Source organism: Athene noctua, chromosome Z (assembly GCF_965140245.1).
Source record: "Athene noctua chromosome Z, bAthNoc1.hap1.1, whole genome shotgun sequence".
NCBI classification, from domain to species: Eukaryota; Metazoa; Chordata; class Aves; order Strigiformes; family Strigidae; genus Athene; species Athene noctua.
Window position 1 is genome coordinate 40,337,885 of NC_134077.1, and position 144,179 is coordinate 40,482,063.

Below are 144,179 nucleotides of genomic sequence, written 5' to 3' on the forward strand. Positions count from 1 at the left end.
AGAAGAATCCTGTATCCTCTGCAAATAAGCCATTTATAATTAATTTTCCATACAAACAGATTTGGTCCATCTTCTGTTCATCTGTAATGAAAAGTCTTCAAGGCATGAGTCCAGTTCCAAAGCATCCATCAGATAATTAATGTTGCCTGTCTGTAAGAGGTTTTGGTAAGTACGAATGGTGGTAACTGCAAGAGAAATCCTCGTATGGCTGTTGATAAAGATTCAGGTGTTTCATCTGCCATGCATGGAAGTCAAGGTTTCCATCTTAATCCTATTATGTATTTCTAGTCTACCATTCCCAGTACGACCTAAAACCAAGATTTTTGGTCAGTCTGAAAAAGCACATTAAAAATATATATTGCTGTTGTTAGTTTTAAGGACAGAGAAATGCATGTTCTACTTGCCATTAGTGCATCAGCTGCTGTGATGGCCTTGTTTACCTGCTCATAGTCAATCTGTTTTCCCCATTTTGATCTTCAGTGTCTGTGCCCTGGTGTCTGAAGGGTACTCGGACAGCTTCTGTTTTCTGAGAGCCTTTCACTACTATCAAGAACAGGACTTGCAAAGGGTTCAAGCACTAACCACAAAAGGACAGCAGTTTATGCAGAAATGTGACACTCCTACAAAAGGAGTGTGCCCAACTGCCCTTTGAGACAGGGACAGCACACCAACTTAGAGCACTGACTCCCTAGGTTGAGTACCTTCCTTATTTTTTTGAGTTCAGTTGGTTTGTTTTGTCCCTGTATTTTGTTCTGTCATTAATAAATGGAATTTGTCACCACTACAGCCCTTAATGTTTAGCTGCAGGGTTTCCACTTAAGGTGTAAGATCACAGTGAAGTACTCTTGTAGTGATGTTATGCTTAGTGTTGTGTTCAGCAACAACAGCTTTTTTTGGTAGGAAGTCACCTCACCATTACTTAGGAAGATGAGCAGGACTGAAGCCACTAAAGGAGATCATCCTGATAGAGCTTTTCTTTCTATTGAGATATTTCATTGCAAGTTTCTCCATGATGTTTGAACAGCAAAATAAGTCCTAGCTTTTTTGTATACTATGCATGAAATTACATCCTCTCATTTTTGCCTTTCTTAATTCTGCTTTTTAAATTATTTGTAGCATTGTCATAAACCTATTGTGGAAGCTGCTTTTTTTTACACTCTAAAGTTCAACATTAGGCTTTTAATTCATATCAATATAATTCCCACTTAAAATACAGTAGCAGAATATTTTTAAAAAATCTAAGGTATTTGTTCATATTCTGTATGGTATATATTGTAGAAAAAAATGAGGGGGTATGTGGTTTTACAGGAAAGTGGCAAGTCCTGGTCAAGTGCATAATTTTCAGTTTACTCCAAAACCTATTTACATAAACTGATAAATACAGGAAATTTGCATGCATTTATTGTGGATTGTCAAGACTGTATTTCAAAATTATTTTCTTTCGTTGTATAGTATGACTTCATGAATCTTAATCACGAGAAGTAAACAGCAGCAGTCCTTTGATGAGATACATAAGCGCTATCTGGATTTTATGAAGAAACTTCAAAGTGATTGTAGTTCTATGTTTAGACAACACCTGAGATCTAATTGTAACCCAAAGTTGCTTATTCCAAGCTTGATTCATTACACTACTTCTTTTATTCGAGCTGTAAGGAAAAATGTAGCTATGTAATGGTCTGCAATACATATTAATTAGATGTGAGGCAGCTGCTCTCTGAACCTTGGTTAACTGCTTAATCTTTCTGTGACTCACAATCTTTGGGCACAGCAAGTATCGTGGCCTCACATGGAAGCTCCTGTGCACCTCGATCTCTCTTCCATTATGGAACCAACACAGAAAATAGCTCTGCATATTATGTGTATCAACAGGCAGTAATGGCCTATCTCACCTAACCCTCCTAAAGTGTTTCTTTGGCAGCATATTGTTACTGTTACATGATTGAATATAAAGAATATACTGATTGCCTCCCACCCCATGGCCACAAAGGACTCTGCAGCACTGTGAAAAAAGGGCAACAGGACACAGACTGCCAGAACAATTCATACATTACACAGGTCAATCTTGGGCAACATTTTAAGTGCCTCTGGTAAAGAAGTCTGCAAGGGATGGGCCATGGGCCAGATCTGGTGACAAACGACACCACGTGGCCACTCTTAGCTGTACCAGCTCTATTCTGGAATTGATTTGCAAATTTTTAATACAACATAGTATACATAATAAAAACATAATACAACCTGTGAAGGTTGTAAATGACAGCCAGTGCAAATACACACTACGGACTAAAAGCATATGAAATATTTTTCTGTTTAGGATTTCCTGCCAGAAATACTAATTATAAACTGAAGTAAATTCATGGAACTAGATGTGCATTACCACAGTTGATCCCATATAGTTCAAGGTACCATGTTTGCAAAAACAAAAAAGGAGGGCATTGCTGGAAGGGTAACAGTCTTACAGCTGTGTATGGGGTGTCTGACTACACTTCATGAGAAGGAGGAGTTGGGTGAGTGTGTAATTCTTAGGTGCCAGCCAAATGATTGTTGGGGAGATAGTGCTCCAGGGTCCTGCCTGCCCCTCTGACTCCTACTGTACAAACCTATCCAAGCCCAGCCTGGTACTGAATGCTCCTGATTTCTCCAGTCCCAATTCCTACTTGAGAGTTTCTCCCTCAGGGTCCGTTTTTGTCAACCTACCCCACAGGCAAGGAAAGAAAGCCTTTCACTCAGCCTGCCTCTCCCTCTCACCATTGCTCTGCTTCTGAATCCATCTTCCCAACCCTATTCCAGGTTTCTACCAATGGCCCTCTTAATTGCACACTCCAGTCAATTTGTTTTCTCCAGGGCCTCCAACTCAAGTGCAGTCATGCATGTAGCCTGCAGCCTGTTTAGAGCTGAATTTTTTTAAAATGTGTTTTCTATTCCTGGCCAACACCCACCTTTACTCTTAGCTGGCTGTTCCAGTTAGCAAAACATGTGCATCCAGCTTGTGTAAAATCCAATCTTGAATTCTCACTTTGGTGCAGATTTTGGAAACCCAGGCAGATTGCTCTTCCCCAAAATCAACCACAGGAGTTTTCAGAGACTAGAAAAGGAAGACATTCTAGGAGAAAAGGTACTTGCATAACATATCCAGGATTCAGTGAACCATGTTGTGGTTTTGGAAACTGCTTAATGAAGAGTTCATATCTGACCTAAATTCATACAGTTGAGTTCATACAGCTAAAATGGGGGATTACTGCAATAAGTGCTAGGCTAAAAATCATGTAGAAGAATGAAAGCGAGAAAGAGAAGATGAGATGTGCTGCGCTGTTAACAAGGATCTGGCAAAACTGCTATAACTGGTAAAACCAGAGTGCTCCAGAGAACAGATGTTTAATACAGGTGCTGCTTCATGTTGCAATACCTCTGTTTTTGACAGTTCTGCAGACAATCAGAGTACTTTCATGGCAGATGAAACACTAAAGTAAAAAAATTGTCATCCTAAGAGTAGCTACTGTTAAAGTATGTTGTCATGAGCTTTATTGAAAGTGAGCTGAAAAATACATAATTATTGAAGACTTATAGAAATCACTGATGCAAGACTTTGAGAGGTTTTAAAATATAAAATTTTGGTCCTCTTAGAAGGCTTAAATTTAGATCTAGACTGTGTTCATGCACTAAGGCTGAAGCCCAAGGAACATACTGGGACATTATTATTATATATTTGCTGAAAGTAAATATTTTATTTGTCACAGGTTTTTCAGTAAGCTCAATTTTATATGTGTCTTCTTTGAAAATAAACATCTGGAAATCATGTCAGAAAATCGCATACCACTGATCACATGTAAGAAATTAATTAGAGAGCTTTTATTACTGTAGTACTCTAAGACCACAACTGACTTTTAATTACAATAGAGTTAGTATTCGCTGAAGTAATTGAAGCATTTGGAAAATAATCTTCTCATTCATCATTTAAAATTAGCTACCGGTTTTGGTTTGCAGTAATCCTAGCATCGACACCTGTAGTGTATAGACCAATTAAAATTAACAAATGTTTCTTTAACATTTCTTTTAATCACAGAGGAACAAAGATCTGATTTCAAAACTCTGATTTTTGCGAGTATATCAAATCATGATTCTTTTAAGTGAAGCTTAATTTAATCTTATATTAGAAGCTGCTGAGCTACTTAAAAATATATTCTGTGAAACTATGCCTATCAGGTATCATAATTAAGTGCTGTATCTTGTGAATCTTGGAATTGTGCAATGTAGTCGACAACTGAAAAACACACACCACTACTATGGCACTGAGTATCCATAATAAAACTGTCAGAAGTCCACAGCTTTAAATGCCTTTCACTTCTTTTGTCTGGAACCAACCCTCCATCTCTTTTTGGTACTGTTCACAAAGGAGTTGTTAGTATGAAAGATAGCCTTCTGTTTTAAATTTTAAATAAATTAGATTGGGGGGGATTGATAATATTCCTCCTGTAATGAAGTCTGCAGATGGATTCTCTACCCAGAACAGAATAGGCAGGAGATTATTAGTTTTAAAAGATCTTGAACAGAAAATTGTAATTCTACCTCACTGAAGTCTATCAAAACTATAATCAGGGCTGGAAAATTATCCTTACCTTTCCAAGATCTTAAGAGTTCAATAAGTCATGTAAAATGCCAAATAAATACTTCTGAAGAGTTAGGATCCAGATATTCATTAACCATAATGCTGGAGGGAAACATGCACAGGAAAGACATGCTCCATGAGCTTTAATGGAAAATGCACATAAAGCACTGTTTGGTGCTTTAAAACTGTATTTTTCTGTTCCAAACTGGAATAATCTTTAGCTAGTGACTGAAGAGAGATGTTTGGAGTGTATGTCCATGAGCTAACAGAACAGATCACCCTGTAGGTCCTCCAATTCCAGCACATTCTGGTCAAGTTTTTAAAGTATAAATTCTATCTGGTATGTTATCTTTGATAGTGCAGTCTTTCCCATTCTGTTTTAATTAACTGAATTAATAAGAAAAATAATAATATTTATTCTCAGTCAAGAATATAGCCAGAATACTAGAAAAATGAACATGTAATTATCTGAAAGGTGTAGTATGCCCAGTTATTACAGTCTGCAAGTATGTATATCTCTTAGTATAATTAACTTTGTGAAGTTCAAGGACATAGCCTCAGACAATCATGGATGACTGCCCTTCTGCAGTTTTAAAATTCTAGAGAAACTCTATAATCATGACTATAAATGGTGGAAAAAACCCCAACCCTAGTTGCTATGTCATAGAGACAAAACAGAAGACTGTGTGAAGCTTGAAGAGTTAGTACTATTTCAAGTTACATTACTGAAAACAAAAAAGTATGATAGATCTTATAGCATCAGTTTACTTGTAATTATCCAACTGCTTTTAAATTTTTGAATATTACATCTGTATTTATGCATCACCCTTGTAATATGGTGGAAAATTATTATTAATAGGGAGAATGAAATGTTATTTAAGTACAAAATTCAAAACCTTATTTTTGTTTCCACAATTACAAAAAAAGATATTATTAATTTGAAATTTTTTTACAGTAACTTCAAGTTATTTTTCCATTCATAACCTAAAGGCTTAATATATGGGTTTGTAGTATAACAACATCAGAATAAACAGATGGACTGACAGCCCACAATTTCTTTACAAAATAAATGTTTTCAATAAATAACTGTAAACATTCAAAACTGAGGCAAGAGTATTTTAGATGACAGTATTTTTATTCCATAAATATAAGTGACTTGACACTTGCATAACTGCAAAATAAATCATTTAGAATTTAGGAGATTCATAACTAAGTTTGCTTGTAAAATCTTAATTCAGACCCTCTATGCAATTCTTATGATGCAATTTTAGTGACAGAAATCCTCTTGGCCTAGGATTTTTTTCTCCGAGCTTGTTCCTGAGCCATCCAGGAAGAATCTCCAATTGCAGCAAGGAAGGCAAGCATGGTTGGTGCCAGGTGTTCCTGTTGGGGCAAGCTGGAAGATGCAACAGGCTCATTTGCATGTCTGAAAAACAGCATGTGGGAATTCTGATTACTAAACCAAGTCTTTTCATTTGACTTAAAAGTAAAATATTCAGATGTGAGAAACAAAATGAAGAAGCTGAAAGCAGGCATATTGAGGGAGTCCTGTTCTGACTTCACAAATGTTGGAAATGAACTGGGTACAGATGTGGCCCTGTTTCTCTATGGTAGGAACTTATATGTAATTATTTTCCTCTCTTTTTCACACTTCAAAACTTGAATACTAAGTTGAATGAAAATTTTAAAGTTCAGCTTTAGAGTTCCAGTGCACTATTTTTGTTCTGATGAAATTGCTTCTTCTGGATTTTTTTTGATCAGAATTGGGCATCAGAGTCATAAGTGAGACTCAGACTCCTGTCTGTACCTCTGTGAGGGAGCAGATGCGGAACAGCTGCAACCTTCCCTTGGTTCTCTCTTTCCATCTATTGTAGAGATGGCGAGTGGTCGAATGTAATCTTAGAACTAAGCATATTAGATTGGCCTTGTTTGTGTTCCACATATAAATACTCTGGTATTTCCAGATGAATGACAGAATAAGTAATGTTTGAGCTATGTAGCTGGCATCATCTGTAGAAAGCATTTTCTCGAAGTAGTTAGTTGTCCCACCTAACACTGTGTATGACTACTCCAGTATATCTTCCAATTGCTTCAGGAGTGTGACAACAAAGTAAATCTGTAAAGACATCAAATCTTTTGATGTTTGCCAAACACTGAACCTAGTTGCAAGGCAGATACCAGATTTGGAAAACTGGCCCTGAAATAACTGTTCCACAGAGATGGTGAAAAAAACAGAATTTCAGCCAGCTGTGAAAGACGTTGCTCCACAGTCACTCATGGGAATGCTAGCACACACCTGCAGGTGAAAGGTCTGGGGCAGAGCACCTGGCTCTCATAGCCTGCCCCTCCATTCATGCTTCTTAGGAGCATGTGAGAAACAGGGAATTTAGACACAGTGATGTGGTTACAACTATTTGAAGAAAACAAAAAAGGTCCTCTTGCAAACATCTTCTCCTTGCCACTCAAATAGCAGATCAGCAGATGCTACAGGAAGTTATTCACTGTCATACCTCTGATTCTTCAACTGCAACATCTTTAAGAATCATAATTACTGGGGAGGGGGGGGAAATAGCTATAGCACCCACAAGTCAGTAATTATGATTGTGTGTTTAATAACCATTTGACCACCCAGATTCTACGGCTTTAGATTCTATGGAATCTGACATTTGGGATATGAAGATATAAATTTAGACACATGTAAAAGGAAATTCTGTAGTATTAGTGGAACTATTCTTTTGGGGAGCTTAGTAGGGAAGAAATACCTTGATTTTTTAAAAGGTTTTTTAAGGTTTTTTTTCAGATCGTCTTGTCCCAAAATATCTGTTTTAATTTCGGGCTTTCAGTAACTCAGAACTTTAATAACATTGGCTTAAAAGGTTTAAGTTCCTCACTGTTCTCAGGCTCTTTTAAGCCAGGTGCCTGATGTTATCATTGTGGATGTACAGAAGCTTCTAGGAAATATTTGGCAAACACCCCATGCATCTACAATAGGATTTTAGATTGCTTAAGGAGTGGATTTTTGAAGTGCACTTCCTGATCCCTTCAGTACTCTGCACTTTGATTTGCACTGTAGAGCCTTCTCCCTCTGCACTGTGATAGTTGATTTCAGATGAGTCAAAGGGGAAGACATCCTCCAAGCACCCAGGCCACAGGAGCAGACTAAAGCTTGACTGATCTAACTCTACTTCTTCCCGAAGGTGTGGGGTGTGGATGCTGGGTCCTCAACTAGGGTTTTTTTCTCTGCAAACCCACTCCTATTGCACTGCATGACTTGCTAATGCAGACAAAATTTATTTCCCCCTAAGGAAAGCAGTGATAGAGTACCGAAAAAGTGAAAAACTTCTGCATACACCCCACCCCGGGTAGGTCTCATCAGACTGGTGCTTCCCAGCAAATGCAGAGATGTTACATCTATCCTTTTTGTGCCAATTCCTATGCTTTCATGCTTACTGCAGCTCTTCCACACAGGGGTACAAATTAGCTAAGATCTGACACAGTACCAACTGTTTCAGGCATTGTTACCTTTTAGCTTATCAATTAAGAATTTTAATGAGATAGTGATGTACTCTCCATTTGCACCAAATATTCTATATTATATTAAAAATAATTGCTTTGTTCTGTCACTTTAGTAAAAATTATTATACAGAACAATTTACTGCAGTGAGTGCAGTTCAACATGCCTCAAAAGACACATTCTGATGGATTATCCCCATTTCTTCCTCATTATTGTTTTTTCCTTTCATATGTCACCAAGAAACAGCCCTAAGGCAGTTATCGTAAATGCTTGGTTGTATGCTGCAAATCTCTCAAGCACTTTATTATTTCTATGGCCATTTTTTTAGATACTAACTAACTGCTCTTGGTTTTGCCTTTTAACATGATTTTAGAAAGTGAAAAAAACGAGAGGTTTTATGTGTGAGCAGAAAGTATTGCACTATTTGCTAATCCATAGTACTGCTTTAAGTGCAGTATGTCTACTTACTAAGCTCAGCTTAATTTTGGTTGCAATTAACTTTAAATTATGCAGTCTCTGTAACAGGACATACTTTTTTTCTCCTTTACTGTGCTATTCAATCTTTTTATATGATAAAGATATTATTCTGTAATTAGGGTTCCATTTTTCATCTTGGGTAGGAGATGGGGGATGGAGTGGGAATGTTCCTTCTCTTAACAGATATTCAGAGAAGCGGTTTGAGCAACTAGAAAGCTGTCCTTCCAGCTATGTTAAACAGCAAGTAAGCTACAGAAATTCTTCCCTTGGAAAATTCAGAACAGTTTCCACTTTAAGACTGCATGCTTGTGAAAGCTTAATATCTAAATGGTTAAAAGAAATATGCTTGCATGAGCAGTCATATGTAAATACTGATTTCTCTAAACTTACCAGCAATGGTCAGTAATTTCAAAGAATATAGTATCCTGAATGCTTTTCATACAGATGATTTCTTGAAGCATTGGAAAAGTTCGTTTGTTAATTAGATGTTAAATACTTGATAATTAACCATAAGATTCTGCGTATTTATTTTCAGGTTTATGAGTAGTACGATTTGACAAGTAAGATTTTCATGCTTCTTATGGTCTGTGTTATTTCTCCCAAGCCTACTTAGTATATAAAATACATATGTTAGCTGTACTTCCAAGTTCCAGAATGGAGCAGTCTTCTTGTAATTAATTCCAAAACTGAAAATTTGAGAACTAGATGGTTGGTAAAATTAGTTTCAGATCTTTCTAGACTGTGAAGTAAGCCCTGTTTTATTTTCCCACTGAAAGAGAAATCAGATTCTAAAATTACCACCACAGCACAAATATAAGGAGGTCATCATGGTTATTTCTGAGGTATTTTATTGTTTGAAATGAGTATTTCTAGGAAAGCATCAGAAAGAGAGATGAGAAGAGAGGAGCAAGGCATCATATAATCTAAGAAAGAACCTTTAAAATCGATGTCACAGCTGATGGATAAAGAAAGTGAAACTTTCATCATGGATTTGGATAATATGAGGATAGCATTGTCTAACCCTTAGGGTTCACACAAAAAAAGCAAAGCAGACAAAGAGCAAAGGAGAGGTTTTTCCAGCAATCCGCTGGTATTAATTAAAGTCTAGGAAAGTGCTTCTCAGCACCTAACCTTGCCTAATCATGTCTCCTGATATCAATAAGGAATATGTCAGCTCCTTCAAGAAGCTGTGCCTTAAAAAGCCTAAATCCCTTCCGTACTTGAAGAAGTAGGCAGCGTCTGTGTGTGTACAGGTGTGGGAAACAAAGACTCCCAGGAGCGCAAAGGCTGGAAACTGATGGTTTTCAGTCCCAGAAGGGTATTCTGCCCCACCTGCAGGTCTGCACCTACAGAAGAGATTCAGTGCTCTGGTAACAGATGAGGGGCTGGGAGCTACATCTGGTGAAGCACCCCAGCTAGCTGCACTTGCGAGTGCCATGGCATCCAGGGGAAGTGGCAAGGCATAGCAGAGAAAAACTGCCTGCTGTGGGGTATAAGTCCCCATCTGCCGACCTAACCTAGGTCAGGACCCAAGGTTTGCTGATTGCCGGGGGTTGGGATACAGGACACTGCAAGGAGGCTGCCAAGGCTTCTCTGGATCTTGGCCTATTCCCCCTCAGCTGCTTTTCCACGTGAGCACTACCAATGGAGCCAGGCGGGACCCGGAGCCTAGCAAGAATGACTATGTGGATCTGGAGGTGAGGACCATGGGCACCAGGGCCCAACAGTGTCACTTGTCAGTGAAAAGAGGAGCTTGAGGAGGAATGAATAGATCCTGCAGGTCAACAACCATTTTTGCAGCTGATATTAATTACAGGGTTTCAGCTTTTATGACTACCAGGCCATCTGAGGATCAAGGACTGCTAGTTGGTCCCACCTGACTATGACAAAACATCTTGTCAGGTTTGTGATAGGTGGTAAACCGTCTGTTCATCAAATTCAGCGAACTGTAATATGAACTATTGCATATTGTGTAATACTAACAGCAAATGCTTAATTGAACCAACATGATAGTGAAAAAAAAAAAAAAGTGACAGGAAAGGGGGGGGGAACAACAAGAGAGGAAGCATCTGTACTTCAGAAGATGTGGAGAATTGCAGGCGCATAATTGAATAAAACAGGAGGATGTTCACGACCATGAATCTCATTATGCAAAGAGATTACTGGGCCTAGACTGATAAGAACTCTGCAAACTCAGAAGATCATCACATTCCAAGCCAAAGGTGAAACGTACACTGTGAGGAGGACCTACAGCCTTCCTCCCAGAAGACCACCCCCCACGATTTGAAGACCCCTGACCGTAGTTTTAACAACTTCTGCGCAAGCATAAAGGACTGATAAGCTAATTACCATACGAAGCGGGAGTAGGCGGGTTCAAGTAATGAATATGTATATGTGTATAATGACTATGTAATACTTCGTAGTATAAGATTGAAACAGTGCCCTGGAGGGTGCGGTCCGTTGTTGGAGCAGGAGACTCCCCGGCTGCCCAGCGCTGTTCTGCTTGTTGCCGCTTGCTAAATAAAGAAATTGGGAACTCTGACTCAGCCAAATTTAAGAAATCAGTTTATAACAAGATTTGTTAAGTCTGGCCACCCTGGTGAGAAGAGCCTTAAATTAGGAACAAGGGAGAGAGACAGGAAGTAATGGCCTGAATTGACAAGCAAAGGGCACAGGCTGATGTGGACAGGAGAAACCTTACAGCCAGCAAAATAGAGTGGAAAGGGGCCTACCCCAAGTGTAGGCACACAATTAAGGATGTGCAGTGAGGACTGCATGATGGCAATAGCTCTCACACTCTTTTTGGAAAATCATCATGATTGGGTGCCTCTGTATATACATGCAGCCTGTAGTCACTAGGGTCTTCACCTGACTGCCGTGACTTTTCAAACACAACAAAGAGCAGCATAGCGACTACATCTGCCAGATCCCTCAGGAACGTGGGATGCATCTCATCAGGTCCCATGGATTTGTGGATGTTCAAAATCTAGGCTCATCTGCAAAAACAGGTGTTTGTTACTTTACAGGGATTACAACCTTTAATCACTGAAGAATTCAAACACCTATATTCAGTACTGCAGTCCTCAGAGCCTGTACAGAGCTGCTGCCTAGTACAGTAGTACCTGAAGGTCTTCAATTTTCAGTATTAAGATGTACAGCCTTTCAAAATTTCTGCTTCTGATCACACACCCACATCACTCCCTGGCTTCAAGGATCGGAACAGCTTGGTGCTATCTCCTTTCTGCATCAAAGAGCATACATTTCTATATTTGACTTCCTTCAGGTAGGTAGGTATTTTCATTTGCCCTCTGTGAGAGGCTGAAATGTCATATGACAGTCTCAAAGCTTCCCTGTGTCTGTGCAAACCTCCAAGACAAGCCGCTGTAGCCTGTGGATTGGTCTGGGAATGTTGCCCTGGGAAGTGGGAGTGTACTGAAGGATGCACCCCCTACTTCTTTGCAGTTGCACTGTCAGACTCCTTAGATAAGCCTCCAAGAGGCAGAGTGTACTGAGCTGGCCCCATCATGTAGCCATTTGTGGCTCTATTGTGTAGGCCAGACATCATACATGCATTACTAATGAACTGACAAGAGGCAAAGGTTTCTCCCCAGAAACCAAATGTAACAAAACCTGTGGGACCAGAGGGGAAAAGAAAAAAAGGGTGGGGAGATATGCTAATCAGCAGATACAATGAACTTAAAAGAAACTTTGCTCCGTGTGCACCCACCACCGAAGAACTTAAGACTGAGGACCAATGGAATGCCACTGGATCCATGGTGGTGACTATTCTTGCAGTCCTGTCCCACATCATTGCTTTATTTCTGCCATTTTCTTCCATTCTGTCCTATCACTACCCTTCTTCACTTTTTTAATAATAAAAACCTGTTTGGGCTATGCGGCATTTGGCCACATTTGTGTCTTAATCTTGCTCTTGGGATCATATCAAAACCTCCCCCGATATTGGATCAGGATACCACCTTGATTGCCACATCTCAGGGTTGATATTCTTATTTTGCCTTGTAGCTTTGACAAGACTTTTCCTGATGTAACCCCAGAAATGGGTTAGGTATTATACATGTGTAAAAGGCTATGTTGTAAATTTCTTCAGTCTATGTAGAAAATCTCTGAGTGTAGGCAAGTAAGAACACAAAGCTCTGTTAACTTCACAATGAAATACAAAATTTTTCTTGTGGGCTGCATATCTACTTGTTTGAATTAGGTCTGTGGGATTTGGAGTTGGAAGACATTGCTGAAAATCTAGAGGTGAACCAGTAACTTCAGTTCTGCCGCTTTCTTGATAGCATAAGGCACTCAGTGTAAGGAAGTGTTTTGATCCTTTATAGAAGAATGGTTAATGGTGAGTGCTATAAGCTTGAAACAAAGAAATAGAGGGCACAGGAAGGGGAAAGATATTCCCTGAGATTCAGGGATGCAGTGCTCCAGCCAAAGCTGATACACAAGACTCTAATCCCTATATTCAAAGTTATGTGTAAGGATGAAATAAATGAAGACTGGAAGAACTGTAGTTCCCCTTTATGAGTAGGACAGACTGAATGCTTACTCTGTGGGAAAGGAACAGAGGTTAAAAGGCTTGGCGGTGGATATGCTCTTTATTCAAGATGGAGAAATGCCTAGTTGTGTTAGAGTGTCCAAACCATCAAAGTGTCACTTTGGCATATTAGAAAACGGCATCCTGAGATTAAAAATCAAGCAGACTCTGTGTACATACTGATTCATACTCACACTTAATATCCAAGATCCCTGCTGAGGGGAAATTAGCGTAAAAAAGAAAAAAATAGTTTTTATCTCAGTGGGTTTCATTAATGACTGTCATATAATCTTTACTGTCCATAATTAGCAGCTCTATGTTTAAGGCAAGTACTCCACCAGAGGCCAATATATTGCCACTTAACTACTGGCAGTTTAAATAACCAGTAAAAATATCCTCTGAGCAAAGCTGGAAGTGAGGTTTTCTACTTCTTCTCATTAGACTAACTCCTACACTTACAAATAAACTGCCTTTAGACTGCAGGGTTCTGGGGTTTGGGTGTTGGTTTTTACCCATAGCATGTCCATTTTAAGCATCTGCATCATAATTATTAGCACTACCAGGCAAGTAATCTTACCTTAATATTGAAAGAGCTAATAACTTATGAAGTGAACCTCCTTATTTTCCCCTCCCTCTTACTGTGTTTTGGTTCACATCTCTGCATGAAATGGATCTTTCCTGGTGAAACTAAATGGTTAGAAGTGTTCCGGAAGATCATATAATGCACTGCAGCTGGTAACAGCTCTTTGCTCTGTTCGAGCCAATGTACAACTAAGCGAAAGCAAAATCTCCTGAAATGTACAGAACTAGAGATTTCACTATACAGTTTTGTTCCCATCAGACAATGAAAAAGCAATATTCACTTTTCTGAACAAAATTATTTTTGGCTAATTTTTCATAATTGTGGAGTTAGACTTTTTACCGGAGCCTAAACCCAGGAGTAGGAAGTATTTCCACTTGTAAGGGTCTTCTATTTCAGTCAGTGAAACAGCCACATCAGGATTACCAGGTTTTCTGAACAAGTCAACAATAAAAATAATGCATCTAGAGAAAGATAAAAAGTAATCCATAATCTGAATCTCTGCTGACAAAAAAGAAACTCTCAGCATTTCTGTCACTGAACATGCATGTCTACTTGTAGAAAACTTTCAAGGACACAAACACAGATGGTCATCACTGAAGGAGGTGATATTTTTTGACTGAGGAGCCTTAACTACTTGTGGGGAGAGGGCAGAAGACTGTGATTGCCATAGATATAGGTGTATCTGAAATTATTTTTCATCAATTATTCTTATTATAGAGTAATATCTATATCAGATTTCACAATGGGACTATTTATTGATATCTTTAGCATACATAAAGACCATCACATTTGCAAGAAGAGGTGAGACTTGTGACTTTTTAATATGCAAATTAGGTGAAAATATATATTCTAAAGTTATGGCAATCCAAAGAATCACAAACACTACTTGTGCAGGCCACAGTTTAATTATTAGGGCCTTTTTACAGGATTTATAATTGATGAAGTATTTTAAAATTACTATTTTATTAAAATTTATATTTTTTCAAAAAGTCTATTCTGGTATCACCTATCTCTCATAGCTTAGTATCAATTTCCTTACTTTAGAGCCAATTACTTTGTTGTGTTTTAAGCAAGCTGGGGAGAGATGACTGACAGCACCTGAAGAAGCAAGGACTAGATGAAGGCAGGTCATGCCAAACCACTGGCACTGCATCAAGGTCAAGAAAAAGGTACTAAAGATGGCACCACAGACGGTGATGTACATTAGTTTTTACTTGCCCTAACCACCAGAAGGGTTTGCCACTCTTTGGCTCTCTATACAGAAAGACAGGGTTGGAGAGAGAGTTATTCCTCTGGCATGAGATGCTACCCCACCTACAGAAAGTGGGAGTGAAGACTTTCAATCCTTATACAGTCTTTGAAGGCACATCTCATATGCTTCCAAGCAGACTGGTATGAAAAAGCTGAACATCTGTTCTGAGAAAGGACAACTGCTGGATCAGGCTTACAGAGTTCTTATAAAACTGGGGTCAAGTTAAAGGGTTTAATCAGATATACCTAAGTACTGAGTTATTCGTATTGAGAACGTTACAGACGTCAGCAATGATTTCAGAGGTGAGCTAGCTTTTATAATCACTTAAAGTTATATACTAGACTTACTGTTCAGGCACTTCAGCGCTAAGAAGTATAGCATACAGACATTTGTGTTGCACTGTGTCCTGGTTCAGCTAGGATAGGGTTAAGTTTCCCCAGCAGGGAGGGGCACGGGATCTCCAGCCGGGTTATTCATAACATGTTGATGTCAGGTCCGGCACGGCAGTGAGGTAAGCTTTCCTTTGTGGCTTTGGTCGCGGGAAGCACGCGTAGCAGGCTGTCTGTATCCACTGCGGTATTTCCCTGTATATCTTTTGTTTTGTTTACTGTTATTACTGTTTATTGTTGCTATTATTGCTACTGTTGTTGTTCAGATTGTTATTTATCACACTGTTGTATTAAATCTCTTCTTATTTCAACCCTGGAGTTTGTGCCTGCTTCCAGCCTGTCTGGTCTGAGGGTGGAGGAGGGGCAACAGCAATGTGGTCTCTGGTCCCGGCAGGGCTTAAACCACCACACGCTGCTATCTAGTTAGACTTTCTGAGAGTGAGATACCTTGGAGAAAGTAAGACTGTCAGGATCCACAGCAGGTGTTTGTAGCTCTTAGCTATTCAGTAGGAAATAACGGAAAAATTCTTATTGGACTTGTGTGGCAGCACTCGCCCAATGAAAATAGGGCTTCTTGGCTGCTGAAGTGTAGCAGCTCCTGATTGCCTTTGCTCTCAGATCTTCACTGTAGTTGGGGCCTTTAGCCAATGGGAACCGCTACTGATTACAGATCAGATTCGGCCTGGGTATAAATGGAGTCCCCTGGGGGAGCCATTGTGAGTTTGTCCCCTGGAGCCACACACTGTGGACAAGGACTCTCCCCTTGGGTCAGGATGCTGCCCAAGGGAAGTCTTTGAGGTGACTTGGCACAGGATGCTGACCTGAGAAGGTCCTCGAGGTTGAGAGCCCTCACTTGTCAGGTGAGTGTTAGGAGCGTTTTGGGTTGTCGTTAAACCCTAGGGAGTTGTTCTGTTTTCCTCTCGCATACATTCGAACCTGTATTTTGCAGAGGGCTAGTTAATTGTATTGACAATACATTTTTAATTTTTGGTGGTTGCTTATTTGAAAGCCTCCGTAACAAATTGGCATAGTCAGCAGGATGTCAGACAAGCTGTTACAGAAGTATAGTTGTGTCCCTTTTCCCCCAAATGCACAATGGGTGAAGGAGAAGTGATATGATCTGGTGGGAATTGTGAGGAAGTTGGAACAAAGCCAGGGAAGTCAGTGGAATGGCAAAAGTGAAGGAAAAATGTGCACCATTTTAGATGCCTGCTTGATTTAGGTGCAGGATTATTTTGTAATAGTGGAGAAAGATAATTTAGAGGACCAATTGGAAATTGATTATTTGAAGCCAGAATTAAGAGAGAAAGAAGGTGATTATTAGAGAAAAAATTGAAATTTTGTTGGCATGAGCAAAAAAGCCTCCTCATGATGTTCAGATTTGGAAGTTAATCATGAGTGTAGATATTAAGGAGTGGGGCAGATATATTTGGGAAGAGTCTGATGAAAGTTGCTTGGAGGAAATGGAGGCCTTGGAGGAAAGAAATGTGCAACCTCTCATCAAAACAGAAAGGCATACAGGTCCACAAGGTGGGAACCCCCAAACCACCATCCATACAACCCCCTGGACAGGACCCAACCTTAGTGAACTTCAGGTTAAATACTCGCATAAGCCAGGTGAAACTGAAACCGAGTATTTGTAGAGGGTTTCTTTAATGGGGGGGGTGGGGGGATGAGGGTATAGAATTCTATTGAGTGATGATGAGGTGGGAAGTTTCTGGGGTCCTGGAGTGGTTTTAAGTGACTGACCAGAGGGTAACCAGTCGATAATACCCCCAGTAGCTTACTGGGCTGGAGGTGTGGACCCTTAGGAGAGGGGAGAACCTGTTACCATTAAGGTGAAGGGATAGTCAGAAGTGGCAGAGGGAGTACAAAAGGTAGTTTGCATTCAGGCAATGGATGAGAGGGGGCAGTATGGAATACCACTTGCTGCGCCACTGGATCCAAATCAGCTTAGATGTCTTATTAGAGGGCTCCCGGATGCCTTAAAGATACATGTCCAGTCCCTCAAAGAAAGAGTGCACAGAGCTATTGAATGCAACCAGTGAAGCCTCCCCCCGTTGTGTGCACATGTTAATGTGGGCAGAAGTGTTACAGGATCTGGCTGCTTATGGGCAAGAGATGGGCTGGACTGACTGAGGCAGGGGCGGGGATGGAAGCCAGAGGGTTCGGCCAGTTGGAAACTCAACCCTGAGCAGCCTCCTTGTAGAGAGTTTAAACTACCCAGGGTAAGTCAGGTCGATTTTGCAATTCCAGAAGGAATCATCTTTGGCGGAAGGCGTTGGCACTGAGGGTACCCTGGGAAATATTACATGGGCAATCTACTGGTAACATCTCGAAGTTGGTGCAATTGCTGGACGGGAGAACAAAGAAAAATATTATGGTTTGATGTTTTGTCAGGTAAACAGTGGTGGTTACCATATGGCAGAGTGTGGAGTTTTGGAGCTTGGGGGACAGAATTTACCTGTGTCTCTCAATATCCATTGCCAACTGCTTCCAGACAGGGTAGTTTTGAGGTGATTAATGATAATGAAAAAAGATTATAAATTGTACACATTCTGCCAACAATTGCTTGCTATGCACTGGCTCAAAAGCTTGCTAAAACCACTCCTGGAGAAGGGGTTAAGACCTCTGGAACCCCACCTCCTGTGAGATTCAAGCAGTGAGAAACTGCGAAGAAGTATTATGTGCAATTAGATCATTATTGCCACACATGACAGATAGAGAAGGGAACACCCAAATCAATTTAATCACGTTACAGGAGCCATTTTACTGCTTGGGGTGGTCCAGGAGTGGGTGCACAAGGAATCCTGGGGGTTTGCACACCCCATACTATCCTCAGGCTAATAGGCATTGTCAACATGCTTGGGAAGCCTTAGGTAAAGGTGAAAAAACTCACCATATTAGTGCCCAATGGATAATTACTAATTTTAACTTCGTGCCTAGGTTCTGATCCAAGGCCTAGTTCTGGGGGTTTTTTAGGATCTTAGAGGAACAGATAACTCCAGCATCCTGGTTGGCAATGGTGATCCAATATGGACCATCAAGACTTGGACAACAACATGGTGGCAAATGAATCTTATGAAATTGGCAGCATTCAGAGGAATGTGATTGAACTTGGTGCTATCATGTTAATGCCACTTTAGGACAACAAATAAAGAAAGTGGCAAGAGACTTGAGGCAATCGTTACTATATTAAGCATTAATTGGTTAATTGAATATGTTTGAATTTAACTTGTTAAAATGGTTAATCAGCTTCCTTCAGTTTTGACTGTAGTACATTGGATGCTTGGGGTTTTTTTAAGATTTGATTGTATAATCATCTAGGAATGACAATCCATGACAAGTATGGAGACTCACCGGGACTGCACTCCCTTTTAACCTTGGAGGCAAGAGGTGACTGCACCACCACTTCAAGGACACCAGCCAAATCATGACTGTAGTCATGGAGTGGACTGTGTGGCAGATGCACCTGCCCAATGAAAACAGGGCTTCTTGACTGCTGAAGTGTAGCAGCTCCTGATTGCCTTTGCTCTCGGAGCTTCACTGTAGTTGGGGCCTTTAGCCAATGGGAGCCGCTACTGATTACAGATCAGATTCGGCCTGGGTATAAATGGAGTCCCCTGGGGGAGCCATTTTAAGTTTGTCCCCTGGAGCAGCATGCTGCGGGCAAGGACTCTCCCCTTGGGTCAGGATGCTGCCCAAGTGAAGTCCTTGAGGTGACTTGGCTCAGGATGTTGCCCCGAGAAGGTCCTAGAGATTGAGAGCCCTCACTCATTAGGTGATAAGAGCGTTTTGGGTTGTCGTTAAACCCTAGGGAGTTGTTCTGTTTTCCTCTCACATACATTCGAACCTGTATTTTGCGGAGGACTAGTTAATTGTGTTGACAATAAATTTTTAATTTTTGGTGGTTGCTTGTTTATTTGAGAGCCTCTGTAACGACAACTCCAGCTCAAAGGCAGAACTCCTCCACCAGAGTTCCCAGCTAAGGAGGCAGCTTATACTTTATTACTGTCAGATAAAAGTGATGAACCCAGTAGGATAATGATTATTGCAGTCACCCCAGAAGGCAGGAAAACTTTGTTTAAACATCTCCTTTATGTAATTTAGACTGGGGATTTCAGCAATCACAGACCTCTTACTTTCCAGTCAAATACATTAATAGTTTGGCTGCAGGGTATTTAAGGGGTTTTGGCCATCTCACCTGTGGAAACTGAACTGCTTTCTGTAAAATACTTGCATGGTAATGGCAGCAATGGACACCAAAGGACAGCCTAAAAGAAAAGACACACTAATTAGAAAACACAGCCCTTGCTCCTATGCAGACTTACACTGACATATTTTCAGTTATATACTTTGTGTCATTCACTGGAAAATGTAAGCACTCTGGGAATTAAAGGCCAAAATTAAGATTAGAAGCCTTAGCCACTATGATCCAAAACAATCAATCTCTTCTTTTTGTCCCCTGACTCCCGCTTCTTATTTCTGGTGTCTCCCCCAAATCCCGCTTAGAACTGCTTTGGGAAGGGAGAAGGAGATAGTACAGAAAGGATGGGGTCGCCTTCTTCAGGTATAGTTTCAAAATAAATCAAATATTGAAAGTTTCAGTGTAAAGGCCAGGCCAGGAAGGTCAGGTGAGAGTCTTTCACAGGCGAAGGTGTATCATCAGTGAAGCCTGGGAGACAGATGTGGTGCTGTGCAGGAAATGCTGAATCTACTGGCTTGTCACTAACAAACATATCTGAATAGGACCCTAGTGCAGAATTTACAATGTACCCATCAGGGCTGGATTAATCTCATCGAACTCCGGCTATTTAATAATTAGCTGCCTGGGCTTCCCCTCCTGAAGAATATCAGTAGGCACCTCCATATTCAACTCAACAAGCTTACTAGTTGTTACATTAAAATACTGATGATCATGCTATATTGCCTTCTGCAGAGATTGTGGCAGCAGGTCAACACCTTTGAAGGTAAGCTCTTACAGATACAATGGCTGCCTCCTGTATACACTAAACATAATCGTATTTAAAGCTCCCATTGATTTCTAAAGTTCTTTCTACAAACCATTTCAATTATGATCTACCATTTAAGATTGCTCCACACACAATTCTAGCTGTAACACAAGTTTAGGAAAACAACATTCAAAGTTGTGTTTATTAGGTCTATCTTTCTTGGTATGTATCTGACATAATTTGGTTTTCAGTTCTGGCACTTGCAGTTTACCTTCATGCTCTGTGATTAACCCTGCAGCTGAAATACTGCAGCTCCCATATATATTTGCAGATCACCTTGTTATATAAAGTTCTGTAATCTTACAGACTCTTCTATATAATTTATTTTTTCAGTGCCTCAATCTCTTCTTCTGCTTTACAGCAAGCAATTTTCTCTTCCATGGTTCTTCTGGTCTGAGAGTTCTCTAGCAACTTCAAAAGAGCATTTTCATAATGCCTCTCAAGATGAATACAGCAATATCAGATCACTGTGTTAAAGCTCTTCTGAGTATCTCTGCAAACACTGCAGAGGAAGTGTACAAGTCAGATCCTGAGGGGATGGTCCCTGCTGTTGGTTTCCTACACACTGTCTCTTCAATAAACTGGCCTGGTTTGCAGCTGCTGGTCATAAATTTCATTACATAGTTTATTTAGCAGAGGGGAAACAAGCATCTGCAAGGAATTATAACGACTGTACTCAGCACATTCCTATCTAACAAGTGATAGCTAGGATTGAGGCTTTATTTATAGATTGCCTGCCTAGTACGTGTCCCACGTCCCAAGTTTCTCTGCACCCCACCAGGGGTTACTAACACACATTACAGACATTCCTCAGCAGAGCAAGCAACTTTATTCTTCTATCATAATAATTTAAAATATTTACACACTGCACAGCCACTCTTTTATACAAACATACACTTAGTGGTATATTCATGAACCACATCTAAATGGTTTTGCAAAGGCTGACACACTGTCGGATTTACAAGCATGGAAAAAAAATACCTGTAGCCTTCTAAGAGACAGTCATTTGGAGGGCCTGTGGAAAAAAAAAAAAATCCATCTAAGCTTAAGTTCTCTCCAGAGACCATTCACTAGCTTCAAAATATCCACATCTGGTATTAACTAAAGCTCTCTTGGCAATGGCAGACTTCAAGAATGAGCATGTGCATATAACATTTATTCAAGAAATCCCACAGCAGGAACAAGAAAATTGAAAACTCTTTAGGAAAATTACTACATTTCTGAAATATTACTTATTTGAGAAGCTCACAACTCAATGCTAGTATACATATACATATGTATATACTTATATATGTATATACATACAGGATCCAAGGACTGAGGAAATTAACTACTATATGGTGCCCGCCCAATAAGTGTGTGCACTACTGCAAGCAACACTAGGTTCATCCATCAGCTTTCAGCCATGAGAACCTTATACTCAGAGCATTAATGAGGAAGTTCAGACATACAAAATAAGGAGAATCCTGTCACCATTGTGTGACACTGCACTAGCCACATTATCAGACATATCATAAATCCACAAGTCTAACCCATCTCAGATAGCACCATCAGACAGTACAGACAGAAAAACCTACCAATAGTCTAGTCTAAAATAAAGTTTCACCTTCATTCTTAAGTTCTGACTGCTTTCATCTCAAGTATTCCCAGAATAACACCTGTATGTAGTTACTTAACTATACAGGGAATTAAGTTTTTCTGAGAAGACTACTGCTGTCCTTACCAGTCAACAGTCCCTAACCTAGCCAAAAGAATCTTCAATAAAACTAGGAGCATTCATTGCATTCATAAATTCCATCTCCCTCTACGAACGCAACTCAACTATCTCAAATTTGCTTCATAAAGGCAAGTGTAATTTGTAATTTTTTCAGATAGCACTTATATCAGTTCAGTCTCAGATAAACAGTTTTAAGAGTCAAATAAGCCAGTCTTGGAGCTGGATTTATTGCAGCATGTATTAAAGCCTCCACTTCTTGCAGCAGATTATGGCACCAAGTAAAACCAACCATCAGTCCACCAAATCATTCTTCTCCTAGATCCTCAGTAGAAGTAGTCAGAGCCTGCAGCCTCACTCTCCTGCTCCCTCTGAATGTATAGATAGAATTAGCACCCAAGCAAGGGACAGAATTCAGGCTTGTGACTTCTGTAGTCCATCTTGGAGAATGACTTAACCCAGTTAAGTGGATGTTAAACTGTTAAAATGTTTAAAATGTTAAAGTTAACTTAACTCTTAAATTTAACCTAAGGTTAGAGGCAGCTGAAATAGTTGTGTTACATGCTCATACAATTAGATCATTATCTTTTAAAATTCTCCACAGGTTCTATAAGTCTCATTCCAACACATTCCCTTTCTTCTTTTGAAACTCATGCCATGAAACTACAAAATGTCAGAATTACAAAGAAGGTTCTGTAATTCATGTTACCAAAGACGGTTATGTGAGCGAAGGAGAAGCAGTTCACTTTCTCCCTCCAAAGAAGGGATGGCTATTTGACTGAGGGACAGGATACAATCCCATTCTTAATGATTGTAACTAGTGAACCCAGCAAAGCACTAGTGTCATTACAAGACAAGAGACATGCTCTGTCTAGAGTAACAGAAATAAACCCACAAATTAATCCAGTTAAAAAAATGTGTTAAACCAAGTAGTACTTGGAGGGAGCAGTGAATACTGTATGTATATGTTTATATGTATAATACATAGTTTCTCAGATATACACATAAATATGTAATATATAGAAAATAAAGTGCTTTCTATCATGTCCCAATGCAGGGACATTATAAAACATTTCACCAAGTGCAAAACAAATAGATACAAAGAATACTATATCAAACATACATGAAAACAGTTAACACATTATGTACAGTCTGGTTGGTGTCCCAACACAACACTTCATATACATGGTATTGAGACAGGGAGTCTAAACAATCTTAGACTGATGGTGCAAGGTCTGCGCAAAAACAAGGGGAGGCGTATGGGACTGTTCGAACAAGACATACCAGGTGTTGATAATGTTGCTAGGCGATTATCTCCTAGCCCAAAGAGAAGTTTCTTATGGTCCTTGAAGTTGTATGTTCCAGCAACAAATCATCCTAGATTCTAGCACAAACTGACCTGGTGGTTTGGCCAGGGCCCAGGGAACAACTGAGGCTGTGCAGAACGACGAGCTGAAAAGTTCATTAGCGAGGAAGAGGAGATACTTCATCTATGCGACCCTCGCCCATAAATCTGCGACCACCGAACAAGGCCAAAGAAGCTCAATACGCAGGCGCAAGGGGAGGAGACCTGATTACCATGAGAAGCGAGGGGAGGCGGGGGTAGACTATGTATATGTATAGGCGTTCTATGAATATGCACTATTCTGTAACATATAAGCCAGACAGGAGCTGCAAACGATGCGCATGCTTGTGGTGGAGCGATCCCCCATGCGCCCAGTGCTGAATAAACGTACCCACTTTATAACTCCAAAAGTTATAGAGGGATTTCTCCGCAAAATATCTTGGCACCCTGTAAGGAACTTTTTGGACTTTTAGTATGTCTCAACATCGCTGTCTCCACGACGATCACCTCCTGACTCAACGTAAAGGAGCAAACACACAGTCCCCGACGAAAACCACGTCCACCCTAGACGAGAACATCAGCAGTCATCTATCGAGCTGCGAGCACGTGAGCCGGGTGGAGGGGAAACCGCGGCGAGACAGATTGGCCCCTCGCCAGCACGACCACCATGGACACCCAGGCATGCACACACGGAGGGCCACGGGGTGGCACCTACAACAACGAGCCCCGTGGAAATGGGCGGACAAACTGTGGGGACGGGGACTATAAAAAAGACAGACTGTGTACTCCTTTGTAAGAGGGAAACCAGCTAGAAGATGGGAACCAACAAGAAGAGGGGAACCAACTCGGAGCCAGGAACGTGGAGCATCATCGGACCGACAGAACATCGCCGGATCCCTGGTCGTGGTGGTGGTAATTAGTTGCGCCTCTACCGTGTTCTTGCTTAGGGATTCCGACCTTTTCCTTTCTTTTCCTCTCTGTCCTATCGCTCTTATTAGTTGTTATAGAAATAAAGTTCATAAGGTTATTCAGCATCTGACCTCGTTTGTGTCCTAATCTCGCTCTTGGGATTTTTTAAGAACCCTCCCCCGATATCGGATCGGGACATTTTTAAATTGGCGTCACGGACAGGATCCCTTGAGATGAGAGTGCTGTGTTACCTTGTTGTCTTGAATGCAAACCTCTCAGGGTGAAAAAGTTCTCTGTGTTTTATATTAAGTTGTGACCTCCTGAGAGCAAACAGGGTGAGCGTGGACAGTGATGTTGCATTTGTGTTTGCGTTAAGTTGTGACGTCCTGAGAGTGAACGGGTGAAAGTTGTTTATCAAGTTGTGGCCCCCTCAGGACGAAAAACCCTTTGCATTGCTTTTGTGTGAGATTCATATTTGGTCTCCTGGGAGAGAATAGGGGAAATTTGACATTAAGGTTTGACCCTCTCAGGACGATGTCCCCTTTGTATCAGAGAGAAAGGGAAAAGGAATGGTCTGTGATGATGCGCCCTCAGAGGCTGAAGGAATAGATATATTATATGATCTTTTGGAGGCACACAGATCCCGTCCCTCAATTCAGGGGCGAGACTGGGCGAAAAACCACTGGTTCCAACCACAAAGTGTGGTGGATCAGATAAGGGTATTGCAGAAGGAAGCTAAGGTTAGAAAGGGGAAAGGAAAAGCTATAAGTTGTGCAGTGTTAGGAGTAAGTCTGGCAGCTGTGGTGGAAGAGAAAAAGGAGAAGTATAGCCAAACTGACACTTTGATAGACTCGCTGCAGACGGTCATACAGACCCTGCAGAACCAATTGAGAGATACTAAAGGGTTGTTAGAGGAGGAAAGGGATCAAAATAGAATATTGAAAGATTAACTGAGAGAATACATTTTGGCAGAGACAGATACCCATGCCAAGGCAGAAGTGAAACTTCTGGAGAAAGGGATATGTCAAATCTATCCCCAAGGAGATTTGCAGAAGGCAAAAGAAACTTTAGAAAGTCACGCCCACATGTATCCACTGGTTAAAACAGAGTATCTATATGAGGACGATAGTGATAACCGTCCTCAGGTTATCACCAAAGAAGTCCCATTTACCTCAACTGAATTGGCAAAACTGGAAAAAGATTTTTCAAGGACTGCAAAAGAATCAGAGACAGAGTACGTGTGGAGAGTGTCTCTGTCAGGAGGGGATGGAATTCTACTGTCTGAGAAAGAAGCAGAAGGATATTGGGGTCCAGGTGTGTTTCTAACCACTGGCGACTGCCGAGCCCCATGGTCTCTGACTCAGAGTTGCATATTGGGCCGGAGGGCCGAACCCCTTGGAGAGGGGAGATCCCCTTGCCATAACAGGTACGGTGGATCAACTAGTGGAAAGTGTACAGAAGGCAGCCTGTCTGCAGATGATGTATGATCGGGAGCTCAAGCCCAACCAAGGCTCTCCGATGATGATGCCTGTGGACCCAGAGAGGATGACTCCTCTGATACGAGGACTCCCTGACTCCCTGAAACCCATTGCTATTCAATTGCAAGGGAAGATTCAAAACACTCCTAATGGAGAAAGAATAACGGCCGCTCTGGAGGGGATAGTGACCCCTGACCATCAACGGCAAGGGAGGAAAGTATGGACATGGGGAGATGTAGCTCAGGAATTAAAGACCTGTATTGTGAGGCACAAGCCCGAGGGTGGCCAGTTACCAGAGAAGAGTGTAAAACTTGTGTATCTTCTTGTGAACAATGCCGTGTCCGTCTGGACAGACATCCACTGGGAAGTGACCCCCTGCACTTAAGAGAGGGAAAAGGCCTATGGGAGGCCTGGCAGATCCATTACATCGGTCCCTTTCGAAAGTCAGAAGGCAAATACTATATACTGGTAGGTGTAGAGATAGTGTCTGGGCTAGTGCAAGCTAAAGCATGTTCTAAAGCAACAGGAGAAAACACAGTAAAAGCTCTGAAAGAATGGTTTGGAATTTTCCCCAAACCACAGTCGATCCAATCAGATAATGGCTCACATTTCACAGCCAAAGTGGTCCAAGAGTGGGCAGCTCAGGAAGGAATTTCGTGGGTGTTTCATACTCCGTATTACCCACAAGCGAATGGAATTGTAGAAAGAACGAATGGTCTACTAAAACGCTTCCTCAAACCACATAAGCCAAGATGGGCTGAGAGGGTGTGGGATGCAGTGACCAGCATCAACAGTCGCTGGGGAGTAAATGGATGCCCAAAGATCACAGCATTCTGTCCTAAACCTCCAGCAATCATGCCAACCCCACACGGTCCCGACCATGCTACCAATCCATCTCATTTCCCAGGACAACCTGTCTTGGTTGAACTCCCCACAGTGGGCAAAGTGCCACTGGTGTTGGACACACCTCTTAATAAATACACCTGGAAAGCAAAAGATGCCTGTGGGAAAACTCACAAGATTCACACTAGATGGATTGTTCCCTCCTTCTAACCCGAGAAGCGAATTTGTTCTCTTGTTTCACTTTCAGGAGGAAGCAAGCGACGCAGACACACCCACAGAAGAAGTGAAGCAGATGCAGATCTTAGTGTAATTTTGTTAGGATGTATATGCTGTTTTTTATTACAGTATTTTGTGCATTTACCTACGGGAGTGAAGGGAAACCAATTCCCCCATTTCCCCTCCACCCATATGACCCCTTTGAGGACAATGAGTTTGTTTTGTTAGCAAAAACTGTAAGCCAAACCTTTAATCTAAGTCACTGTTGGGTTTGTGGAGGACCTCTAGGATTGTCAAGCTGGCCGTGGGTCTCTACACCCCTTACCCCAGCACAAATTGTAAGTAACTATAGTGAAACTAGCAACACCACCTGGGATGACAGTGGAACATGGCCAATTCAATTTCCTAGTATGGGAAAATTTTGTTTAAATCACACCCAGAAGGGAAGGGTCAACGTGGGAGAAAGTAAGTGTCAATGGACACTCACACATAAATTGGTTAACAAAAACAGAGGTGTTTATATATGGATGTGGCTTAATGAAAATGGGCGTAACAAAGGATTTCAGGGGTTTTGGTCAAACAAAACCGAAACTGTATATGCTAAATTACAGAAAGATTATTTTTATCATCAAGTTTGTGAGTGGAAAAATGACGCTGGTGCCTGGTACTGTACCACTCGAACGAATAGTTACCTTAATGAGTTTTTTAGTCCCTTGGGGGACAAAAACACAACTTACTTTCAAATTCCAAAAACTGCAGCTGGACCATTTGCAAACGGTGCCAAAGCCCAAAAAGGCCATTATTGGATTTGTGGACATACTGCCTACAAACAACTACCAGCAAACTGGTCAGGGATTTGTTATATAGGGATTATTCGCCCTCTGTTTTTCCTTCTTCCAGAGGCGGATGGTCCTCAATTGGGAATAAGACTATATGACAAATTGGGAAACAAAGGGATTGTCCACAGCAAGCGATCTGTTGAGTTCAAAATTGGTGGAACTCAAAAGTGGGGAGAAAATGAGTGGCCTCCCAAAAGAATAATTAAGTATTATGGGCCTGCAACCTGGAATCCCAATGAACCAATATCAGGGGCAAGAGAACCGATTTATAATTTGAATCGCATAATTCGACTACAAGCAGTTTTAGAAATTATTACCAATAAAACTGCTAATGCTATAGACATTTTAACCCAACAATCTCAACTGATGCGCACTGCAATCCTTCAACATCGTATGGTCTTGGACTATCTGCTAGCAGAAGAGGGAGGGGTATGTGGAAAACTGAATGTTTCTAATTGTTGTTTGGAAATAGCTGATGTAGGTGAAGTAGTCCTTCAACTAACTACTGACATTAGGAAACTGGCCCATGTCCCTGTTCAAACATGGAATGGCTGGAATGGTGATTTATGGTCGTGGTTACCCGGAGCACCATGGGTAAAACAGCTTTTATTTTATCTGTTATGTGCATTTGCTGCCTTGATGTTTTTGCCCTGTATCATTCCTTGCTTTGTTCAGTTAATCCAACATGTTGTATCCAACATGCAATTTACATCTACTGCCTCACCTGATGGTGTAAAACAGATTCGTGCTGTTTGCCAATCAAAGTCTACCACTGTATCAATCATTTAAACCTTATATATATATCTCTACACGTGTATCCTTGTTCATATTTAGGATAGGCGCTTTGAGGCCTAAACAACACATGCGCTTTGGGCTGGGGGCATGGAGATCCATTTTCTTGCTGCGTAGACAGACCCCCAACTCAGGCGAACAAGACCACCATTTTGCAGCTCTGTAATTTTTGCAATCTATAGCAATCATGGATATGGATTGCATCTCCGCATTAGCTTTAATTCTTGTTTTGTCGGCTATTGCCTTGTTTGTTATTGTAATGTTCCTTTTTTGCCGTTGCAAATGTGATCTTTGTAAATTATCTTCGTTTTCCTCTACCACTTCACCCGAGCAACAACCGCTGCATTCCTCTGCTGTTTCCCCTGCGTCTCCTCCTCAATCGTCTTCTCCTGCCACTGTTCCTGAGCCTCAACCATCCTGTTCTTTTGCCGTTGTTCCCGAACCCCAGCCATCATGTTCTTCTGCCGCTCTACCCGAACCTCAACTGCCCTCGTGTTCTTTTGATGATTTTCTTGAAACTCGCGTCTAATATGTAAGATGTCTTTGTTTTATAAAGTTAATTAGTTTAAATATTGTTAGAGATAATAGTATTGTTTATTCGTTTTGGTTTAAATTTAAATAGAATTTTCCAGGCTCGGATGACGCATGCGCTTTGGGATAAGGGAAGCCCTTTTTCCCTCTGCGCATACTGATCCTGATTCTAGCAGACCGGAGCAGCGGACCACGTGCACTTGAAGGGCCCTGAACATTTTTTGGTATCTTTTGTTTACAATGGATTGCTTTTTAACATTACTTTTAATTCATGTTACCCTTTCTGTTCTGATGGCTATTATTTTGCTTATTATTGTCATACTTCTGTTTTGTCCCTGTAAGTGCTTTACATGGAGACTGTCGCTGCATCCCTCTGCGGATTCAGAGCCTTAAGATTAAGTTTATAAGATGTTCTAGTTTTATAATGTTAATTGGTTTAAGTATATCGGTTAAAACTGTTAGATAAAAATGTTCACTGTTATCTTGTTAGACTAAAAATGTTTATTGTTGTTAAAAATAGTGTTAAAAGATGTTTGTCTATTGTTGTTAAGAATAGTGTTTAAAAATGTTTACCAAAAAAAAATAATTCATTTATTGTTGTATTGTGCACTTTTCTAGCCTTTTCTCTCTCCTCTTTCTGTACTGTTATCTTTCACACCACCACGAAGACAGCGATGTTGAGCCACCGGGTGGTGTAAGGAACTTTTTGGACTTTTAGTATGTCTCAACATCGCTGTCTCCACGACGACCACCTCCTGACTCAACGTAAAGGAGCAAACACACAGTCCCCGACGAAAACCACATCCACCCTAGACGAGAACATCAGCAGTCATCTATCGAGCTGCGAGCACGTGAGCCGGGTGGAGGGGAAACCGCGGCGAGACAGATTGGCCCCTCGCCAACACGACCACCATGGACACCCAGGCATGCACACACGGAGGGCCACGGGGTGGCACCTACAACAACGAGCCCCGTGGAAATGGGCGGACAAACTGTGGGGACGGGGACTATAAAAAAGACAGACTGTGTACTCCTTTGTAAGAGGGAAACCAGCTAGAAGATGGGAACCAACAAGAAGAGGGGAACCAACTCGGAGCCAGGAACGTGGAGCATCATCGGACCGACAGAACATCGCCGGATACCTGGTCGTGGTGGTGGTAATTAGTTGCGCCTCTACCGTGTTCTTGCTTAGGGATTCCGACCTTTTCCTTTCTTTTCCTCTCTGTCCTATCGCTCTTATTAGTTGTTATAGAAATAAAGTTCATAAGGTTATGCAGCATCTGACCTCGTTTGTGTCTTAATCTCGCTCTCGGGATTTTTTAAGAACCCTCCCCCGATATCGGATCGGGACACACCCCAGATGGGACTCTATCTCTGCTCGGCTGCTGGGACACTGCTGACGGGTGGACTTCGTAGGTGCACCCCGAGCTCTTCTCGGAGGAACTCCTCTCCCAGCTGTCCACTGTGGGAGCAGACAAGACCATCTGGTTCGCGGACAGAGGTATGTTTATAAGTGTAGCAGGCTGCTGGTAAGACGCGCAGAGACATCTGGCACACGGCTCAGTCCCGAGGAGGGGGTATACCCATTTGGTTTTTGTTTTGGGAATCCTCGGGAAAGTAAGATCTTTTGGGGCAAACTACCGATGACTGGTATATAAGAGGCAGTTTGCATTTTGGGCAGGGTACTGGTAATTACCGTCACCTGCAGGATCTTGCTTCAGGTCATTGTATAGTGCACTAATTGTGGATATACTGGCTTTGAACTGACTGCTAATTGTTAATGGTTTATGATATATGTTACAAACGGATTTGGTGATTGTTTAAACTCGGTATATTTTGTGGTATGAGTGGAAAGTGTGATGGGCCCTTTAAGTGTCTGTGTGCCTGTGTGGTGTGAGTGAGAGCAGCCGCTGCTGTGTGTCTGTGTGCCTGCATGCCTGCATGAGTGAGACGCTGCTGTGTGCCTGCGTGCCTGCAGGGGCAGGGTGTGAGTGAGATGCTGACACCGCTGTGTGAGTGAGAGGCAGCTGCTGCAAGATAAATGAGAAGTTTATGTTTGTTTAAATAATACACTGTCCTTGTATGTCTTGTGAAAACATTGTATGAATCGTAGGTGGGAAAGTGAATCCCTTCTCTGTCGGTTTGAGTTAGATTTGGTCGAATTATTTGTGTAGAAGGAATGAATGGTCGGCATGGGGAAATGATTTATACCTGCTAGAAGGATTGTACACACTCCTTCTGGGCAACTAGTAGTACCAGATTGGGTTCGTGGGAGAATCCCCTGCTTTCTCTGTGCTCCTATGCTCCTACCTTTAGTAATTTTCATCAAGCTTGGGTATTAGCAGAGTGCGTAGATTGTCGATGTAAGTGGTATTATGCGTCTGATAAAAGGAGGTCGAGGTGTGCAGAGTGCTGGGAAGAAGCGGTGTTGTTAGACCTCTTGGAGTCGATAATTATTGTGTGGAAGAAGTCGTAAGATACCGGAACTTTGGGAAGTGAAGGAGGAAGAGTGGAAGAAGGTTAAAAGACAGTGTAGAAACTGCTATAAGTGGAGAGAAAGGATTTTGGGAAGAAGGGATAATAATGGGAAATAAGCAGGGAAAAATTGTAAAGAAACGCCCATTGGATTGCATACTCACGAACTGGAAAGATATAGCGGGGAGAGGAAGCACGGAAAGCAACAAAATCCTGATTAAATATTGTAATCAGTGGTGGCCACTTTACAAATTAGAAGAAGAAGATAAATGGCCACTGAATGGGACCTTAGACTATAACACGCTTTTGCAATTAATGTTATTTTTACAGAGGGAAGGGAAGTAGAATGAGGTGTCTTACAATGCAGACATGTTCTTTACCCTCCGAAATCACCTGGGGTGGCAGAGGGACTGTGGACTAGTTACACCATAAGATCCTTTAGTGCTTGCCCTGGAAAAGATTATAAGGGAGCTACTAGCCAAAGTGAAAAGGCTTATTTTTGCAAACCTTTGAAATATAAGTTGGGAAAGCAGTTAGGTATACACAAATTTTCATATATGCCTAACTCTCCAAAAGCACTCCTGGGGAGGGATTTACTAGAACAATTAGGAGCAACCATTACCTTTAACAAGGGAGAGATTACTCTGGAGGTAAATGACCAAGAACTCATACAACTCATGAGCTTATCTCTAACCAGTATTCCCACAGAAGGAGAAATTAGTGAGGAAATTGTCAATCAAGTGTATCCCGGGGTGTGGGCCACTGATACACCTGGAAGGGCAAAGGACGCTCTGCCTGTAGAGGTAAACCTCAAAGAAGGACAACAACCAGTAAGAATTAAACAATACCCTTTAAAAGGAAGATCGGGAAGGGATCCAGCCAGTTATAGAAAAATTTTTACAAATAGGATTAATAAATAGATCTCCACCCAGTGGTGGCAAACTCATGCACTTTGTAAACACAATTAACTCCTGAGCTAATCTGATTTACTGTTTTAGACCTCAAGGATGCTTTCTTTTGCCTCTCTCTCTCCTCGAAGCCAGTCAGAAAATATTTGCATTTGAATGGGAAAATCCTAGGAGTGGGCAGAAGACCCAGTTAACGTGGACGGTGCTGCCACAAGGATTTAAGAACAGCCCCACTATATTCGGTAACCAGCTAGCAAAAGACCTTGAAACCCCAACTCCACCTGAAAAGGGAAAACTGCTGCAGCATGTAGACAACATCCTAATTGCCACCAAGACAAAAGAGGCCTGTGTGACCTAGACGGTAAGCCTTATAAATTTTGGGGGACTTCAGGGCTACCGAGTATCCAAGAAAAAGGCCCAGGTGATGCAACGTGAAGTGATTTATCTGGGCTATGAAATCAGTGCTGGAAAAAGAACTTTAGGACGAGCCCGGAAGGAGGCGATCTGCCAGACTCCAAGGCCACAGACAGTGAAAGAACTGCTAACGTTCCTGGGAATGACTGGGTGGTGCAGACTATGGATTTATAACTATGGATTGCTTGTTAAACCTTTATATGCACTAACCGCCACTCAACAGAAAAATCTCCAATGGAATAAGGAGGCTATACGAGCCTTTGACCTGTTAAAAAGGCTCTGATGTCAGCTCCAGCTTTGGGACTCCTAGATGTAAGTAAGCCATTCTTTCTCTTTTCACACGAGAAACAGTGAATTGCATTGGGAATACTGGCACAAGACTTAGGCACGTATTGTCGGGCAGTCGCCTATTTCTCCAAGCAACTAGATGCCTACGAGCGGTTGCAGCAGTGATCTTAAATATACAAGAGGCACAAAAATTCACTTTAGGCCAGAAAATGACCGTATTTGTATATCACACAGTGTCTGCAGTATTAGAAATTAAAGGGGGACATTGGCTTTCGCCCCAAAGGTTCTTAAAATATCAGACCGAATTAGTAGAACAAGATAATGTGGAGATTGTAGTAACTAACATTATTAACCCAGCTTCTTTCCTGAGTGGAAACACAGGAGAACCAGTGCAACATGACTGCCTGGAGATCATCGAGGCAACATACTCAAGCCGCACAGATCTGAAGGATGCCCCTCTGGAAGATGCTGAGAACTGGTTTACAGATGGGAGCAGCTATGTTTTGAGTGGCAAGAGGTATGCTGGGTATGCTGTTACTACCACCCAAGAAATACTGGAATCAGGACCACTGCCTGCGAATACTGCTGCACAAAAGGCAGAGATAATCGCACTGACTCGTGCTTTAGGACTAGCCCAAGGCAAGGCAGTGAATATTTACACAGATTCGAAGTATGCGTTTGGGGTAGTCCACGCTCATGGAGCAATCTAGAAGGAAAGAGGACTGTTGAACTCACAAGCGAAACACATCAAACATGGGAAGGAAATTCTGGAACTGCTAGAAGGTGTACAACTTCCAAGAAAAGTGGCAATCATGCATATTAAGGCCCACCAAAAGGTGAACTCAGATTTCGAAAAAGGAAATGAACTGGCAGACAGAGAGGCAAAACAAGCAGCCAAAAGAGAGGTAAAAATAGAGGGAGTTTTAGTTCCTGATGGGCAAATCATCCCAGAAAGTAAGCCTAATTATACTAAAGAGGATCAAAAGTTAATTACAGACCTGGAAGGATCATATAATGAAAAAGGTTGGGCCATCACTCCCCAAGGGAAGGTAGTAATTCCCTCTTGTTTAGCTAGACACCTAGTACGAGAGGAACACAGGAAAGGGCACTGGGGAGCAGAGGCCCTATACCGATATTTGGTCAAGAGTATTAGAGCTAGAAATCTGTATACAATAGTAAGACAGGTGACTCAACAGTGTGACCTTTGCCTCCAGACTAATCCTAAGAATACCCCTATTCTAGAAGTAGGCCAGATTGGAAAAGGAAATGGACCGGGACAATGGCAAATTGATTTTTCAGAACTTCAGAAAAGGGGGGTATCAATATTTACTGGTATTAACGGATACCTTTTCAGGTTGGCCAGAAGCATTCCCCACTAGATCTGCCAAAGCTCGGGAAGTGACAAAAATATTAGTACAAAAAAAATAATTCCACACTTTGGGGTCCCAGCGACTATATCCTCAGACAGAGGACCGCACTTTATCTCGAAAGTAGTTCAGCAAATCAGTTGCCGTCTGGGTATAGACTGGCAACTTCACACTCCTTATCATCCCCAATCTAGTGGCCAAGTAGAAAAGATGAACCATTGTGAAGCTCGGGCAGAAGTCAAACCTGACCTGGCCCCAGGCTCTCCCTCTGGCACTTTTGCGCATACGAGCAAAACCGAGGGCCAGGGAAGGATTGAGCCCTTTTGAAATTTTATATAGCAGACCTTACGTGGTACAGAAGGGAACATCGATGCAAATTGGGGAGGAAACTATGACTTCATACATGATAGCATTAAGTAAACAACTCAATAAAATTGGGAAACATGTATTTGGAACTCGGGGTAGAGGGTTAGATGGGCCTGTACATAACATTCAGCCTGGAGACTATGTGTATGTTAAGTCTCTTACAGAAAAGACGTTGGAACCACAATGGGAAGGGCCGTTTCAAGTGCTACTTACAACGTTTACGGCCGTCAAGATTAAAGAATACTCAGCCTGGATTCATCACACCCGAGTAAAGAGGGCCCACAAATCCCCATGGAAGGTTACACAAACTCAGCCGGGAAGACTATGCTTCTCACGATAAGTCTAATAATTTCCTTTCCCCAAATGCCTGGTCAAAGGTTTGCTGAATGGCCATGGTCCCAAGCGTACATTGGGTATACTAGAAGCATGGGTATAACCAATACTAACTCAACCTTGACTTTAGCTACTGTAGTGATGCAGGGAACAGAGGTGTATACAAAAACTGAATGGAAAGACGTCAATGGAGTACCGCAATTATGGGGAACGGTAGGGCAAAAGATTAGAGTAAGGTGTCAGGTAATGAATGAAATCACCCATTGGTCAGTGCGTCAGATTACAGTGTCTGAGATCAAGATATTAAATCCCAAATATATCGTGTCAAGTATTGGTCATATATGTGATCCAAAAGATCTAGAATGCTAGTATAATTTTACTTTGACTCAACCTGCTGTTTCTGTGACATGTCTCCAGACCAAGGATAAACTAAGGCTATCCTTTAAGTTTAACATGGTGACTACCCTAGTGACAACCACAACTGAAAGCACAGTGACCATGACAACCACAGCAATCACTGTAAATCTTACACCCAACGTATACGAGGTCGGCCCATATGTGATCAGACACTTAGACCAACAGCAAGTGCTGATCAATCCAAAATGGTCTCTAAAAAAGATAGAATTACAGATGCAAGTTAACATTTCTAATATAGAGGCACGTTGTTCCCCCTTCTTATGAACCTCAGACGAAGGACGGACAACTTGGCTAAGGAAAAAGGGAAATACCTACTGGAAAAGACCACAGAGGGACCTAACCAGAGTATTAGGAACCGAATTGGGAGTGTTAAATTCAATAGATTCAGAAGAAATCATGAACAAATTAGCAGCTACTGCAAGGGATATATCAAAATTACAACAGCCATTGAGGTCTTCACTATCAGCATTAGGGGTACATCAATGGGCAATGTCAAAAATAATGCCAGATTGGGAGCAAAAAGAAACAAAAGACCACACACTTACTGCTGAAACCCCGGGAGCATTACAAGGTGATATCGCCATAGCTCTAAGTTGCATACAAGCTCAGTTATGGATGCAAACAGTAGCAGAATCTGTAATAAGGAAAGGAGAGGAGGGTGCACTTCCCACTGAAATTCAAAAAATAGTTTGGAATAGTGCCACAGAGACAAAGTTACAATCATGGTGGAACATGGTCAACTTCACCTATAGGCCTGACACACATACAGTAACAACTTTTGTGTTAACCATATATGATGCAAAATTAATCACCATACACCCCATTGTAAGTCTTGGAGTCAATTACAACGGGACTCTACTGTACCCCTTTGAACATAAGACCTGGGCTATGAATACTGATAATAAATGGCAAGCAGTAGATCTCGAACCCTGTATCATGAAAGAACAACAAGGATTTATATGTGAAAGTAATACCTTAATAACCCAGGATACCTGCTTAGATACTAACCAAAAGATTTGCCACTTTGAAGCATGCCCCAACGTAAATTTGAGGACCATTATTGTTTATACCGGAAAGGGATGTGCATGTTTAAGGACACTGTGTGACACAATAATCATAGATGGGCAAGAGAAGAAATTGATACAGCATCTAAATTATTGTATTTGTAATTTCACCATCATCCTGGGGTGTGATTTCACTTACTCTGCCCTGGTGGTTACACATTCCCTCTTGAGAAGCAGCCTCATGGTAACGATACTTCCCATCCCCATAGGGTTAAATGTCAGTCATCTAGAAAGCTTATTAAAACACCCAGACTTACACCGGATACTGGAAGAAGTTAAGGAAAAAGGGCAAGAAACTTTACTCACAACCTTTCATGATGGGGAAAGGATAAAGAAGGTCTTAAAGATGGTTGAGCAGGAAGGGAAACATAATTGGTGGGATACACTCTTCGGATGGTCGCCAACAACTACTGGCATCTTAAACACAGCCCTTCACCCAGTGGTTGCTTTATTAATATCTGTAGCAATTTTGTTGATCCTTACTGTAGCTATATATGTATGGATCTGGAGACTTACAAAACGCTTGCAAGCTATGTATGACACTTTATATCACAATCCGAGCTTTAAGCAATAAACTAACTAATTTGTAGGATAGTACTAACATATTATAGGGCAAGGGAAATAGGTTAAGAGGTAGATAAATAGGTAGTAAAAGAATTTACTAAGTAAGAAGAAAAGGGGGGAATGAGACAGGGAGTCTAAACAATCTTAGACTGATGGTGCAAGGTCTGCGCAAAAACAAGGGGAGGCATATGGGACTGTTCGAACAAGACATACCAGGTGTTGATAATGTTGCTAGGCGATTATCTCCTAGCCCAAAGAGAAGTTTCTTATGGTCCTTGGAAGTTTTATGTTCCAGCAACAAATCATCCTAGATTCTAGCACAAACTGACCTGGTGGTTTGGCCAGGGCCCAGGGAACAACAGGCTGTGCAGAACGACGAGCTGAAAAGTTCATTAGCGAGGAAGAGGAGATACTTCATCTATGCGACCCTCGCCCATAAATCTGCGACCACTGAACAAGGCCAAAGGAGCTCAATACGCAGGCACAAGCGGAGGAGACCTGATTACTATGAGAAGCGAGGGAGGCGGGGGTAGACTATGTATATGTATAGGCGTTCTATGAATATGCACTATTCTGTAACATATAAGCCGGACGGGAGCTGCAAACGATGCGCATACTTGTGGTGGAGCAATCCCCCATGCGCCCAGCGCTGAATAAACATACCCACTTTATAACTCCAGAAGTTATAGAGTGATTTCTCCGCAAAACAGTATATACATATATACTCATCTTTACTCAATATATTATAACAATATATATTTCAAAACTTTGTTATTGACAAAAACCCCTATAAAAACACAACAAGGATCAAGCACACAAGTCCCAGACTGACAAAGAATATGCTACCCTTGCCCATACCACCACCTCCACTGCTGGGGCAGATATGCTAGTGCTCTTTTCTGGGGTGCAGTGCCTCCACATCCTGTAAGACTGTGAGCAGCAGCCGTGAAGTTAGCATCACCAGTGGTGAGTAGGTCAAACACACATGAATAAAAATAGATGTACTTCACCAGCATCTTCTCATGGCATTTGGTGGTGGCAGTTTCCAGTGAGCACCACCACCCTGAGGGAGTAACTGCCCCATCACAGGCAGCAGTAAGTGGCCACTACCACCAATACATTCACTTGAAGGACAACTGTTCACACACAGCTGCAGATCGTGACTCTCCTCGTAGGCCATGACCAACTCTTGAGGCATGCGAATGGCCAATGTTAAGTAGTGTCCAAGCTGGAGTATATACACCGTGGTTCCAATGTACCTGGTTGCATTTTGATGTATTTGCCACTGACTTTCTCCACAATTTGCAAGCTCTTAGTATACCCATCACCTCCACTTGTTGTACCATCAACAAAAGCTGCAGCTAAGTCATTAGTCACTGCTTGATACACTTTCTTGAAACAAAGAGCTTCACTCAACAGTTAGGATTGAGTATAACTGTTAAGTAGGTATTCTTTATTCACAGTGCTGGGCAGCACTGGAGATCGCTCCATCACAAGTGCCACACTTACTAACAAAACACTCTGACTAATACACACAAAAAGCATACATATTAATCAGATTTCTTAGAAAAGGCAGTCTTATGCTAATGGGTTCTCAGAATTCATTTACATAGTCTGAGCATGTGTAGTAAAAACAGAGTGAGGGTCTTCTCCACATAGCCTTTCTCACACTGTCCATTAGTTGAACTTCAGGTTTCTCGTGTCCATATATGGTCATAGAGTTACCTCATCCGTCCTTCAGCTCCTGTTTGTTCCAAGGGGGTTAGTTTAGACCAGCTACCAATCTCTTATCTTGACACTGGTGTCTTCTTAGACACTTGGTTTTTTAGGTTCCTGCTATTGGGGATGCACTCAGGGAATTTTTCAGACTGTCCAAGATCTCTCTCAGCTTCACTAAGCAAGAAGCTATAGGTTTCAAAACATCTTACAAGTGGTTAATGACTACAGAGGGTAGTTAGGAAAAAAAGTATAAATGAAATTACATACTTTGCAGTAAAATACAGGAAAAAGAAACGCTAGTAAAACACTAGTGATGGTTAACATTATAACTCTTTACAGGTCCCTGTACATATGCAATTCCAAGTAGTCTTGGTATGATTTAAAAATAATAGTTATTGGGGGGGGGGGGAAGCACAAAGTTAGTGAAAAAAAAAAAATTACTTCAATCCCTTTTCCATTTTGCAGCTGGACATACCTGGGACTGCCCACTACCTCACAGTTTGATAGTTGTCCTCAACTCATGCCTAAAGGAAAACAGTTTGTACACATGCTTAAAGCAGTATTTTATCACATAGCAATTGTTAAATTTGTTCTTAGGTTGGCCTGGAAGCAAGACTAGTAGCAACTGGAAACAGTCACAAGCTCAGTAAAGGTAAAGGCTTTATATTTAATTAAGGATCACAACTCCCTCCTGTCTGATGGTTTCTTAATACTCTGGAATGTATGCTGTAGTCACAGAGAAGTGTTAAGTGCCAAGTAATTCCGACAATGCTAGCTACTACAGCCAAACCAGAAAGAGACTGTCCAAAATCATGGAAAGGTACAAGAGAACTCAGCTTCCTCGACTCACAATATTCTCATCACTTCTTATACACTGGCTGCATGGGGTACTGTACAGCTGTTGAATGTGTTACCAGGATTAGCTGTGTGAGACTATTTTAAAAGCACTGAAGTATTTAGTGCTTTATCAGCCATCAACACAACAGACAGTGAGATGAGAGATGTATGACAAAAAAGGACTAGCAAATGACTACTTAGAGATCCTGGATCCATTACTCCTAGGAACTGGGAGCTTTGACACTTCCAGTCCACTGTTGGTAGAATATGTGCCCATGGAGAAACAAAGCAAGACTGAAAGATACTCAAAGACATGCCTTTGAAGAGTGACTTCCAATACTGAATCCAGGAGCGTAAAGCAATTATTTTTTTAAGATTATGATTGGCCTTTTAAAACTTCGCACTTATTGAATAAGCCACAACAGAAAGAGTAGGTTCTCCAGTCTTTCTTGAAGGGAGTAATCATGCTATTTGGCAGACCAAGTTTGGAGGGTCTAGTGTCTTTCCCTAAAATAGAAAGTATGATGAGGAATCACACATAAATATTAGAAATGGGTATGCTACTTCTTTCACAGTTTTAGAGGGGAATGACTTCTTGAAAAGATCAAAGGGAATTTGCACAATGAATCAGTATTTTAATCATTATTTTAATCACTGACTGATTACATAAAAATTACTTTGCAGTCTATGATTTAAGCAGTCTGCTACAAGATCCAGAAAACTTCAAAACATATTAGAAGGCATTTTCAATCTAACATTACACTTTTTCCTTAAAATGTCACATTGTAATTTCAGTTAACCAGCCCACTTCTGCACAACAGCTTTTGTTTCCTGCCCCTCTGCTCTGAAGTAAGAGCTAGAAGTTAAATAAACAGCTGATTGCATACAATCCAAACAAAACCTCTACCCTCATTAGCCTCACCTCTCCATATCAGTCATATAAGACAGAAGTCTTCCCTTCTCTCTCCTCCTACTGCAACAATTTCTTTGGAGAATGCAGACATACCCTATACAGTATTACATTAGTTTTCGATGTTTGCTTTGTCCCAGTTTGTCCATGCTCTGTCAGTCTTTGTCTCACACACAAACTGACAATACTTGCTATTTTGATTTCATTAATCAGGTAAACACCTAGCTTGAGACCATCTGTAGTCAGCCAATTTAGTAAATTGATGTCTGTGGACCACAGCTAAGCTTGAATGCCTGTGTCCAAAATCCAGAAAATGCATAAATGCCCCTGTTTCTGTGAAGACCACCTCATAACTCTATGCTTAGTGAAACCTGAGAATCTGTCAAGTGATTAGTATTTCTGCATATAATCCAGACCTTCATTCAGTAAATCATTTCTTGCATTTTATATAACACAGTTTTAATGAAACAGACTTCTCTCTCAGACTGCTCAAACAAAAAGTCATTCCTACTTCCTCGAGCACTTTTACATTACTTTGCAAGGAAAAGAATGATTTACATTTCAGCAGAAGTAAAGCTCTAAATCTGCTCAGCACCTGAACAAGCCTGGAGTCAAAAAGAGTTAATGGTTTTAATGAAACACTGAACTGGCTGCATGATAAAACAGTAAGCAAGGAATGTGGCAAAAATTATCAGGAAGCAGCCACTGAACTATTCTCTCCAAAGCTCCCTCTTCTGCAAGACTGAAATGCTACAATTTCAGACACAGAGGAAGAATAGCAGCCTTCACCCTAAAGCAACAATACTGTTTGAGGCCTGAAAAACTGTTAAGTGAATGAAGACCCCACATACCATGCAAGGATGCTTCAGAGAATCAACAGCGACCATCAAGACTTGTCAAGGACATACTCATAACTAAACACTGCAGCTCAATATATTAGGTTTGGATAGTCTCTTTTCTGTCATGTGACATCCATCTAACCCATAGGGCAGATCAGCAAAACCAGAGTTCTGTAAGGCCCCTACCTCTATCTCACAACCTAGTACTAAGAGATACTCAAGAACTCATTGCAAAGGGATAGGAAGCAAATTTCACAGAAACACAGAATCATCCAGTTTGGAAAAGACCTTGAAGATCACCTAGTGCAACTATTAACCTAACACTGACCATACTCAACTACACCATATCCCTAAGCGCTATGTCAACCCTACTCTTAAACACCTCCAGGGATGGGGACTCCACCACCTCACTGGGCAGCCCATTCCAACACCTAACAACCCGTTCTGTAAAGAAATGCTTCCTAATATTCAGTATAAACTTTCTACGGTGCAACTTGAGGCCATTACTTCTTGTCCTATGGCTTGTTACTTGGTTAAAAAGACTCATCCCCAACTCTCTGCAACCTCCTGTCAGGTAGTTGTACAGGGCAATGAGGTCTCCCCTCAGCCTCTTCTTCTCCAGACTCAACAACTCCAGTTCCCTCAGCTGCTCCTCATAAAGACATGCGCTCCATACATGGTGAAGACCAGCTTCATTGCCCTTCTTTGGACACGCTTGAGTAATTCAATGTGCTTCTTGTAGTGAGGGGCCCAAAACTGAACACAGTAATCGAGGTGCGACCTCACCAGGGCTGAGTACAGGGGTAAGATCCCTTCCCTGTCCCTGATGGCCACACTAACCCCGATACAAGCCAGCATGCCATTGGCCTAATTGGACACCTGGACACACTGCAGGCTCTTGTTCAGCCGGCTGTCAATCAGCACCCCAGGTCCCTTTGTGACTGGCAGCTCTCCAGCCACTCCTCCCCAAGCCTGTAGTACTGCTGGGGGTTGTTGTGCCCCAAGGGCAGCCCCCGGCATTTGGCCTTATGGAAACTCCTCCAATTGGCCTCAGCCCATGGCTCCAGCCTGTCCAGGTCTCTCTGCAGAGCCTCCCTACCCTCAAGCAGATCAACACTCCCACCCAACTTGGTGTATTCTTCAAACTTTCTGAGGGTGCACTCGATCTCCTCATCTAGATCACCAATAAAGATGTTTGTTCTGGTTCAGCTAGGATAGGGTTCTTTCCCCAGCAGTGGGGAGAGGGCGCTAGCTGGGTTATTCGATACCATTCTGACGTCAGGTCCATGCACCAAGAGAGGGAACAGTTTCCTTGGGCTTTTGTCCAAGGAAGCACGCACGCCAAGCTGGCTGTGTCCCTTGCGGTATTTCTATGTGTACCTTTTGTCTTGTTTACAGTTATTACTGTTTACTGTCGTTGTTATTGCTATTGTTGTTGTTCAGATTGTTATTTGTTACACTGTTCTATTAAATTTTTCCTTATTTCAAACCCAGGGTTTGTGCCTCACTTCCAGCCTGTCCGAGCTGAGGGTCAGGGAGAGACAATGGTAATGTGGTCTCTGGTCCTGGAAGGGCCTAAACCACCACAGCCTTTTTGGTGCCCAACCTGGGGCTCAAGAGGGTTGAAATAAGGATCAAAAAGAGACAGACCCTGACCAGAGTGTGTCAGAGAAATCTGTTGGGTGTAATTTTTTAAGTTTGTATTTGTATTGTTTGATAAGATATATTTGCAATGCTGGCCCACTTGCTTGCGTGGTGGGACTGGATTAATCCTTATATCCAGTGTATGATCCCAGTGCTGGTGTTTGTTGTCAGTGGAAAATGTGTAAAGGGTCTTGTTTTGCTATACTGGCTACTGACTGCTTATAATGCATTTGTATTGTTGTTTGTGGGGGTGGGCCGGTACCTGTTTGAGGCCTGGGCTATTGTTAGGGTTCTCACCCCTTCTATGGGTGAGCCAGACGAAGAGATCCTCTTGGGTTTTGAGAGTTTTAGCTATCCTTGGAGCATCCAGGCCAGTGTGTTTGTGGCACAATGCTTTCTGGCTGTCTGCCACGTCTTGATTTGGCCACACAGCACTTCTCTAACAATAGCAGTACCTGGAAACCTGCCGCGAGGTCAGATAATACTGAGTGGCAAGGTATGTGGGAAGAGATAGGCAAGCACCTGAGACAGTGGTCACCCCTAATGCTTTGGGATTTCACCCTGGAACAAATGCAGAGCCCTGATAAACTGGTGCAGTGCTTAAAAAAGGTGTGTCGCCAACCAGACAAAACCCGGGAGACACAACTCATTACGAAGTGCTGGAGACTTGCCCATGCCACCCCTAACCTCTTTAATATTACTCACTGCTCTCAAGGGGGAGAAAGGGCTGCAGGATCTGAGAGTGAACTTACTAGTACAGCACCTGGGCCAGGGGGGACAGGCAGAGCCAGTACCAGTCGCCTCCACCAGCACAGCAGCTGAGCCAGAGAGACAGCCAGTGCCAGTATCAGTCACCCCGATACAGAAAACAAAATATACCAGAAAGTCAGCTTGCAAAGTGGGGGATGGGGATGAGCCAGGCCCAGCAAGGGAACAGGAGGAAGGGCCAGAGGTGATCACCCAGTCTCTATCCCCAACTGATTTGTGAGATACGCGGAGAGATTTCGGCCGCCTGGGAGGCGAGTAGATTTGCACCTGGCTGCTCTGATGCTTGGACAATGGAGCTAGTGCTTTTGAAAGGAGGGGAGAGAGGCCAAGCAGTTGGGATCTTTGGCCAGGGAGGCTGGCATTGACAGGGCAAAAGGGAGACAGATTCAAACCCTCAGCCTGTGGAGACGACTCCTGCTCAGTGTAAGAGAAAGGTACCCATACATGGATAATGTACTATGTCGGTTAAGCAAATGGACCACCATTGAGAAAGACATTCATATCTCAGGGAACTGGCTGTGTTTAATATGGTTTATGGTGATATGAAAGATGAGCAGTCACCCATGGACCCAGATCAGGCCCCTTGCACACACCTGATGTGGTGAAAGTTCCTGAAGAGTGCACCAGAAGCACACTCGAAAGCATTGGCAATAGTGTCCTGGTGGCAAGACACCCATACTCAAAAAGTGGATGGAGTGGTTGGCAAGCTCTGGCAATATGAGGGAAATGTCCATTCAATTCCTGGGTTTCCGCTGTAAAGAGCTTTCTCAGAGGGTCCAGAAAATGGAAGAGGACATGTTCTACATTCCACCTGCACAGGCTGATGTCTCAGCCATTAGAAGTAAACGTTTCCCCAAGCAATAGAAAGGCAGTAGAAGGTACACACCATGAGGCACCCTATGGTTTTTCCTCCGCAACCATGGAGAAAACATGAGGAGGTGGGATGGACAGCCCGCTCCCGCCCTAGCTGCACGAGTAGAGCAGCTGAATGGGAAGACCATCACAAAAGGGGAGTCCTCCAAGAAAAACACATCTTTGGTGTCCAGTTGGAAATCCCCCAGACAGAACAGAATGGCCAACATTATGTCTGACCCTCTTGAGGGGACCAGTAAATCCTTCTTGCAGAAGGGATTCTTACAATAAATGAGTGATGCTGAGCAGGATTAGAGGGGCCTTGCCTCCAGCCAGGTGGAGGAAAGGGATAATTGGATTTACTGGACAGTGTGGATCCGATGGCCTGGCACATCAGACCCACAAGAGTATAAGGCTTTGGTGGACACTGGAGCACAGTGCACCCTGATGCCATCGAGCTACAGTGGGGTTGAATCCATCTGCATCTCCGGAGTGACAGGGGGATCCCAACAGCTGACCCTATTGGAAGCTGAAGTGAGCCTGACTGGGAAGGACTGGCATAAGCACCCCATTGTGACTGGCCCAGATGCCCCGTGCATCCTGGGCATAGACTGTCTCAGGAGAGGGTACTTCAGAGCCCCAAAAGGGTACCGGTGGGCTTTTGGTGTAGCTGCCCTGGAGGAGGTTGAACAGTTGTCCACCTTACCCGGCTTCTCAGAGGATCCCTCAGTGGTGGGGTGGCTTAACGTTGAGGAGCAGGGAGTGCCGATTGCTACCAGGACAGTGCACCGGCAGCAGCACCGCACCAACCGAGATTCCATGTCGCCATCCATCAGCTGATTCGTCAACTAGAAAGCCAGAGGGTTATCAGCAAAGCTAACTCACCCTTCAACAGCCCTATAGGGCCAGTGAGAAAGCCTAATGGCGAATGGAGGCTAACTGTGGACTACCGTGGCCTGAACAAAGTTACGCCAGCCATGAGTGCTGCAGTGCCGGACATGCTAGAGCTCCAGTATGAACTGGAGTCGAAGGCAGCCAAGTCGTACGCCACGACTGACATTGGTAATGCGTTCTTCTCCATTCAGACAGTGCCAGAATGCAGGCCACAGTTTGCATCCACTTAGAGAGGCATCCAGTACACCTGGAATTAATTGACCCAGGGGTGGAAACACAGCTCCACCATTTTCCATGGACTGGTCCATACTGCACTGGAGAAAGGTGGGGCTCCAGAACACCTACAGTATATTGATGACATTATTGTATGGGGGAACACAGACGAGGAAGTCTTTGAGAAAGGAAAGAAGATAATTGAAATCCTCCTGAAGGCCAGCTTTACCATTAAGCAAAAGAAAGTTAAGGGGCCTTCAAGGGAAATTCAGTTCCTAGGAATAAAATGGCAAGATGGGCATCGCCACATCCCAATGGAGGTGATAAACAAGATAACAGCCATGGCCCCACCAACCTCTAAAAAGGAGACTTAGACTTTCCTGGGCACTGTGGGGTTTAGGAGGATGCATATTCCGAACTACAGCCTAATTGTGAGCCCTCTCTACCATGTAACCCGTAAGAAGAACGATTTTGAACGGGACCCTGAGCAACAACAATCCTTTAAACAGATTAAACGAGAAATTGCCCAAGCAGGAGCCCTTGGGCCAGTCCAGGAAGGGGAGGAGGTTAAGAACATGCTCTACACCGCAGCTGAGGAGAATGGCCCTACCTGGAGCCTCTGGCAGAGAGAACCTGAGGAAACCCGAGGCCGACCTCTAGGCTTTTGGAGCCAGGGATACAAAGGCTCTGAAGCTAATTACACACCAACTGAGAAGGCGATACTGGCAGCGTACAAAGGAGTTCGGGCTGCCTCAGAAGTGGTCGCACTGAAACACAGCTCCTCCTGGCACCCCGGCTGCCGGTGCTGGGGTGGATGTTCAAAGGAAAGGCCTCCTCCACGCATCATGCAACAGATGCCACGTGGAGTAAATGGGTTGCATTGATAACACAACTGGCTCGAATAGGGAACCCCAGCTGCCCAGGGATACTAGAGGTGACTACGAACTGGACAGAGAGCAAAGTTTCCGGGATGTCACCAGAAGAGGAGGTGACACGTGCTAAGGAGGCCCCACCATATAACGAGGTGCCGGATGAGAAGCGATATGCCCTGTTCACTGATGGGTCTTGTCGCATTGTGGGAAAACACTGACGATGGAAGGCTGCTGTATGGAGTCCCACACGACGGGTCACTGAAGCTGCTGAGGGACAGGGTGAATCTAGCTAGTTTGCAGAGGTGAAAGACATCCAGCTTGGTTTGGATATTGCGGAGTGAGAAAAGTGGCCATGGCTCTACCTCTACACCGACTCATGGACAATGGCGAATACCTTGTGGAAATGGTTGCAGCAATGGAAACAGAGCTACTGGCAACATAAGGGTAAAACTGTCTGGGCTGCTGAAGTATCGCAGGACATTGCAGCCCATGTGGAAAACCTCGCTGTGAAGGTGCACCATGTATGTACCCAAGAGTCGGGCCACTGATGAACATCGACACAACCAGCAGGCAGACCAAGCTGCTAAGATCAGTGGCTAAGGTGGACTTGGACTGTCAGCGCAAAGGTGAACTGTTCATAGCCCAGTGGGCCCATGAGACCTCGGGCCACCAAGGTAGAGATGCAGCACACAAGTGGGCTCGAGATCGAGGGGTGGACCTCACTATTGACACCATTGCAGAGATCATCCACGGATGTGAGACGTGTGCTGCAATCAAACATGCCAAGCGGGTGAAGCCCCAGTGAAATGGAGAGCCATGGCTGAAATATAGATATGGAGTGGCCTGGCAGATCCACTACATCACACTGCACAGACCCGCCACAGGAAGCGCCATGTGCTCACAATGGTGGAAGTAACCACTGGATGGCTGGAAACTTACCTAGCACCCCATGGCACCGCCCGGAACACCATCCTGGGCCTTGAAATCCAAGTCCTGTGGTGATACGGCACCCCAGAAAGAATTGAGTCAGACAACAGGACCCACTTCCGAAACAACCTCATAAGTGCCTGGGCACAAGAGCATGGCATCGAGTGGTTCTACCATATCCCCTACCACGCACCAGCCTCTGGGAAGATCAGGCGCTACAATGGACTGTTAAAAACCACATTGAAAGCACTGGGAGGTGGGACCTTCAGAGACTGGGACATGCATCTAGCAAAGGCCACTGGCTAGTCAACACAAGAGGATCTGCCAGTCGAGCTGGCCCAGCTCAGTCAAATCCTCCACATGCTGTAGATGGGGATAAAGTCCCTGTAGTGCACATGAGGAATATCTTGGGAAAAATGGTCTGGTTTTTTCCTGTGCCAGGCAAAGTTAAAGGCAAACCCATCCACAGGATTGGTTTTGCTCAAGGACCTGGGTGTACCTGGTGGGTGATGCAGGACAATGGAAAGGTCCAATGAGTACCACAGGGGGACTTGATTCTGGGTGAGAACATGCCGTGAATTATGCTGTGCCTTTGTAAATTGGTTTTTTGTTCTTGTTAACTGCTAAATGGCAGCTGGACATGACGCAGATGGTATAGAATAAAGGGGTGGATTATGTCCTGTTTCAGCTAGGATAGGGTTGTTTCCCCAACAGAGAGGGGGAAGGGATCTCCAGGCGGGTTATTCATACCATGCTGACGTCAGGTCCGGGCGCGGGAGCACGGGAACTTTTTCCCTTGTGGCTTTGGTGGAGGGGAGCATCGTGAGCGAGCTGTCTGTATCCAGTGCGGTATTTCTCTGTATATCTTTTGTCTTGTTTACTGTTATTACTGTTTATTGTTGTTATTATTGCTACTGTTGTTGTTCAGATTGCTTATTACACTGTTGTATTAAGTTTCTTCTTATTTTAACGCAGGGTTTGTGTCCTACTTGTGTCCGACGGTGGGTGAGGGACAACGGTAACATGGTCTCCAGTCCTGGCAGGGCCTAAACCAACACACAACCATGGCTAAGCAGGGAGCTTTGGCTAGAGCTCAGGGAGAAAAGGGGTTTACAGCCTTTGGAAGAAGGGGCTAGACACTCACAATGTTCACAGACACTGTGAGGATATGCAGGTTGGAAATCAGGAGTTCTAAAGCCCAGCTGGAAATTAATCTGGCTTCAGCAGTCAAGAGTAACAGGAAATCTTTCTATAAGTATGTGAACAACAAAAGAAAGACCAGGGAGAGCCTCGATTCCTTGCTAGACACAGGAGTATACATAGTAACACTTGATGAAGAAAATGTTGAGGTGTTTAATACCTTCTTTGCCTTGGTCTTTAGTAACAAGGCTAGTTGTACTGAGGGAATCCAGACTCTTCAGCCAGAAGACAGAGACACTGGGAGAACAACCCCCCTGCAAGCCAGGAGACAGTCCGTGACCTACTGCATCACATAGACATACACAACTCTATAGGACCAGATGGGATACATCTGAGGGTGCTGAAGGAGCTGGCTGGGGTGCTTGCCAAGCTGCTTTCCATCATTTATCAGCAGTCCTGGCTGACTGTGGAGGTCCCTACAGACTGGAAATTGGCCAGTGTGATGCCCCTATATAAGAAGGGTCAGAAGGATGATCTGGGAAATGAGAAGCCTGTCAGCTTGACTTCAGCACTCGGGAAGCTGATGGAGCAGCTCATCCTGAGTACCATCATACAACACATGCAGGACAACCAGATGATTGGGCCCAGTCACCATGGGTTTATGAAAGGCAGGTCCTGCTTGACAAACCTGATCTCCTTCTACGACAGGTCGACCTGCTTATTGGATGAGAGAAAGGCTGTGGATGTTATCTACCTTGACTTTAGGAAGTCATTTGACACCATTTCCCGAGGTATTCTCCTGGCAAAAATGGCTGCTCATGGCTTGGATAGGCATACGTTTTGCTGGGTAAAAAACTGGTTGGTGGGCCAGGCCCAAAGAGTTGTGGTGAACACAGTTAAATCCTGTTGATGGCCAGTAATGAGTGGTGTCCCTCAGGGCTCGGTTTTGGGGCCACTGCTGTTTAACTTCTTTATTGATGATCTAGACCAGGGGATCGAGTGCATCCTCAGTAAGTCTGCAGATGACACCAAATTGGGTGGGAGTATTGAACTGCTCGAGGGTAGGGAGGCTCTGCAGAGAGACCTGGACAGGCTGGAGCCATGGGCTGAGGTCAGCTGGAGGAGTTTCAATAAGGCCAAATGCCGGGGGCTGCCCTTGGGCCACAACAAACCCCAGCAGTGCCACAGGTTTTGGGAGAAGTGGCTGGAGAGCTGCCAGTCACAAAGGGACCTGGGGGTGTTGACTGACAGCCAGCTGAACAGGAGCCAGCAGTGTGCCCAGGTGGCCAACAAGGCTAATAGTATCCTGACTTGCATCAGAAATAGTGTGGCCATCAGGGACAGGGAAGGGATCTTACCCCTGTACTCAGCCCTGGTGAGGTCGCACCTCGATTACTGTGTTCAGTTTTGGGCCCCTCACTACAAGAAGCACATTGAATTACTCAAGCATGTCCAAAGAAGGGCAATAAAGCTGGTCTTCACCATGTATGGAGCGCATGTCTTTATGAGGAGCAGCTGAGGGAACTGGAGTTGTTGAGTCTGGAGAAGAGGAGGCTGAGGGGAGACCTCATTGCCCTGTACAACTACCTGACAGGAGGTTGCAGAGAGCTGGGGATGAGTCTCTTTAACCAAGTAACAAGCCATAGGACAAGAGTTAATGGCCTCAAGTTGCACCAGGGAAGGTTTAGACTGGATATTAGGAAGCATTTCTTTACAGAACGGGTTGTTAGGTGTTGGAATAGGCTGCCCAGGGCCATGGCGGAGTCCCCATCCCTGGAGGTGTTTAAGAGAAAGGCTGACATAGCACTTAGTGAAATGGTGTAGTTGAGAATAGTCAGTGTTAGGTTAATGGTTGTACTAGGTGATCTTCAAGGTCTTTTCCAATCTTGATGATTCTTAATCATCAAATTAAATCCCACTGCACATGCAAAGTCTTTCAAGGACGGTGTTACTGATCTGCCAAACTTAAGTTTCTAGAAGACCTTCATGTATCTGTAGAAGCTTCATATATCCACAAAAAGCTGCTTGGTTTGTGTGTCTTAAACAAAAACAACACTGTCAACTCTGAGTTCTCATACTAGTCTTCACTAATGTCATAATACCATTACAGTGGTGTCAATGGTGTAGGTCTGACTGTATGTTGGTGTTTTATTATGGATTTCATACTCATAGAATCATTTAGGAAAAGACCCTTAAATTATCAAGCCCAACTGTTAACCTAACACTATGAAGTCCACCACTAAACCATGTCCCTAAGCCCTACATCTCTACACATCTTTTAAACACCTTCAGGGATGGTGACTCAAACACTTCCCTGGGCAGCCTGTTACAATGCTTGATAGCCCTTTCAATTAAGGTATTTTTCACAATATCCAAACTAAAACTCCCCAGGCACAACTTCAGGCAGTTTCCTCTTGTCCTATCACTTCCTACTTGGGAAGAGGCTGACAGCCACCTCGTTACAACCTCCTAGGTAGCTGCAGATAGCAATAATGCTTCCCCTCAGACTTCTCCAGGCTAAACACCCCAGTTCCTTAGCGGCTCCTCATTAGACTTGTTCTCTAGACCCTTCACCAACTTTGCTGCTCTTCTTTGGAAATGCTCTAGCACCTCAGTGTCTGTCTTGTAGCGAGGGACCCAAAGCAGAACACAGTATTCAAGGTGCAGTTGCAAAAGCGTCAGCTACAAACAGACAATCACTTCCCTAATTCTGCTGGCCATGCTATTTCTGATACAAGCGAGGATAATGTTGGCCTTCTTGGCCACCTGGACGCACTGCAGGCTCCTATTCAGGTGGCTGTAAATCAACACCTCCAGGTCCTTTTCTGCTGGGCAGCTTTCCTACTACCTTTTCCCAATCATTGTATGGGGTTGTTATGACCCAAGTGAAGGACTCAACAATTAGCCTTGTTGAATCTCATACAACTGGCCTCAGCACATCAATCCAGTCTGTCCAGATCCCTCTGGAGAGCCTTTCTACCCTCAAGCTGATCAACACTCCCACCCAAATCAGTGTCATCCTCAAACTGACTGAAGGTGAACTTGATCCCTCCCATCCAGATCATGGATAAAGACAAACAGAACTGGCCTCAGTGCTGAGCCCTGGGGAACACCAGCTATAACTAGCCACCAACCAGAATTAACTTCATCCACAACTCTTTCTGCCTGGTCATCGAGCCAGTTTTTTACCCAGCAAACAGTACACTCATCCAAGTCATGAGCAGCCCGTTTCTCCAGGAGAATGCTGTGGGAAACAGAGTCAATGACTTTACTAAAGTCCAGGCAGACAACATCCACATTCTTTCCCTCATTAACTAAGCTGGTCACCTTGTCACAGAAGGCGATCAGGTTAGTCAAGCAGGACCTGCCTTTCATAAAACAATGCTGACTGAGCCTGATTACCTAGCTGTCATGTACATGCCATGTGATTGTGTGCTGGGATATTGTGTGCTGGGATAGTGTGTGCAGGGAGAAGTCTACAGATGTGGCCCCTGTATGAAGCTTCTTGAAACTCCCCTGGCTCCAAGTCATACCCGGCTCTGGCCAAGACCATGTCAACCAGCAATGGTGGCTGTGCTGCTGTTATAACATATTTAAGAAAGGGAACTTGGGAGGAGGAAGGGTTGTAAGGTGTTGTGAGGGAGATAGTATGCAAACACCAAGGTCAGCTGAAGAAAGGAGGTGGGGGGAGGAGGAGGGGGGAAGTGTGCCAGAGTGAAGTCCCCTCCTGCAGCTGTGGTGACAGAGCAAGCTGTCCCCCTGTAGCCCATGCAGGTCCACAGTGGAGCAGATGCCCACCTGCAGCCTGTGGAAGATGCCAGAGCAGGTAGCTGTGCCTGAAGAAGACTGAGACTCTGACGGAGGCCCCCACTGTAGCAGTTAATTGCTGGGATGACTGCAACCCACACAAAGGACCCACACTGGAGCAGTACAGGAAGAGCTGCAGCCCATGGGAAGGACTAATGTCAGAAAAATTCCATGGAGGACCCTCTCCCATAAGAGGGGCCCCACACTGGAGCAGGGGAAGAGTGAGAGGACTCCTGCCCCTGAGGAGAAAGGAGCAGCAGAGACAATAGGTGACAAACTGACCACAACCCCCATCCCCTGTGCCACTGCAGGGAGAGGAGGTAGAGAAATCAGGAGTGAAGTTGAACCCAGGAAGAAGGGAGGGGTGGGGGAAAGGTGTTTTTAAGATGTCGTTCTCAATGTCCTACTCTAATTGTTAAATTAATTGGTGGTGGTGTTTAAATTAATGTTCTTTTTCTTCCCCTAACTAGTGTGTCTTTTGCTCATGACCACAATGGGTGAGTCATCCTTCCCTGTCCTGTCTCCATTCCAGAGCCTTTCTGTTCTATTTTCTCGTTCTCATCCCTATGGGGGAACAAGTGATAAGCAGCTGCACAGTTGCCGTCTGGGCTCAAACCAATACACATGGCACTCAAGATGATCTGTTCCATAAACTTCCCAGCACTGAGGTCAGTCTGACAGGCCTGTAGTTCCCCAGATCCTCCTTCCATCCTTTCTTGTAGATGGGCATCACACTTGCTAACCTTGAGTTAAATGGGACCTCCCTGGTTACCTGTTGATAAATGACTGAAAGTTGCTTGGTGAGCACTTCCACCAGCTAGCTCAATACCCTTGGGTGGATCCTATCTGAACCCATAGACTTGTGTGTGTCTAAGTGGTGTAGCAGGTCACTAACCATTTCCCCCTGGGTTATAGAGCTTCATTCTGCATCCTATGCCTGTCTTCCAGCTCAGGGGCTGGGTACCCAGAGAACAATTGGTCTTACTATTAAATACTGAGGCAGAGAAGGCATTAAGTACCTCAACCTTTTCCTCATCCTTTGTCACTATGTTTCCCCATATTCAATAAAAAATAGAGATTCTCCTCAGCCCTCTTTTTGTTGTGAATGTATTTATAGAAATATTTTTATTGTCTTTTACAGCAGTAGCCAAATTAACTAGTTGGGTTTCCAGCCTTATTTTCTCCCTGCATAACCTCACAACATCTGTGTAGTCCTCCTGAGTTGCATGCTCCTTCTTCGAAGGTCATAAACTCTCTTTTTTTTCCTGAGTTCCAGCCAAAGTTCTCTGTTCAGCCAGGAAGGTCTTCTTCCCATCAACTCATCTTTTAGCACGTAAGGACAGCCTACTCATGTGCCTTTAAGATTTCCTTCTTGAAAAATGTTCAGCCTTCCTGGACTCCTTTGCCCTTCAGGACTGCCTCCCAAGGGAAGTCCAAGATAGCAGTTCTGCTGACCCCCCTCCTTACTTCTCTGAGTATCGGAAACTCTATCTTTCATGATCATTGTGCCCAGGACAGCCTTCAACCATCACATCACCCACAAGCCTTTCTCTGTTTGCAAAAAACAGGTTCCAGGGGTGACCTTCTCTAGTTACCTCACTCACCAACTGTGTTAGGAAGTATCTTCCACACACTCCAGAACCTCCTGGAGTGCTTCCTCTCCACTGTATTGTATTTCCAGCAGACATCAGCTAAGTTGAAGTCCTCCATGAGAATAAGAGCTAGCAATCATGGGACTTCTCCCAGGTGCTTATAGAATACTTCATCTGTCTCTTCATCCTGGTTGGATGGTCTATAATAGACTCCCACCATGATATCTGCCTTGCTGGCCTTTCCCCTGACTCTTACCCATAAACACTCAACACTTTCATCACCATCATCAAGCTCTAGACAGTCAAAACACTCCATAACACACTCCTTGCCTAACTCTTCTGAAGATTTTGCTGCCATGCACTGTAGCACTCTGATTATGAAAGTCATCTCACCATGTTTCCAATTACATCATAGTCCTCCAGCTACACAATGGCTTCCAACTCCTGTTTGTTGTCTATGCTGCCTGCACTGGCGTAGATGCACTTCAGTTGGGCTGTTGATCCTTCTTCCTTTTACTGAGGAGAAATCCTAATTCTTATGTGACTGCTCTCAGGTGATTCCATGGTTTCTAACACATCAAAAAACCTTATGTCTTTGCTGCCACATGGATCTCCAACCCCTACCCCCACTGAGACGGCTACAGTGCTGTGTGCATCAGTATAGAAACAGCTCAAACATGCTCCAGTGTGCTCAGCACAGTGTGGAACAGACTGAAGGGCCTCCCTACTACACTGTCCCTCAAACACTGGCATGCTGCCCCAGGCTTATCACTAATGGGCCTGGTTTTAACCCTTTCCCCATTCAAATCTAGTTTAAAGCTCTTTCAACGAGCCCTGCTAACTTACACAAAGCTCCTTTCCCCTCTTTGCGAAAGTTGTGCCTCATATGTCACCGGCAGGCCTGGTGTCATGTAGACTGACCCATGATCAAAAAACTTACAATTCTGCAGATTACACTAGTCACTGTGGAATGGCTGGAAAACAACGGACATATTATGAGCGATCCAGACCAAGTGGTGTCACTGTAACAACAGGCTGTAGCTGTGGTGAAGAACACCTGCAAGGCCAAAGGGGCTGAGAAACTGCATACATAGCAAAAAGATAAGGAAGCTGGACTCTGGAAAACAAGATGTTTGCCTAGCAGGAGAGCGACGCATGGACACTACAATGCAACCAATCACAGAGGGCAAAAGGGCACGTGGACAAGTAGCTTTAGCCTATTAGCAATCAGGTAGCTGTGCGTGTACTTTACAGTAGTCTATAAATTGCTGCGTATCCTTTAATAAAGTGGCATTAACTTGATCACATTGGTCGTATAAGTTATGTTCAGAACCTCCATGTCAGCAAGTCACGGAGCCAGATATCGATCATCTGGGTCTTTCTGTTTGTTCCAACATAATTCCCTGCAACTGGAAGGATAGAATAAAAAACTACTTGTGCTCCTGATCTCTTAACTGGTTGTCCCAAGGCCCTGAAGTCTCTTTCGATCGCCCTTGGACTTCTTGATACCTACATGATAAAGCAATAATGGATAATAACCCAAGGGCTATACCAGGGTAGGAATTTGCTCATAAAATCTTTAACCCAGTCTAGCCCTTCCACCACACAAGACATAAATCCAACTCCTGTACCTAGAAATGCAATTTCAGGCATTCAAGTCTTCTACCCCTACTACAGGCAAAATTCCTGAAGAAAGAGCTCAGATGAAACCTGCCTAAGAATCAAGACTTCATCCAGATGTTAAAAAACAGATATGAGGTACATGCAAGAAGGTGACACTACTTACTGAACAGGCAGCGACTGGAAAAATCTTAAGGTTGTTGGTTGTTCTTTTGGTTTGGTGGTTGTTTGTTTTGTTTTTTAATGCAGGACAGAAGGTTCCTGTCATTCTAGGAACAGATTTTAATCTTGCCTAGTTTTACTCATAATTTTACTGTAATAGTTCCCAAGTCAATTTTCCTCCCCAGATGTTTGTCATGACTGGGTTGTACTTTTGGGCACGGGCTTTTATCACCACAAAATCATGCAGAACATACCCCAACCCTAATGAAGACCCAAGGTGCTACGAAAATTCAGAGACACTTCCCGTCCTCCCCAATTACTACCTCAAACACAAATGGCCATAATATATGTATTGGAAAGGTTACAGTCAGCATTCAGGTACATAAATAGGAAAGCTAGAGAGGCAGGGAACACTGATTACAAGTATGTTATGCAAGTATCTATAAACAGAATACCCAACCAGTAGAATATGCACATTGAAAGACTGTCTCAATGTTTTCTATGACATTAGATTTGGCTACTGACCATTCCTTTTCCTAAGAGAGAGTAGCAGGGAAGCAGATGAGATTCAACAGTGCGTCTATCTATGACATGTCTAAGTCTGCATAAAGCAGACTTAGGTCAGGCAGACTGATGAGACAGGACTCTGATTCAGCCGAAAAAACACTTGCTATTCATGTTTCTCAGCTTTACCTTCAGCATAGGACTGCATGCCCTGCCTCATGTCTAACATAATGAGAAAACATTCCAATGCTCTCCTTACCACTTCAGTCGCTGGGAAGACAGTGAAGGATATATAAACAAAACCACAAACCTGATGAGTTACTACTGATTTCATCAAGCACTGGGGAATAAGTAGATGTACAGCAGGAGGTTTTATGACACTAGACCAGTGGTCTATCAAATATTCCTGGGAAGTCTGCAAAGGACTGAACAAGTGATCCATGAAAGGCAGCTATTAAAAGTTCATAGGTAGATAACTGCATAGCATACAAGACATTTCTACAGGGGTCTTGCAATGCCACTCAAAACCTTTTAGCGTTCATACATACATATAGGAAAATTTAAACTTGAATGCATTACATAACGTTCCAAGCACTAACTGAAAATGTCACAGCTTCCCTTTACAGAGGCCTGCAACAGCCGTGAAGCACGTGAGTATCTGAGAAACCAAACATCATTTATCACCACCTGAAAAATGGCCTAAGCCAAAAGGTGGGAGTGGAGAGATTTAACAACAGAAAATCATAAAGACTCATTGTAAAATTTTGATGCAATAGCCTCATTTCAAATTACATCACTTGATAGATATATAGATATGCATAGCAGGTCTTTTGGGATGAAACAAAATTGAAGGTTGCATTAGAAATGCTGAAGACTGCTCAGTCCATCACACAGCACTAAGCATCATCCAAAGCAGGATTTCTTCACATTTCTCTTCATATACCCATGCTTTTATGGTAAACTTTGCTGAAGTCAACATAGCTCAAGGACACTTTGAAGTATATGTGCAAAAGACACTTTGCTTCTTTCATGAATACTGGGGATGAGGAGGACAAACTGTCTGGGGAAGATTTAGGGACTGCTTCAGTGATACTGCTGGGGCCTACTTCGCAGAAGCAAGAACTGCTGGGAGTGTTACAAAACAAAATACAGTAATTCCTCTTCAGCCTGCTGCTGTGATACAGAAGCACCACAAGACGTTTTATCATGACACGTTCCTATTTCGTATCAGAGGAGAAAATGCAAAGGAAAAGCATGTGGATGCCATGCACAACAGAGAAATAAAGAGGAAGTCAACCTGAAAACAAGACAGTTCAGCATTAGATGATTTCCAAAAGGAAAGCCAAGATCACTCAGGAAAGCAAGCGTTTCTTGAATGTGGTTAAGCAAGAAGTTCACTGTTCACAAATCACTCTAGAAATCAATCTACCATTGATTAATTTCAAGAGTACCCAGAACTTGACCATAGTTAAGCATCCTTAAACAGGAACCGTAGCTAAAACATTCCACCTCCTTTTCTCAGGTAGACAACCCAAAAAGAATGGTTCTCCCCACACAGTGTGATTATAAAGCTTATATGGTAACAAACAGAAAAGTAAAGCCTGTTTAAATGCACAACATTATCATTTAACTCCCATCACGATGTCTGAGAAAAAACTGCCACTTATGCTCATTAATTTATTCTCTGTTCTGCTGCCCCCAAGAGACCCCCAGAGGCGTTAAAGACATTCAGACAGATGTTGCTGAGTATATATGCATCTCTCCTTTCCTCTCCACCACCCAAAGACAGGCATTAGAGGCACTGAAATGTCTCTAACAGTTGTCCAGCAGCCTCACAAACAAGAAAACAGCTTAATGCCTCACAAACTGCCATACCTTGTCCTACAAAACCAACACTAGTAACAGCAGAAGGAAGAAAAGGACTTGCTTTAAGTTTTGTTTGATTCTCAGAAGAGGCTAACGGTTTTACCTTCTGTCCTGGTTCAGTGAGGATAGGGTTGAGTTTCCCCAGCAGAGAAGGGGGAAGGGATCTCCAGCCAGGTTATTCATACCATGCTGACATCAGGTCCGGGCATGGGAGCGCGGGAACTTTTTCCTTTGTCGCTTTGGTGATGGGGAGCACACAGCGGGCTTGTTCCATAACCACTTGCGGTATTTCTCTGTCTGTCTTTTGTCTTGCTTACTGTTATTGCTGTTTATTGTTGTTATCATTGCTACTGTTGTTGTTCAGGTTGTTTATCACACTGTTGTATTAAATTTCTTCTTATTTTAACCCGGGGTTTGTGCCTCCCTTCCAGCCTGACCAGCTGAGGGGGGGGGAGGAGCAATGGCAACGTGGTCTCCGGTCCCGGCAGGGCTTAAACCAACACAGCCTTTTTAGACTACTATATAGAAGACTCTCAAGGTACTATACTTCTTAACTGTTAAGAGCTAAGTGACTTGCTCTACTGTCTTGACCTTTTACTTTTGTATGTATGCACAGTGCTTAAGAACAATCTACACCTTATTTGTAGCAGTAGCACTGGATCCTGGGACCACAGGCACATTAGTCACCTGCACTGATAAGTAGTTACTGTCTATAAGAGGCCAAGCATCTTCCACTTTGCAAGTCTGTAAGTGATCTTTAAAAGTCTTCAGATTAGGATCACCAAACAACCCACAAAACAGGTTAAGTAGTAGTAGGAGTATTCTCCACTCCCTGATGTTCTCTGGCTTCTGTGTGGCCACTGTAACTGCAAGGATCATGGGTCACTTCAGGGTTGGTGGAAGATGTGGGTCCATCTTTGGAACAGTTTCTCTGGCTCATGAAATCACTGATTCCAAGCACTGCAGAATAGTAGACTAGGTTTTTCCACGACATATTTTGGAACTGTGATAGGTGCAGGCAGAGTATGCTCGCAGGGCCTTGCAGAACTCCAAATCAAAGCCCTCAAAGAGGCAAGTTTAGATGTGAAGTTAAGAATACAAAATCAGTGGTGCACTTCTGGATTCAACAAGTTGTTTGCAGCTGGCAGTCACCTAAGCGCAAAACAGACAGAAATCAAGCAAACTTCTTAAAATTGCAATACCACATTCCAAATCCACAGGTACTGTACAAAACTTGAAGACAACTTACAGTGCTCACCCATTAAGGATACACTAGATGATACAGGAAAAGGGGTTGGGAGGCAGAAAGATAGCAATACAGACCATCTCAAATGCTGAGATGACCCATGCATGACTTAATCCATTACTTGATATTGTCCAGATGGAAATTAAGAGCACTAACTCCTGCCAAGTATGAGCCCAGTATTTCTCTCCAGATATGCAGATGATGATGCAACTCTGTGCTTAATTTAATCATTAAGTCTCCATTTAGTCTTTCAGTGCTTTACACAAGTTACTGAACATTTAAACAGAATCCTGCCCATCAGAAGGATGTGGTAAATGAAGCTGGTGAAGGGCTTGTAGAACAAATCCTATGAGGAGCTGGGACTGTTTAGTTTGAGGAAGAGAAGGCTAAGGGGAGACCTCATCACTCTCTACAACTACCTGAAAGGACGAGGTTGGTGCTGGTCTCTTCTCACAGATAATTAGTGACAGAACAAGAGGGAATGGGCTTTAAACTCCAACAGGGTAGGTTTAAATGACATTAGGAAAACATTTCTCACAGAAAGAGTAGTCAGACAGTGGAATAGGCTGCCCAGGGAAGTGGTGGAGTCACCATCCCTGGATGTGTTTAAGGGTCATTTGGATGAGATACTGGGGGATATGGTGTAGGGGAGAACTTTGTAGAGTAGGGCTGATGGTTGGACTTGATGATCTCAAGGGTCTTTTCCAGCCTGAATGATTCTGTGATTCTGTAATATGTTTAGAAAAAAAACAGGCTGAATAAAGCAGAAATCCATGTTTCTCTTCTAGAAAGCAGGGTAAGGGGAAAGAGGGGAGGGAAGTGGGCAGGCCATAAATTCAGTTTATTTCCCTGGCACTGTCATAGCTAAAGCTTCACTGCTTACTTTCTGGTACTAATGAGTGAGAAAAGCCACGGCTGTCTGAAGTGCAAGTTGTCAGTTAAGGAATCCATACACTGCAAGAGCAGTACCTCTTACAGTGTAATTCAGTAACATGACAAGGGCAAAGAAACCCTCTTCCTATGAGAACCTAAAGTACTTATCAGACATACCCAACAGGTACACAGTTCAGTTTACATAGACAAACCAGTTAGACCTTATCTAGTTACCTGATTTCCAGAAAGAAAGCATAATTACCATTCCAGAAAGCAAACTGGAGTTTTACAGCCCTCTACAGCTCTGTCATGATCTGAAATCCTTCCAGATTCACACAGCAGTTAAAAACAGTCTTCTTCAAGTAACTTTTACACATGAACTCATGAGGAGCAGAAATGAAATGAACAAGACTGCACACTGCACTCAAGGAAACAGACACACATTCCTCAGGGGTTAAAATCAGGATGACCCAAGTGAAAAGAGAGATTGGGTTCCCTCCCATCCAAAGAGCTGAAAACAGCCATAACAGAAAATGGACCTCCACAAAGAATATGTGCAGGACTTCAAGAAATACCTGTATAAGCACACAAAACTATCTACTAAAAACATGCTGTACTTATTCATTCCTTTTATGACCTATAAAATTCAGCTGTATGTACATTAATCTGTAATTTCAAGCTGTCATAAAGCAGATTTTGAACTCCACAAAAACATTTGCAAAGATATATGGAAGTGTGAAAAAAAAGGGAAAATACAATATACCTAACAGATACTCCTTTTCCTGACCTCAAACCCCTCTTTACAACTTTTTCCACTTGTTTTGTGTGTCCTCAAAGTAAAATAGGCATGTGTCCAGTCTGATTTTAACGGCCTAATTAAAATGTTTCTAAACTTCCAAGGCATGAGGAGTGGAAAATGTCCTGAATAGTACTGTAGCACTTTTTATTTTTAAACAGACTTGCTTTCTGCAGTTCACACAGTGATATGAGGATATTAGCAATTTCTTTGCTTGCCCCTTAGCTGATGCTCCTGTGTGTCAGTACACACAACTTATTCTGAATATCTAAATCATGAATTAAAGGACAATGTGTTTTGCCAGTGATGGGGTAGCTAACACAATCTCCTGCTAAAATACAAAGACAACAGAGTAGTAGTAGGAAGTCTCTAACCTGCAGTCAAGTGTGACCGTGAATTTTATAAGTGGTAAATTTCTTATCTGATCTTATCTGATATGGCGTTTGCAAAGAACAGGGGAAAAAAAAAAACCACACAAAAACCAAACCACCCTAGTTTTGTGTTTTCAGTCACACAAAAAATATCTACACCAAGAAAAATGGCAGAGACAATATGGTTCACAGGCTGACTTTCAAAGCACCAAATTTTTTCTTATATTTCCCTTCAGTTATAAGTTGTGTTATTTTAATCATATATAATTTCACACAGAATCACACACAGAATCATCCAGGTTGAAAAGGACCCTAGAGATCATCTAGTCCAACCGTTCGCCTAGCACAGTTCCCACCTACAGCATATCCTTAAGCTCTAAATTGACCCTACTCTTGAACACCACCAGGATGGGGACTCCACCACCTCCCTGGGCAGCCCATTCCAACGCCTAACAACCTGTTCTGTAAAGAAATACTTCCTAATATCTAGTCTGAACTTTCCCTGGTGCAACTTGAGGCCTTTCCCTCTTGTCCTGTCGCTTTCTACTAGGCTAAAGAGGCTCAAACCCAGCTCTCTGCAACCTCCTTTCAGGTAGCTGTAGAGGGCGATGAGGTCTCCCCTCAGCCTCCTCTTCTCCAGACTAAACAATCCCAGTTCCCTCAGCCACTCCTCACAGGACATGTGTTCCAGACCATTCACCAGCTTTGTAGCCCTTCTCTGGACATGTTTGAGTAACTCTATGTCCTTTTTGTAGTGAGGGGCCCAAAACTGAACACAGTAATCAAGGTGTGGCCTCACCAGCGCCAAGTACAGGGGCAAGATCCCTTCCCTGTCCCTGATGGCCACACTAATCCTGACACAAGCCAGGATGCCATTGGCCTTCTTGGCCACCTGGGCACACTGCTGGCTCATATTCAGCCAGCTGTTAATCAACACCCCCAGGTCCCTCTCTGACTGGCAGCTCTCCAGCCACTCTTCCCCAAGCCTGTAGTGCTGCTGGGGGTTGTTGTGGCCCAAGGGCAGCCCCCGGCATTTGGCCTTATTGAAACTCCTCCAGTTGGCCTCAGCCCATGGCTCCAGCCTGTCCAGGTCTCTCTGCAGAGCCTCCCTACCCTCGAACAGATCAACACTCCCACCCAACTTGGGGTCATCTGCAAACTGACTGAGGGTACACTCGATCCCCTCATCCAGATCATCAGTAAAGATGTTAAACAGCAGTGGCCCCAAAACCGAGCCCTGGGGGACACCACTCATGACCGGCTGCCAACTGGATTTAACTCCATTTACTGCAACTCTCTGGGCCCGGTTGTTCAGCCAGTTTTTTACACAGCGAAGTGTGCGATTGTCCAAACCTTGAGCAGCCATTTTTGCCAGGAGAATGCTGTGGGAAACAGTGTCAAAAGCCTTGCTAAAGTCAAGGTAAATTACATCCACAGCCTTTCCCTCATCCAATAAGCAGGTTGCTCTGTCATTGAAGGAGATCAGGTTTGTCAAGCAGGACCTGCCTTTCATAAACCCATGCTGACTGGGCCTGAGCATCTGGCTGTCCCTTGTGTGTTGCATGATGGTGTTTAAGATGAGCTGCTCCACCAGCTTCCTGGGTACCGAAGTCAAGCTGAAAGGCCTGTAATTTCCCGGATCACCCTTCCGACCCTTCTTATAGATGGGCGTCACACTGGCCAATTTCCAGTCAGCCGGGACCTCCCCGGTCAGCCAAGACTGCTGGTAAATGATAGAAAATGGCCTGGTGAGTACCCCAGCCAGCTCCTTCAGCACTCTCGGGTGTATCCTATCCAGTCCCATAGACTTGTGTATGTTTGTGTGATGAAGCAGGTCACTGACTGTCTCCTGGATTGCAGGGGGGTCGTTCTCCCAGTCTCTGTATCCTGGCTGAGGAGGGTGGATTCCCTCAATACAATTAATCTCGTTATTGAAGACTGAGGCAAAGAAGGCATTAAGCACCTCAGCCTTCTCCTCATCACTTGTTACCATATTTCCTCCTGCATCTAATAGGGGATGACTATCCCTGGACTTTCTTTTGCTACTGACATACTTAAAAGAAACTTTTCTTGTTATCCTTGACTGCAGAGGCCAAATTAATTTCCAGTTGGGCTTTAGCCCTGAGCAAATTATCGAATAGTCTAATAAATCCAGGCCCCCATACTCCTTGCAACTTTAGGAAATCTGCTTCCTGCTTTCGGTGAATTCTTGGTACAGAGAGCGGTGAATGAACTGCGGTTTTACTAAATTCGAATGATCTCTCCCTACAATTTAGTTCACTAAAACTATAAATATATTAAAGCATTCAAGCGACAGAAAAACATTTTTACGGAACTACAACTGCTCAGACGGCTTCCGATTTGAAAACGCACACCACTTTAGCAGGCATCTGCAGTATCCGGGGTACCTTCCGCCTTCTCCCCAGTTTCCAATCCGCCAATCGAATGCTGGCTCTACCTGGAGAACAGTAGTTCCCCGTGCCTTCAATCAGGCCGCCGCACTACACCGGCGCCGCCCGGCTTCACCCCCATCACTTCCAGCGCTGTATCAGCCTTCCTACCCGCAGGCTCCTGTCCCCCTCCGCACAGGGACGCGGGACGTGGCGCTCTGCCGCAGGGCCGCCACCAGCACGCTGCCCGCGCCGGCACTAGGGAGCGCCCAGGCAAACTCTGTCCACAAGCCTGCACCAGCCCGCGTCCGCGCCGACCGAGCGCGTAACACCCGCCCTCCATCCCAGTCCCGACGTGGCCAGGCAGAGGCTGCGGCTGCACCGCCCCGCGGCGGCGGTGCCCAACGAGCCCCCGGGCCACACGCGCAACGGCCCCCAGCCCACCCTGGTAGCCCTGGTACCTGAGTCCAGCAGCAGCCCCAGGGCGGTGAGGAGACCGAGGGTGGCAAGAGTCGGGCTGCGCGGCGGCTCAGCCTCGGCGGCGCTGGAATGGCGGAGCTCTCCCCACGCCCATCCATACAGATCCCCGAGCTGACGGCGGGACGGGGCGGCGGCATGAAGCGGTGGGCGGGCAACCTCCTCCTTGCTGCTGCTTCCCCTTCCTTCTCCTTTTCCTTTAGCGACGCAGCAACAAGCGGACGCCGCCGGGCCACAGCACGGCCGGCGCAGGCCGGCGCGGCATGGCAGCAGGAGAAAACGAGCACAAAAGGAAGGAGTTGGTGAGAGGGCGAAAGAGAAGGTGGGCAGACGGCAGCAGCCTAGAGACCCCACCGTACCCGCAGACTCCGCGTCACCGAGCTCACCACGTCCGGCTCGCCACCTCCCATTGGCTGTCCAGCTCCATGACTTGCAGTTGGCACAGCCCCGCCCCCTCGGGCCGGGGCTGATTCGAGCGGGAGGGGTGTCCCCAGCTCCCCTGCCTCCTCGTGCCTTTCCTCCTGCCCGCGGGGCTCTGCGCAAACGAACCTTCTTCCTTCGTTCCGCCGGACGGCGGCCCCGCCTGCCTGTCGCCGGCACCGTTGTCACGTCAGTCGGCCGCGAGCGGCCAAACGCGAAGGCGCTCGCGAGCAGCCCCTAGCGCTCCCCGCGGCAGTGATTGGCTGCGCCGGCACACATGCCGAGAGAGGGCCCGCAGTGTTACGCCCCGCAGCGGCAGGGCGGGTAGTATCGCAGCCGGAGCGGCGCTGGAGTCTTCGCCGCTGAAACCTCCTGTAGACGGACCCATTCCGGCACAAGCCATATCCGCAGCATTTTCATAGCAGCCAAAGGGTCCTCACCGCCCGCTTGTCCCCGGACAGGGCTTCAAGCATATCTGCTGCAGAACCGGGAAAAATAGCGAAATTAAACGGACGTGTCAGTGCAAGAAACATTACTGGATTTTAAACTAGCCGTGGTTTATTTTCCAGAAGGCAGGTGTGATGCCTGAGCCGCTCCCCTCCGTGGGCAGCATATCCAACTCCCAAAGAGAGCACCACGTAGGGCTCCTCCCGGGCCGCCCTGGGCGCCGCGGGGGGCACCGTGGTCTGTGCCCGCCCACGGGGAGGGCAGAAGTCCAAGCAGTACGCCCCTCATTCCACACCGGCTACTTACATCATGTGTGATTCTAGTGTTCTTGCGAGGCTCACTCTCCTCAAGGCTGCACCGTGCTCTCCCAGTGGACGGTACGGGATTCTTTGCAGATTAGGGCGTGTATATCAAATACATGACAACATGGACATGGTCAGTGACCCTGCTGTGGGGTCAAGAACAGAGCCCTCACAGACTTGGCTTTGCATCCATGTTGTGGAGAGTGCTGTGGGCATGCCAGCCAGTGCAAGGCAGATTTGTGGCCTGCCTGCCAGAGCTGGAGGTAGTATGTTTCTTGACCATTTCTCTAGAGAAATTTGCACTACCTCCCTGCCCAAGAACATTAATCTCATCAGGCAAAAACTGCAAAAACTTTAAACTTTTTATTTCTTGCTTCTTTTCAGCTGAGCAAAGGTGGTCTCACATGTGTTCATACTTATTATCTCTGCACACACCCTGGCTTTGCACCCCGGTGCTGAGCCTGGGACCTACCAGTTCAACACAGGCCCAGAGGGCCACACCATGCTGCACACCTTTGGGAGATAACCTGCGCAAAGTGCATGCTACCAGCACTAACCCTACCAGGCCTATATTTTCAGCAGCACCTAGTGGGGCCCACCATCTCACCTGCCTTGATTTCAACAAGGGAACACATTTTAGGCAAAAAGCAGGGAAACCCCCGGAGTGCGTGCCACTCAGCCCTCTCTCTCCAGCACAGGCACAAAGGGAGGATTGTGCTTTTAATGGTAGTGTGATCTTTCTGCCACCTATAGAAGACTAATAGAGAGGAGGAGGGGAGAAAGTGGGAAGCAACGTCAGACCCTCTGGGAGTGCAGGGATGATCCTTCACCTGCCACTCCACTCTGTTCCCAGCTGGGTCCTGACCCACTGTGCCCATGCCAGCTTGATCCCAACCCCTGGTCTCTCACCACCAACACCTGGCCTGAACCTTGCCCCACGGGAGCAGTCCCAAGCAGCCTCCTGCCCCTGCCACGGCTCAGTGCACATCTTCCCCACACCTCCCAGCTCTCAGCCACCAGTAGCTCCATACTTACCCAACTGCTGGGAGCCCACTTGACAAGCTGCACACACAGTACAGTCCCCCAGTTTGGGCTTCCCCCTTGTGAGGCTGCCCACTATCTCTTTGCACCCGCTAGGGTGTTTCTCATTATGTAGGGCACCCAGTGCAGGGACTGTCCTCTCCTGCAGAAAGAACAGTGACAAATCAATATACAACATCTGTCTGGAAATCTGATCTCACAAATGCAGGGGCAGAATGTAGTAGCTGGGCAGAAGGGTGAACAGAGAGGGGGAAAAAACTTCCAGACTTGGCCTTGTGGCTGGGAGAGTCTTGGTTGGGTTGTTAGAAAAGCTGTGGATCCAACCTGATGTTCTTCCTCTGGCTCATTACATTTTCACTCCTGAATTTGCTACACAGTGTTTTGGGGGAGTTGATGTGCCTCTGATGTTTTGGGAGGCTAGAGACTGTGTTGTGCACTGGGTAGGTAATCTTAAAATGATCAGCCATTTGCCTCCGGGCAGCAGCTGGGATCTGCTTGGTGCATATTTCACCAGTTTCTCTGTTCCTCAGTCCAGTGGTAGATTGATACAAAGAAATGACTACTTGTTTTGAGACTTATTTACTTACTGACTTCCAGAAAACTGCTTAGCAAATTATTTACTTACTTATAGCAAGTTATAGTTATAAATAATAACTTGCTAATTCTTGCTAATAATTAGCAGATTATTTACTTACTTATAGCAAGTTATAGTTATAAATAATAAATTGCTAATTCTTAGGAATATTAAAAAATACTTATAGTATTTTTTAATATTGCTAAGAATCTCACTTGCCCAGGCTGTTCTGTGGAGTTTTACCAAGCACTACTGTATTCGTAAAACAAAGGAGTTCACTGTGAAAATCTGCCAAGAACTATAATATTCAGCAAAATATTATGGCTTTGTCCTTGAGGAGCAGGCGTGCTCTAACTAGTTGGAGTCTTGATAATGAGTAAAGATAGTCATATACGGATGGGAGAAGTTCTATTGGTTCTCTTAGATAAGATAGAATGAGTAAACCATCTGAAAAACACTCTTGTTATTCAAGAAATTGGTCAAGGGAATCTGCGCATACTCCGGGGAAAAAACAATGTGAGAAAGACTACGAGCCTTCCTCCCAAAGACCCCCGAAGACGACCACCAGGAGGCAATGCACAGGTGCAAAAAGAACATAAACTGCTGACACCAGCCTCTAGAACTAACCCAGCCTTACTCATGCGTATGTATGTTTGTGTTATGTAATCCAATTAATATGGATATCCACACTATGTAAGTTTTTGGTAAAATGTGCTGTGGGTGTGCAAGCTTTGTGGAGAAATCCCCTTGCACCCTGGTGCCGGAGTAAACATACCTGCTTTATAACTCTATTTGAGTTGTAGAGTCTTTTTTCCATGAATCAAGATGGAACTGAAGAAAGCCTGTTGGAAGTTTCTTAAGGGCTTCAAGGTGCTTTGGATGAGGCTCTACCCCAGAAGGGAGGGAGACCTCAGTCTGTTCACAAGTCTGCACCCACAGCCTGCTGTGCTCTATCAGTCACAGATCATTGTGTGGGGCAAAGGGAGCTCAGAGCTCCTGAAACTTCCTTTCCCTTTCTGACAGTGGGAGCAGGCTCTTGTTAAGAACATTTCAAACAGCCTCCATTTGTAGCCCACAGAAACATGAGATTTTAATGTATACAATTGCTTTGGAGCTTAAAAATTCATTGTTGCAATCAAGAAAGTTGCAGCTTTGATTAAAAATCCTAAAGGCAAGACTCGTGTTGTTTCCTACCTTCCTTATATAAGCACTAAGGAGATGTATAAGATCAATGTGTAAGATAATGATGGGTAACAGTTCAAAGCAATCCCAGAAAGCGGGCCTTAGACGTTCTTTTCTAATGCAATACCAGCTCTTTACCATTCTTTCTTCATTGAGAAATGCCAACACAATAAGTGTAATTTAGCAAGGCAAAGCCCTTCTCTTTCTAAAAACATTAGTCAATGTGTCTTCAAAGTCAGCTTGTCCAATCTTAAAGAAATGCAGTAATTAAATAAACACTTTGAATAGGGTCTGAAACAGACCTTTCCTCCGTTATCAAGGCAAGAGGCCTGGTAAGGGAAATGTCTCCTCCTCTCTGACTTTTGTCAGATTGCTAAACTGTTTGACACCAAGAAACATTATTATTTCCAAAGCTATTTTTTCAAATACTGAATAAATGGAGACGGGGTGAGGAAAAGAAGTAATAGACAGCTCTTCTCTTTCATTATCTTTCAGATATGAGCTGTCTTGTACCATTTATCTAGTAATCTGGTGTCTCTGTACGTTTACTGTGATGCTCATTATTAGAAGGTTGAGAAGTTCCTCTGATCATCACTCTGATTTTCATAGAAGTGATGTTTCACAGCTGTATCACAGATAGTTAAAGGGCTTTGCAAGCAGGAATTGATGTTTGGAGTATCCCTTGAGACCTGGCCTCTACACATTTTATGTGTACAGAAGCACTGTCATGACAACACTGTCCTAACATACAGAAGATGATAGTTTTCCTCTTTCTTAAAAAGCATAAATGGAAAAAGAATGCAAAAGACAGAGGTCAAATACTAGACAGAGAGAAAAAATAACTGTTAAAGTTCTGTTAAGCCTGTCAAAAAGTTAAAACTTTTATGATGAAACTTTATATTTAATGTAAAAAGGTTATACACTATCTTAAAAAAAAATCAAATTAAACATCCCAAATAGCTGTTTCTTTGACACTCCTTTCTTTGCTGTGACAGAAACCCTACATACAGAAAATCCAGGTCCATCTGTCACCAAAATAGGATAAAAGAACTTATAGACACCAATTTGATGTAGATAAGGAGACACTTCATTAACATCCGGGTGCTCAGGGGAGTCGTCTCACCAACAATGCACACCTAACTCATGTAGCATGCTGATGTTACTCATGTAACATATTGTATACAGTAATACATATTAATCAAGTTCTCATACATAAGCATGTTAATCCCTGTAACTCATTTTCATATTCCCACCTCTTTCTGGTCATGCACACTTGAGTCCTGAAATGAGTTGAGGGACTGCTTTTGCAACCATCACTACCTAACTGGCCTAAAAGAAAGACCCTCTAATGCCCTTGACTCAAGGACTTTGGCTCACATTGTGATTTTAACATGCTTCAAGGTCCTTCTACAATACAGCTTCCAGGTCTACAGGGCAATAAATCTTCCTCAGCAAAGAATCTAACAATAGTACCTCATCTAGCAGAGTAACTGGTTGTATGGTTACCTCAAACTAAAGACAACATCTCTATGACTACTTAAAACATTACACCACTATCTTTTATAAAAAATGATATTTCTGTGAGATTCTATTTAATTGATTAGTCCTAATCATTCCTTATCAAAACCACCAAAAATCATGAACTCAGTAACAAATCAGTAACAATCAGAAACAATCAGTAACACATCTGTCTAAAGATTCTGTGCAGAAAAAAATCCACTGAACTAGTTTTTGTGTTTTGTTTTGTTTTTTTTTTCACTTAGAAAATGACTGTAATCCAGTAAGTTCCTTTTTATTTTGCCAATAACATACATGCCATCTGTTTTACATAGCCTCACTCCTCTCAGCCCAGTATCTCTAAGCAAGTATCAATCGTTGGGCTAGCAAGACTGGAACCTTAACATCCTATGAGACAAATTCTCTCAGTAGAGGGAACAGAAAAGGGAAGCACAACACACTTTAAAAAAAATCAGTGTTTATATAAAATATTTTAGTTGAATGCCATTTTATGCACTAAAAGAAAAAAAGAAAGGAAGAAATTACAGGAAATACAAAAGAAATGGTGACATTCTCATAGTCAAAGATGGAATGTGAGCATCCTTCATCCCTATGTTACTAGTACAGTCACTGTCCTAAATAATCCTACTGTTTTACTCACATTATTTGTTACAGAAATCTCACTGCTCAGTGTCTGTAATAGCAGCTGCTAAGGGCTCAATACCTTAAAAATTTGGGTCACTATTATTATACATAGACCTAGGCAACACACATTCTTCCCTAAAGACTTCATTTCTTCCTCAGTTATGCTGTTATACAGGCATTAGAGATACTCCCACTGCCTTTTGGTAATAAAAAGAGAAAGGTTAAAGTAAGGCTTAAAACTGAGGTTTTTTACATTAGATGGCATCCTCTGAAATAGTTGGTCTAGCTGTAATAGTAGCTAATGCATGTGAAGCCAGATGGTCTGGCAATCAGAGTCTTCTGAGGCCAAGCACAAACCTGAAGGGCACAAGCGAGTGGGAGGCTGGCCAGCTTGACAACCGGAAGCAGTGTAGCCAGCTCCTATGGAGGTGAACCCAAGATAATTGATCCTAAGAAGAGTAGTTAATTATTGTCACTGAAGTAATAGGGTAGACCAGAGCTGGTATCTCTGCAGAGACATATCCTGAGTGTCCTTCTGCTAGCAGACTACAGGCATATATGTAATGCTGATCAAGGTCCCATTTCCACCAGAGAATCCAGAGCTGACTCTTCCACCTGAGCACAGGTGATAAAATGGGGGCAGGTGAAAGGGCTCAAACCAGTGACTTCCTAATTAAGTCTAAACTGTGATGCATGAAAATTTTTGCTTGTTTCACAAAGACTCCTCAACTGTTTTTCCTAGGCCTCTTTGTCTGTCTAGACAAAAATAAAATGCTCCCTATATGACTCACTGATAGCAGCCTTCAATGGGCACTTGGGCAAACTAAGATAAGGGGTAACTTGAACAAAAGGACACAGAGATACAATCTAGGGAGGATGATCTCATTGATTTAGGAAGAAGACACCTGGACTTTACCTCACAGCGCATGCTCCAAAAGAGCAGACACTACGAAGAAGAAAACGTACTTCTTCCCTTGACCACTGACGATCCTCACTCTGTTTTTACTATGCTTGCTCGGACTATGTAAATCAATTCTGGGAACTCATTATCATAAGACACCTCTTTCCAGAAAATCTAATGAATTTGTATGATTTGTGTGTATGTAAACTGATGTCCCTTGCTAGTTTGTGGGACCCCTTATGGTGAAGAATCTCCAGGGTGACCCCAGGGCTGCTAATAAAGAATACTTGCTTAACAATTATATTGGGATCTCACTGTTGAGTGAATGTCTTCATTTCACAGGCAAGGCATGTCTGAACACCAACTACTGTCAAATAAGAAAAAAATATTTCTTTTAGTGCATCTACTTCCATGGATATTTTTGGAGACTTTCAGACAATCTTTTGGTGTGAGACTTGTGGAAACAGAAGCACAGTTCTGCCAAAGTGCCAGAAGATGGTATATCGACACCTGGTACAAAATACTTGGCAGCTGTTGGAGAGAAAACTGCCATGAATAGAAGCAGATTGAACCCGCCGGGCAAAACTAGAAAGTTAAAGGAGGAATGCCAATATCTTGTGGGCTCAGAAAGAGCTCTAAAATACCAACTCTTATTTGAATAGAATCTGGTTGATTCACTTTTTCGAGAGATGATCCTGGGAACAGTTTTGGTTTCTTGCCATTAAATGTTAAGGTCCTGCAACATCCAAGGTTTGCAGTGTTCTTTCATATGAATCTAGGCATGATAAATACTTTTGACAGGTCTATAATTTAGAAGTAAGCTTGCAGATGCTTCGGATAGGTATATGGTGTGGCTCAAGAGTTTTTTTAACTGTGTGGAATGTGGCACTTAAAGGTGCTGCCATTAGATGTTGTGGATATCTGTCCTGTTCACTGTGTGGCTGCCATTTTTTATGAAAGCAGAACAGATTTTACAGATTGCATAGGATTTGAATGGGAACTTGGTAACATAGACAGTCATATTTAGTTCTTGAACTATACAAGGATTGTTTTTGCAGTGAGAGAAGAAACATGAGAAAAGCTTTTTCTGGAATTAGATGACAGTGAATGAGAAAATAGTGATTTTCAGTAAGATGATTAGAGGCAGAGAATGATAATGAGATGGAGTTTGCCAGAAATAAATCCAAAAGCAAGACCTTTTTTTTAAGAGCAAGTAGGCCAAAGTTATAGATATATGTGAGACACCAAGATAGAAATAATGTCCTGACATTTAAATTGTTTTCTTCTGGCAATATGTAAATATTTGGATTTATCTAATAGAACCTCTTCCAAAATGGAATAAAATTATCTGAATGGCAGATAAACATTATTCCTTTCAGGCAGACATAACAGGTATGAAAGAAACTAGGTTAAAGTTATAAAATAATCTCTTTATTTTGGGATACTGAGTCTGGTATCAAAGGAGCAGATCCTGGAATACAAATGTCTGAGAACATCACCTCCAGTGTTAATATGATCATCTATCAGAGGCACTTTAGGAGGTAAGTGTAATCATGACTTTGCAGTGTTCTGTGAATCACAGTTCTCTGAGACCTGATGAGAGATGATGTCTCAGATCATCACCCAGAGCATTCTTAAAGCATGGGGATGAATTACTCTGAGAGATATACTGAAAGGATAAATTCTGTGGCCAAAAGGCGTCTGGGGTAGGAAGGATGTGCACACTCCATAATTCATTACAATAATTTTGTTGTTCATAAAGCAAAGAGCAAGTACTTGAATCAATGGTAGGGGTGTGATGAAAGCTTTCCAACCAACGCAGGGCTCCTGCAGGCAAATCTGGAAACTCCGTAGTCTAGGTGTTCTCTTCTCATTGCAGAAATTTTGAATGGGAGGGCTGGGGGAAATATGGTCCTTTTCACAGTTGACTAAGGTCTTTCTGGCAATTTAACAATGAATAAACATCATGGAGAATTAGCAGAGGCTTCTCTAAACTGTGGCTACTTTGCACATTGATTTTAACAGTCCCGTATGCAGTACAAATGCAGTCTAGAGAATGATGTATGTAATAAGTCATGGAAGTGCAGGTGGCCACGTGTCTGTGTAGTATTCAATCCATGTATGTTTGGAGTAGAGTGATGAAGTTAGACATCGTTTTGAACAAGTGCTGTAGTAACTTCAGGGATATAGATACACCTGAGAAAAACCTAATCTGTAAAATTTCAAACTCTCTAGTTTTCCTAACGCTTGCTTTATAAGCACTGTAGAACAGCTTGTTCCTAGTAAAAGTAGAGAAGACTACATTAAGAAATTCTTCACTAAAATATGATTTAAAATAGGAGATGTGTAAAAGAATTATGGAGGATAAACAGTCTTCATTATTTGCAAAAAGGTGTAGGAAGCTATTTGAGACTTTCCTGATTTCGACCAGGATGGAGTTAATTTTCATAGGAGTATTTCATACCATGTGATGTCATGCCCGGGTGGGCAGTCTCATGCTCGGGCTCACTCTCTCCCACAGCCATCTGGCAGTGTTGTTGCTGGGGGGGTCGGTTGCCACGCTTGGTAAGCCACTGTTGCATTTTACTTGTTTTCTTTTGAACTCACTATTGTTACTGTTGTTCTCTTGTTATATTTAGCAAATGCTTTCTTTTTACTCAACCCACAAATTCTCTTCTTTTGTCCCTCCCCTATCTGACCAGAGGGGGGAGGGGGAGGTGAATGGCCAGCCTCCTGGTGTCTGGCTGCCGACTGAGTTCAAACCTCCACAGTTTTTCGTGCCCAACATGGGACACGGGGGCTTTCCTTTTGCTTGAGATAACACCAAAACTAGGACATGAAGGCTTTTCTTTTTGTTTGAGATAACAACAAACTGGGTAAAATGTGGATTGCTTGGCTCCTTAAGATCTTATCACCTCAGTGTAATATGTGTTTCTCATGCTGTTGCTCACCTTCCATGAGAGTTGGGTTAAGGTTTTGTTTCTGTTGTACTACGTGATGCTCATCTATGATAGTGTTGTCATTGGTCCTGGGGATATTCACAGCTGTATTTGAGAGATTTAGGAGGTTCAAATATCTGTGGAATATTGACATAAACATTGTTACCGTTCTGGTAGGAGTTAGTGTTTTCCTGCGTGTGGTTCAGGTTTTGTTTATGGTTAAGCTACTATTTAAGAGTAACCAAGCAACAGAGACTGCAGCCACTACAAGCTTGGGGACAGTTGCTGCAGCTGAAGCAAAGAACCAATCCACAACAGTGTCAGTTGCTCCCATACAGAAGATGAAATACACAAGAAAATCCCCTTGCAGTGTACAGGGTGATAATGAACCAGGCCTATTATGAGAACAGGAGGAGGAGGCAGAGCCACTGATAGTCACCCAATTATTGCCTTGAGTGAGTTGTGAGACATAAGAAAAGATTACAGCCGCCAGCTAGCTAAGAAACTCATTACCTGGCTGCTGCGGTGCTGGGATAGCAGAGCCAGTGGCATGGAACTAGAGGGTAGGGAGGCGATGCAGCTGGGATCCCTGTCTAGGGAAGGGGCATTGACAAAACCATTTGAAATGCTGGGGTTTCAATCCCAAGCCCCAAATTAAGGTTGACATATGGGTGACTCCCACAGCCCTTCACAAAGGGCGGGGTGAGTTTCCCTTTAAGCTTCCCTCCAGGGTGCAGCTGGCCTTGCAGGGAGAGCCATGAGGTAAACGAGCCCCAGGTGTCTGCATTAAGTAAACAAAGGTCAGGTGTCCCACTTAGGGATAAAAGCTGGGACCACTTACAGGAAGGGGCAGTGTCTGTCTGTGAGGTGTATGCACTGTGTAGTTTCCTGTTGAGGAAGGCCCTCCTGCCTCCCTGGGACTGGGCTCTAGTCAGGTCTGGCTTTTGTAAACGTGGGCTGTGTTGAGATTCAGTCTGTGGCTTCCTTGGTCTTATGTGTTTGTCTTGTTGACTCAGTTGTCTCCTGTCCCTTCTATAGGAAACTGCATTTCACCATTTATTCCACTCATTGTTGGTCATGTGGTGTTGTTGTTGGGGTCAGTGGGATTGATGGTGATTATGTATAATCTGACTTGTTTGTAGCCCCAGCGTTCACCCATGTACTGACCCTTTTGTATCAAATATAATTTGGTTATTGGTTTATCTTTATGCTAGTCGTGTCCTTTTTGCTAGGCCCAATAATTTGCAAAACAAAATCGTCGACAAGTAAGGCACAGGATGCTGTAACCTTTGGGAGATGGGGATGGATCCTGTTAACAGTATATAAGAAACAGCACCAGCAAAAAGATCTCTTACTGGCTGAATGTTCACGCATGCAAGCTCAGATTATGACATTAGAATCTGTAAACAAGCTCCTTACTGATAAACTAGACACTTCCCAAACTGTACCCGAGAAGGATACAGTGCAAGTTTCCCAGTGTAAATGTGGGAAGAGATGGGGACAATGTAGTCATAAGAAGGTCCACTCAGAGGTTATGCAGAGGTTATACCACCCTCATCTGATGGGGCTGGTGTCTCAGATGACTCTGCATATGTGAGACCAGTCATCAGGAGGAAGGTGGAATCTTCTGAGGGTGAGCCACCAGTAAATAGACCTACAATGGAAGATTTCACACAGCAAGAAATTAGTGATATTCTTGCATGGTTCAGAGACCAGGAGAGCCCCTGCTTGCTTGGATGGTACGTTTATATGATCAGGGAGCATCAGGGGTTAGCCTGGATAATTTTGACTTCAGAAAGTTTGTAACTCTAAGTTCAGACCCTCTGGTGCAGGAAGCGTTTTGGACTAATGATGACAGTACTAATCTTTTGGCTTTAGCCGCTGTGGGGTGCAAGGCAAAATACCCCCTAGAGAATTCCTGGCCAGGTTCTGACCAGCCATGGTATACTCTGCGGGATGGTATACAGTGACTGAAGGAAGAAGGAATGAAACTGGCCGTTCATGTAGACCATGTTGATGTGTTGATGCAACTTCCAATGTCTGTGCCTATGAGACATGCAATCATTAGGACTACTCCACCAGCTTATAAGACTGTTCTTGTAACTCTCTTATTAAGTGAAACAGGAAATCCCATTAGAGATGTACTTGAGAAAATGCGTCAGCTAGGTGACCTTGGAGAATGGACTCCCCAGGAGCATCAGGGCTATCGAGAATTCCGACGTCAACAGGGCCCCTGGGAGTATACACAGAACTGAGACACCCGATGCAATAAAAATACCGGATGTCAGCTGTTTCAAGGACAATTGTTTAAAGCTTTATTAAAAGATGGCGTACCTCGCATTAAAATTGATGGTCTTGACACCAGTGAATTATAGAGGTTGTACAAACAGAGAGGGTTACAGAAACCCCATAGAAAAGTGCAGAATTCTTAAGCACGGTGGTCAGAAACTGTTCAGCCTACAGCATCCCCTCTGGATCCTCAACAGGATCCCACCTTTGCTCATGGTGGGCCCTCCACTGGGAGCAGTTTGGTTGTTCCGGGGAAGAACCACAAATGGCAGCCATATTCTGACCTGTACCCCTCAAGAGACAACAGGTACTGTAATCCATATTGAAATATTGGCCAAGCTCTGGTACATTGGGCGTGGGAGGACTAACGACCCCATGTGGAGTTACAAATATTCTGGAAAAAACGGTCCTCTCAAATAGTAAAGGCTCTAGTAGATAATGGAGCAGAGGCCTTCTTGATTTATGGAAATCTGAAGAAATTTAAAGGTCAGTCTGTGATTACTACAGGACTGGGTGGAAAACAAATTGAAGCAGTACAAACCCAAATTGATATGAAAATCGGAAATCTTCTGAAACGACAGTATACAGTCATGATTGTTCCAATCCCAGAGTATATAATCGGAATAGATATTTGTAAGGGACTTACTTTGAATATTCTTGGTGGTCGTTATCAATTTGGGGTAAGGAGTTATATCACTAACCGAACAGTTTTAGTAGGGAAGATAAAGATGCCTCCTGTTCAGATCCCAACTGCGACCAAGGTAGTAACCATGCAACAGTACAGGATTCTAGGAGGTCATGAAGAAATTTTCCAAACAATCAAAGATTTACTGGCTGCAGGGGTTTTAAAACTGACTACCACAATGTGGAATAGTCCAATCTGGCTAGTCAAAAAGGCTGATGGAGAATGACTGTGGATTATAGAGAACTGAACAAGAGCACCCCACCTCTTGCGGCAGCTGTACCTGATATGATCACTTTAATAGAAAGAGTTCAGAGGCATCCTGGCATGTGGTACGCTGTTACTGACCCAGCCAATGCATATTTTATGATTCTGATTGCAGAAGAGCCTTGGGATCAATTTGCATTTACATGGCAAGGATGGCAGTACACCTTTACCAGGTTGGCTCAAGGATGGGTGCATAGTCCAACTATTTGCCATAGAATAGTGGCTGAGCACCTGGATGACGTACAGCCCCCTTTTCATATGCAAATGATCCACTATATTGATGACATCCTGATTCAGGGGACCAATGAGAGTGTGTTACAACAAATGCTCAGAGTGCTACTAACGCATACGAGGGAGAAAGGTTGGGAGATTAATCCTACTAAGATCCAAGGGCCATCTCAGACAGTTAGATTCCTAGGAATACATTGGAACTGTGGTCATCGAGAAATACGACCTAAAGCTCGGCAAAAGATTCTTGACTTTGCTATACCATGGAATAAGAAGGAGGCACAGAGATTTATCGGACTGTTTGGTTTCTGGAGACAACATATTCCACATTTAGGAGAGATTCTGGCCCCATTATACAAGCTAACTCACAAAAACCATGCTATGCCTAAGTTGCTGAATTGATCTAAATTATATGAGGTGAGACAAGGTAAGAATGAATCTCCCTCAGCGTTTCTGGAAAGACTGAAAGAAGCTGCCAGGAAAAATAAAAATACTGATTTGAGAGTAGAAACAGAGGCAGCTCAGATATAATTGGCTTTGATTTTTATAGGACAATCAGTACCAGATATAAGAAAGAAACTGACTGATAATTTTTTGAACTATAAAATCTTGGAGGAGTGTGAGTCTAATACTCCTATTTTACCAGTAAGAAAACCCTCAGGTGAATATAGGTTAGTGCAAGACTTGAGAGCAGTGAAATAGTTAAGGATATATATCCTGTAGCAGCAAATCCTTACATGCTGTTAACAGCTTTAAAGGAGACTTATCAGTGCTTGATTTAAAAGATGCTTTCTTTTGCATACCTTTAAAAAAAAAAAATGCTCTTGAATGGGAAAAATCCACAAACTAGATGAAAGATGCAGCTGACATGGACAAGATTACGCCAAGGATTGAAAATAGCCCAACAATTTTTGGAAATCAGCTGGCAAAGGAGCTTGAAACTGGGAACCAAGACAAACCAAAACCTGGACATTTGCTTTTACAATATGTGGATGACATATTAATTGCTACAGAAGAAAGATTTACCTGTATACAGGTAACAACAGATCTTTTCAATTTTCTGGGCCTGAATGGGTACAAGGTACCCAGGGGAAAAAAAAAAAAAAAGCCCAAATAGCATGTCAGACTGTGATATATTTGGACTTTGAGATTTCAAAAGGGCAGCAGCAATTAGGAAAAAAACACTAAGAAGACATTTGTGGTATACCTGAGCTGAAAAATATCCATGAACTCGGAGCATTCTTAGGAATGACAGGGTGGTGACGCCTCTGGATCATGAATTATGGTCTAATAGCTAAACTTGCTATATGAGGCCCCAAAGAACTCTCCTTTTATATGGGGCCGACAGCAACAACGGGCTGTCACAGAGTTGAAACATGCTTTAATGTCTGCACCTGCCTTAGGACTTCCAGACTTAACCAAAGATTTCCAGTTGTTTGTTCATGAGAGGCAAAGCCTCGCACCAGGTGTGCTGACTCAGCGGATGGGAAGCTGGACATGGCCAGTTGGATGTTTCTCTAAACATCTGGACACAGTGAGTAAAGGGTGGCCAAACTGCCTCCGAGCTGTGGCTGCAACAGTGATGCTAATACAGGGAGCTCGGAAACTGACTTTGGGAAGAACAGTAACAGTCTGTGTCCCACAAATGGTGATAACTGTTTTAGAACAAAAGGGAGGACATTGGGTATCTCTGAGCCGAATGATGAAGTACCAGGTAGTACTGACTGAATGAGATGACGTGACTCTAAAAACAACTAACCTGGTAAATCCTGCAGTGTTTTTAAGTTCCACACAGGAAGAAGGACAACTGGAGCATGACTGCTTGGCTACTATTGAGTATGTTTATTCCAGTCGTGAAGATTTGAAGGATGTACCATTGGAGCAAACAGACTGGGAATTGTATACAGATGGCAGCAGCTTTATGGAGCAAGGAGATTGATACACTGGATATGCGGTAACAACAGACACCACAGTTATAGAAGCAAAGGCATTGACAAATAACATGTCATTGCTCTGATTCGAGCCTTAGAGCTAAGTAAATTGAAGAAAGTAAGTATTTGGACAGACTCAAAGTATGCTTTTGGGGTAGTACATGTCCATGGAGCCTTGTGGAAAGAAAGAGGATTATTATCCTCTCAGGGATCAAATATTAAGCATCAAAATGAAATTTTACAATTATTACGAGCAGTTTAAAAACCAGACCAAGTAGCATTCATGCACTGTAAAGCACACCAAATTGGGAACACAAAAGAAATTGCTAGAAATAATTTAGCCAACTGAATGGCAAGAAAGATAGCAAAGGAACAAGTATTTCACATGGCATTAATTCCCTCCAAAACAGTAACTCTTTCGAGGGAAAGGACGAAATATTCAGTAAAAGATTAAAAATTAGGTTAATTTTTGAATGCCAAGAAAATTTAGATGGATGGTGGATAACTCCTCATGGACAGGTAGTAGTTCTACCTTTGTTAATGAAAGAAATAATGAAAACAAAACATCAAGAATGTCACTGAGGAGCAGAAACTTTAGTAACTTCTTTACAAAAACAAGTTGTATCTGTTAAAATGATGGACATGGCTAATTTAATAACTGCAAAATGTGAATTATGTTTAAAAAACAATCTTGATGAAGAAAATAGTCCAAATGGGTAGATTAAAATCTGATACAGAACCTTGTCATGTCCCGCTCAGACGAGGGGGACAAGTGACTCAGATTAGCAAATCCCCAATTGGAGCAGACAAGTCTCCAAGTTCAAGCATTTATTAACTACCTACAATGTACTAATTGAACACACGAGAATTGGCTAAGTATATAGCAAGTTGTGGTGAGCAATATAATATGTCTTGCATTTCTTAATAGAAAAAGGAAAAGAGGGAGATAGAGGGAATGGGGAAATACAGATCACTGGTCTGGGTTCCTGCGCTGATCCCGCCAGCGAGGGTTCCAGGAGGCGGCTGTCTTTTTTGCTGGCATCCATCTTCTTCGCTTCACTGCTCTCTCCAGACGGCCAGGGGGCAGGGAGAGGGGCAGAGGGAGAGAGCGAGTCCTTTCTTCCCCCCCTTTGATTTATACCCACTTTCCTTGGGTCCGTCCCCTAGGTCGACCCACAGACCTACATATCCCATGTACGGGGAGGGGTAAGGTGTTTCATGCAATGACCATGACAGCCCTCATTAGCATATTGAGGGGTGTTAACTTTAATATGCATTTCGTGGATAATGAAGCAAAGTTCATTCACCGGACACATGGCCCTTGAAATCTGCCCAGGTGCCCCAGAGGAGAGCCATCCTGTCTCCACAGGGCTCTCTCCCCTAGCTACATCGGGCAGCGTTATCAGCTTCGGCCTCCACAGAATGCACCCTGTGACTCATAGTTTTGTCTTGCGAGTGTTTGAGGCTTTTCTTCAATCAGCCTCAACTTTTGCTATCCCAGATTGTTTGTCTTAGTTTCTCACAGGCCTGGTTTCTTGTCTCTCACAAACCTGGAGATTATTGGCAAATAGATTTTTCAGAATTACCTAGGCAAAATGGGTACCAAGTACATCCTGGTGGGGGGTGATACTTTTACAGGCCAGAAGCTTTTCCCTGTCGCACCACACAAGCAAAGGAACTAGTAAAGTGGTTACTATGAGGAATAATTACAATATTTTGAGTTCCTATTAGAATTTCTTCTGACAGAGGTCCACACTTTGTTGCAGAAATAGTCAAAAAGGTTAGCAAAATTCTGGGTATCACTTGGGATTTGCATACTCCATGGAGGCCACAATCCAGTGGGAAAGTAGAAAGAATGAATTAAACCTTAAAAAAGGCAAATAAGTAAAATCTGTCAAGAGACAAATTTAAAATGGCCTCAAGCACTTCCATTGGCATTATTACAAATCAGAGTACAACCAAAGAGTGGAACCTCAGTCAGTCCTTATGAATTAATATATGGAAAACCTTATGAGTCCCCAGATCCAAAAATCCAAACATACATGTAAAAGAAAAACAGGATGTTTATAACTATTTGCTTTCTTTAGGAAAAACTTTGATTGTGATTTGGAGTGCAGTAGTGTGGAACAGACCCCTAACTCTAGAGAATCCAGTGCATGACTTTCAACCAGGAGATTATGTCTATATGGAAACGTGGACTTCTGAACCTCTGCAAGAACACTGGAAGGGACATTTCCAGATACTATTAACAACCTTCATGGCTATCAAGGTTGAAGAATTAGATGCTTGGATACACTATACTCAGGTGAAAAAGGCACCTACTCCATGGAAAATTACTAGCCGTGACCCAAAGACTTTAAAACTGACTGCGAGACATGTCTAATTTTTCATATCAATTTTTAATTATTCTTTGGATTTTACTCTGCAAAGTGGTACTGGCTGAAGCATTGCATAGCCTGATTGCTAGGAACAAAAGACAATTAGAAACAGAACAAATGATTGACATACCCAAAGAAACGTCCGAGGAAAATTTGATGTTAGGATTGATTAAGGGATTTGCCAGTTTACAAAATGTCATACAGATTACAGTCTGTTCACCAATACCAAGAGTAGTAGGAGAATCTACTCTATGGGGAATCTTAACTATGAATTTGACCAATCTGGAACATAAAAATGAGACTACTTATTACAAACAAAAGCCAGTGACTCAATGGTATGAACAAGTGAAGGTTATTAGGAAACATTGGAAATCAACAGGAAAAAAATCAGATTGTGAGAAATTTGTAAATCATGACTTTATAACAGGGCCTCAACCTAGCGCTTTGGCTCAGGTTCTCCTTCCAGGAGGCCCAGACCCTAATTTAGGATGGTGTTCATATGATCAACAGATTAAAAACAATGTGAGCAGGAGCATCATGGAATGGCAGTGTAACAAAACCAGTCAAAATACACAAAAAAGAAGGAGCAGTGGGGCTCTGTATGGTCTATGTCCATATTTTTGCGATTTCAGTATATGGCCAGAACCCTTTGGTGTTTTACTTGGGCCTGTACCTGGATTCATATTGTGTTTGCAATCCTTCCTTCGATAGTAGATAAAGGTACTACATGACTAGAAAAGGAACATGTAGTACCATGGTGGAAATATGAGAAGTTATATGATTGCAGCAATGCAGACTTAATAATCCAAATAATTTCTCCCTTAGCAGCTGCTCTGAAGTTTGGTTGTTACTGTCGAGGTTTTCATAATAACTTCACCATGACTAGCATCTTTACACCCAGAAGAGGATATTTTTGTATGTTGTTGTAAGAAAATCCACCATTCAGAGTCCAGGACATTTAGTTTAGGCATTAAGTGATGGCACCTGGACAACCCACTTACCAGCAGATGTTAAGGTAAAAAAAATTATTTGGGCCTGCCAACATTGTGTCTGATTTGGAAGAAATCACCATTCAAAGGACCCTTAGAAAATGAAAAAATACAGCGAGCCAAAAGTCAGAAACAGATGATGATACATGGAACGAACCATCAACAGGAATAAAAATTAGCTGGGCTTTAGAATCTCTTTTAAACCCAATAGCTTCATACAGGAATAGAGAGTGGCTTTATCATCTGACAAGACAAGTAGAAAGGTTGGCTAATGTCACAAGAAAAGGATTTAAAGAATTAAACATTCGATTACAGGCAACTTCTCGAATGAAAGTTCAGAATAGGATGGCATTAGATACCTTCTGTTAAAGGAGCATGGAATGTGTGGATATCTTAGATTGGATCATTGCTGCATTCATATTCCAAATTCACTCAGGATGTAGAACATGATTTAGATCTATTAGGTAAAAAAAAAAAAAATAAAAAAGAAACAGAAACAATTCGAGAAGATATGTCAGAAGACTGGTTAGGAAAATTTTTAGTGGATCAGGATGGAATCTGAGCTCTTGGCTAAAATCCCTAATCAAGACTCAGTTTCTGCTACTAATTGTCTTTTTGATGATTATGCTGGTATATGCCTGTCTTAAAAGACAGTTTACTAATAGACTTGCAATATATTGTAGGATTATGGGTGAAGTACCAAATATTCCACTAGAATACAATTTACCCCCACAAGCAAGACAAACTCTGGTTTCAAAGATGAAAGTGAATAAAAGGGTGAAAGTATTGAAATCACTTTCAACACTTTCAAAGTGGGGAAATGTTACTGATTTACCAATAAGTAGAAAAAATTGTGTGTCATTTAATAGAAATATAGAAGCATAAGAAATAGTGTAGTAAAATAATTTGTTCACATTTGTTGCATTTTGCACCAGAAACCGACTGCTACTTCAAAACCCCCTGTACAGTCCCATACCAAGGTCAAAGGGATTGGTCATAACTGTTTAATAGGAACAGTTAGAACCTAGGTAACAAAACACAAGATGGTTTGTAAACTGATTTATAATACATACATAGGACTAGAATAATGCAAGTAGTTGTCAAGGTCCAGGATTAATAGGAACTGAGGGCAGTAACCGTAACAGCTTGCAAGTACCTGCCAAGAAAACTGTGTCCTTAAGCAAAAGGTAATTCTGGCAGGGGGAGATTGCGACCACCGACTCATGGACCACCTACTCACATTGCACCCTAGACCCTTTTCTAGACATTTCTAACCTTTACCGCACAGAATCGGAAATAGGAGGAGAATGTTAATTATTTCTTGTAGATTGTATGTTTATGTATGAATACTTAATGAATATGTACCAGTAAGTTCTATATAAGATGTATGGTTCTGGTGCCTGATGTGTGTTGTTGGTGAGAGCACTCCCCTGCACACCCGGCCATTAATAAAGAAGTGTCTGCTTATCTACATCACATTGGTGTCGATAACTTTTTATCCCGGTTTTCAGTAACAATAGGGATAAAAAATTATTGATAAATTTTTGCAATTTGGACTGTTAATTGAATGCAAACCAGGGTGTAATACTCCTATCTTTACTTATAAAAGAAAATAAATCTGATGGCAAGTGTTATAGATTAGTTCAGGATTTAAGGGCAATAAACAAAATTGTGTAAGACCTATATCCTATAGTGGCAAACCTTTATACTTTGTTAACTAAATTAAAAGGAGTTCAAATATGATTTACCATATTGGATCTAAAAGATGCCTTTTTCTGCCTGGCCTTAACAAGAAAGCCAGAAGCTATTTGCTTTTGAATGAGGAAACCCTGATACAGGGAGGAAAAAAAACCTGAACAAACAAACCCAAAACCAAAACGGTTAACCTGGACAGTGTTACCACAAGGTTTTAAAACCAGCCCCATATCTCTGGGATTCAATTGGCCTGGGAACTTGAAACCTGGACCCCACCCTCACTAGGAGGAATTTTACTACAATTTGTAGGTGTAGGTGACCTTTTCATAGCTACAAGGATGAAGGAAGACTGTGTGCTATGGACTGTCAGTTTGCTTAACTTTCTGGGACTTAGTGGATGTCGAGTCTCTCAACAGAAAGCTCAACTGGTCCAGCAGCAAGTGACCTACTTAGGATTCGGGATTCCCAGAGAACAACAGAGCTGAGAATGGAAAGAGGCCATCTGTCACACATGTGAACCCAGAATGGTAAAAGAGCTCCGAACTTTCCTTGGGATGACAGGTTGGTGCGAATTATGAACCACTAACATCGTGAATCCAGCCTCTTTTCTCAGTGGGACCACATCAGAGCCTGTAACCCGTGACTGTCTGGAGATCATGGAAGCCATTTTCTCCAGTAGACCTGAATTAAAAGAAGAACCACTTGAGAATGCTGAAGGCACCTGGTTCATGGATGGAAGCAGCTTCATAAAACAGGGAAAACCATAAGGCAGGATATACTGTGATCACCACTGATGAAGTAATAGAAGCTAAACCATTGCCAGTAGGACTTCTGCCAGAAGGCTGAAATAATTGCCTTGACCAAAGCTTTAGAACTGGCAAAAGGCAAAAAGATTAAGATTAGAAATATGCTTTTGGAGTAGTACATGCTCATGGTGCTGTATGGAAAGAACGAGGATTATTCACAGCACAAAGAAAACAAATAAAACATGTGGAAGAAATTTTAAGGCTGCTGGAAACCGTAAAGCTCCCTGAAAAAGTAGCCATCATGCATTGTTGAGGGCATCAAAATAGTAACACTGAACAGGAAATTGTAAATAATTTGGCAGATTGAAAGGCTAGACAGGCGGCAGAAATGACAACCATAGCATTAGCTTTGGTCCCAGACGGTAAAACTTTCAATCCTAAACTCAGATTTGAAACCTAAATATTCAAAGGAGGATCAAAAATTGATTAATGATCTAAAAGGTAATAAAGAAAAAGATGTATGGGTTTATATTCCAGATGGGCGAATAATAGTACCTTCTAACATACAATAGAAGTTAGATTTAGGTGAACATAAGAAAACATTGGGGAGCAGATGCTCTATAGAAGCAGTTAAATTGAAAAACCAATAAGATGACTATGCTGTTTACTCAAAAAAACCCAAATAAAACAAAAAACACAACCCAAACACATCAAGTAAAACTAAAAATGGAGTTATAGGGAAAAGTAATAGTCTAGGACAACACTGGCAAGCAGATCCTTCTGAACTCCCAAGAAAAGAGGGGTGTTGGTACTGATTAGTATTAACAGATACCTTCTCAGGTTGGCCAGATGCATTTCCATGCAGAACTAATAAGAGATATTGAATGAAGTAATTTCTCAATCTGAAGTGCTGACAGTGAAACACGATGTTGGCCTCACATGGGGGATTGAGCACAGTTGTGAATTGTAGTTGTTGTACACACATAGGTGAAACAGGAAAAATAAATGTAGATTTAGGAATAATATTGCAATAATTAAGTATTTTGCAGGAGATATGAAAGGACGATGCTTCTTTAGGCTTTGAAGAAATATGAAACAAGCTTACTTCATGGTTACCAAACTTCAAATGGTTAAAACAATTACTTGCATTGATTATAGGAATAGACTGGCAATTACATACTCTATATAGCCCACAAGCAAGTGGTCAAGTAGAGAAGATGAATCACTTAAGTAAATTACAAAACTAGGTCAGGAGGTTGGATTGCCTTGGCCCCAATCTAATTGTCTTTAGCACTTTCGAAAATCAGGATCAAACCCAGAACTGAGGAGGGATTAAGTTATTTTGAAATAGTATAGGAAACTATATATGATACAGGCGGGGGCATCAACTTAGATTGGGAAAGAAATAGTAACTGATTATGTTATAAGCCTACAAAAACAGCTGCGGGAAATAGAGAAATTGGTCCTAGGGACCAGAGCTCGAGGTCTGGACGGGCCTGTACCCAACATTAAACCAGGTTATTATATATTTACCAGATCTTTTTCAGATTCGCCTCTGGAACCAAAGTGGGAGGGTCCATTTCAGATGTTGTTACTGTCCCAAAACAGCAATAGGAATCAAAATCGACTGGACCCCTAAGACTCCGAATCCAATGAAAGGATGGACACTGATTATCAACATGGTCGGATTATGGGTAGGGACTGTAGGTGCATACTTGGGCAAAACCCTTAAAGGGAATGGCATGATATAGCAAAAGAATTTGCATAGGTAAAGGAAAGGGGGGAGTTGATCTGAGGAAAGCAAAGAAAAAAAAGCAAAAAAAAAAAATCTACAAAGTTGTGGGGCCCCTTAAAAAATGCTAGCCCTCAGGCAATGTTCAGTAGATAACATTCTTACAGAAAACAGGATAGATAGTAAACTAATCCCTGTCTTTGAGATAAAGGGGGAGCCATACCAGCTAAAAGACTTACTTCCTGGGATATCTTGATAGAAAGTTCCAATCGACAAAACAAACAGGTAAAAAGCTGACTCTACAACCTGGAAAGGAACCAAAGGGCCAGAGAGCATGTGCAGGAAGCAAAGTCGAAAAGTTCATTAAGAGGAAGGAGACATCTGGACTTTGCTTAACAGTGGGACACTGTGAAGAGGACCACATACTTCTTTCCTTGAATAATTCTAACAATCACACCTATTCTCCAAACTAATTGTAATAACTCAGCCCTTCCTAATGAATATGTATGTTTTATTGTAATAAATATCTGGCTACTTGCCAGAGACGGTGTTCAGGCTTTGAGGAGAAATCCCCTTGCACCCCAGCCTGAATAAACATGCCTCCTTTGTAACTCTTTCTGAGTTGTAGAGATTGTTTCCGTGCCTCAGAGGTGCCCACCGACTCAGGCCTTTGCCCATCTTTTCCCACACCCCTTGCCACTCACTATTGGGGCAGGTTTCCGGGCACTGCTATTGTTAGTGCCGCATGGCCAAAACCGAAATCAGGCAGGCATTCAGAAAGCACAGTGCCGCAATCACACTGGCCTGCAGGCTCCAAGGATAATTGAAACTCCCAGAACCCGAGAGGATCTCTTCCCCTGGCTCACCTATAGAGCCCAGGCAGCAAACAGGTACCGGCCCGCCCCCACAAATAGCGATACAAAGGCATTATAAGCAGTCAGTAGCCCGTATAACAAAAGAATCCCCTTTATACATTTTCCACTGACAACAAACACCAGCACTGGGAACACACAGTGGATATAAGAAATAATCCAGCCCCACCACACAAGCAAATGGGCCAGCATTGCAAACATTTTCTTATTACACAGTACAAATACAAACAGAAAAATTACACCCAACAGATTGCTCTAACACACTCTGCTCAGGGTCTGTCCCTTTTTGATTCTTATTTCAGCCCTCTTGTGCCCCACGTTGGTGCGCCAAAAAGGCTGTGGTGGTCTAGGCCCTGCCGGGACCAGAGACCATGTTGCCGTTGTCCCTCCTCCACCCTCAGCCGGTCAGGCTGGAAGTGAGGCACAAACCCCGGTTTAAAATAAGAAGAAAATTTCATACAACAGTGTAATAAGCAACCTGAACAACAACAGTAGCAACGATAACAACAATAAACAGCAACAACTGTAAACAAGACAAAAGATATACAGAGAAATACTGCAATGGTTACAGACAGCCCTGTGCTCCCTATGACCAAAGCCAACAAAGGAAAAAAGTTCCCGCGCTCCCCGCGCCCGGACCTCATGTCAGCATGGTATGAATAACCCGGCTGGAGATCCCTTCTCCTGCTCTGCTGGGGAAACTTAACCCTATCCTAGCTGAACCAGGACATTAGTGAGTATTATGATCAACATTAGAGGGGCCCTGCCTCCAGCCAGATGGAGGACAGGGACAGCCGAGTTTACTGGACTGTGTGGATTTGATGGCCTGTCACATCTGACCCCCAGCAGTATAAAGCTCTAGTGGACACTGGTGCTCAATGCACCCTAATGCCATCAAATTTTAAAAGAGCAGAACCTGTTTGCATTTCAGGAGTGACAGGGGTGTCTCAACAGCTGACTGTATTGGAGGCCGAGGTGAGCCTAAGTGAAAGAGTGGGAAAAACACCCCACTGTGATTGGCCCAGACACTCCATGTATTCTTGGCATAGATAATCTCTGAAGACAGTATTTTAAGGACCCAAAATTATATCAGTGGGCTTTTGGTATAGCTGCCTTGGAATTATAGCTGCCTTGGAATAAAAGGAGGATTTAAACAGCTGTCTGTGTTGCCTGGTCTCTCAGAGGATCCTTCTGTTGTGGGATTGCTGAGGGTTGAAGAACAACAGGTGCCAACTGCCACTACAGCCGTGCACCGATGGCAATACTATACGTATCTAGACTCTGTAATCCCTATCCATAAACTGATTTGTCAGCTAGAGAGCCAAGGAGTCACCAGCAAAACGCACTCCCCTTTTAACAGGCACATATGACCAGTGAAAAAGTCTAATGGAGAGTGGAGATTGACAGTGGACTATCGTGGCCTGAATGAAGTCATGCCACTGTTGATTTCTGCTGTGCCAGACATGTTGGAACTGTAATATGAACTAGAGTCGAAGGTGGCCATGTGGAACACTAAGATTGATATTGCCAATGTGTTTTTCTCCATCACTCAGGCAGCAGAATTCAGGACATGGTTTGCTTTTACCTGGAGGGGTGTCCAATACACCTGGAATCGGCTGCCTCAGGGGTGGAAACAAACCCCACCGTTGGCCATGGACTCATCCATGCTGCACTGGAACAGGGTGAAGCCCCAGAACATTTACAGTACATAGATGGGGTAATACAACAAAAGAAATTTCTGAGAAAGGGGAGAAAATAATCCAAATCCTTCTGAGAGCCAGTTTTGCCATAAAACATAGAAAAGTCAAGGGGCCTGCTCAAGAGATCCAGTTTTTAGGAGTAAAATGGCAGGCTAGACATCATCAGATTCCAGTGCAGGTGGTCAATAAAATAACAACTATGTCTCCACCAACTAACAGAAAGGAAACACAAGCTTTCTTGGGTGTTGCGGGTTTCTAGAGACTCCACATTCCAAGTTGCATTCAAATTGTCAGCCCTCTCTATCAAATGACTAAGAAAAAGAATGATTTTGTATGGGGCCCGGAGCAGTGACAGGCTTTTGAGCAAATTAAGAGGGAAAGAGTTCATGCAGTAGTCCTTAGGCCAGTTTGGACAGGGCATGATGTTAAAAATGTGCTCTACACTGCAGCAGGGAAGAATGGCCCTACCTGGAGTCTCTGGCAGAGAGCATCAGGGGAGACTCGGAGTAGACCTCTGGGGTTTTGGAGTCAGGGATTGTCCTGGTTCAACTGGGATAGTGTTAAGAGAGAGAGGGGGAAGGGATCTCCAGCCGGGTTATTCATATCATGCTTATGTCAGGTCCGGGCGTGGGAGCGTGGGAACTTTTTCCTTTGTGTCTTTGGTGGCAGGGAGCACACAGCGGGCTTGTTCCATAACCTTTGCGGTATTCTTCTGTATATCTTTTGATTTGTTTACTGCTATTGCTATTTATTGTTGTTACAATTGCTACTGTTGTTGTTCAGATTGTTTATCATATTGCTGTATTAAATTTCTTCTTATTTTAAACCGGGGTTTGTGCCTCACTTCCAGCCTGACCGGCTGAGGGTGGAAGAGGGACAACGGCAACGTGGTCTCCGGTCCCGGCAGGGCCTAAACCACCACAGACTTTTTGGCGCACCAACGTGGGGCACAAGAGGGCTGAAATAAGAATCAAAAAGGGACAGACCCTGAGCAGAGTGTGTTAGAGCAATCTGTTGGGTGTAATTTGTTTGTATTTGTACTGTGTAATAAGAAAATGTTTGCAATGCTGGCCCATTTGCTTGTGTGGTGGGGCTGGATTATTTCTTATATCCACTGTGTGTTCCCAGTGCTGGTATTTGTTGTCGGTGGAAAATGTATAAAGGGGATTCTTTTGTTATACGAGCTACTGACTGCTTATACTGCCTCTGTATCGCTATTTGTGGGGGTGGGCCGGTACCTGTTTGCTGCCTGGGCTTTTCTTAGGGGTCTCACCCCCTCTATGGGTGAGCCAGGGGAAGAGATCCTCTCGGTTTTGAAGAGTTTCAATTATCCTTGGAGCCTGCAGGCCAGTGTGATTGCGGCACTGTGCTTTCTGAATGCCTGCCTGATTTTGGTTTTGGCCATGCGGCACTTCTTTAACAATAGCAGTGCCCGGAAACCTGCCCCGAGGTCAGATAACGGTGAGTGGCAAGGGGTGTGGGAAAAGATGGGCAAAGGCCTGAGTCAGTGGGCACCCCCAATGCTTTGGAATTTCACTCCCGAACAAATGCAGAGTCATGATAAACTGATGGAGTGCTTAGAAAGGGTGTGTTACCAAACGGGCAAAACCCAGGAGACACAAATCGCTGCAATGTGTTGGGGACTTGCCCATGCATACCGTGTCCTCTTTAATACCACCCACTGCCCTCAAGGGGGGAGAAAGGCCTGCAGGATCTGAGAATGAACTTACTGGTACAGTATCTGGGCCGGGAGAACAGGCAGAACCAGTCTCAGTCGCCTCCACCAGCACAGCTACTGAGCCAGAGAGACAGCCAGTGCCGGTATCAGTCGCTCTGATACAGAAAACAAAATATACCAGAAAGTCAGCTCGCAAAGTGGGGGATGGGGATGAGCCAGGCCCAGCACGGGAGCAGGAGGAAGGGCCAGAGGTGATCGTCTGGTCTCTATCCTCAACTGAGCTGTGAGATATGCGGAGAGATTTCAGCCGCCTGGGAGGCAAGCAGATTTGCACCTGGCTGCTCTGATGGTGGGACAATGGAGCTAGTGCTTTTGAAATGGAGGGGAGAGAGGCCAAGCAGCTGGGATCTTTGGCCAAGGAGGCTGGCATTGATAGGGAAATAGGGAAACAGACTCAAGCCCTCAGCCTTTGGAAGCGACTCCTGCTCAGTGTAAGGGAGAGGTACCCCTACAAGGATGATATCCTATGTCAGCTAAGCAAATGGACCAACATTGAGAAAGGCATCCAGAAACTCATGGAACTGGCTGTGTTTGAGATGATCTATGGTGATCTGAACGATGAACAGTCACCCATGGACCCAGATCAGGCCCTTAGCACACAGCTGATGTGGCAGAAGTTCCTGCAAACTGCACCAGAAGCACACTCAAAAGCATTGGCAATAGCATCCTGGTGGACAGACACCCACACTCTAACAGTGGATGGAGTGGTTGGCAAGCTCAAGCAATATGAGGGAAATCCCCCTTCATCTCAACATTCTGTGGTTTCAGCTGTGGAGGAACTGTCTCAGAGGGTCCAGAAAATGGAAGAGGACATGTCCTACATTCCACCTACACGGGCTGATGTGTCAGCCATTAGAAATAAATGTTTCCCCACCCAAGAGAAAGGCAGTAGAAGGTACACACCACGAGGCATCCTGTGGTTTTTCCTCTGCGACCATGGAGAGAACATGAAGAGGTGGGATGGACAGACCACTGCCGCCCTAGCTGCACGAGTAGAGCAGCTGAAAGGGAAGACCATCATGAAAGGGGAGTCCTCCAAGAAAAGCACAGCTCCAGTGTCCAGTCAGAAATCCCCCAGGCAGAATAGAATGGCCAATGTTATGTCTGACCCTCTTGAGGGGACCAGTAAATCATTCTTGCAAGACGTGAGTGATGATGAGCAGGATTAGAGGGGCCCTGCCTCCAGCCAGGTGGAGGAAAGGTATAATTGGATTTACTGGACAGTGTGGATCCAATGGCCTGGCACGTCAGACCCACAAGAGTATATGGCTTTGGTGGACACTGGCGCTCAGTGCACCCTGATGCCATCGAGCTACAGTGGGGTTGAATCCATTTGCATCTCTGGAGTGACAGGGGGATCCCAACAGCTGACCCTACTGGAAGCTGAAGTGAGCTTGACTGGGAAGGACTGGCATAAGCACCCCATTGTGACTGGCCCAGATGCCCCGTGCATCCTGGGCATAGACTACCTCAGGAGAGGGTACTTCAGAGACACAAAAGGGTACCGGTGGTCTTTTGGTGTAGCTGCCCTGGAGGAGGTTGAACAGTTGTCCACCTTACCCAGCCTCTCAGAGGATCCCTCAGTGGTGGGGCGTCTTAAGGTTGAGGAGCAGCAAGTGCCGATTGCTACCAGGACGGTGCACCGGCGGCAGTACCGCACCAACCAAGATTCCCTGGTCCCCATCCATCAGCTGATCCGTCAACTAGAAAGCCAGAAGGTGATCAGCAAAACTCATTCACACTTCAGCAGCCCTATATGGCCAGTGAGAAAGCCTAATGGCGAATGGAGGCTAACAGTGGACTACCGTGGCCTGAATGAAATTACGCCAGCAATGAGTGCTGCAGTGCTGGACATGCTAGAGCTGCAGTATGAACTGGAGTCGAAGGCAGCCAAGTGGTACGCCACCATTGACATTGCTAACGCGTTCTTTTCCATTCCGATAGCACTAGAGTGCAGGCCACAGTTTACATTGTCTTGGAGGGATATCCAGTACACTTGGAATCGATTGCCCCAGGGGTGGAACCACAGCTCCACCATTTGCCATGGACTGGTCCATACTGCACTGGAGAAATGTGGGGCTCCAGAACACCTGCAGTACATTGATGACATCTTTGTATGGAGGGACACAGCTGAGGAAGTCTTTGAGAAAGGAAAGAAGATAATTGAAATCCACCTGAAGGCCAGCTTTGCCATTAAGCAGGAGAAAGTTAAGGGGCCTGCAAAGGAAATTCAATTCCTAGGAACAAAATAGCAAGAATAGCATCGACACATCCCAACAGAGGTAATAAACAAGATAATAGCCATGGCCCCACCAACCTCTAAAAAGGAAACTCAGTCTTTCCTGGGTGCTGTGGGGTTCTGGAGGATGCACATCCTGAACTACAGCCTGATTGTGAGCCCTCTCTACCATGTAACCCGTAAGAAGAACGATTTTGAATGGGGCCCTGAGCAACAACAATCATTAGAAAAAATTACACAGGAGATTGCCCAAGCAGGAGCCCTCTGGTCAGTCCGGGAAGGGCAGGAGGTTAAGAACATGCTCTACACCACAGCTGGGGAGAATGGCCCTACCTGGAGCCTCTGGCAGAGAGCACCTGGGGAAACCCGAGGCCGACCTCTAGGCTTTTGGAGCCAGGGATACAAAGGTTCTGAAGCTAATTATACACCAACTGAGAAGGAGATACTGGCAGCGTACGCAAGAGTTTGGGCTGCCTCAGAAGTGGTTGGCACTGAAACACAGCTCCTCCTGGCACCCCGACTGCTGGTGTTGGGGTGGATGTTCAAAAGAAAGGCCTCCTCCACACATCATGCCACAGATGCCACATGGAGTAAATGGGTTGCATTGATAACACAATGGGCTCGAATAGGGAACCCCATCTGCCCAGGGATACTAGAGGTGATCACGAACTGGCCAGAGAGCAACGATTCCAGGATGTCACCAGAGCAGGACGTTACACGTGCTAAGGAAGCCCCACCATATAACGAGCTGCCAGATGAGGAGAAGCGATATGCCCTGTTCACTGATGGGTCTTGTCACATTGTGGGAAAGCATCGATGATGGAAGGCTGCTGTATGGAGTCCAACAAAACGGGTCACTGTAGCTGCTGAGGGACAGGGAGAATCGAGCCAGTTTGCAGAGGTAAAAGCCATCCAGCTTGCTTTGGATATTGCTGAGTGGAAGAAGTGGCCAAGGCTCCTCCTCTACACCGACTCATGGGCTGTGGCGAATACCCTGTGGAAATGGCTGCAGCAATGGAAGCAGAACAACTGGCAACGTAAGGGTAAAACCGTCTGGTCTGTTGAATTATGGCAGGACATTGCAACCCATGCGGAAAACCTTGTTGTGAAGGTGTGCCATGTGGATGCCCATGTACCCAAGAGTCGGGCCACTGATGAACGTCGACACAACCAGCAGGCAGACCAAGCTGCTAAGATTAGAGTGGCTCAGGTGGACTTGGACTGGAAGCGCAAAGGTGAACTTTTCATAGCCCGGTGGGCCCATGAGACCTCGGGCCACCAAGGTAGAGATGCAACATACAGGTGGGCTCAGGATCGAGGGGTGGACCTTGCTATTGACACCATTGCAGAGATCATCCACGCATGTGAGACATGTGCTGCAATCAAACATGCCAAGCGGGTGAAGCCCCAGCAAAATGGAGAGCGATGGCTGAAATATAGATATGGAGAGGCCTGGCAGATCGACTACATCACACTGCCACAGGCCTGCCAAAGGAAATGCCACGTGCTCACAATGGTGGAAGTAACTACTGGATGGCTGGAAACTTACCCAGCACTCCACACCACCGCCCAGAACACCATCCTGGGCCTTGAAACCCAAGTCCTGTGGCGACACGGCACCCCAGAGAGAATTGAGTCAGACAATGGGACCCACTTCCGAAACAACCTCATAAGTGCCTGGGCAGAAGAACACGGCATTGAGTGGGTCTACCATATCCCCTACCACGCACCAGCCCCTGGGAAGATCAAGTGCTACAATGGACTGTTAAAAACCACATTGAAAGCATTGGGAGGTGGGACCTTCCAAGACTGGGACATGCATCTAGCAAAGGCCACCTGGCTAGTCAACAGAAGAGGATCTGCCAGTCGAGCTGGCCTGGCTCAGCTGAAACCTCCAAGTGCTGTAGATGGGGATAAAGTCCCTGTGGTGCGCATGAGGAATATAGTGGGAAAAATGGTCTGTTTTTTTCTTGCGCCAGGCAAAGTTAAAGGCAAACCCATGCATGGGATTGATTTTGCTCAAGGACCTGGGTGTACCTGGTGGGTGATGCAGGACAATGGAAAGGTCCAATGAGTACCACAGGGGGACTTGATTCTGGGTGAGAACATGCTGTGAATTATGCTGTGCCTTTGTAAATTGGTTTTTTGTTCTTGTTAACTGCTAAATGGCAGCTGGACATGACGCAGATGGTATAGAATAAAGGGGTGGATTATGTCCTGTTTCAGCTAGGATAGGGTTGTTTCCCCAACAGAGAGGGGGAAGGGATCTCCAGGCGGGTTATTCATACCATGCTGACGTCAGGTCCGGGCGCGGGAGCACGGGAACTTTTTCCCTTGTGGCTTTGGTTGAGGGGAGCATCGTGAGTGAGCTGTCTGTATCCAGTGCGGTATTTCTCTGTATATCTTTTGTCCATTTTACTGTTATTGCTGTTTATTGCTGTTATCTTTGCTACTGGTTTTGTTCAGATTGTTTATCACACTGTTGTATTAAATTTCTTCTTATTTTAAAGCAGGGTTTGGGCCTCACTTCCAGCCTGACTGGCTGAGGGTGGGGGCGGGGCAACAGGATGTGGTCTCCGGTCCCAGCAGGGCTTAAACCACCACAGGTTTAATATCTATATATCAATGTACTTGAAACCCCTAACCCTTCCTAGCTTCAGTGACATGAGGCTGATCCTGCAAGGTACTAAGCACCCACAGTTGTGGGAGGTGTCAATGAGGAGGTGGAGGTGTGCATTCTTTGTTACACTGGGAGGCATTTATTTTAGGCACATCTGTAGATAAGATGAGAATGAGGAGAGCTTAGAAACAGCTACTGCTCTACATTCATATCTTTAATAATTTTGGGAATACACATAATGAGAGACTGTCCCCCAAGACATTTTCAGTCAAAAAAGTGTATGTGTAACTTAACACCCTGAGGCATTTGACATAATATTGCATGATGCTAATTAGAGTATCATGACTGCACCTGTGCCACGTGCACTGCAAGCAGGGCACCACTGAAAGGTTTCAGTCATTACATATATGTCTAGAATAAGATGTACTTTCAGTTCGTGAGGTGTAAGAAAGTGTCTTTTCTAAGTCATGCTGTGCATTATGTTGTAGAGCTCATTGTACTACCCTGAATACCAGAACTCGCCTAGCAGCCAGCAGCTATGAAAAAGGTTACCTTACACCTAGTAGAGATTATTTGAGTTCATGCTGTTGTGGCTCTGAAGTATTTATGAAAGTATTATATAGAGAGTATTTAGCTAGTAATACATATTTTATTGTAAATTTAATTAATCATTTATGGATTGTTATACATCAATATCTAAATGTGATTGGTTTGGTCAGCTTGTGACAGGATCCACTCAATGCTTCATGAATAACAGTGCTGACTATCCTTAATAGTTCCCAAATTTTGGCTATCACCAAGTGAAGATGCTGTTGCTACCTTGTTTAGTCTCTTCTCTTTGGATCTTTGTCCTGACAATGGAAATTAGCATTAGGGAGGGATGCAGAATGACAAAATTTGGAAAGCCTTAGTCTGGCAACAAAACCCAGTCCATCTGTCATGAGTGAGCTCCCAAGAGTGTCTCCTGTATCTGTATAAACTTGACAAATGTTGAGACAAACAACAGTGAAGTTTTGGCAGGAAAATATGAGACTGGCAATAAAAGTCCATAACATATTTGCTGAGTGACTGGTATATTAAGGTAAGTTTCAAACATATCTAAGCCAATCACAAACACTGTCAGTGTCACTCCTACATCAAGCCTTCTTAACAAAACAAAATTTCAGGAGAAAATCTATTTTCTCCATCTGTTGGTGTGAATGTCCGACTGGCAATTTATTATTTATGTTTCTATTTTAAACCATTTTTCCAGAAAGATATGATAGTATCATTTCACCATCTGCCATGTGAAAAGAAATAAAAGCACATCTAGAGATACTTATTTTGAGACATTTGGAAGAAACACTCCATTTCTAATATAAAAGTTATAAGAACTTGAGTAGATGCAAGGAGTAGAAATGTGATGTAACAGAGCCACAGCATCTCCTAGTTTACTAGCTGTTGTGATTTTAACTCAGGTGGTAACAAAGCACCACGTGGCCAGTTGTTTACACCCCCATCCCCCCCATCCCCCATCCCAATGAAATAGGCGAGGGACAAAAGAAGAAATTTGTAGGTTGAATTAAAAAAATTTTAGTAATAGTAACAAAACCAAGAGTAACAATAGTAGTTCAAAACGGGTAAAATGCAGCAGTGGCTCACTGAGTGGTGACCAGTACAGAGCCTATTCCCAGCAGCAATGTGACTGCACCAGAAAATCCTGCCACTCTGACCCGAAAACCGAAAACAGAAAAAAACACACATGAGAGAGCACACATCTGCCTATGTGCTGAGCGTGACATCACATGACATGGAATGCTCCAGTGATTGATCAGGACCCAGCCCTTCAGCTGTGCTTCCTCTCAGTCCAAGGAAAGTTAACTCTATCCTGGCTGAAACCAGGACACTATCTTATCATAGCAAACTGTGAATAGCCAGAATTTTGTCTGGGTACTTGAGTCTTTGCATTCTGAATAACATTTTTTACCAGATACTATATTACAGAATCAGAGAAAAAAAAAATTCAGGCCAAAAAAAAAATTCAGGCCAAAATCAAAAGAAGACAACATTTTCATATTCTGGAAGCCAGTGACAGGATTCTTGAGACAATTCTACAACAGAGGATTATCTCACAATAGTGCATGAAAACATGATCTTACAGGAGGCAGAAAATTTTTTCCACTGTTTACATGTCTGCATTTCTTCTTGTCATCAGCTTCCCAAAGCTGGTTTGCAGGAGAATTGTTTTCAGAAAAAAAAAAAAAAAAAGGTATAATATTCCAGTAAGTATTTTGTCTTCTGATGACATGGCAGTGACACACTGAAAAGGATTTCTGAGGTAGTTTTGAGCTGGTTAGGCTGTGTACTGGTTAACAGTGTAGCTACATTAGTAAGAAGTGACCTGGGCAACAGGCAAATATCTATGTAATATCCATACCACAGACTTAGCTGTTACTGAGTTAGCCTTAAATTTTATGCCTGGTATATATCTATGTTAGGATGTAGTGAGCTTTTCAATGGTAGTGTAGACATGAGTTTAATCTGTAAGTATGTGTGTGATACCACTGAACTCAGCAGACTTGTTGCTAAGTTATACATCAGGGTAGGACCTGAGAGTCTAAGTGTTCTCAGTCAGAGCAAAAATGAATAGACAGTTCAGCAAATGCCATTGTCAGAGGTTTGTTCAGCAAGTGCTAAATACTTTATCAGTGTTTTCATTGCAGTCATTGTATTCATGTAAAAAGACATTTATTTCCTGAAATATTCCTGAGAATTGCTGTTTTGACAACTTATTCAACTTAATAAACTGACTTAATTGTTGATTGCATCCAAACTGTAAATCCTCTGATTTGTTTCTGAGGTATTACATGGACAACACAGGTAGCCTTCTAATAATTAAGAATACTAGTCTCTTGGTCTCTTCACATTGCAAAGTTCTTTTTGACAATATTTTCCTTTATGGATTGAGATTGACCAATTTTAATGCACTTTATTGTTCTCTGGATGTTTACAAGATGCCTGTTACATTGTTGTGAGAAGTTAGACTGGCATGAAATCAACATGGCTCATACATCAAATTAATTTTAAATAATGAATTGATAGTTGTGGTGGTTTAGGCCCTGCTGGGATCTGAGACCACGTGCTGTTGTCCCTCCCCCACCCGTGGACCGGACGGGGCAGGGAGTAAAATATAAGCCCCAGGGTTGAAATAAGGAAAAATTTAATACAACAGTGTAACAAATAATAGACCAAACAACAACAACAACAACGGTAATAACAATGAACAGAATAAGAAATATACCACATGGAATACAGCAGTGGTATCAACCACGAACACAACACGTCCCCCCAGCTCTATCACGCTTGGCGCCCCGATCTGACCTGACATCAGCATGGTATTGAATAACCCGTCTAGAGCTCCCTCCCCACTGCTGCGGAAACGAAACTTAAGCCTATCCTAGCTGAACTAGGACAATAGTCATCACAATGTACCAGTCAATGGTGATTTCTTACTGAATGGGTGGGTTTATTTCTACTGTCATCCTCAAGGACCTCTTGATTCTAAGCTATTTAACATTTTAATTGACCGAGATGACAGAAAGCAAAATTTACTGACAAAAAATACAGAGAAATATAAGCAGTGATAGTCAAAGGATAATGCATGTGATCTTGACTGCTGGAGAAAGGCAAATGTGGTTTTGCATAAGTTCAGATTTAAAAGGAAAAGGAAAAGAAACTATACAACAGAAATTAGGACTATGGGGATGTTTCTTTCTGTAAGAATGCAGACGGTTATTTGCACTCTATATTGTCTTAGAAAGCTAACTTGTCCAGGTAGACATAAATAACATCTGATTTATCTGGGTGATGTTGCTTGCAGAAATTTTCTATAGATAAAGTCTAGAGCAGTATTTGGGATCATCATTTAATTAAATGCTGTCAGTTTACCTTTTCCTTGGCTTTGATTATTTGAATTTTAGTTGCTTTGAGGGAGAATAATGCACAAGTTTATTAATCACTATTCCATATCAGTCATGGTTTAAAAGATTCAGTTGTTGAGAATTTTTACACAGCATCACTCTAGTAATGATTAGTCAGTACATATTAGGTGAGTGCATTCTCTGCAATCTGTCTCATTCTAATAGATTCCTTTGCAAGTTAACAGTAATATATAAAAATGGTGACATGTGTGTCTTTGCTACATCTGCTGCAGTGCCTTTTTTCCAAGGAGAAAGGAAGAACTTGTATTTTCACTGAGAAAAGAACAGCTAATAAAGCCTTTGGCATATGCAAGGAGGTCTTTGCCAGAAGAGTGAAATGGCAGTTTCCATTCCAAGTGCATGAGAGTTGTGATGTCATTTACACACATGTAGATGAAAAGCTGCTTTGCAAGTATTCCTAAACCATCAAGTTTTGTAGGATGCTATCACTAACCTTGAAATCAGGGTCAACTATAATTGCAATTTTATTCCCCTAGCAAAAAAATTCCGGACATGCTGTTTTAGTTGGATGTGCTATTCTTCCCGACCTAAAGCAAATGGTTATGCTTCTGCATTTTTCTGTGTTTCTCTGTCCAGGAGCAGCTACATTTCCTTGATAGGTGGAGTGCTTCCAAATTATGGTGACTGAAGCACATTTGCCTACACCGAGATGAATGATAATAATGTTCAAATTGCAATGGAGAGCAATATCACATTTTATACATTGACATTGACAGTGAGTCAATCTGATGGGATTCAGCAAAACAAATGTAACAGCCTAGAAATAGCAGATCACACCAAGAGTGATTTTTCTTCTTTCTTCCACATTCCACATATTTTTACTGGACTGGACTCTTCCTTGTGCATCTGTCTCTGATGAAGGCTCCTACTCTGTCATCAATATGCTGCCATATTGCTATTATATAATAAGCAGAACTGTTCAGCCTCTGCTTTTATTGGAGAAATATTAACTCTTCTTTGCCTTCAGCAAAAATAAAAATAACATGAAAATAAATTTCACATACTACCTGCAGGGGATTTATGTAATTTAGACCTAGCTTTCAACAGAGCAATGAAAATAAAGCATATTTTATTATTTTCACTATGTTAACACTAGTATATATAACATAAAATTCAAAGTTTAGCTATGATTGGTGATGATTTTGTTTTATTTTTTTTTAAAAAAGTGAAATATTACATCTGTGCCATATAAAGATTGTGGGTCTATGAAAACCAGAAAGTAAATAAGATTTAATAATTAAATTTAAGACATAGATTGTGACCCTGAGAGTACACTTGTGATTTACTACTAGCAAATATAATTTTCTGTCGTATCAGACTTGTGAATTATTTCTAATGGTATTTAGCAGTATTTGTTTTCAAATGTAACATCCTGAGAAACTTTAAGCATTTATTCAGTGTTTGCATAATCAATGTGTGAAGGTTTAAGCCTTGCGGGGACCGGAGAGCACGTTGCTGTTGCCCTTCCCCCACACGTGGTCGGGCTGGAAGTTAAACACAGACCCAGGGCTAAAATAAGAAGAAATTTAATACAACAGTGTGATAAAACAATCTGAACAACAACAGTGGCAATAACAACAATAAAAAGCAATAACAGTGAACAAGACAAAGGATATACAAAGAAATACCGCAAAATGGTCAGGGAGGAAGCCTGCTGTGTGTATGGCAACCCCCAAAACCCAAAGCGAAAGTAAAGGGGCTCCATCCCTGGACCTGACGTCAGCATGGTATGAATAACCCGGCTGGAGATCCCTTCCCCCTCTCTCTTTGCTGGGGAAAACTTGACCCTATCCCACCTGAACCAGGACACAATGGAAACTCATTAATCATACTCCCATGAGTCTGTTCAGGTAGTTCACCTATTCACCTAATTCACATTACCTGCTTAAACAACCTGTATGAAAAATTAAATATATAAGTATATATCTCCAGGTCAAAATGTGCATTCAGTTTAGGAATAAAAATTGAAGTGTCACTCCTCTAACTCGTTCTTATTTTTTCATAATTGTTTTTGTTTAATTAGATGTTACATATTAAAAAATTGTTGTATTTTTCATGCAGAATTTAGAATGTGGTGTAAATAAGCCTTTTTGCAGGTTAATTAGTGTTAAAGATAGGCCAAAAAAAATTTATCTCTGAGAAGATAGTTGTAAATGACTGTGCCTATGTGCAGTTCCCTGAGAGCAAGATATAAATTCACATTCTTGACTATTTGAACTTATATGATTATTTTTAAAGAAATTCCATCAATAAATGTTTTGAAAATTTGGAATATTGTAAATGGTAGTATGATTTGTCTTAAACCAGAGAGATTACTTTTCTTAGTGTTTGTTGTTAGCCAGTAAGATCAGCAGGTATGCACTTCCACAACAGAAGTCTGTTCTATGTATACATAACCTCTAGTAGAAATTCTCTATTTCTTTTTTTTAAAAAAAACATTTGGTCAGAATGTCTCAAGTGCCTAATTATCTGCTAAAAACAATACACAGTTATGGGCAGAAGAATAAAGAAAAAAGTCACCTGGAAGTTAGAATGGGTATTTGGGGGGAAGTATTTTTTTGCTCTGATTTTTCCTTCACATAAGCAGAGATCTGCAAATAACAGCTATTATGTAACTTGCAAAACTAACGTACTGGATCTTTCATAATCAAGGCCAAACTTCTGGGACTGCAGAAATTTGATCATGAATGCTGTATTGCCAGCATTTAAAAAACATTAAATGGGGCAAAAAAAAGTAAAATTATAGGCAAAATTTCATCTGGGCAGTTGTGCAGTTTGGGGACACTACATAAAAAATTCAGGACATTAAAATTTAGGAGTAGGTGGAGAGGGATTGGAAGGAAGAGAGTTAATCTTACGGAATTAGCCTACAGAAATGGAGGGAAAAATGCAAGAATGTGAACAATCTTGTGGATTTTATCTTTGACATTTCTATATCAAAAAATCTCTGCCTTTTCCTTCTCTTCTCCATAATTCAGACAGAAAACATTAGAAAAAGTCTCAATAGCCGAAAAATACCTAGATATTCCACAAAGTAAACTAGTGTCTTTGCTAATGTTATCTGTTTTTTATGGCTTGCATTCAGGTGTTATGTTATTATGTGCTAATAAAGCCTCTATGTAGAATAAATTTTGTATTTGTACAGCAATTAACAAAAAACTCTACTTGAATCAAACCATATGAAGATTTCAAGCAAAAAGCTTTTTCCACTGACCATGTACTCTGAATGCCTAACTTCAGGCTCCCCTTCCAGCATAAGCAGGACTGAATTTTGCATCTAAATCCTTTGCAAACACAGCACTTTCAAAATGCTGTATGCCAAACATATAGAGGAACCACAGATCATTAAAAACTCATTAAAGATTCTGTCTTTTCTCATTCATACCACTCATCCACACCCACTGCCCCAGGTATTCATGTCTATTTGATTCATGTAGCTTTCACCATCTGGGGAAGAAACTTTCTCCAATTTTATTGACTGCAAATTTTGGTAACCTTTTTTTGTGGGGTGGAAGGAAGGAAGACAAGTAGGTGCATAGACTACTGACATTCCCCTTTAGAGGTAAATTCCAAGTCACTTCAGTTAGCTTTCACCACATTCGGATTTAGACAACTTCCATGTAGAGACTTCTGGGTCTGGATATTACACAGGACATATGTAATTTTGGAGTATCTCCAGTTCAGAAACTGCTGATTCCAAACGAGTGTGGAAGGATATGTGAACATGTGGTGAACAGTCTAAACCAGTCCAGAAAAAAATATTCACTTTCTGGCATGCTGGCACAAACAAAAGAAACCTTGAACTTCAAAGTATTACCATTTAAATGTTAAAGGGAAATAGCACAAAATCAGCTGTTACTCCACACTGGTTAGGGACAGAGGCCTTTTAATTTGTTGACACATCAGATTACTAGAAAACATAAACACACTTCACTGTCTGATTCTAAAATGACTGTTATTGGAGTTCCTCTGTGTGTGGATAGTTATGTTTTCCAGTCCATAAGCTCATGAAATACAAAAACACTGGCCATTTTTTAATATCATTCCAGCTTTATTTTATCTATTGACTGGAGAACAATTTTGTTGCTACACATTCATTCTTGGTGAAATGCAAAATTAAATGTGAAAAAGTATTCTGTCTTCCAGAGAAATTAAAAATCTGCAAGAAACATGCCTGATGAGACTACACATTTAATAGAATATTTTCAGTCCAGCTTTTATATTTTATAGATAAGACACCATTGAACTTTTGACTCACTTTGATAAAAACATCTGTAGTAACCAGAAGTTAAATATCTGCAACAGAAACAGTTACTGAGACACTCTGTACTGAAACTGGATATAGTCTAGCTGACAAGTATACAGTTCACTAAGAACAGGTGATTTTATGATACTTTTTGAATTTTTCTGAATACTTTACACAAAACGTATAAAAACAAGCAAACAAACAAATAAACAAGTGAAGGAATTGACTGAATATTCTGTCACATATCAGCCCTGAAGACAGCATCAGAAATTTATGTTTTCAGTTGAAAAAAGATGTTGGCTTAGTGTAATTTCATTAGTAGAAAATCAGTGAGAGAAAGAGAGACAGTAGAAATAAAAATTCTCCATTTTATGCTCAACAAGAGAGAAAATTACTGTGTTTAAAAAACCCAGTCTGCTTGTTTTTAAAAATACACTGTTACTCTTGAAAATCCTGTTATCTTTTAAGGTGAACTGCAAATCAAATGTGAGAAAGTAAATCATTAAAAGCTCAACTTGCATTATTATCCAGTCCAATTTGGTCACTGGAAATAGTTGTTGCACATACTAGAAATTATCAACTGGAAGATCATGGCAAGAAACAAAGGAGGATACTTACTATTTAAGGGGAAAAAAACTATCAATGAGATGTGGGTATGCAGACAGAGTATCAGAGTCAAAGTTTTCCATTAAATTCACAATAACAACAGAAGTTCAAAATAAAAAATAAATTTAATTAAATTGAAAAAATAGATTTACATCAGAGCTAGAATATTCTCTGCTACTTGGACAAATAAAACACCCAGTCTGAGATGTCATTTAACATAACATCAAAGTCTGAAGTGTAGCAGTCTTGGAGAGTGCAAAAAGAAAAAAAGATTTGCACTTTCTAAACTCAGACAACAGGACTGTACATTACCATTTTACTACAGTAAATTAATCTGTTTTCTATTTTAAATAACTTTAAAAAAACAGTATATACATATTAAGATATATTTTGATTATCAGATTGTGAGGCTTCATAGAGCTCTGTTATAATAATGTAAGGAAATATATACAAATCATAGATGAGGTAAATAGAGCTGAAATTGCATGTCTGCCAGAAAATAATGCAATTAGAAACTACCATGAAAATCAAATACATATTCTAGTTCATTCGACAAATAAGAAATATAAAATTTTCAAGGACAGCATCATGAACAGCTAGATCAAAATCCAGATGAAATAATCCCATGGGGACCTGATTACAAAATTTAGATTCTAAATTATGACATTCCTAAGTACCTTGATGTGGAAGAGAAGCAAGTTGACATTGGCCTGTCAGCTCTGAGAAGCCCCTGAGAAGCAGCAAGATGAGAAACAGGCCTTGGGAGAAAGATATGAAACTGCCTAGTTGTTCCAAGGTGGCAGGGAAAAACAACAGACAGCTGCAACACTGAACTGTGGAAAAGTTACCGCTGCATGAACAGCACATGAACAAGAAGTTGATTGGTCTGCACAGCACATGTTAGAGTGGTCTTATGCTGATAGGAGAAAAGGATTGATAGCTGTCTAATTGCTGATTTGCTAATTATGAAGTAGCAACTTTAACCATGGCATAAGCATGTACTAGTGTAATAATAAAGGCTCTTTCCCTCTGCACTTCATGGAGAGTCTGTGCCTCAATTGCCACACCTTTATATATTTAAAGAAAAAGTTATATCACGTCTAATACTTCAAGAAGCTCTAATGCTGTGAAAATGACATGCAACATTTCTTCTAAATGTAACTTTCAGAACATAAGCAGACATCCATGCCAAGAGCAAATCATGATTAATGTGAACAGGAAAGGTAATTCTGTCATGAAACACCTCTAAAGTGAAAATGTTCAGTGAACATGTTTTCATCAAGTACCACATCTGAGAAGGGTGTGGCTGTCTTACCTCAAAATGGATTTTTAATGAGAAAAAGAAGCTGTTGGGCCATAAATTAAGGGAAGTGTTAAACCCAGAAGTAACAGATTCAGGAATCATGTCATCCTCATGTGGCAGAACATGCTTACCTACCTACACCTGTGCTTGAGAAAAGCAAAGAAAATATACTAATATTTATTTCCAAACTTAACCATGCAGGGAAATATTTGCATTTCTCTGGGCTGGCTGAATCAAGCAAGAGAATAAGGATTTTGTAAAAGAGACTAGGAGTACTCTAAAAAGGGACTGTTGCAGTGAAAATTTAGGACTGCATCAAATACTGTCCCAGGAAAAATGTGAGACGGGCCTAAAGAGACTGGGATTAGTTTCTTACCTTCACAGCAGGCTTCCTGTGCAAACAAAACTACACATCTTTATGCATTTGAATAATTTCTGTCCAGTCATGGCAATAGCAGGTGGAATTATTAGCAAACTACTTTCTTAAAAAAAAAAAAAAAAAAAAAAAAAAGTGTTCAATATGTAATACAGAAAACATCATACCAACATATTTCTAAATAATTTGAGATAAAATGATAGTTAAAATAAGTGCAGGAGTCCAAGGAAAAAAGGACAATAGCTTTAGTCTTTGAGAATGACTTGATGTATTTCCAACACCTATCAAAAGGATAACAAGCAAACTTTTAAGCTCTTCACTCTCAGTTTAAACTTGAGCAGGTCTTCCAGGAAGAAAGCCCAGTGTTCTGAATAATTACAAAATTGCACAGCTGAGACAATATAAAGTTAGTTTTTCACTGAAACAAACGGGAAAAAATTGAGGCAAATTATATATGTCTGTAATAATGATAATAAAACTGAAGACTCCTTACAGAAATAGTGACTGAAGAATCTTTTTCAGTCTCATACTAGGAAGAAACACAATGGTGGAATGGGGTAGCAACCAATATATAAATAGCAGAATATACAAAGCAGAAGTAACGAACTTTTTCCACTCAGTCTAAGAAATATGGAAGAAAGCAAACGAAATGGTGATGGAACTGAAAAAATCTCTTTCTACTTGATACATTAGTTTAGTAATGATTCATTTTATGCCAAAACCTGATTTGAGTGTAGCAGTGTTCACAGCTGGTAGGAAACAGCACAAACACCATGTCCGTGGCTGTTGGACTTTTGAGTCTACATTGTTTAGCTTGTTAAAATTTTTATAGCCCTTCACTGTTATCTGCTAGTGATAGTGACTTTTGATTATAGGTCAATTTGATTTCTAGAATCATCGGTCTTGTTCTTTGGTGCTAACCTTCCTATCCCTACCTATACATCACCTCCTACTTTAGCTCCTCCTTAACTTGACTTTCATTAGCCTGACAGAAATGCTGTGCATTCACCAGCAAAGTGAGTTTGTTCTTTCTCCAGACTGGACTGAAGTTTCTGGAAAACCTGAAGTGACCCTAAAGCCAAGAACTCCCTACTAAAATGCATATTGCATTTAGATGGAACCATTGGCTCTCTAACAGAATGCAGCACCTTTTTCTCAGAGCCAAAGGTCCAAAACTGAGCAACTTTGCATTTTTAATTCCCAACCATAATATGGCAACCAAACTGCATATTACTATTTATATTCATATATACATATATATTTTTATTTATGTATTTATTCATATATAGATATATATTTATTCCATATTTGATGTGTAGAAAAAATCAGATGTCTGCATTTCATATATGCAGTTGAATATGCAGAAATATTCACTTGATCCACACTTTGAAAAATCTTGATATGTGGCTCAGTTAAAACTCTGGAACCAATTTTGTGTTTAAACTCTGCTCTAAACTAAACAAAAGCTAGCAGGTGAGCTCACATAGCTACACTGATAAGCACTTACACTAGTATAAAGTTCTCAGGATGTGAAGGACACATCAGAAACCAGTCCACCTAAACTTGTCCTCTATTCAGCACTTCTCTTGGAATGCACTAAATGGTTCCCCAGTTGTAACCAGTGCATAACCAATCCCCCATATTTCCTCCCACAACACTAAGGAGTATGGGGTCTTTGAAAGTTCAGAGGCTAGTGAATAATGAAACTACTCACAAGTGTGATGCGCTACAATGGCTATTAAATATATAATGATAGATACGTGAACATAATTTTCTTTTAGCTTAAGTTTCTTATTGGCTTGATTTATAAAATATATGTTGTTATAAGACTTCAAGGAATGATTCTACAGTATAACCAGCATTATAAAATTTCACAATGTTCAGCAGTAACAGTGACCCATAACAGAGTTAGTACCTTTCAGTGATCATTAACAGGTCATTTTCTTAGCTGACATTAACACAAGATACTGTACCTTGGAATTTGACAGCCTTCAACACTGTATTTGTGTCCTGGTTCAACTAGGATAGGGTTAAGTTTCCCCAGCAGAGAGAGAGGGGGAAGGGATCTCCAGCCGGATTATTCATACCATGCTGACATCAGGTCCAGGGGTGGGAAACTTTGATTTTACTTTTCTCTTTGGCTTTTTGGTGGCAGGGAGCTGCTCCATGACTATTTTGCACTATTTCTCTGTATATCGTTTGTCTTGTTCACTGTTATTGTTGTTTAGTGTTGTTACCATTGCCACTTGTTGTTCAGATTGTTTTATCACACTGTTGTATTAAATTTCTTCTTATTTTAACCCGGGTTTGTGCCTAACTTCCAGCCCAACCAGCTGCGTGTGGGGGAGGGGCAACAGCAACATGCTCTCTGGTCCCAGCAGGGCTTAAACCACCACAGCCTTAATTGGTGCACCAACGTGGGGCTGAAATAAGAATAAAAAGGGACAGACCCTGACCAGAGTGTGATAGAGCAATCTGTTGGGTGAAATTTTTCTGTTTGTATTTGTGTTTGTTTGATAAGAAAATGTTTGCAATGCTGGCCCATTTGCTTGTGTGGTGGGGCTGGATTACTCCTTATATCCAGTGTATGATCCCTGTAGTGGCATTTGTTATCGGTGGAAAATGTATAAAGGGTCTTATGTTGTTATACAGGCTATTGAATGTTTATAATGTCTTTGTATCGCTCGGGGCGGGGGGGTGGGCCGGTACCTGTTTGCCGTTTGGGCTTTAGTTAGGGGTCTCACTGCCTCTATGGGTGAGCCAGGGGAAGAGATCCTCTCGGCTTTGGGGAGTTTCAATTATTCTTGGAGCCTGCAGGTCAGTGTGATTGTGGCACAATGCCTTCTGAATGTCTGCCTGATTTCGGTTTTGGCCATGCCCGGAATAGCATTGCCCAGAAATGCAGTAGCAATCCAATAGCAGTGCCCAGAAACCTGTCCCGAGGTCAGATAATAGTGAGTGGCAAGGGGTGTGGGAAAAGATGGGCAAAGGCCTGAGTCGGTGGGCACCCCCAATGCTTTGGAATTTCACTCCTCAACAAATGCAGAGCCCTGAAAAGCTGATGGAGTGCTTAGAAAGGGTGTGTTACCAAGCTGGCAAAACCCAGGAGACACAAATCGCTGCGATGTGTTGGGGACTTGCCCATGCATACCGTGTCCTCTTTAACACCAACCACGCCCCCGAAGGTCCCGGCAGGGCTTAAACCACCACAATTTGCTACAGTATGTTTACCTGCCAACACTGGACAATAACATCACATTAGCCTGATGGTTAAGATCTTACAGGACCATTTAAGAGATCCTGTGGCATAAAGTTCCTGGTCCCAGGAGCAGTGGCACAGCTCCCACCCAGAGTGCAAATTCCAAGGACTATAAAGCACACCAGACTCCTAATGCGGATGTGCTTGGAGCAGAAGGTATCAGGCAGTAATGAGTAGCTTGTTATGTACGGAATGGAATGGAATGGAATGGAATGGAATGGAATGGAATGGAATGGAATAGAATAGAATAGAATAGAATAGAATAGAATAGAATAGAATAGAATAGAATAGAATAGAACAGAACAGAATAGAATAGTTCAATTGCAAGGGGCCTACAATGATCATCCAGTCCAACTGCCTGACCAGTTCAGGGCTGACCAAAAGTTAAAGCGTATTCCTCAGGGCATTTTTCAAATGCCTGTTAAACACAGATAGGCACGGGGCATCAACCACCTCTCTAGGAAGCCTTTTCTAGTGTTTGACTATCATCTCAGTAAAGAAATCTTTCCTAATATCTAATCTGAACCTCTTCTGATGCAGCTTTTGACCATTCCCATGTGTCCTGTCACTGGATACCAGGGAGAAGAGATCAGCACCTCCCTCTCCACTTCCCCTCCTCAGGAAGCTGTAGAGAGCAATGAAGTCACCCCACAGCCTCCTTTTCTCCAAATTAAACTTTAAACTCAAAGTCCTTAGCTGCTCCTCACAAGACATGCCTTCCAGCCTTTTCATGATCTCTGTTGCTCTCCTCTGGAGGCATTCAAGTACCTTAACATCCCTTTTAAATTGTGGGGCCCAGAACTGCAGAAAATACTCAAGATTAGGCCACACCAACACTGAAAACAGCAGGATAATCACCTCTTTAGAAAGCACGGCTGTGCTGTGTTTAATGCACTCCAGGATGCGGTTTGCCCTCTTGGCTGCCAGGGCACACTGCTGACTCATATTGAGCCCACCATCAACCAGCACCCTCAGATCCCTTTCTGCAGGGCTGCTCTCCAGCCACTTCTCTTCCCATTTATACTTGTGTTTCATGTTACTCCATCCCAGGTGCAGAATCCAGCATTTGTTCTTGTTAAATTTCATGCCATTGATGATTGCTCAGTGCTCCAAACTATCTAGATCCTTCTGCAAGGCCCCTTGTTCCTTGAGTGAATCAACAGCACCTTCCAGTTTGGTGTCATGAAACTTACTAAGAGTGCATTCAACTCCTGCATCCAGATCATTGATAAAAATATTGAACAGAACTGGCCATAGAACTGAGCCCTGAAGAACACTGCTGATGACTGGCCATCAACCAGATCTAGCCCCATTCACTACAACATTTTGATCCCTGCTGTTTATCCAGTTCTGTACCCAGTGCACCATGTACCTGCTCACCTCACAGTTGAAAAACTTGACCAGGAGGAAGCTCTGAGGGAGAGTATCAAAAGCCTTACTCCAGAAAAATTGCATCCAATGCCTTCCCTTCATTCACTAGACAGGTGACCTTATCATGGAAAGATATCCAATTAGTTAGACGGGACTTTGTGAACCTACATTGACTATGCCTGATGATTGCATTGGCCTTTAAATGTCTTTCAGTAGCACCCAGTATGATCTTCCCCTTAATTTTCCAGGTACTGAGGTTAGACCAAGAGATATGTAGTTACCTGTTTCTTCCCTTATACCTTTATTGTAAATTGGAATAATGTTAACTAGAGTCCAGTCAGCAGGGTTTCCTGCAAAACCTGAGCTTGCTTCCTGAGGTCATACAGTTTCTTTTTCCTCCTGAGTTCCAAGAGGAATTCTCTGTTTAGCCAAGCTGATCTCATATCCTCCCTGCTTGATTTTTGAAACAATGGGATTACTTGCTCCTATGCTTTTAAAAGGTGTCTCTTAAAAACTGATTCAGAAAAGCAGATTCCCAGCCAACACTGACTTTTGCTGATCGAGGATGTCAATTAAACTCAGACACAGAGTGAAAAGAGTAGGCTTATTTTACTGTTAACTAAAGGATATAATCAAGTAATACAGAAAAGAAGCAATAAGAAAAATACATAATAGTACACTTAATTATTACTACGTACAATTAATTATAGAAAATAAGAATAAGCAAGGTTATGCAGCTAATCATTACTACATGGTGGGGAGAACAGTGATTAAGAAAGATACATCACCACTTGCATGCATAAGCAACATTCAGATCCACAGACACTGGGGAGCACTGGTTGCAGCGAGCATTTGGTGTCCTTTTCCCCGCAAGTGGGAAATTCTACACCATGCGTCCACCTATAGGTGAGGCATACAAGGTCGCGGCAAGAGGGTCCAGCCTTACATACCAAAACCCAGCAAGTCAGAATGACTTGCACTTTTCTTTGAGTGGAAATATATGGTTTCACCCTCCTGTTGGATTCCACCCAAAGCCTGGCCAGGGCTCGGGGCGGGGCGGGGAGGGAAAACCAGAGGAGTTTCTAACAAGGCCACACACTTGGGTTCTCAGCCTTGAACAGTGCTAAACAAGGGAAGTTGGATACACATTTTCACAACATTTCATCCTCACTACTGCTTATATTTTGTCTAAGCTACATCTTTCACTAGTGAGCATATATATTTTGTTAATGATCAGATACTAATTAATAAATACTAAGGGTAATACAGACTTTACTAATTAGCAGATACTAATAATAGATAACCTTTTGTTGTGAGGTTCATCTAGAGGTCAACTTATTCAGGCTCTAGCACTACAAGTGGACACAGCCACAACCTATGAGGGCTACCTGACCTGTGAGTGTTTAAAGATCATGACCATGGGGGTACTCAAGATCCCACAATACACAAGAACACAGACATTTTGGTTTCTGGGAATTTTATTAAAAATTACTACAAAACTACTATTAGTAATATATTTAGATATAGATATAGATGATACAGATAGAGATATACACTACAAGTCACTGGAACCACTAGAAAATCAAGTATATATATTACTTGTAAAGCAAGAGTAAAGCAAATATATGTATGTTACAAGATATTACAGAATTCCAACAAGTGAAGGAAGTATATACTTGCGAACCTTTACCTTTGTGCATGCCTATAAATATGTCATGTGATGTGTTACTGGTACGACACTCACCGAACTGCTCCCAGGAGTGGAGTTAATCAACGATGGAAAAGTCTCACTTCAAACATGATCTGTGTCGCAGAGTCCGGAGTCATACAGGCATCCTCAGCAAGGGTCCAGTCTTTCCAGGAGATCTTGTGCAGAGGGGTTCTTGCAGAGATGCTCCTTTTGGATCAGTAGCAACGTAGTTTTTGTAACTTTTTGGTGTAGATATATAAGTGGGCATAGGACATGAGTTCCTGGAATAATTGTTCCTGATTCTTGTTTTCCTGGAAGGATAGTTCATTACCAGTTTCTTTGTTTTGCACCCATGAAGGTTTCTTTGTCCTGCCAACTACTCCCCAGCAGGGAGTTTTCTGCTGAGCTTATCAGGGATGTCTTGGAGGTCAGCTAAGGTGTTGTTACCTTTCTTTGACAGTAGGTTTACTGGGTCACCTTTGTGGCAACTTATCCTGGTTCAGCTAGGATAAGGTTAAGCTTCCCAACAGAGAGAGAGGGGGAAGGGATCTCCAGCTGGGTTATTCATACCTTGCTGACGTCAGGTCCAGGGGCAGAACCTTTTTCACCTTGCTTTTTGGCGGGCAGGATGGCGTGAATCTTTGTCCGTAAACCAGCTAGCGGTATTTCTCTGTATATCTTTTGTCTTGTTCACTGTTATTGCTGTTTATTGTTATTATCATTGCTACTGTTGATGTTCAGATTGTTCTATCACTCTGTTGCATTAAATTTCTTGTTACTTTAGCCCGGGTCTGTGCCTAACTTCCAGCCTGACCAGCCGCGGGTGGGGGAGGGGCAACGGCAACGTGCTCTCAGATCCCAGCAGGAGTTAAACCTGCACATTAAACATTGGCGCACCAAAGTGGGGCAGACCCTGACCAGTGTGATAGAGCAATCTGTTGGGTGTAATCTTTCTGTTTGTATTCGTGTTTATTTGATAAGAAAATGTTTGCAATGCTGGCCCATTTGCTTGCGTGGTGGGGCTGGATTAATCCTTATATCCAGTGTATAATCCCAGTGGTGTTGTTTGTTATCAGTGGAAGATGTGCAAAGGGTCTTATGTTGTTATACTGGCTGTTGAATGCTTATAATGCCTTTCGATCGCTGTGCGGGGCGGCGGGCCGGTACCTGTTTGCCGTTTGGGCTTTTCTTAGGGGTATCACCCCCTCTGTGGGTGAGCCAGGGAAAGAGATCCTCTCAGTTTTCAGGAGTTTCAATTATCCTTGGAGCCTGCAGGCCACTGTGATTGCAGCACTATGCCTTCTGAATGTCTGCCTGATTTCTGTTTTGGCCATGCGGCACTTCTCTAACAATAGCAGTGCCTGGAAACCTGCCCTGAGGTCAGATAATAGTGAGTGGCAAGGGGTGTGGGAAAAGATGGGCAAAGGCCTGAGTCGGTGGGCACCCCCAATGCTTTAGAACTTCACTCCTGAGCAAATGCAGAGCCCTGAGAAGCTGATGGAGTGCTTAGAAAGTGTGTGTTACCAAACTGGCAAAACCCAGGAGACACAAATCACTGCAATGTGTTGGGGACTTGCCCATGCATACCGTGTCCTCTTTAATACCACCCGCTGCCCTCAAATGGAAGAAAAGGCCACATGAACAATATCTGAACCAGGGGCACAGGCAGAGCCAGTCTCAGTTGCCTCCACCAGAACACAGACTGAGCCAGAGAGCCAGGCAGTGCCAGTGTCAGTCGCCCCAATACAGAAAACAAAATATAACAGAAAGTCTGTTCACAGAGTGAGGGATGAGGATGAGCCAGGCCCATCAGGGGAACAGGAGGAAGGACCAGAGGCGACTGTCTGATCTCTGTCCCCGACTGAGCTGTGAGATATGCGGAGAGATTTCGGCCGCCTGGGAGGCGAGCAGATTTGCATCTGGCTGCTCTGATGGTGGGACAATGGAGCCAGTGCTTTTGAGATGGAGGGGAGAGAGGCCAAGCAGCTGGGATCTTTGGCCAAGGACGCTGGCATTGATAGGGAAATAGGGAAGCAGGCTCAAATCCTCAGCCTTTGGAAGCGACTTCTGCTCAGTGTAAGGGAGAGGCACCCGTACAAGGATGATATCCTATGTCAGCTAAGCAAATGGACCAGCATTGAGAAAGGCATGGAGAACCTCAGGGAACTGGCTGTGTTTGAGATGATCTATGGTGATCTGAATAATGAGCAGTCACCCATGGACCCAGATCAGGCCCCTTGCACACACCTGATGTGGCGAAAGTTCCTGAAGAGCGCACCAGAAGCACACTCAAAAGCATTGGCAATAGTGTCCTGGTGGACAGACACACAGACCCTAACAGTGGATAGAGTGGTTGGCAAGCTCCGGCAACATGAGGGAAATCTCCCTTCATCTCAGTATTCCTAGGTCTCAGCTGTGGAGGAACTGTCTCAGAGGCTCCAGAAAGTGGAAGAGGGCATGTCTTACGTTCCACCTACACGGGATAATGTCTCAGCCATTAGAAGTAAACGTTTCCCCACCCAAGAGAAAGGCAGCAGAAGGTACACACCACGAGGCACCCTGTGGTTTTTCCTCCGTGACCATGGAGAAAACATGAGGAGGTGGGATGGACAGCCCACTGCTGCCCTAGCTGCACGAGTAGAGCAGCTGAAAGGGAAGACCATCACAAAAGGGGAGTCCTCCAAGAGGAGCGCAGCTCCAGTGTCCAGTCAGAAATCCCCCAGGCAGAACAGAATGGCCAACGTTATGTCTGACCCTCTTGAGGGGACCAGTAAATCATTCTTGCAAGACGTGAGTGATGATGAGCAGGATTAGAGGGGCCCTGCCTCCAGCCAGATGGAGGAAAGGGATAATTGGATTTACTGGACAGTGTGGATCCGATGGCCTGGCACGTCAGACCCACAAGGGTATATGGCTTTGGTGGACACTGGCGCACAGTGCACCCTGATGCCATCAAGCTACAGTGGGGTTGAATCCATTTGCATCTCTGGAGTGACAGGGGGATCCCAACAGCTGACCCTATTGGAAGCTGAAGTGAGCCTGACTGGGAAGGACTGGCATAAGCACCCCATTGTGACTGGCCCAGATGCCCCCTGAATCCTGGGCATAGATTATCTCAGGAGAGGGTACTTCAAAGACCCAAAAGGGTACCGGTGGTCTTTTGGTGTAGCTGCCCTGGAGGAAGTTGAACAGTTGTCCACCTTACTCGGCCTCTCAGAGGATCCCTCAGTGGTGGGGCGGCTTAAGGTTGAGGAGCAGAGAGTGCCCATTGCTACCAGGACAGTGCACCGGTGGCAGTACCGCACCAACTGAGATTCCCTGGTCCCCATCCATCAGCTGATCCGCCAACTAGAAAGCCAGAAGGTGATCAGCAAAACTCACCCTTCAGCAGCCCTATATGGCCAGTGAGAAAGCCTAATGGCGAATGGAGGCTAACTGTGGACTACCGTGGCCTGAATGAAGTTACGCCAGCAATGAGTGCTGCAGTGCCGGACATGCTAGAGCTGCAGTATGAACTGGAGTCGAAGGCAGCCAAGTGGTACGCCACGACTGACATTGCTAACGCGTTCTTCTCCATTCTGATAGCGCCAGAGTGCAGGCCACAGTTTACATTCTCTTGGAGAGGCATCCAGTACACCTGGAATCGATTGCCCCAGGGGTGGAACCACAGCTCCACCATTTTCCATGGACTGGTCCATACTGCACTGGAGAAATGTGGGGCTCCAGAACACCTGCAGTACATTGATGACATCATTGTATGGGGGAACACAGCCGAGGAGGTCTTTGAGAAAGGGAAGAAAATCATTGAGATCCTCCTGAAGGCCGGCTTTGCCATTAAGCAAAAGAAAGTTAAGGACCCTGCAAGGGAAATTCAATTCCTAGGGATAAAATGGCAAGATGGGTGTCGCCACATCCCAATGGAGGTGATAAACAAGATAACAGCCATGGCCCCACCAACCTCTAAGAAGGAGACTCAGTCTTTCCTGGGCACTGTGCGGTTCTGGAGGATGCACATCCCGAACTACAGCCTGATTGTGAGCCCTCTCTACCATGTAACCCGTAAGAAGAACAATTTTGAATGGGGCCCTGAGCAACAACAATCCTTTGAGCAGATTAAACGGGAGATTGCCCAAGCAGTAGCCCTCGGGCCAGTCCGGGAAGGGCAGGAGGTTAAGAACATGCTCTACACCGCAGCCGGGGAAAATGGCCCTACCTGGAGCCTCTGGCAGAGAGCACCTGGGGAAACCCGAGGCCGACCTCTAGGCTTTTGGAGCCGGGGATACAAAGGTTCTGAAGCTAATTATACACCAACTGAGAAGGAGATACTGGCAGCGTACGGAAGAGTTCGGGCTGCCTCAGAAGTGGTCGGCACTGAAACACAGCTCCTCCTGGCACCCCGACTGCCGGTGCTGGGGTGGATGTTCAAAGGAAAGGCCTCCTCCACACATTATGCAACAGATGCCACATGGAGTAAATGGGTTGGTTGATAACACAACGGGCTCAAATAGGGAACCCCAGTCACCCAGGGATACTAGAGGTGATCACGAATTGGCCAGAGAGCAACGATTCCGGGATGTCACCAGAGCAGGACATTACACATGCTAAGGAAGCCCCACCATATAACGAGCTACCAGATGAGGAGAAGCGATATGCCCTGTTCACTGATGGGTCTTGTCGCATTGTGGGAAAACATCGACGGTGGAAGGCTGCTGTATGGAGTCCCACACGATGCGTCACTGAAGCTGTTGAGGGACAGGGTGAATCCAGCCAATTTGCAGAGGTGAAAGCCGTTCAGCTGGCTTTGGATATTGCTGAGCTGGAAGAGTGGCCAAGGCTCTACCTCTACACCGACTCATGAGCTGTGGCGAATACCCTGTGGAAATGGCTGCAGCAATGGAAGCAGAACAACTGGCAACATAAGGGTAAAACCGTCTGGGCTGCTGAAGTATGGCAGGACATTGCAGCCCGTGTGGAAAACCTCGTTGTGAAGGTGCGCCATGTGGATGCCCATGTACCCAAGAGTCGGGCCACTGATGAACATCGACACAACCAGCAGGCAGACCAAGCTGCTAAGATTAGAGTGGCTCAGGTGGACTTGGACTGGAAGCGCAAAGGTGAACTTTTCATAGCCCGGTGAGCCCATGAGACCTCAGGCCACCAAGGTAAAGATGCAACATACAGGTGGGCTCAAGATCAAGGGGTCTCCCTCACTATTGACACCATTGCAGAGATCACCCACAGATGTGAGACGTGTGCTGCAATCAAACATGCCAAGCAGGTGAAGCCCCAGCAAAATGGAGAGCGATGGCTGAAATATAGATATGGAGAGGCCTGGCAGATCGACTACATCACACTGCCACAGACCCGCCACAGGAATCGCCACGTGCTCACAATGGTGGAAGTAACCACTGGATGGTTGGAAGCTTACCCAGCACCCCACGGCACCACATGGAACACCATCCTGGGCCTTGAAACCCAAGTGCTGTGGCGACACGGCACCCCAGAGAGAATTGAGTGAGACAACGGGACCCACTTCCGAAACAGCCTCATAAGTGCCTGGGCAGAAGAACATGGCATCGAGTGGGTCTACCATATCCCCTACCACGCACCAGCCTCTGGGAAGATCGAGCGCTACAATGGACTGTTAAAAACCACATTGAAAGCACTGGGAGGTGAGACCTTCAAAGACTGGGACATACATCTAGCAAAGGCCACCTGGCTAGTCAAAACAAGAGGGTCTGCCAGTCGAGCTGGCCCGGCTCACTCGAAACCTCCATGTGCTGTAGATGGGGATAAAGTCCCTGTGGTGCGCATGAGGAATATATTGGGGTAAATGGTCTGGTTTAGTCCTGCACCAGGCAGAGGTAAAGGCAAACCCATCCACGGGATTGCTTTTGCCCAAGGACCTCGGTGCACCTGGTGGGTGATGCAGGACAATGGAGAGGTCCGATGCGTACCACAGGGGGACTTGATTCTGGATGAGAACATGCCGTAAAATATGCTGTGCCTTTGTAAATTATTACTTTGCTATTGTTAACTGCTAAATGTCAGCTGGACATGACACAGATGGTATAGAATAAAGGGGTGGATTATGTCCTGTTTCAGCTAGGATAGGGTTAAGCTTCCCAACAGAGAGAGAGGGGGAAGGGATCTCCAGCCGGGTTATTCATACCATGCTGGCGCCAGGTCCAGGGGCGGAACCTTTTTCACCTTGCTTTTTGGCGGGCTCGGTGGAGGGAATCCTTTGTCCGTAAACCAGCTAGCGGTATTTCTCTGTATATCTTTTGTCTTGTTCACTGTTATTGCTGTTTATTGTTATTTTCATTGCTATTGTTGTTGTTCAGATTGTTCTATCACTCTGTTGCATTAAATTCCTTGTTACTTTAGCCCGGGTCTGTGCCTAACTTCCAGCCTGACCGGCCGCGGGTGGGGGAGGGGCAACGGCAACATGCTCTCAGATCCCAGCAGGAGTTAAACCTGCACACAACTCAATCACACAGTTACTGAAACTCATTCTAACTTGGGATATCCATGCAATAGAAATGCCTCTGAGCTGGGTAATTATTTCAGTTATCCTCAAGTTGTTACCTACTGCTTTTGATACCTGCTTTTGCTATGTATTTGCTGAGTTTCCCTGTCAAAACCTTTCAGAAGACAACACCTAATTCTCCATTAGTTGACTTAATAGTGCAATTTTTCTCTTATCCTGAGGCTTGCCAATTCTTTCTCATATCTGAAGAAGGCCTTACATATCCAAGGCTTCCTCTCTTTTTACACGAGTGCATGGTTAGCTTCTGTGACAGTTCCTGTTGGTTATGAGGCTGATCTAAGACATTCTTGTCTCAGCCCCTCACCACAATCCATTTTAGTCTCAATTTGCTGTTCCCCACAGTTTATGTTGGTATAATTTTTCTCATATAATCAAACTCTTAGATATGCAGTCATGTACTTCCACAGTCAATTAAATTATCTGGGCTAACAGTGACTCTTTTTGTCCATCTCACAGTCATCAGTGAGGTCCTGGATTGAGACGTAAGTTTAAAAAAAAAAAAAGAAAAAAATGTTGTACTGAGAATCTTTTTGTTGAGTTTAATAACTCAGCCAGGTGTCTGAAATAATTAGTTTGAGGTTCAGTTTAATAAAAAGTGATTATATTGGTAGCCTTAATCTCAGGACAAACAGCATAGACAGATGGAAAATTAAAGAAGTCATCAGCAAATAAATAGGAACATTAACAGCTGAATATGTAGCCCTGAAGTGTATCTTAGCAAAAAGAGTGAAATCGAGGGAGACCTGAGAGATTTACCAGATTTCAGCAGAGCTAGAGTTTTACCTAAGACCTTGAAGTCTAAATTCTGCCTGTTCCTCTGGAAAGATCATAAAAGCTGATTAAAACTACTGAAGATTAATTGATACATACTCATGTTCAGTAGTAATATAATGAAGTTATCAAATATTTGTCACATCTGTTTTGCTGTTTTATGTAACTGAAATAGAATAAACCTTGCTATATGCCCAATTTACATACAAGTCAGCCAAAAGTGTTTAATCAAGCACACTGGTTCTTAAACATTCCTGTTTACATTGTCTCTGGCACAGCAATATCCCTAAATATGAGAAGACACAAACCTCTAAAGAATGTTACCCAGGAAGCCTTTGAGAGTATCTTTATACTTGGGGCCTGTCTCCAAACAGTGATTCAAATAATCTCCAAGATTTATCTCTGCACACAATCATCTCTGTTATGAGTCCATAACCAGATTTTGGTTAGAATGGAGAAAAAGTTCTGCTTTTCTTCCTCATCAGCTTCCAGTTGCACAAAGCCTACTCCTTTCAACTGAGGTTTTTACTAGTAGTAACTATTTAAGGTAACACAAGGGAGTAGGAAGTTAAATAGGTTCCAGAATTTGGTTTAACCTTCTCCTGGTGAATCAGGGATTTGTATCCTTTTTCACAAAGATTTTTTTTTTTTTTCCCATCATCAATAAATACAATTTGACTGACTCTATTTTATTTTATGTATCACATAACAGTATAGCTATAAAGCAAAATATGTTCCCTTCAAATAGAAGGAAAAGACATGACTTGGTTTTGTTTACAAAGGGAAAAGTTACTTAGAGACAATACCCATATGTGTATGCCAGTCATATCTTGACATTACTTCAGTGTAAACAATGAAATCACAATGAATGTTTGTTTTTTAAATTTTTTTTTTACATGGCAGGGATACATTTAATTTTTTTACATGGTAGGGATAATTTTAGTAGCTCTCCTGTATACCTTATCTTCCATTTGTATTTAGGTCATACACCGAAGCAAAGATTAGTGTCACAGAAGGTAGTATTACTGGCCTAAGCTGTTATTTGTGTCCTTGCCTTTAAGAACTACATACTATTTTAACATTCCATTTTAGAAGCCACAGTAGGAGAAGCATGGAACTGTGACTAGTTAAGAGTCTTACAAACAGCAGCAAATCTCTGGAAAGCCTTTGAGAATTAAAAGGAAAGTAAGCAAATTCTTCCTCATAGGCATCTGTTGTGGTTTAACCCCAGCTGGCAATTAAGCACCCCACAGCTTCTCACTCATGCTCCCCCCACAGTGGGATGGCAGAGAGAGTTGGAGAAAAAAAATAAGTAAAACTCACGGACTGAGATAAAGGTAGTTTAATAGGACAGAAAAGGAAGGGGAAAACATAGTAGTAATAGAATATACAAAACAAGTGATGCACAGTACAACTGCTCGCCACCCAGTGACCAATGGTCAGCCAATCTCTGAGCACAGTATATCCCAGATAACTCCTTCCAGTTTATATACTGGGCATGATGTCATATGGTATGGAATACCCCTCTGGCTCATTTGGGTCAGGTGTCCTTGCTATGTTCCCTCTCAGCTTCTTATGCACTCCCAGCATCCACTGCCAGGTCAGTATGAAAAGCTGAAAACTCCTTGACTTACTATAAACACTGCTTGGCAACAGCTAAAACATCAGTGTGTTATCAACATAATTCTCATCCTAAATCCAAAACACAGCACTATACCAGCTACTAGGAAGAAAATTAATGTTATTCCAGCCAAAACCAATACAGTATCATATTGGAGTAGGACTGAGCTAATGCAAGCCTAACTAATAGCATTTGTTAGGAATTCCAGATGATTGCTGAGGTGAGCAGCTCTGGTGCCACCACAGTCCACAGCGGAGCACTCTGGCTGGTGTACAGAGGTGTTTCCTGAACCAGAGAAATCCAAGCAGACTGGAGAGACCCACCAGAAGCGCACAGCTCATGTGACAGTGGCTGACGAGACCTGGGCAGGGCCAGGAGCAATGGAAGCCAAGCCCCCATAAAAGAAAGCCCTAGGGAGCACTAGTGAGCGTGCAAACAGGGCATGGCACACCAGCAACTGCATGGCGCAGCAGCTTGTGTGGAAGGGTATGCAGGAAGAGTGTTCAGGAAGGGCTTGCTTGATCAGGGTGCAATGGTATCTATCCTGCAGAAGGCCATGTGTCCTCTAAACTGGGCTCCCACCACAACTGATGCAGCTTTGAAGACAGAGTTTGGATGGGAACATGCTGCTAAGATCAGAGTGGCTCGGGTGGACTTGGACTGGCAGCACAAAGGTGAGCCCATGAGACGCCGGGCCACCAAGGTAGAGATGCAACATACAGGTGGGCTTGAGGTCAAAGGGTGGACCTCACCATTGACACTATCGCAGAGATCATCCGTGAATGTGAGGTGTGTGCTGCAATCAAACATGCCAAGCAGGTGAAGCCCCAGCGGAATGGAGAATGATGAGAATATAGATATGGAGAGGCCTGGCAGATCGACTACATCACACTGCCACAGGCCCACCAAGGCAAGAACCTCCTGCTCACAATGGTGGAAGTAACCACTGGATGGCTGGAAATTTATCCAGTGTTCCACGCCACTGCCCGGAACACCATCCTGGGCCTTGAAACCAAGTCCTTTGGCAACATGGCACCCCAGAGAGAATGGAGTCAGACAATGAGAACCACTTCTGAAACAACCTCATAGTTGCCTGAGCAGAAGAACACGGCATCGAGTGGGTCTACCATATCCCCTGACATGCACCAGCCTCTGGGAAGATCGAGCGCTACAATGGGCAGTTAAAAATTACATCGAGAGCAATGGGGGCTGGAACCTTCAAACACTGGGATGTGCATCTAGCAAAGGCCACCTGGCTAGTCAACACAAGAGGATCTGCCGATTGAGCCGGCCCAGCTCAGTCAAAACTTCCACATGCTGTAGATGGGGATAAATTCACTGTGGTGCGCATGAGGAATGTATTGGGAAAACTGGTCTGGGTTAGTCCTGCGCCAGACAAAGGCAAAGGCAAACCCATCCATGGGACTGCTTTTGATCAAGGACCTGGGTGTACCTGGTGGGTGATGCAGGACAATGGAAAGGTCCGATGCGTACCACAGGGGGCCTTGATTCTGGATGAGAACATGCTGTGAATTATGCTGTGCCTTTGTTAATTGTTATTTTGTTATTGTTAACTGCTAAATGGCAGCTGGACATGACCCAGACGGTATAGAATAAAGGGGTAGATTATGTCCTGTTTCAGCTAGGATAGGGTTAAGTTTCCCCAGCAGTGGGGAGAGGTCGCTAGCCGGGTTATTCAATACCATGCTGATGTCAGGTCCATGCGCCAAGCACGGGAACAGTTTCCTGTGGCTTTTGTCCTGGAAAGCACGCGCGGCAGGCTGGCTGTATCCCTTATGGTATTTCTCTGTATATCTTTTTTCTTCTCAAAAGAGCCCCCTAAGCAGACAGGGAGTTGGTGTTGCCTAAAATAAGGACAGCAATAACATGCAACAAACAATTTAAAACTTAATTATATTTTGGTTTTATTACATACAGACACAAATTCAAGCACGGAAGTGACACCTAAATATTAAAGCAAAGCTGGAGAAATTAAATTTGCAGTTTGTCAAGTCTACACATGTTGTTTCCTCTCTTAATTAATTTTTAAAACCTGTTTTCTAAAATCAACCAAATCTCCAGTCAACTTCCAAAGCTTAAAGTTTTAAAAATAACAAACAATTAAGCAGAAGCACTATCCTGGGGTCAAATGACACAACTCAGTCTTGGGAACTGCACACCAAATATTGGAATACGATATAGATTTTTTTTCCCATGGCGTCACAGAGAAAGAAGCCATTTTATTTCAAGGTAAAGGGAGTTTTGCTTTACTAGTTGGAAAACATTTTCTTTTATGTCATTTTTTCTCATTCCCACCAAACAAAAAGGGACTACAGGATTTCATACAGTCCATTTCTCAGGCCTATGGCAGGAACAATTGTACCTCTAGACATCTCTAACAACTGTGCCTCTAGACTTCCAGTAGCAACAATTTTAAAACCTCACTGAGCACTGCAGCCCATTGTTTCATGAGGCTACTACATGTTTTTTCCTAATGTGTTATCTAAATTCCTTGGTGCACTTTAGGTCCACTGTGTGTTTTAACATACATTGCCCTTATATGGAATGGAGATTTTTCTCTGTGTAGCAAACCTTTTAACAGTCAAAAATTTGCTATGTTTCCAAATATTCTGAGTTTTAATCTGCTCCTTTTTAGACTAAATAATGGCAATTAATTAATTTTTACCTAGACAATCAAATTTTCTAGATCTCTGATCATGTTCACCTACAACTACCACTTATAGGGGTGAAATCAATCTGCAACCTACTTGGAGCTTGGCCACAGTAATCCAGTGAAAGTAATCCAGTGAAAGTAATCCAGTGAAAGTTTAACAGTGTTGAGTAGTTGCATAAATTACAGCTATTAATAGCCATGGTCATTAATCCTAGAAGTAAATTTGTTAAATATTACTTCTACCACTCAGTCTTTATTTGTTATTGGGTGGATAAATAAGCAAATCCTATTCTCATCTACCATTCAATTCTAGCATTGGCAACTAAATAATTTCTTTCACAATTTTTGGTGTTTTACTATTGCTGTTCTCAAAAACATGACTTTATTTTAAATACCTTTAATTTGTTCTGTATTTTCCTATCTTGTTACTTTGTTGTCTTCTTATTTTAGACTGGTTTGTCTCTAAAAATAAAGGTACCAATACCTTTTATTTCTGTACAAAAACTGACGGGTGTTCCACAAGATTGAGAACTTTTATATTTCCTAGTTACACATTAACATCTAGGCCTTCTGTCATCCTTTGTTTCATTGAAAAGAATGATTACTCTGACATTATTCTCATATAGCACATTTCTGAGTTTCTTGAAATTACCTGTGGTCTCTGATGAATCTCACGGAAAAGTAAAATTGATTATAACACACAAGTGTTATAACGTGTACAGTCACAGATAACCAGCTGAGAAAGACCATCTAACCACTCAGCCTTCATTCTGGAGGGCAACACCTATAAACCACTTCTGTAGGATGCATATCTAACAAGGGTCACCTGCTACCATTGGATAATTGGACAGCTCTTTGTGGCTTGTAATTTCTTATGCTTTTCTCTTAACAAAACTTTGCCTTGTACACATGAACAGAGAGAGCAATCCATCTCATCTGGTCTGTTCACACTCTTAGAAAGATAACTAAGAAACCAAAGTTAACCAAGTTTTGGTGTTGGGTTTTGTTTTGGGTTTTTTTTTTTTGGTTTGGGTTTTTTTGTTTGGTTGGTTGGTTCGTTGTTTTTTTTTAACAAAACCTTCACCTACAAACGCAATTTGTAGTTTGTGAGATTAGGCCTGACGTTCTGTTTGATTACTTCTACTTCAAATCCTACCTTCTGTACTGAGACTGTACACAGAGGTGCAAGACATTACAAATTCTGATGGAAACAAATGCCTAAAAGCAAGTCTTCTGAAATGCAATGGTAAGGAGATATAGAGAAATGATAATATGAACTGAACTGTCACCAACAATAATTGGTTACAAGTTGGCAAAAGAATTGTTTCGTACCCATAATCATATAATTTTTCATTTTTTTCTAGGAGATTTATAAAAGATGGACAATCTAGACAGTGTGTTAATATCCGTAATTTTCTCTGGAGGTCTGTACAGAATTGTTGAACAAATCCACTCAGATCCAAAGTCAGGAATACACATTAAAGGAGTTCTCTCAACTTCTTTCTACAAGTCATACGCAAATGTGATTTCCTGAAATAAAATGGCTTAATGGTGAGATCTCACCTCCTTAAAATGTTTTTATTTCTAGACTGGAAGGCACTACCACGATTATTAGGATGCTGAGTGATTCCATAACGCAGGAATGTCAAAGACTATTTCTGAAGGGTACTTCCATACTTTCAGACATTTCATTTCTCCAGTCCAGATCCATTTTGGAGTACAAAGACTATTTAGCTTAAAATTAATTTTACTTCCTCAGGAGGAACTGACAAACAGTTCTTCAACCAACAATTCACTGAGCATCAATACCCCATAATTCTCAGGGGAATTCTGAGTGGTTTACTGAGGATTATTGGAACAAATAACCCTGGTAACCATTTCCAAGTATATTAAGGACAAGGTGATTGGGGATAGTCAGCATGAATTTATGAAGGGATCATCATGCTTGACCAAACAGACAGACTCCTACAATGAGATAGTTGGCTCAGTGGATGAGGGAGAGCAATAGATGTTGTTTATCTTCACTTTATCAAGACTTTTGACACTATGACCCATAACATCTCCACAGACAGACTGATGAAGTTGCATATTGAACAATGAGGTGGATCAAAAAATGGCAAAGATGCTGGATTTAAAAGACTGTAATTAGCAGCACAAAGGCTACCTGGAGGCCAGGCACTAGTGGTGTACCCCAGAGATCTATACTGGGGCAATACTGTTTAATACCTTCATTAATGACATGGATTCTGGGACACAGTACACCCTCAGCAAGTCTGTAGATGATAAAAACTGATGAGACACCAGATGTCTGTCCTGCCATACAGAGGGACTTCAATATGCTGGAGAAATGCTCAAACAGGAACCTCATGAAGTTCCACAAAGGGAAATGCCCTGTAGACAAACAACCCCATGCACTAGTATAGGCTGGGGGGTAACTAGCTGGAAAGCAGCTTGGGAGAAAAGGACTATGATATCCTACTGGACAACAACATGAGCATGTGTTCTTGCAGCAAAGAAGGTCAAGGGCATCCTGTACTGCATTGGGAGTAGTGTTCCCAGCAGGTTGAGGGAAGTGATCCTTCCCTTCTACTCAGCAGTGGTGAGGCCACATCTGGAGTGCTATATCCAGTGTTGTTCTGGGTTCACCAGTACATACATGAACATACTGGAGTGAGTCCAGCACAAGGCCTCTGAGAGGACTGGACCCTCTCTCAGAAATACTAAGTAAGCTTGGGATTGTTTAGTCTGCAGGAAGCTGGGAGGGGTGATCTTGTCAATGTGTATAAATGCCTCATGGGAGAGAAGGCAGAGGATGGAGCCAGGCTTTTTTCAGTGGTGTTCAGTGGCAGGACAAGAAGCAGCGGGCACAAACTGAAACACAGGAGGTTATTTTCTGTGTTTTCCAACATCTACTGCTGTCCATCCTTTTTGTCATTCTCAGTTAACTGGGTCTGTTCAAGATCAAGGGCTAAGTGTAAGAGAACTATTCTTATAACTGTGATGAAGGGCTGTATAGGGCTGAATGGAGACACACCTAGAGCCCAGCCTTTCCTTTGCTCTCTCCAGCTACTGTCCAGACAGTACTAAACATTCCCACTCCTAACAAATGAATGGAAATTAATTTAAGGGAATGCCAGAAGAATGAAAACAGGAGTAGCAAATCAAATCAAAGACATCAATTGATGAGCTCAGGGAATAACAAGGGATGATAAAAGACACACAATGATGTGCAGAAAAGACCAGAGATATCAGAAAGCATTGTACAGTTCAGCCAAAGAAGAAATTAAACGAACTAGAACTTTTTAACTTACAAAAGGCTTGACAAAAAGTACACAAAACTGGATTATCTACAGTAGAATCACCATGAACAACATGAAAAGCTGAAACAAAGCCCTATTCTTTAGTTTTCTTAATATATATATTAGATGACATACTACATAGGAAGTCTGAAACAACCAAAATACATGAAAAATGTGAATTTAATGGTCTTTTGCAGGCTATTACACACACTATGGGAGTAAATCTTCCCATAGAAGAAGTCCTTTATTAGGAAATCAGGATGAATGTGACACAGGAAGGATCACTTTATCACCTGATTATTACATTCTTTCCCTAAGCAGCCCCCATTCTTTACTACCAGAGACAGGAGGCTGAATTCACCAGACCACATATGTTCAGAGCTAGAAAGGAAAAACTCACACTATAAAAGGAAAAAAAGGGGACAGAGCCATCAGGAGAATAGCTGAGATAGAAAGCCTGAATGAGTAATTGTACACACAAATTTTCACAAACAATTGTGTAAAATGGCTGTACCAGCTCAAAATTACATGTAACTGATATGCAAATACAACTAGCTTATTATGGGGAAACCTGTAATTGCTGAAGAGAGAGCAGGACAAAATTATCCTGGGCAAACTGAGAAGATAGCTGCTTCCTGGGAAGGGACTGGGTGGGTGGGTGGGGTTAGGGGGAGCGAGAAGATAGAAAAATAAGAAATCAAAATAAATCCATAGTCTGCTAAACACAGAGAGATAGATAAAGACAAGCTAGAACTCTGAAACAGAAACAACTAACCGAACCAATGCAGCCAGATCCTTAGAAAAAAACTAAGAGTATATGTGTTCCACTGAGTATATTTTTGTCCTGCTCTAGAAATGGAATTATAGGTTCAAATTAAGCCCACTGGGGAAAGTAGCATTTATTTTTGGCATTTGTCAATATAAAAGATGATAATTTTTTTCATTAACCCAACTATCAGAAGTCTGTTACACTTGTAGATGACAAATCTCCATAATCCTTTAAACATGTGTAGTACATCTGGGAAGGAAGGCTTTTTATCAGCAGTAGCCTCCTGGTTAAGCATATGCTTTATCTAAGGAAGATAGATGCAACTCTGGCCCAGTATCTGTTCTCTGACTATTAGTGCATTCAACTGATCTCATCATTAAATGAAAATGGAAGACATGGTCAACACAAGTTAAAAAAAATGTTGGAACAACAGTGTATTTCTTCAGACACACAATTGTCTGAATCCCACTTCAGCTTGACAATTTGCATAAGATGGTCAGGTGGAACAGTCAGTTTACTGCAATAATACTCTTCCCAAGTTGTAACTTGGTTAGTGCTTTATTTTTTCATTGCTTGCCAAGCTCTTTGTACTAGTTGTGTGTGCTTTCTACCTATACAACAGAATGTGGAATGACAGGCTTATCCTGTATAAGAAAAGTATGCTTGTTTGTTTTGAATGCACACTATAGCAGACAAATCATTCAACCTGGAAGTTTATTTTTTCATGAGTACTTGTGATGGTTTGACTCTGGCTAGGTGCCAGGTATCCACCAAGTCGCTCTATCACTTCACCCCCCCCACCCCCCCCCACCCCCCCTTCCCTTTGTTTTCTCAACAGGGTAAAGAGGGGAAAGAAGATAAACTAACCCTTGTGGGTGAAACAAAAGCAGTTTTAATATAAGCAAAGTGAAGCAAAAGTCTGCACGCAGAAGCAAAAGCAAACAGATTTATTCTCTACTTCCCATGAAGAGGCCATGTCGGGCCTTCTCAGGAAGCAGGGCTCCAATACGCGTAGTGGTTGCCTTGGAGGACCAAGGGTGACCCCACCCCCTTCCTCCTTTCTCCCAGCTTTATACTGAGCAGACGTCACATGGTCTGGAATATCCCTTTGGTCAGTTCGGGTCAGCTGTCCTGGTTGTGTCCCCTCCCAAGATCTTGCCCACCCCGTCCCACTGGGGGAAATATCGGAAAGAGCCTTGGTGCAGTGTAAGCACTGCTCAGCAGCAGCCACAACAACAGGGTGCTATCAACACCCTGCCAGCTCCCAGCATAAACCACAGCACTGTGAGGGCTGCTATAGGGGAAAACCAATTCCAGTTCAGCCAGACCCAGTACAGTACCTTAAAAAAAAAAAAAAAAAAAAAAAAGGAAGATTTCATTATAGTTGCTACAATTAATCTAACCACAACTTTTGATTTCCACCCCACTTCTTTTCATCTTTCACTTCTATCCATTCTTTTCCGCTTGGCAAAAGGGAGGAGGACGATAAAACTAAAAAGTATCATAGGGGAGTATGGAAGATAAAATACTGCTTCTTAAAATATGTTTGTTGTAACAAGCTACCTGGACCTTTCTGTCTTTTTAGACGTAATCCAAAAAAGGCGCAGCACCACCTGCTGGCATTTCTCAGAAACCTGGACAATATCCCATGGGTTTCTGCAGGACAACCTGTGTTAGTCAAGCTACCACAGACTGGAATGGTAGTGATGGTACTAAACACTGCTTGGGAAGCAAAGAATAGTTCTGGAAAAATCCAACAAATCAATAAGAGATGGATAATGCCTTCTTTCTAACCCATTGTGTGGGGGCTTGACAGAAGCCAAGCGATTCACTTTTTGTTTTCACAGGTTGCCGGTCCAGATGTTGAACAACTGTACTGGGAATGAAGGACTCCACTATACTAATCTCGAGAGTCCACAAGCTTTATTAATTTTTATGTTTGATGTGATTTTGGTTTTAATTTGTACATGTGCTTGTAAACAAAATGGTTTGGGGAATGTAATTTTTTATTGTGGACAAGGATGTCAATTGCAAGTTCCACATTCCCACAATTAATTAGATAATGATTGTAGTTAGGATTACCAAACATGACATTTCTAACTTGTATTGGTAAGATATATTTTGGTTTAATGTGTTTTCATGTATTAAGAAAATGAATGACAACCCACTGGAATCAAGAAAGTGCTTGGAATGAGAATAGGCGAACTTTACCTGTCCAAACCACCCATGGTTTAGATGATAATCTAGTCTTAACCTTGATAAAGGGATTTGCAATTTCCTTCAATGAATCTAGTATTACTACTTGCTTGCCCTGACCCAAACCTGTGGAAGAGCTCCTTTCCATGGGTATTCTTCCCACAGATATAGCCGGAAGTCTGCTAAGACCGTGAAGTACAAGAGGTGTCCTCCAATAATAAGTGTTTATTCCTGAGTGTGATGGTTTGACTCTGGCTAAATGCCAGGTATCCACCAAGTCGCTCTATCACTTCCCCCCCCCCCCCTTCCCTTTGTTTTCTCAACAGGGTAAAGAGGGGAAAGAAGATAAACTAACCCTTGTGGGTGAAACAAAAGCAGTTTTAATATAAGCAAAGCAAAGCAAAAGTCCGCGCGCGGAAGCAAAAGCAAACAGATTTATTCTCTATATTCTCTACTTCCCATGAAGAGGCGATGTCGGGCCTTCTCTGGAAGCAGGGCTCCAATACGCGTAGTAGTTGCCTCGGAGGACCAAGGGTGACCCCACCCCCTTCCTCCTTTCTCCCAGCTTTATACTGAGCAGACGTCATATGGTATGGAATATCCCTTTGGTCGGTTTGGGTCAGCTGTCCTAGCTGTGTCCCCTCCCAAGATCTTGCCCACCCCGTCCCACTGGGGAAAATATCAGAAAGAGCCTTGGTGCTGTGTAAGCACTGCTCAGCAGCAGCCACAACACCAGGGTGCTATCAACACCCTGCAGCTCCCGGCATAAACCACAGCACCGTGAGGGCTGCTATAGGGGAAAACCGATTCCAGTTCAGCCAGACCCAATACAGTCTCCACCCCTTATTCCATACCATTTACGTTATGCCCAGGTCCCACATAATATTCATTTATCTATTCCATAAGCTTTCTTCACTTCTTCAGATGTTCAGTGTCTTGGCTTCCATCTGTCAAGATAGATGCTCAGGACAGAAGTATGCTTGACCGTTGGACTCCAGCACCGGCTAGGTTTGGGTCGTCATTGCACGTGTCTGGTTCACTCTTCATCGTTCCTACTTCCTCCATCACTTCCTGCAACATACAACTCATCCCACAGATTACTTTCCCCCCAAGGTTAAATGTTCTTGAGGCACACACTGAGTAGTCCCATCCTCCCGCATTACCCACCAAGTACATCCAGGTCCCTGAGCAAAGACAATCCCACGAGTGGGCTTGCCTTTTCCCAAGGGAGGAGCAATCCACACTGCCTTCCCCAGCCACCTCCCTGTGTGTACTACAGGGACCTTATCTCCTCCCACAGTATGAAGGGGGTTTGTTTGGGCAGGCCCAGGACGGTTAACAGATCCTCTGGTATTAATTAGCCAAGTGGCTTCTGCTAAATTTATATCCCAGTGCTTCCATCCCCCATTGTCCAATGCTTTCAACATAGTCTTCAACAGTCCGTTATATCTTTCAATCTTTCCAGACGCTTGTGGGTAATAAGGGATGTGATACACCCACTCAATGCCGTGTTTCTTTGCCCAGGAGTTTATAAGATTATTTCGAAAATGGGTCCCGTTGTCTGACTCGATTCTTTCAGGAGTACCATGTCGCCATAAAATTTGCCTTTCAAGACCCAAGATGGTATTTCGGGCAGTGGCATGATTTACAGGGTACGTTTCTAGCCAACCCGTAGTTGCTTCTACCATGGTGAGTATGTAGCGCTTGCCTTGGCGTGTTCGTGGCAGTGGTCCAATAAAGTCAATCTGCCAGGCCTCACCATATTGAAAACTCAGCCATCGCCCTCTGTTCCAGGGAGACTTTACTCGTGTGGCTCGCTTGATTGCAGCACATGTTTCACATTCGTGAGTGACCTGTGAGATGGCCTCCATGGTCAGGTCCACCCCTCGATCACGAGCCCATCTGTACGTTGCATCTCTGCCAAGATGCCCTGATGTTTCATGGGCCCATCGAGCTACAAACAGCTCACCCTTACGCTCCCAGTCCAGGTCCAGCCGAGCTACTTCAATTTTGGCAGCTTTGTCTGCTTGCTCATTGTTTTGGTGTTCTTCAGTGGCACGCCTTTTGGGCACATGAGCATCTACATGACGCACCTTTAGAGCCACGTTTTCCACTCGGGCAGCGATGTCCTGCCACAATGCAGCAGCCCAGATGGGTTTACCTCTGCGCTGCCAATTGGTCTTCTTCCACTCCTGTAGCCACCCCCACAGGGCGTTAGCCACCATCCAGGAGTCCGTGTAGAGATATAATACTGGCCACTTTTCCCGTTCAGCAATCTTTAGGGCAAGTTGGATCGCTTTTACTTCTGCGAACTGACTTGACTCTCCTTCTCCTTCAGTGGCCTCAACGACTTGTCTTGTGGGACTCCACACAGCAGCTTTCCACTTCCGATGGCTTCCTACCACACGACAGGATCCATCAGTAAAGAGAGCATAACGCCTCTCATCTTCTGGTAACTCGTTATATGGCGGTGCCTCTTGGGCACGAGCCACCTCCTCAGGCCGCACTCCAAAATCTCTACCTTCTGGCCAGTCCATGATCTCTTCCAGGATCCCTGGATGGTTGGGTTTCCCCAGTCGAGCCCGTTGCGTGATTAACGCGACCCATTTACTCCAGGTAGCACTGGTTGCATGGTGTGTGGCAGGGATGTTTCCTTTGAACATCCAATGTAATACAGGCAGCCGTGGTGCCAAGAGGAGCTGTGCTTCTGTACCAACAACTTCTGAAGCAGCTCGAATCCCCTCATATGCTGCCAGTATCTCCTTTTCAGTCGGAGTGTAGTGGGCTTCTGATCCTCGATATCCCCGGCTCCAAAATCCTAATGGTCGACCTCGAGTTTCACCTGGTATCTTCTGCCAGAGGCTCCATGTGAGTCTGTGCTCCCCAGTTGATGTGTAAAGTATATTTTGCACAGCTGGTCCTGTCCGAACAGGCCCAAGAGCTACCGCTCGAGCTATCTCTTGTTTGATGTGCTCAAAGGCTTGTTGCTGCTCAGGACCCCACTGAAAATTGTTCTTCTTTCGGGTCACTTGATAGAGAGGGCTCACAAGCTGACTGTAACCTGGAATATGCATCCTCCAAAATCCCACAAATCCTAGGAAAGCTTGTGTTTCCTTCTTGTTGGTCGGTGGAGACATAGTTGCTATCTTGTTGACAACATCCAATGGCACATGACGGCGTCCATCTTGCCATTTTATTCCCAAGAACTGAATTTCTCGTGCTGGTCCCTTGACCTTGCTTTTCTTTATGGCAAACCCAGCTCTCAGAAGAATCTCAATTACTCTTTGTCCTTTCTTGAACACTTCTTCTGCCTCATTGCCCCACACAATGATGTCATCAATGTATTGTAGATGTTCAGGGGCATCACCCTTTTCCAGTGCAGTTTGAATTAGTCCATGACAAATAGTGGGGCTGTGCTTCCACCCCTGGGGCAGTCGATTCCAGGTATACTGGACACCCCTCCACGTGAAAGCAAACTGTGGCCTGCACTCTTCTGCCAAAGGAATTGAAAAGAATGCATTGGCAATGTCAATTGTGGCGTACCACTTGGCTGCCTTTGACTCCAGTTCATACTGGAGCTCTAACATATCTGGTACAGCAGCACTCAGTGGTGGCGTCACTTCATTCAGGCCACGATAGTCTACTGTTAACCTCCACCCTCCGTCAGACTTTCGCACTGGCCATATTGGGCTATTAAAAGGCGAATGTGTCTTACTGATGACACCTTGGTTCTCCAGTTGACGAATCAATTCTTGGATGGGAGCCAGAGAGTCTCGGTTTGTACGATACTGCTGTCGGTGCACGGTCCTCATAGCGATTGGCACCTGTTGTTCTTCAACTTGCAACAGTCCCACAACAAAAGGATCTTCTGAGAGGCCAGGCAGATTAGACAACTGTTTTACCTTTTCTGTATTCACACTGGCCACACCAAAAGCCCATCGGTATCCTTTTGGGTCTTTGAAGTATCCCCTCTTGAGATAGTCAATGCCCAAGATGCAAGGGGCTTCTGGGCCAGTTACAATGGGATGTTTTTCCCACTTGTCCCCAGTCAAGCTAACCTCGGCCTCCAATACTGATAGTTCTTGACAGCCCCCTGTCACTCCTGAGATCCAGATAGGTTCTGCCCCTCTATAACTTGACGGCATTAGTGTACATTGTGCCCCGGTGTCAATTAAAGCCTGGTACTTCTGTGGATTTGATGTGCCAGGCCATCGAATCCACACTGTCCAATACACCCGATCATCCCTTTCCTCCTCCTGGCTGGAGGCAGGGGCCCTCTATTCCTGTTCTTGGTCGGAGTACTCACTGTCTGACTCTTGCCGTGCCAGGCCGGAGGTTCCTTCTTCAGGATCAAGGGAGGTGATCTCAGTCTTTCTGTATCTGGGAGATCGCTGGTTACTTCCTTGTGGTTTTACACCAGCTACATTAGCAACCTTCTTAGATGTCTTCTTGTTGGCAGGGGTCTTTCCTCGCAATTCATGTACACGTGCTTCCAACTTAAAGGTGGGTTGACCATCCCACTTCCTCATGTCCTCCCCCTGGTCGCGCAGGAAGAACCAGAGTTCGCCACGTGTCATGCGCCTTGGCTTTCCTTTCCCCCTGACTGGGACAGAAGAGAAATGATTTCTTGGGGAGCTCCTAACATCCAGGGCACTCGCCCGTAGAGATGAGGAGGTACCAAGACTCTCTTCAAAGTTCTGAAGCCAGGAAGAGACTGCCTCCACAGTTGGCGTACATCTTAGTCCTTCTCCTGCATCCATTTCTGGGTAGTACATTGCGGCCAAGCCGGCAGAATACGAGGATGGCGCACCTTTAATCACCTTCCTCCACATGGCCCGTGTGCATGGGACATCCTCTGGATTTTTAGGGGCTTCATCATTATCTGGATCACCATAGATGACTTCCATCACTGCTAATTCTCTCAGGTACTGGACACCTTCATCTGCAGTAGCCCACTTCCCTGGGGTGTGGTCCATAAGATCTTCCTTAAAAGGATACCTTGCTTTAACACTTGAAAGGAGCCGTCTCCACAGACTGCAAATTGCTGTCTCCTTTCCAATTCCCCTTTCAATTCCTCGATTTCTAGCAAGGGAACCCAGCTGCTGGGCTTCCTTACCTTCTAGCTGTTGAGCATCTGCCCCATTATCCCAGCATCGCAGCAGCCAGGCAGCGATCCGCTCACCCGGCTGGCGGCAGTAGTCTTTCCGCAGATCTCGCAGTTCTGATGACGTCAGGGACCGGGTAGTTTCTGCCTCCTGTTTCAGTTCTGTTATTCCCTCTTCTGATACCTTTGCTGAAGGACCAGCTTCTTCCTCCTCTTTCTCCTCCCTTATTAATCGAGGGTATGGGCCTGTTGTTCTCCTTGTCCATTGTTTCTTTTTTACTACTGGGGCAATCTCTGTTGTTGTTATTGCTTGAGTTCCCATGTCAACCACAGCCCTTTGAGAGTGCTGAACTGCAGCTCGATAAGCACAGGCCAGGCCCCAATAAAGTGCTAGAAGTTGTTGATTCTCATTGGGATAGGCAAGGCACCCCTCTATCAGGTGATGTGTCAATTTTGTGGGGTTGCTTGCCTGTTCAGGGGTGAGATCCCAGGCTACAGGAGGTGATAACCGTCCTAGGAATCTGCCCAACTCCTTCCACTCTCCCTGCCACCCAGGAACAGGCCGCCTCAGAGCACATTTTGGCACCGATTCACTCAAAATTTGCGTTCTCTTACACCAAGAGCATACCGAGCTCCACACAACCCACAACAGGCGAACAGCATTAATAAAGAGTATCAATGCACTAACATAAGGATGACTAAGTACCTCGGGAGCCTGCAAAATAAAACCACTCATGATGTTCCCGATTCCTTGCAGCATGTTCCCGAGCTTAACAAAATAAAGATAAGCAGCGCAATAAACAAGCCCGTGACCAGCACAAGAGCTTGTTGCTTAATAACTACTATAGCTACAGCACATTTAATATAAAACTGCCGTTGTTTTGCCCCACGTTGGGCGCCAGAATAGACTGTGATGGTTTGACTCTGGCTAAATGCCAGGTATCCACCAAGTCGCTCTATCACTTCCCCCCCCCCCCCTTCCCTTTGTTTTCTCAACAGGGTAAAGAGGGGAAAGAAGATAAACTAACCCTTGTGGGTGAAACAAAAGCAGTTTTAATATAAGCAAAGCAAAGCAAAAGTCCGCGCGCGGAAGCAAAAGCAAACAGATTTATTCTCTACTTCCCATGAAGAGGCGATGTCGGGCCTTCTCTGGAAGCAGGGCTCCAATACGCGTAGTAGTTGCCTCGGAGGACCAAGGGTGACCCCACCCCCTTCCTCCTTTCTCCCAGCTTTATACTGAGCAGACGTCATATGGTATGGAATATCCCTTTGGTCGGTTTGGGTCAGCTGTCCTAGCTGTGTCCCCTCCCAAGATCTTGCCCACCCCGTCCCACTGGGGAAAATATCAGAAAGAGCCTTGGTGCTGTGTAAGCACTGCTCAGCAGCAGCCACAACACCAGGGTGCTATCAACACCCTGCAGCTCCCGGCATAAACCACAGCACCGTGAGGGCTGCTATAGGGGAAAACCGATTCCAGTTCAGCCAGACCAAATACACTGAGATAGAAAACAAGTTGCTGTGAGACTTGATTAACTGTTCAGTTTTTCTACCTGTCCTGGTTCAGCTAGGATAGGGTTAAGTTTCCCGAGCAGAAAGGGGGAAGGGATCTCCAGCCGGGTTATTCATACCATGCTGACGTCAGGTCTGGCACTGCAGGGTGGGAAGGCATTCCTTTGTGGCTTTTGTCCTGGGAAGCACACGCAGTGGGCTGGCTGTGTTCATTGCGGTACCTCTCTGTATATCTATTCTCTTGTTTATTTATTGTTATTACTGTTTATTGTTTTGTACTGATATTGTTGTTGTTCAGATTGTTATTTATTACACTGTTGTATTAAATTTCTCCTTATTTCAACCATGGGGTTTCTGCCCTACTCACCCCGAGGGTGGGGGAGAGACAATGGCAACATGGTCTCCAGTCCGGGCAGGGCCTAAACTATCACAGCCTTTTTTGGCGCCCAACATGGGGCACAAATTGGGTTGAAATAAGAATCAAAAGGATACAGACCCTGACCAGAGTGTGTCAGAGCAATCTGTTGGGTGTAATTTTTTAAGTTTGTATTTGTATTGTTTGATAAGAGATATTTGCAATGCTGGCCCACTTGCTTGCGTGGTGGGACTGGATTAATCCTTATATCCAGTGAATGATCCCAGTGCTGGTGTTTGTTGTCAGTGGAAAATGTGTAAAGGGTCTTGTTTTGCTATACTGGCTACTGACTGCTTATAATGTGCTCAAATGGCTGTTTGTGGGGGCGGGCTGGTACCTGTTTGCTGCCTGGGCTTTTGTTAGGGGTCTCACCCCCTCTATGGGTGAGCCAGACGAAGAGATCCTCTTGGGTTTTGAGAGTTTTAGCTATCCTTGGAGCATCCAGGCCAGTGTGTTTGCGGCACAATGCTTTCTGGGTGTCTGCCACGTTTTGGGCCATGCGGCACTTCTCTAACAATAGCAGCACCTGAAAACCTGCCCCGAGGTCAGATAGTAGTGAGTGGCAAGGTATGTGGGAAGAGATGGGCAAGCACTTGAGACAGTGCTCACCCCCAATGCTTTGGGATTTCACCCCCGAACAAATGCAGAGCCCTGATAAACCGGTGCAGTGCTTAAAAAAGGTGTGTCGCAAACCTGACAAAACCCGGGAGACACAAATCACTGCGATGTGTTGGGGACTTGCCCATGCCTCCCCGTGTACTTTTTAATACTACTCACTGGCCTCAAGGGGGAGAAAGGGCTGCAGGATCTTAGAGTGAACTTACTGGTACAGCAGCTAAGCCAGAGAGCCAGCCAATGCCGATATCATTCACCCCGATACAGAAAACCAAATATAACAGAAAGTCAGCTCGCAAAGTGGGGGATGGGGATGAGCCAGGCCCAGCACGGGAACAGGAGGAAGGGCCAGAGGTGATCATCCAATATCCCTGACTGAGTTGCGAGATGTGCGGAAAGATTTTGGCCGCCTGGGAGGCGGGCAGATTTACACCTGGCTGCTCTGATGCTGGGACAATGGAGCTAGTATTTTTGAAATGGAGGGGAGAGAGGCCAAGCAGCTGGGATCTTTGGCCAAGGATGCTGGCATTGATAGGGAAATAGGGAAACAGACTCAAACCCTCAGCCTTTGGAAGTGACTCCTGCTCAGTGTAAGGGAGAGGCACCCCTACAAGGATAATGTCCTATGTCAGCTAAGCAAATGGACCAACATGGAGAAAGGCATTGAGAACCTCAGGGAACTGGCTGTGTTTGATATGGTTTACGGAGATTTGAACGATAAGCAGTCACCCATGGACCCAGATCAGGTCCCTTGCACACACTTGATGTGGCGAAAGTTCCTGAAAAGTGCACCAGAAACACACTCCAAAGTACTGGCAATAGCGTCCTGGTGGTGAGACACCCACTCTAACAGTGGATGGAGTGGTTGGCAAGCTCAAGCAATATGAGGGAAATCTCCCTTCATCTCAACATGCCTTGGTTTCAGCTGTAAAGGAACTGTCTCAGAGGGTCCAGAAAATGGAAGAGGACATGTCCTACATTCCACCTGCACGGGTCGATATCTCAGCAATTAGAAGTAAACGTTTCCCCACTCAAGAGAAAGGCAGTAGAAGGTAAATACCACGAGACACCCTGTGGTTTTACCTCTGCGACCATGGAGAAAACATGAGGAAGTGGGATGGACAGACTACTGCCGCCCTAGCTGCACAAGTAGAGCAGCTGAAAGGGAAGACCATCATGAAAGGCGAGTCCTACAAGAAAAGCACAGCTCCAGTGTCCAGTCGGAAATCCCCCAGACAGAATAGAATGGCCAATGTTGTGTCTGACCCTCTTGAGGGGACCAGTGAATCATTCTTACAAGAAGTGAGTGATGATGAGCAGGATTAGAAGGGCCTTGGCTCCAGCCAGGTGGAGGAAAGGGATAATTGGATTTACTGGACAGTGTGGATCCGATGGCCTGGCACATCAGACCCACAAGAGTATAAGGCTTTGGTGGATACTGGCGCTCAGTGCACCCTGATGCCATCGAGCTACAGTGGGGTTGAATCCATTTGCATCTCCGGAGTGACAGGGGAATCCCAACAGCTGACCCTATTGGAAGCTGAAGTGAGCCTGACTGGGAAGGAAGCACCCATTGTGACTGGCCCAGATGTCCCGTGCATCCTGGGCATAGATTATCTCAGGAGAGGGTACTTCAGAGCCCCAAAAGGGTACCGGTGGTCTTTTGGTGTAGCTGCCCTGGAGGAAGTTGAACAGTTGTCCACCGTACCCAGCCGCTCAGAGGATCCCTCAGTGGTGGGGCGGCTTAAGGTTGAGGAGCAGCAAGTGCCGATTGCTACCAGGACTGTGCATCAATGGCAGTACTGCACCAACTGAGATTCCTTGGTCCCTATCCATCGGCTGATCCGTCAGCTAGAAAGCCAGAAGGTGATCAGCAAAACTCACTCACCCTTCAACAGCCCTATATGGCCAGTGAGAAAGCCTAATGGTGAATGGAGGCTAACTGTGGACTACCATGGCCTGAAGGAAGTTACGCCAGCAAGGAGTGCTGTGGTGACAGACATGCTAGAGCTGCAGTATGAACTGGAGTCAAAGGCAGCCAAGTGGTACACAACGATTCACATCGCTAACATGTTCTTCTACATGCCTGCCAGAGTGCAGGCCACAGTTTGCATCCACTTAGAGAGGCATCCAGTACACCTGGAATCGATTGCCCCAGGGGTGGAACCACAGTTCCACCATTTGTCATGGACTGGTCCATACTGCACTGGAGAAAGGTGGGGCTCCAGAACACCTGCAGTTCATTGACAATGTCATTGTATGGAGGGACATAGCTGAGGACATCTTTGAGAAAGGGAAGAAGTTAATTGAAATCCTCCTGAAGGCTGGCTTTGCCATTAAGCAAAAGAAAGTTAAGGGGCCTGTAAAGGAAATTCAATTCCCAGGAATAAAATGGCAAGATGGGCATCGCCACATCCCGATGGATGTAATAAACAAGATAACAGCCATGGCCCCACCAACCTCTAAAAAGGAAACTCAGTCTTTCCTGGGTGCTGTCGGTTTCTGGAGGATGCACATCCCAAACTACAGCCTGATTGTGAGCCCTCTCTAGCACGTAAACTGTTAACAAGAAAGATATCAAATTTGGCCCTGAGCAACAACAATCCTTAGAACAAATTAAGCGGGAGATTGCCCAAGCAGTAGCCCTCGGGCCAGTCTGGGAAGGTCAGGAGGTTAAGAACATGCTCTACACCACAGCCGGGGAAAATGGCCCAACCTGGAGCCTCTGGCAGAGAGCACCTGGGGAAACCCGAGGCCGACCTCTAGGCTTTTGGAGCTGGGGACACAAAGGTTCTGAAGCTGATTATACACCAACTTTGAAGGAGATAATGGCAGCGTACGCAAGAGTTTGGGCTGCCTCAGAAGTGGTCGCACTGAAACACAGCTCCTCCTGGCACCCCGACTGCTGGTGCTGAGGTGGATATTCAAAGGAAAGGCCTCCTCCACACATCATGCAACAGAGGCCACGTGGGGTAAATGGGTTGTGTTGATAACACAACGGGCTCAAATAGGGAACCCCAGCTGCGGGAGATCAGACACGCACACTACCAGTATGATCAAGCAATGCCAATTTATTGAAGGTAAGCAAGCCCTTTTATAGGTTTCTCCTGTGCACGCGAACGGTACATGGTGCAATACTTATGACTGGACAGTTAGCTTTGTCCACGCGCTTCAAGCCTTCTCACGATTGGATAATAAGCGCCACACTCAAATGTCTTTCTCTGCCCAACCCATCTCCTGGAGTTGGTTACTGAGTTCTTTGTGCTATGTCCTTGCCGAGCGTGCAAATGTGTAGGATTGCTCACATGTACATTACCTCCCAACATATCCCTCTTTTTGCTTTTGAGCAATCCACATTCCGTGCGGGCTTTTTGCAATGATTGTTAATACAACAAACTAAGCATGGCAAAATAATAACAAACATAACAATTACAACAATTCCAACAATTTCAACAATTCCAACATGTAACCACTTCTTCAACTATCCTGTGAACATAGTTAACTTTCCTATGTAACTTGGCCCCCTACTGGTATGGAAGGGATTTCAATAAACACATTCAGAATGTATGAGCATTAATCACTTAGAACCATTGCAAGGCTTAGGATTGTGAGCTTAACCTTCTTTCCAAGGCCTCACCCAGCGAGATGGAACCCACCGTAAGCCATGATCTGTAAGCACACACATATAACCTCTGCCTGTTAACTGTACTTTAATAGGTCCTTCCCATTGCCCACTATTTAAGTTTTTAAACATAACTGACGGTTGCTGTGTGCCCATAGATTGTTCAGCATCATCCTTTATTGCTAAACTGTGAATCATCATTGGTGGTTCCTGACGTTCTCCTATAAGCCTCAAAAATTCACAACATATAAAACTTTATTTAATCGTTCAGCTGGCATCATACCTGACATTCGTCCTTTTTGGTTTTGAAGCATTTGCTTCAGTTGGATGAGCTCGTTCGATGATTGCTTGTCCAGTGGGAGAGTGTGGAATTCCTGTGCAGTGTTTAATGCCCCATAAGATACAGAAGCGTTGGAAGCGTCCAGAAATATATGCTCGACCATTGTCTGTTTTGATCTTTCTTGGCACTCCAAGTACAGCAAAAGAACTATTTAAGTGTTTTTCAACATGTTTAGCTGTCTCTCCAGCTTGAGCTGTAGCCCAAATAGTCATGGAGAAGGTATCAATAACAACGTGTACATATTTTAACATACCAAATTCTGCTATGTGAGTAACATCAATTTGCCATAATTGCAAAGGTGATAGGCCCCGTGGGTTAACTCCTGTTCCCAGGCCAAACCCTATTTTTTGACAGGATGGGCAAGAGGCAACAATGCTCTTCGCATCCGCAAGAGGAATTTTAAATTGTCTATGCAACATTTTTGCTGACTGATGCAAAAATTTGTGAGATTTTGCAAACAAATTTGGAGAGGGCCCAGACCAGGCTGGAGCAACCTATTGATCAGCTAGTTCATTTCCATACCCTAATCCTTCTTTGGATTGATGACATCTGATGTGAGCAATAAAGTAGACAACGCTTCTCTGATCAAAAGTGTGAACTAGTTGTTGCAACAGTTTCCCTTCTGTATCAGGCACAGACATTAGGGCTTAACAAGCTATTGACTGCAATAGTCGCAACACTTCATTAGAGAAATTGACTTGTAGATCTACTGTTGCAAAGAGTCCTGTACCTAACAACATTCGCATTTGAACGAGATAAAGCGGATCGCCTTGTGGTCATGGCTGAGCTTGCTCATTATTAGCTAATTTAGTCCATGCACTTTCAAACAACATTTTTTGAGATGGAGTTAATATAACTGCTGCTATTTGATCAATATTTTTTGGAATTAGCAGTGATGATGAAAAAATATAATGAATAATTTGTTTTGTTAATTGATGATCCATTTTGCATTACTGAAGCTCTAGCCTTTTCAAGCAATTTCCAATCTAAAGGATCCCATTCATTAGTACCGCTAACACTATTAATAGAAACAGGAAATGCTTGTACGCTTTCAGGAATAAAAGACCCCTCCACTATAACATCTCTAATAATACCTTTCCATCAGCATGTGGCCACAGAGGCACTCTGCACCTGTGAAGAAAAAAGATGTGAAGTTGTAGGGTGAGACGAAGGAAGCGCAGCCTTCGCCTGTGATGATAGCAAGAATGGATTAGAAGCAGGTACTGGAACCGAATAGTCAGGACAGGA

General features: G+C 43.4%; 2 protein-coding genes and 1 long non-coding RNA gene across 3 annotated transcripts; 1 reads left to right on the forward strand and 2 right to left on the reverse strand.

Annotated features, from left to right (window-relative positions):
• Positions 1-5,717: 5,717 nt before the first annotated feature.
• On the reverse strand, positions 5,718-65,369 carry LOC141973285 (uncharacterized). The gene is made up of 5 exons (XM_074931667.1): positions 65,286-65,369; positions 64,546-65,218; positions 21,361-21,394; positions 19,572-19,641; positions 5,718-6,029 (listed from the first exon to the last, which is right to left on the reverse strand). The coding sequence occupies exons 1-5, from the start codon at positions 65,367-65,369 to the stop codon at positions 6,018-6,020; spliced, it is 873 nt and encodes a 290-aa protein (XP_074787768.1). The 3' UTR covers positions 5,718-6,017.
• RGMB (repulsive guidance molecule BMP co-receptor b) lies at positions 38,129-60,783 on the reverse strand. Its single transcript, XM_074931460.1, is given in 11 exon segments — positions 38,129-38,168; positions 38,170-38,329; positions 38,332-38,508; positions 38,511-38,634; positions 52,047-52,101; positions 59,007-59,212; positions 59,214-59,390; positions 59,393-59,476; positions 59,478-59,560; positions 59,776-59,871; positions 60,762-60,783. Coding segments are annotated over 11 exon segments (1,224 nt in total).
• An 8,698-nt stretch (positions 65,370-74,067) lies between the features above and the next one.
• On the forward strand, positions 74,068-83,764 carry LOC141973893 (uncharacterized). Its single transcript, XR_012635617.1, has 3 exons — positions 74,068-74,135; positions 79,761-80,024; positions 81,994-83,764. It is a non-coding gene; the product is annotated as an uncharacterized LOC141973893 (long non-coding RNA).
• The last annotated feature ends 60,415 nt before the right edge of the window (positions 83,765-144,179 follow it).

What these genes read in the sequence shown, in the direction of transcription:
- LOC141973285 (XM_074931667.1), bottom strand. Translation starts at nt 65,369, where the DNA reads ATGGGTCCGTCTACAGGAGGTTTCAGCGGCGAAGACTCCAGCGCCGCT. An exon ending in CCGCCCTGCCGCTGCGGGGC is followed by an intron (nt 65,219 to 65,285) that starts GTAACACTGCGG and finishes GGGGAGCGCTAG; the next exon opens with GGGCTGCTCGCGAGCGCCTT. An exon ending in GGGGCTGCTGCTGGACTCAG is followed by an intron (nt 21,395 to 64,545) that starts GTACCAGGGCTA and finishes TTTTTTCCACAG; the next exon opens with GCCCTCCAAATGACTGTCTC.